Genomic DNA, 129,016 nt, shown 5'->3' on the forward strand with positions numbered 1-129,016 from the left:
TAATCACATTTGCTAATACCACCACCAAGCTCATCAGAAACTATTTTTAGGCATTGAGAAGATGTCAAGCTCACGGTGGCAGGTAAGTTTTTCAAAATTCTAATTTTTTTTCTTGAAAGCTCAAATTTTCTCATTGTCATCAAATAATGTCAGTTGTTTCCCTTGAAGTGATGCACTTTGTTCATTTTCTAGGAAATGTCTACCAAGTACCCAAGTGCCAGTAATCATGTCTGTCAGTTGTTCAAATAAAAGACATGTTTTCTAGAAAAGTCTAGCCTAGCTAGCAACTCAACCAAGCACAGAATTGCTTTTCTTCAAATCACAGTACCTTAATATGCAGCAAACTTGCTTTACACATATTTCTCATTTTGTCACACAGAATATTAAAGGGACATGTACTCAAGGTTCAAAATGGAGTAAAGTGAGTACTCTTTACAGTTTAAGGACTTTCTTAAGTGAAACTGGCTTCCCCATCCCCCATCCCTGCAAGTACACTGGTTAAAAATATAATAACCGCTTGGGCCGACCTGGTGGCTCACTCCGGAGAGTGCAGCACTGGGAATGCAGTGGCACTCCTGCCGCGGGTTCAGATCCTATATAGGGATGGCCGGTGTGCTCACTGGCTGAGTGTGGTGCGGGTTACCATCCCCTTACTGGTCACAAGAAAAAAACAAAACAAAACAATAACTGCAAATGTAATTTGGTGCCAATGCCTTATTTTACACCAAGGTACCAGCAATTTTTACTCACCATATTGTATACATGTTATTTTGCAGGTTCTTTTATGGCCACTGTTGGATACAGGGATTGAACCCTGGCCCTTGGTGTTACCAGCACCAAGCTCTAACTGACTGAGCCAACCTGCCAACCTTTACCCACCACTTTAAATGTAAATATCAATACAGTGAAAAATGCAAATAAATTTTACTATTATTGTGAAAAGTTCTGACCTTGCCGATCCCCCAAAGGGTCTCAGGAACCTCCACAGGTCCGCCCAGTGAGGAATGTGGCAACATGGAGCAACCTGGGAGAAATGCCAGGCACCTCTGGGAAGTGTGCACTTCATGTACCTGTCACGTAGAGCACACTGAGTTATCAGTGGTTGTAACTTCCTAAGAGAGGTTGGGGAAGCATGCAGTTCCCTTAAAATGTTTAGAACAAAACTAAATTACTATGGGTTGTCTCTTACAAAGAAACATGGCTCTGAAAAATGTGTTCTTCATTTGCCTGCTTAGCAATACTTACTAAAAGAAAGTGAGCCGAAATGCAGGGTACGGATCAAGCTTTATTAAAGGAAAAGAATCTGTGGGTTGCACTCAAAATGGAGAGCAGCAGCCAGCGTCGGGGTGGGAGGGCTTATACAGACTGTATAAGGAAGGCTGACAATCAGGGAGGGGTTTGGTGCTGGTGCAGAAGATAAGGCTGGCTGATGGGATCAGGTGGAAGGCTGCACCCATGCAGAAGTAGAGGAGTTTCTATTTCTCAGAAACCAAGAGGTTTCTTGTAAGGGAAAGGCAGGCGGCCATTTTCTGCTGTGTGTGTAAAATGGCGCTGATCACGTCCAAGATGGCACTGGTCACGTCCAAGATCCATCACATACATTTCTTGCTTTTGAGATAGTTATCAGTGATGAGTCTCATGTCCTCACATGCCCTCACCCCTGTACCCCGCCCTCTCATGTGGCTCACTAACTTTGAGTCCCTCACATGTCCTGAAGTTACCTCTTACTCTATTCCCTTTCTTCAATTTTCCTCTTTTCCTCCAAATGCCGACTCGCTATCTCAATCTCAATCCTACCAGTTGCTCCCTTTTTTTTTGCTAAGTGCTCTGAGCGGCTTCAGAGAAGAAAGGTGAAAATGGGCCGTGGGGCCCAGAGAGTTGTTCCTGGGGCCTGAGGAAAGAGGCTGACGACCTGCAGAATCCAGGAGTTGGAAAATATGAGCTGGCCGGGCCGGGCCAGGCCAGGCCACAGGAAAATTATCTCCTTGGGAACAGAGGTGGCAGGTCACAAACCACAGACCTTTCTCCTCCCAGCTGCTGTCCACGCCTGTTCCCACTGCCCGCAACCTCGTCTCCCGCAGCCACCGCTATAGTAGAAGGGCTGTGGCACCCAACGTGGAGCTCTGGGGGGTCAGCCCTCAGAGCCAAGGTCGTCACTTCTTCCAAGTGGAAGACAGGCAGTGCAGGGTCGGGGACAGGAGGGGTCCCAGGACCATCCACCCACCGGCGTCTACCCCAAGAGACGCCCCGGGGTGGGCAGAGAGCATGTACCGGCCGCCGGCCGACAGAGGCAGAGCAAGCAGGAATGCTAGGCTGAGGTATGCCTGATCGTGGGCGGGCGCAGGGTACAACGAAGCGCGGACGGGCTGTAGCCAGGCCCCTTCCTTCCAATGACCCGCCTTCACTGACTCACGAACGACCCCTGGAGGTAGACACTCAGCGAAACCTCGTACCATTCTACCCCTTCAGAAATGGTCTCTACTGCCAGGTTCGCTCCACCTTCCGCTTTCGAAAAAGGTGGCAGTTCCGGGGTGAGAGTGCCGCGGGGTTTTCTGGGAAATGGAGTCCTGGCCAGGAGGATTCTGGGAGTCGTAGTTCCTACTGCTCCCTCTGCGCACGCGCGTTTGCGTTTTCGCGTCAAGGCTTCTATTGCTCCGCGGCGCTGCAAAGAGACGTGAATCCAGTGCGTGGCCCGCCTCCGACCAGTGGCCTCTCGGGCTCCGGGTGGGGTTGAGTTGACGGGTGGGAGGTGACGGAAAGTCTTGGGTCCCCTCGAGGTCGAGAGGAGGACGTCGGGGCAGGGCGGTAGGGCCTTGGGGTGTGTGATCTGGCCAGACTGAGGGGCGACGCGTCCAAAGCCAGGGACTTCGAGTGCAGAATCCTCAATGAGCAGGGCCACGACCTTGAAAGAACCCTCGAGTCAGACTGAGAAGGTGGCCGGTGTCCCCAGACAGTGGAAAGCCGCTGTCGGTGGAGAGGCTCTCTGTGACCCACGCTTCGTTTTACCACCGTCAATGTGGCTGCGGTTCGGAGGAGTCGCTAGGGGAGGCCACTGGGAGAGGTGGTGGGAGCCAATGGTCGGAGTGACAGTGTGGACTGAGTGGATGATGAGGGATCACGGAGAGGGAGGAGTTGGTTAGTCCCAAATTTCTGGTTTGAAGGGTCCGCGGGTGAGCACACATGCTCAAATCCATTCATAAAACCATTCAGATGCACATACTAACCCAGAGGCCATTCATGCACGTACCCACACAGCTCTCAGTTATACCTACCCTTGTGAACACACTGATGTGTAAATACACACAGCCACATATAGCTCTTCATGATCACATACTAGCATATACTCCCAGCCCAAATCAAAGGCCCTGGGGAATGTACCCATCTCAGCTTAAAGAGCCTCTGCTGCTATCTTGGGTTAAGTGTGGCCTCCAGGCAAGAAGGGCCCAGGTTAATTTCCTTGGGCCTCTTTCTGGAACCTGTGCACGTAGCTTAGCCTTTATCCTTCCTCCTTGTTACATCCACCTCTGCTATAGCTCTCTGACTCTTCGTAGCCACTCTCCTGACACCCCTGCCTGATAGAAAGGAGAGAGAAATGAGGCTTGAATTCAGGCAAGTACTTTGAATGTGTTTGCTGGGGGTCTTCCCAGAGCTGTAGTTCTGAATATATTTTGTGTTTGCTGGACTCTTGAGAATCCAATGAAAGCAGCGAACCCTCTTCCTGGATAAACACACATCTTTACATCCACACTATTTGAAAGCAAAATTGAAACCTATCTGTGGTGTGCTAAAAGTTGATCAGAACATCAGTTTCTCGGTTGCCCTCTGTCTTATTTTGTTCAGGCTGTGATAACAAAATACCTTAAACTAGATGATTTATAAGCAACAGAAATTATTGCTCACAGTTCTGGAGGCTGTGAAGTCCAAGATCAAAGTGCCAACAGATTCAGTATCTGGTGAGGGCTTCCTTCCTGTTTCAAAGATGGTGACTTCTAGCTGTGTCCTTATACGGTGGAAGGAACAAGTTCAACTTCTTTTATAAGGCACTACTTCCATTCATGAGGGCAGAGCCTTCTTGACTTAATCACTTCCCCAAAAGCTCTACCTCTTAATATTACCACATTGAGTATTAGGTTCCAACATGAATTTTGGGGAGACACCATTCAGACCATAGCACCCTCTCTGTAGCCTTCAAGTGGTTCAAGAGAGGAGTAGGATCCCAATCCCCAGAGGAGTTATGGTATGAGGAATGGGCAGCCTCTTCTCCCATCAATCTGTTACCCTTTGTTATGGAGTCAGGCATCAGTCATTGCAGGTTCTCTGTTGGGCAATCAGTCATTGAGCTGGTTAGTTGGAGAGTCAGCCAGCCTGTCAGTTTAAGCTTGTCAGATGTTTGGTTATTTAGGGTTAGTAGGTCAGTTATAAAGCCAGTAGATCAGTCAAATGATTTGTGATTTAGAAACAATCAGCCAACCAGCCAGTCAGTTACTCAGGATTAATTCTTCAGATAAACAGTGGTTGCCTTTGATTGCACGTTCCCCCAAAACTTAATCCCTGCTGTAACTGTTGACGGTGGGAAATCCTATTGTGGTAATTGAAAAGTGGGGTCTTGAAGAGATATTCAGATTGTGAGGACAGTACTGTTGTGAATGGATTAATAATGGTGGTCATGGGTGTGGTTCTGAGGGCTTTAAAAGGAGCGCACATGAGAGTCTCTGCTTCTGCCATCTACCGTGTGACATCCTGCTTTGTTGTGAAAAGTCACTACCCACCAACAAGGCTCTCATCAGATGTGCTCCTGGGCTTTGGACTTCCCAGCCTCCAAAACTGTAAGCAATAATATTGTGTCTTTATAAATTACCCAGTTTCAGGTATTTTGTTATAAGCAACAGAAATGGACTACTAATACAGTGGTCTATTAGGATCTATCAGTCAGAAAGTCAATTTAATTTAATGGTCAGTCTGTCAATCAGGTAGCCAGTTGTTGAGAATGCTAAACAACTCGTTCATAGGTGGGACGAAGTTGGAGTTGGAGTCAGAGTGGGATCATCTAGATACAGAGTATGTCTCTACTTGCTACAGCTTGAAGATGTACACAGCTGGATATGAGTTGACTCCTGGGCCACCAGAGAGACCTTCAGTTTGCTGGGAAAGAGGCCTTACCTGGTATATTGAACAAAGAAAGAGGAAAAGCTGCAGAACAAAGGCCAGGCAGAGTTGCCACTAGGGGACAGTGTGGCATCCCTTCACATCCACATCCTGCAACTTCAGACTTGAGGGAGTCCCCGTCTCTGGCCAGCTTCTGAAGAAGGCCTCTGGAAGGACTTCCCATCCTGGGGAGTTCCTGAGACATGCTCCAAACTGGGAGGAAACCAGCCAGCTGCCCGCCAGGAAGACTTGCCTTCCTGGGCACTCTTGCCAAGGGCACACCAGCCAAAGCACTGGGCAGTGGAGGTGGGCAAAGAACGGAGGCAGCAGGAACACCTCGCCTGTCTGCCCCAGGACCGAGGAGGGGAGCAGCTCCCTGAAGCTGAGACACCGAGGGCAGAATCTCTCTTCTGTGGAAGTGCACGTCATGTCCTGGGCTGCTTGTCTAGGGGCCAAGGAGGGGCCCAACCAATGGCTTAAATCTTTCAGACTCCCATTCCTTTTCTGAACTCGTGGTCAGCAGCTTCTTCTCAAATTCAGCAATTCTAATTAAAGCAGGAAGGATGGAGGTTAGACATAGATAATGAAGGAAACGTGGGGAAAGGATGAGCTCCTGTGGGAATAATTGAGATGTTTATATAAGGTGTCAAACACGATGTTGGGCACAGAGGCAGGACTCAGTAATTTGAGTTATTCTCAACCCCAAAGGGAAGTGTATGTGCCCAAGGAGATGTATCTCCTAGTTATGCTTAGGTCATGATGCTATGCCTCCAAGTGGGCTTCCTGACTTTAAGAAGTGGACAGGGACATATTCTGGTTCCAGCTAGTTTGGGTGACTCAGAGCAATGAAAAGAGTCATTTGAGAGCAGTAATGGCTCCTGCCATGTCAAGATGCCCTATGTGCCTGTAGCTACATGTATACTCTCTCATGGGAGTTGTCATCCACAGCTTACAGATAAGGAAGCTGAGGATTAGAGCCTAGATATCTTAGCTGAGGTCTCACACTTGGGAACTGGTATAGAACTGGATTTGAACTCAGTCTTCATGGTTCCAAAGCTCTTTATATCACACTCCAGACCACAGACGTTGGAGGGGAGGAGAGTAGAAGACTGGGACATTTCTAGATTCTAAGGAAGATTTACCAGGCACTGTGGAAGTGACTGTCCTTTCAGAGATCCTACAATTCTGACACCCCCCCATGGTGATGCTAAGACCCCTTTTCTCTCTTCCAGTGAGTCAGAAAATGTATCAACAACTGCAGTCCATATACAACCCTTTCCCCCTTGTACTTACTGCAAGTAGCAGAGCTGAAGAGGAGAGGGAGCTAGACCAGGAAGGGCCTTGTGGGTCAGCTTAGGGAGCTTGGATTTCATCTGGAAGGCAGTGGAAGGCCAAGGAAGGGTTTTTAACAAGAAATGGCATGATCTGATTTACACTGTCATCAATGTATAATCTATATATGCCAGAGAGAAATATTTAGTATGTATTCATAAGCCATCTTACATACTTTACGTAGTACCCTGTGAGAAATGTTTAATATAATGGTATAGTGATTGTGAGCAAGGGCTCAGGAGTCAGCCTGGTTTGACTCCCAGTTCAGAGCTGCGAGGCCTTGGCAAATGACCTCTCCTTTCAGTTTCTTTCCCCATCTTAAAAATGAGGGTGACACTTCCTAAGTCACAGCATTACCATGAGGATGAAACAGGATTAGGCATATAAACCACAGTGTGGTGCCAGGCACAATAATGTGTTCAACAAATGCTGGCTCATCCAGTGCAGCAAACACACTGTGCTCCATATCCGATCCTTTTGGTCCTTTTCCAGCCACTGTTGTGGTGACCAGGTCCACGCAGGCTGTAACCTGACAACATCTCACTTCTCTTGCTTCCTGCCCTGCTTCTCTGATGCCAGGGTGTGCAGGGGAACTGGCTGGGTACTCATGCACATTCAGCCCAGAAGCACCAGGGAGACAGCTGAGGATGGGAACCAATGGATAAATGTTTCTCCCTTTTGTCCCCCAGGTGAACAGTTCTGAGACGTATTTCACAAGGCTTCGCAGAAGGTCCCGTGGGATGGAGCAATCAGTCACCTGTAGGAGCGGTCACCTCAATATACACCCTTACACTGGCTTTCCCTCCTTCCTTTTTCATCCCCCCATCCTTCACTCCTGCTCCCTAAGATCACATCTGCTAACAAACTACCCACACTTAAGGTGTTTTCTCAGTCTCTGCTTTCATGGCAGCCCAGGCTAAGATAATCTGTTATTAATTAAAATGATCCTACTCTCTTGAAAATGCTGCATTAGAAAAAAAAATGGGAAAACAAAAGGAGCTAAAATATGAATATTCATACCTAGAGATGCAAGAAGGAGATCATTTCCTTGAGTAGGGTAGACTCTTGACTATAGCCCAGTGTCAAGTTTTACATATTCACTTGTGTGGGGGTAATGGAGTAATGGGGGAGAGGAAGTGGTATGCTAGAGGGACCTGGAAGAGCTTTGTGGTCTAGTATGATCCATGTCCCAGTCCTGAGTCTGCCACTTACTACTGCCTGTGTGATCCTGGGCATGTCTACCTCTGAGCCTGTTTCTTTGTAAAATGGGTTAAATGCCTACTTCAAATGGTCATTCATACTGTGAGATATACAGACTATGTCAGCTGAATGCTTAACCCAGTGTCCAGCCTATGGTATGTATTCAACAAATGGTAAGTCTTGGTATAACAGCCTTGCGTAATTAGCTTTGGACTGTCCAGAATCAAATTTCTCCTGCTGCTTCATATGTGCATACTTAGCTTCTACAATAAAATGGTAAGTCTCTCAAAGGCAGTGACAGGAGAAATTTGTGATCAATAGACATATTATCCCTTTCCTATAAATGACCCCAGCTTTCCTGACCATGCCAGCAGACCTTGGCCCCAAGGATTTGCAAGCCTGCTGTTGCAGGTCAGTTCCCAGGAAGCAGGATGAGGCAGAAGCTGGGCTTTGATCCAGTCACGAGGTCTCAGCTGACCCCATGGGAGCTCTGCAGCTGGTTGGCCCTTCAGGGTTGTCCCAGGCCTTTAATTCCCTGTTCTGACCAGTCATTGGATGTGGTTGCCCTGGGAAGGAGGAATGTCCTTAGGTGTATAGCTCTTTTCACCAGTGCAGTTCTCCAAAAGGGCTGAGGCTAAGCACTGCCAGCAACTGGGAAAAGAAGTCCTGAGATGAGGGTCTGAATGCTGCCGCATCTACCACCTTCAGCTCTATCGGGTGGCTTTGGAGAGGGTGGCAGTCACTGCTAGTTCTCTACCCAATATCCACGTTCTCCTTCGTCAGTAAGAGAAGCCTGCTTCTATTTGGGACAGCAATGTGACCCCCCAAATATACTTGCTTCCCTAGACTCCTTTGCAAGGGAGGTGGGCCCAGGGACTCCCTTCTGGCCAGTGAGATGTAAACAAGAGTCTAGGTTCCTGATGACATTGTGGAGCCACTAGAGAAAACTAAAGGCTTTATTTGCTTAAGCTACTGTAATCAGGTTTCTTCTGCATGCAATCAAACGCAGTCCTAAATTGTTCACAAAGGCATTACCATGTATCCTGCTTAGGAACATGGTCCTTCAAGTTAATGAATACAGTGTGAGTCCCAGCTCTGCTGCATACCAGCTAGTGATGTGAGACCTCAGACGAGTCACTCCATCATGCTTCCCTTTCCTGTAAAGTGGGAATGACAGCAGTACCTAACACTTGTCTCAACATGTAACACTTAGGTAATCAATTTGTCCCAATTTGCCTGGGACTTTCCCATTTTTTAGTATTGAAAGTCCTACATCCTAAGAAATTCCCCAGTTCTAGGCAAACCGGGACAGCTGGTCAACCTATTAAAACACACCTCCAGGGCCGGCCCGTGGCTCACTCAGGAGAGTGTGGTGCTGATTACACCAAGGCCACCGGTTCGGATCCCGTATACGGATGACCAGTTAGCTCACTGGGTGAGTGTGGTGCTGACAACACCAAGTCAAGGGCTAAGATCCCCTTACCGGTCATCTTTAAAAAACAAATAAACAAACAAAAACACACCTCCAAACTATTCTACTTCCTTTATAGATGGAAGACTGGGTCCTTAAGACTAAAAATTGTATGTGATGCTGCCTCCTGGTGGCTAAGCATAATATAACATCACCACAAAGATAAATTTTACATTGTATTAGTAGTTTTCTTAAAAATAGCAAGCCACAGATGGTTAGAGAGAGAATATTCCCCTAAGTATTTAGATTTAAATTTATAACTGTTGTAAATGCACTATGTTCTAGTACTAATTGATATTCGCCAACAAATATGGTATCTGATAGGACTACTGTGAAGATTAAATGAAATGAATGAAGCCTTTTTCCGTGGTATCTCACACAATAAAGTGCTCTTTAAAGTTCACTGGCATCACGTAGACTTGGGTTAGACTCTGAGCTCTGACTCTTCCTTTGGAAAACTGACTTCGCCCTCCTGAGCCTGTTTCCTCGTTTGTGTAAGGGGAATAAGACTTTCCTCAGAGTGTTGGGAAGATCGATAAAGAAATACTTGTGGTGCCCCTGTAGGGAAGCAGGATTCTCACTTGGCACATTTACTACCAACAGAGTTATCCAGAAGCCAGGCCTCAGGCCATCCCGCTGCTGAGGGGCTCTGTAGCTCTGAGAGGCGCAGTGCTGGTCCCTCAGGGATACCTTCTCCTCTTCAAGGGTGGTCTCATCTGGTAGTCAGGCTTCAGAGGCCAGGAAGGCCTGAGCAGCCACTCTGACGGATTCAGCTGGTTTCTGCAAAGCAGAAGCTATTACGCATCCAAGTTGGCTTCTGGGTAGGCACTAATACAAGGGTACAATCTAAGCTTTCAGTTTGGTAGCCTTGGGCAATGGGAGCTAACTGGTGCCCAGGCCCGAACTCAGTACTAGCTACAATTGGAATGTAAACCCCAGATGTCTTCTGCTTTCTATTTATGGTTGTGTTTAAACGCACTAGCATACACCCACCCTAGCCAGAGCTGCTAAATCTGTTCAGAAGGCTTCCTGACGGTTGAGGGAGACAGAAGCATGCATCCCTGCCGAGAGTCTCCTGCATCAGTCTTTAAGTTCTAGAAAAAGGAATCACCTAAATGAAGTGAGAGAAAAAATACATTAATAAATACCTGCAGCTACACTGAAAATGGGTTAATTGCTCAGTTGGGTTGGAAAATCAACCCACATGATTGCTGGCCTCTGCTTTGTTCTATGTAAAGTCTGTAGTCCTGTTTTAGTACCGTGGCTTTAAGTTTCAATTTCATGCATTTTTAATTAGATTTTTAAAATATGTCTAATCTATACTATGAAATATTCACTGGCTATAAAAAGAGCCATCTATATCTGTACCTATATCTGTATCTATCTATCTATCTCAACATGTAATTATCTCCAGGACATACTGTTAAGGGAGGCAAGTTAATGAGAAACACTTCTAAGACATACTATTGTTCAAGAAAATGAGTTAGTAAAAAATATAAGGGAAGCAAGTTATAGAATAATATACATAAAATGAACTCATCCTATTAAAAAATCACATCTATTTCTGCATCTGAGTGGAAAATTTCCAGAAGAATATCTGCCAAACAGCTTACAGTGTTACCTCTGGAGGTGGAATTAGAGGAAAACTTCACTTTTGAAGTTGTTTTTCAGTCTTGTTTGCTTATTTTCCATTGTACATGTATTAATTTTAATCATAAAAACAAGAGAGCTAAATAGATACACGTATCCGCCCAGATGTGTCAGAAATCAAGAACCATGTCCATTAATCTCAGCTGGGGGCTCAGTGTTTGTTATGGAATGAAGTGTCTCAGCACTTGATATGGAGGAAGATGTTTTAATGCTGTGCATACCTGATGCCTCAGGAGGCAAAACCTTTATTCACACTTTTGATGTTGGCCTTAGCCAAAATATTTACTTTTACCAAAGGATGTTATAAATTGATTTTTAAAAAATCTTCTGATTTGCTTTTATTTTTAAATCTTCAAGCTGTGTTTAGCAGTTCTAATTCAGTATATTGTAAGTGGGAGGAAAGAAACCTGTTTAGGCTATAAATACTAAAGACATAACACAATTTTCAGCAATAAATGAAGCAATTAAGATAAAATTTTAAAATATTGGTTCTCTGTTGAAAAGAACTAGAGTGACTGTAGGTACAAACCATTATTTGTACAGTGTAAGTATTCATCAAAAATTTATTTATAGAAACAGGCATATTCAAATGGACAACATTGGACAAAAACAAAGGGAATAGGTTGGAATGCCAAGGACACTGGAAAATCTTACTTGAGCTTTATGTTTTTTCGAATAGAACTAGCACCATTAGTTCGGAAATCACAGATTTAGTTATAATTACGTCTAATATATAAAATACATTATAAAGATTATTTAATTATCTAGTAACAAAGTTCTTCCAAAAACATATTTAAAAATCAATCAAAATTTATTATTTGAAACGGATGAAAATGGTTTAAAAATTGATCCAATTCTACGGCTTGTCAAAGGGAATGAACCATAATTAGTTTTATTGGAAGAAAGTGCCTGAATTCAGCTTCTGGCCTTCTAACCACCAAGCAGATACAGTGAATTGCATATTACTATAGGAATAAGAACACATTTAAAACTAGTCTTAGAAAATATTTTCCTAGACTATAAAAATACTAAATGGAATACAAAATCTCAGCATATACAGCAAACAGACTACAGCAGACAAGTATTTAAAACTATCTTGTACCACAATCATCATGAACATCAAGTATTATTCTAATCATTTTTCTATGATTCACTCTGATTCGATGTTTATTTTGCCTCAAGTTTTGTTGTAGTGTCAGATACAGACCATATTCTGTGTTTCTAGCAGATGTTACTGGAGGAACCATTGAATAATTCTTGGTATTCGAGTGGTTCTCAAAGTGCTAGAAGTGCAATTGTAGTAGAACTCGTTTTTTAGGTCAGGGGTCAGCAAACAACAGCCTGGCGGCCAAATCTGGGGGCCGTACCTGTCTTGTACAGCCTGTGAACACAGCCACAATTAATCGTTTATGTATTGCCTACAGTTGCTGTCATGTTACAATAGCAGAATTGAGTAGTTGCGACAGAGACTGTGATGTGGCCTTTTGGTCTGAAAAGTCCAAAATATTTATTATCTGGCCCTTTAAAAAGTTTGCCAACCCCGGTTTTAGATAAGTCACTTCAGGAAATTTTTCACTGAAGGACAAGGCAAAATTGTTCAAGATTAAGAAAATTTTGGCTGAGGTTTGCTGGTTCCATCATACAGTACCATGGCAGGCCAAAAGAATACACACTTGGGTTGGCAACTTGGGGTACTGAAATATTATTCTGGTGTTCTAAGCAAAGTCTGGTTATGATAAAGTACCTTTTTTTCCTCTGGGAACTGTACCAAGTAACTTATATACCAGATTATAGCAATGTGCTTACTGTTCAACCCAAACCATCTCTGTGGTTCCCAAACACAATTTTTAGCCTTTAAAAATCAATAATTTTACACCCTTAGCAACAGACAGAACTAGAAGCGGACACTTTCCAGCCCTCTGTATTGGCATAGATTCTATAGTGCTGTGCCTCGTACCTTTTAGAATCTTTCCCTGTGACATGCATCATAATAATTAGTACTACTGCTACCTAGGGCCACAAACATGTCCCTTTTGACAAAGCGGACTAAGTTTTCAAGGGGACACATGGGCTTGAGAGAACGCTTTTGGTGGTCTTGGCAGAAAGACGTGTGGAATGTGACATCAACACCATTGTAAAGGATACGAACAGAATGTTCACTGGGCTTTTCTCTGTCTTGCCAGAGCTCAAAGATCAATCTGGCTGCAAACCTTGGGAACCTGGCTTCTGTAAGGCCCAAGGCACTGAGAACTGGTGACAGAGTGACATCATGAGCAGAGTAGAGGGCAAAGATCTCTTCTTTCCTGCCCTCGGCAGCACGTTGCATCCGACCGATGGTTTGGTTCAGGATGGGGTGGGCACCCAGCAGCGAATACCCAAGGTACAGTTTCTTCTCCCGCCTTTCTCTCTCATCCTCTATCTGATGGGTCTTGATCACCTTGAAGTGCTCCATGTCAATGCAGCCATTTCTGGTACAGGGGAAGCTGACATTGTGGCAGAAGTGGCAGAGCATGGAGTCTATGGGGTTGGCAGCTCGGAGCTGCTTGGTGGGGATGTCCACGATCTTGGCCATCTCCCCATAGGTCCTCTCCAGCTGGCTGTTTTTCAAACGTAAAAGGTACTGACGACGCTGCTCCTTTTCCAGGTACTGGTTTCTCACTGGGCAATAGCAGTTTCCAGAGCAGAACAGAGCACTTGGCTGGTGCCGGAAATAAATCTTCTTCCAGTCAAAATCTGGAAGAAAGCCATAAAGCAAGGCCAGCCCACTCTGTAGGGTCCGGCTCTTCCCAGTGGTCTCTAAGTAAAGCTGATCTGTGGACCAGTCACTGGACAGGAGTTTGTGTTTCTTTAGGTAGATGTCTCTCAGCAGCTGTCCATTCTGCAAATGCTGCACGACTCCTAAAACACAGGTTGACACAAAGCTTTCATTACTACCACCTTAGCAAGAGGATCAGCAGGGGGAGGCTGAGTCGTGCCCAACTGTGGAATGTTTTAGATCAGTATAAGATAATATAATCGAGCCCATTTCCTCACCCGATGGAAGTTATGAAAATGGGTGGGTTCATGTCAACGTGGGAAGGGAGACTCTTGGGAGTATCCATGAAGGGATGAGCACAGTGGGGCCCTGTCCACTGGAGCCACAGCCTTCGGGGGGAGCACAAGGACGATTTGCCTCGCTCTTGCCCTCATCACTGGTCCATTCCCTGGGGAGGAATCACTCAGCCAGTGACTATCTAGATGGAAATTGGCATGGGCCTAAGAACAGCTTTTTCCCCTCCCACCAGGGACACAGCATTCCTCAGTGTGCAGGAATTGCTCAGTGGAATCGGTCAACTACAAGTTGCCTGCTTGATGTTTAGTCGCTCACTGCTGCGAAGTTCCTTCCTTGACCCCGTCTTCCCTAGTCCGCCCAACCGAATACTCTCTGCTAACCTTCTAGGTACATTTCTGCCCAGTCCTGCTGGGGCTTAAGGCTTATCAACAAGGACACGTCCTCTAGACAATATGGAATGAGCTCCCAGATACCAGATAAAATATTTGAAAAAAGCAAAGTATAGAGGAGTATGTTTATTATGTTCCTTCTAAATAAAAAAGAGAGAAAAAGAAGAATGTGTATTTCAGTTGCCCGCATTGCATAAAGAAACTTTGGAAGGATGCACAAGAAACTAATATCAGTGGGGTTGATGGAGGCACCCAAATTAGGTGGATGGAACATGGGGAGAAGAAAAAATTCTAAGTTTACCTTTTAGTACTGTTTGAGTTTGAACTACCACAGTACAATAATAAATTAACTTTTTTAAAAATGAAAAAGCCTTATCTTCAAGTAGGAGAAGGCAATCCAAGACAAAAGTGAGCTCACCCTCCAGCCTGCAGGATGTGGGGGTGCAGTCTCTGTAATGGCCATGAACTCTCTGAAGGTGTAAACTGCACACAGGCCCTATGACCAGTAATGTCATTTATTCAGGTGTCTAAACAGTTTGAAAAGTTCCACCGCAAACACCAAACAGGCTGAAAAGCATGAGACAGAGGAAAGTGTGTCGGCCCTGGGTGACGAACAGCTCAGCAACAGACACAGAAGACAACTGGAAGAGCACTGGAAGCAGAATCCCTCAGGGACCCGGCTGGCTCAGGCCTTAGCATTTCCAAACGATTTGCCAAAAGAGGCAAACCACGAGTGACGAACATTAAGAACCTGTGTCTGGCCCCCATTCCTGCTGGGCCTATTGTGTTTTCTTAGGCTACATATATTGTAGTTAGAGTGCTTACTTACTCATTTAATCCGCACAAAAACCCAATGAAGATGGCATGTTACTATTACCACCCCATTTTCCTTATTTTACAGATGAAGAAACTGAGGCCCTGAGCCACTCACAGTTAAGAAGCAGCAGAGCCAGAACTCAAGGCCCCGTGGGCCCCCATTTTGTGCTCTTGTCCCTGCTCACAGCACTTTCCCTACGTTTTCATGCAGGAGTATGAAGTCCCAGCATCTAGGCCTGTGTCTTATGGCTTTGTTCGTGCTGCCCCTTTCCCTGCTTAGAGGGGTCCTCACCCGGTGCCTGGCTCCAGCAATACCTTCTTTGTAGAGCTTTCCTTTGTCCTTTTCCAGGTCAAATTAATCATTCCTTCCTGTTCCCACACACTGATGGACCTCCATGACAATGTTTGCGGCATTCACCGAGAGCCTATCATATGCTAGCACTGTGCCAGGCACTCTACACAGGCTGTCTGTTGGATTCACCACCAGCCCTGTCAGGAAGCTATTATTAGTCCTATTTTCCAGGTCTGCCTGACTCCAAATCATGTGCTTATTCTCTAAGACTTTGCAGCTTCCAGGCACAGTTAGTTGTCTCCATGCATGTTGTCCCACTGCAGCTGCAGGCTCCTCAGGACAGGCAGGAGATGGTCACATTCATCTGGCCACCCTGGACACTCAGCAGCTGCCAAAGGACCTTCAATAGAGTAGGCACTAATAAGCAGTCTTATCTTACATAGTTACTGTGGGGTGCCATAAGATTGCCAGTTATAAATGATTATTACAACTATGCATTTTTAATGACATTTAAAATAAAAGATTTGGGCCGGCCCGTGGCTCACTCGGGAGAGTGCGGTGCTAAAATAAAAGATAAAAGTGCCCATTAAAAGAGAATGAGGGAACAGGAGCAAATAGTACTGCAAGTGATTTCTAGAGTACTTCTAATTTAGAAAATGATGATGATAACAGATCCATTGAGAAGTACTATGGACTGAATGTCCCCCCAAAACTCACTGAAGCTTGGTCCCCATTGTAACAGAGGGTATTAAATCCTACTATGGTATCTGAAAGGTGGGGCCTTTAAGGGGTGATTGGATCATGAGGACCATGCCCTCACGAATAGATTGATCCATTCATGGAGTAACGGGTTAATGGTTTAGTCCCAGGAGGGGCACTGATGGCTTTACAAGGAGAGCAAATGAGCACATTGACAAGCGCTCTTGCTATTTTCTTGCCATGTGATTGCCTTCGTCACCACAGGACTCTGCAGAGAGTCCCCACCACCAAGAAGGCCCTCACCAGATGTACCCCCTGGACCTTGGACTTCCCAGCCTCCAAAACTGTGAGAAATTTCATTTCTTTATAAATTACCCAGTTTCAGGTATTTTGTTATAAGCAACAGCAAACTGACTAATACAAGAAGAAAGGTGTGAACGAATGATTATCTTTAAGTATGTGAGGGTCACCCTACCCCCACCTCTTCTCAGGGAACAGCCCTTGGATCCAGAGGCTGCTCCCCCAACCCCCAATGCTGTCTGCATAGTCAACCTGACCCCTTAGCCAGAGATGATGGACACAAGGACCACAATGAATTCTCTGTCTCAAGAATCTGGACTTGCATGTTCATCTCTGGGTGTGGCCAGGACTGCCACTCTGTTGACAGACACAGCAAAAAACTGTAGAGAGAGGCAGGCACAAGGCAGCTTTTTTATTCCTGGTTCCAGTCTCCGGAGGGCTGGTCACATTCTTGACCTTGGAGCCTGTGAATCACCCTTGAATCCTTATAATGAATTTCCCTTTTTCACTTGAGCTGGTTTCTGTTATTTGTAACTAGAGAGTCTACCCAGTGGTTCTCAGCAAGAGTAGTATTGCCCTCAGGGGGGGCTTCGGGGTTGGGTTATCACAATATATGGGGGAGGGGTGTTCTTGGCACCTAGTGGGTGAGGGCCAGCGGCTAGACAATCACCACAAGGGACAACTATTCTCCATCCTGCGTGACTTTGGAATGTACCACAAGACATTCCCACATGTGAAAAACTTGTTTGAATACTATAGCCTATAGAACTTAACTCTGCTTTTTTGTGTCTATAAACACAAAACCATTTTTGCATAATGTTAACATCCACTGAATTTCCCAGAATGCAATATAAATTAAGGTACATCTCTACTTTGTTTTGATCAGAACTTGTCAGAAAAACCATGTCCTGACATGTGGTATTACAGTCAGCAGCACAACATTCCTCAGTCATCTGCATCTGTAGCTGTCGTAGTCACCAATCCACACTTAGGTACAAGCATTTGATTACCTCATTCTATTTTCTTTCTTTTTTTTTCCCTTAAGTTACAAACTTTATTTTTACAGCAGTTTTGGGTTTACAGAGAAATTGAGCAGAAAGTTATTTTCTGGTGTAGCTGTATATCGAGATATACAGAATTATATAATAAATTAGTTTCCTTTTGTTTTAGTTAGGGCCACTGATACAACTTTTCTAAAATTAAATATATAAAAAGCTTACATTATATTTAAATTTCACCTCAGGATAGTTGAGGGAGATTGCAAAATACTTGTTAATAAAAGGGGTGTTGGATCTAGTAGGACAAGAACCCCTGTTCTAAACTAACACAGAGCCCACGCATGTGGGATTAACTGCCCCAAAGGCTTTCACAACTCCTTATCCAAGGCTAGTCCTCCAGAGCCTGCACCTTGCCCCACTCTGTCACCTAATATGAGTTGCCAGTCCTTATTTACCCCTGCATGCCCCACAGCGCCTTACCCAGGAGTATTCACTCCCAGTGTATGTAAATGGATTACTGAGGGAATGCTGTCACACATACCTGTCTGTGTAAGCTCTCCCATCTCACACAGTTGGTGACTGGGGTAAAGAGGCAGGGAATTTAAGGGGCTTTCAAAAGAGGCTCCAGATCCTTTTGACATGTGACTAATGAAAGCTTCCAGTTTGGGGTGATATGGTTTCCTAAAGAGACAATACAGAGAATTAGTGGTCATAAAGCTCCAGAACAGTCCAGACAGTTTCCAACTTCAGCAAGTAAAACCCCAAGTGTGTCATGGCCTTTTCACCCACAAAATAGGTACTGGCTCAATCATTTTTAAATTATAATGTCATTATTATCTGACCACTGACAGCTACACATAAAGGTTAACCTGAGTCCCTAACCTCTGCTGAACCTGGCACTGTGGAATGCAGCTTTGCTCTGTACTATCCTGTCCCTCCACCTGCGCCGCCTCCTTGGCGCCCTCTCTGGGAGGCTGCCAGGACCCACCCAGCAGTCATGCTCTAGGCTAGAGTTGTCCCGATTTCTCCCTTCCCTGCCCCTACACATGCCACCTACCCCTCCCTGCCCCCCACATCTTGCGGATCCCTTCTCCTATGCTTCTCCATCCCTCTCTCCTTTATCCTCACTGCCCCTACCTGGGTTCTGGTCTCAGGCAGCTTATGTCTCCAACCACCTTTCTCTCCCCCAACATAACACACCTCATTCTTTCACACTTGCACCACTTTCTACATGCTGTCCCTTCCTCCTAGAAAATCTACCCCAACCTCCACCTAGGTAAACCGTAATCCTTAATTTTTCTTACCTCTGGAAAATCTCCCTTTAGGAAAACTGTTAACTGAGTAAGATAACTGAGATTTCTATACTTCTTTACAGTTCACTGTGCATTTTGCACATACAGTATCTCATTTAATATGAGGTGGTAATGAACATTGAAAAAACCATGTTTATGAGATCTGAGATTATGTACATTCCTGCCATGAAGTACATGTGATAAGATAAATTTATCTTTATAGTCGCTAATATACAATTTCCCTGAATAATGAAATGACCCATAAGTATGCACACACCTTTTCTTTGAATAATGAAATAGCCTATGCATGTACATACGCTTTGCAGCTGAACAGAAATAAACAGATAGAGTAGTTTACAACTAAACTGCGTAAGAATCAGCATGAAAAGAAGCTGCAATAAATTGTTCTAATGGCAAACTCCTGCTGAATGAAAACCTAATTACCTTTGGCAAAGCTTTAAAAATGGCTGCCAAATGGGTTTATTATCTTTCAAAAACACAGAGCTAAAAAAAAATCCATCTTTAAAAAAATATGTTTTAAAATTAGAGAACACTAATCCTGACATGCAGTGGTTTAATAAATCACCCTGGATGGCTGCAGGGAATTATGTCTTTCCATAAAAACAGGATATGCTATTCTGCCTGAGGCTAAAGCACATAAATGTTTGCAAACTGGGAAATAAAATGTCCAGACTGACAATGAAGCTTCCAATACAAATCTACATAAACAAAGGCTATCTGTCAACATAAACAAAGGCTACTTGTCAATAGGAGTCAAATGCTCTGCTCCAGGCCATTATTTCAGTTTAGTGAATTTTGAGGATCTGAGAAAGCTTTGCTGCCAATTTTAGAAACAGAATTTCCCTACTGAAAGTAGTCTGCTGAGATGTCCTAGGTTTTTAGGGCATCTGACTGCTTAATGATGCTTTGATACCTAACTGTAGTCATCACAACATTTTTTTTTGGAATGGAAAAATGAAGATTCATGAAAGAAAAATTTCATTACAGAATAGATAACAAATGTACGCGTCATTTAACAGCACGTGGTAGATGCTCCAAAAATATGTGTGAATAAATTCAACTGTGAAGTGTCCCATCTTTAGATGTTTCATGAAAATGCCAAGCGACAAATATGTAGCAACGAATATGGCAAGCTCCCATAGTGTTAATTAAAATATTCACATTTTGATGGTAATATGAAAAATAAAGGCTGTTGTAGATAAGACTATTAGTTGTACTCTAAAATCTATCCTCCTCTTTTTGGGAACTTGGTTAGGTTAGCTCCCATTTCTGAGGCCCCAGAGGCTAGGTAGAGCCACGTGACTAAGTATTCACCCATGGAGTGGAAGGCTGTATGCCACTTCTGGGTTTAGGCTTTGAGATTATGGATGTGCCCCTTCAGTCTCTTCCTCTCCTCTGGCCACTATTTAGGCCTGGCAGCAACCCAGGCTCAACACACAGGCATCCCCAGGGGATGACAGAAGCAACAACCTGGAAGGAACCTGGACCTTGAATGACCAGGTAGAGCCAAATACAGGACCTGGAACATTCATCTCAGACCTTCACACAAGGAAGAGAGAAACTTCTTTGTTATGTAAAGCAATGTATTCTTGAATCTCTTGGTTATAACAGCCTAGCCTTACTGTGATTCATACAGAAATGATAGTGTCGGTGAAGATAACTTTTTCTTCTGGAAAAACTCATATTATTGTGGTCTCATTGGAAATCTTTTATCATATTGAAATCTGAAAGAATCACAAGTATTACCATCTTAAGCCTTCAGGTCATTCACTTCAGAGTTCCTGTTTACATTTTTATATGCACTGTTCACACCTACTTACCCACAAAGCTAAAGACGGAACTCTGAGGCCAATCTGCACACCCAGGAGAAAATGTACTGTGCTCTAGCTATCATCTGGGTAATAGCAGAACCGAGCTCTGCACAGAAAGCTAAGGCAAGCAGAGAAGAGGCATGCGACCAGTAACACTGGTATCAGAAAACAGTTCAAAAAGCTTACATGGCACTGGAATGAATCCACCCCAAAGAGTTTTAAAATTTAGGCCAATTAAAGAATTTGTTATTTTATATTATTAATAAAATGAAATTCTGAAAAGATAAGCCCAAGATACTTTCCTCAGTCTTTAGTTTTCTGGGCCTTTCTGCTTTATGTGACGTGATGAGCGGCCCGCCCACCTCAGCTCTCATAACATCACTGTCCTGACTTCCTGTTGCAGATTTCTCCTCCCGGAGCCTCTCTTCTCTCTGTGCCTACTGCCACTTGTTGATATCTCCCAAGACTCTGCTTCTGGCTCTTTCCTCACTCTTTATTCTCCGTCTGTGATACTATTCAAGCCCGCAGCTTCAGCTGCCATCTGCATGCTGAAGACTCTCAAATAAACCTCTTTTCTCTTGAGCCCCCAAACTATGTGGCTTACTGCCTACTAGAAATTGTCACTTGAATGCTTGATGATAGCTCAGGCGCAACACTGAACTGTACTCATAACTCCCTCCACACCTCCCTTCCTCTCTGCCCTCTATGCCAGGGAGGGCACTCCTGCCAGCCAGATGCCCAGTCAGAGACCTGGGCACCACTCTCTCTCTCTCATACCCCCATCCAACCTGTCACCGAATCCTATTCATCCCACCCTGTAACCTTCGTTAAGATCCACCGCTTCTTTCCATCTCTGCTGCCACTCCCTAAGTTCCAGCCTCCATCATTTATTCATTCAACAAACATCTGTCACCCTCCTCCCATACTCCAGGCACCATCCTAGGCACTTGAGATACAGCAGCAGTGAACAAAAATAATAAAAATCCCTGCCCTCAGGGAGCTTACCTTCTAGCCTGGGACTCAGACAGTATGCAGTGAATAGTGTAAGGGAGTGAGTGAGTGAGTGAGTGAGTGAGTGAGTGAGTGAGTGTGTGTGTGTGTGTGTGTGTGTGTGTGTGTGTGTGAGAAGTAACAGATGCGACGACAAAAAGAAGAGCAGGGTATGGGTGTGTGGGAGGTGCGGGTGGAGGGAAGAGTGGCTTGTCATTTTCACTGAAGTGTTCTGAGGAGGTCTTATTGAGAAGGTGACATCTGAGCAAAGAATTGAAGGACATGAGAGAACTGGCCATAAAGCTACTTGGGGAAGAGCTTCTGGAGAGAGGAAACGGTTGGTGCAAAGGCCCTGAGGCCGCAGCGTGCCGAGTGCAGGGAGAGCTAGGAGCCGTGTGGCTGGAGCGGAGCGAGTGGGGTGAGGACAGCGGCAGGAGGGGGTGGACAGGTGGGGGGCAGGGGAAGAGTGTACAGGCCATTTTAAGGATGTGGGCCGGGAGTCTGAGTGAAGTCTCTCCTCTGGGTTCCTATCCCCATAACAACATAAACACTGCTGCCAGCTTCCGGCCCCTCTTCCACATCATGGCTGTCATCCCTTCACTCTGCATCTCCCTTGCCACCTTCATGCCTGGAACCCACACTCCCTAGCCAGGCACTCGAAGCATCAGATGACCTAGTCTGACCTAGCTCCCACACTCCTCTTCACTCCATGCTCTAGCCTGTGAAACTAGAGGGCCCCAGTGTGCCAAGCTGTCCGCCACCCTGCGCTTGGCATAGGTTGGCCTCACCGCCCAAGGGGCCTTCATCATCAGCTACTACCTGACTTGCTCCTGCACACCCTTTCAGTCCATTTCTCTAGGTGGCCTTCTGTGATCTAGCACCCCATTCCCCCTCCCCACCCCACGCCGTGTCAGGCTGCCCCTCTGCTGGCTCATGTCCCCACATACGGTACCAAACTACTTCCACTTCTTGCTCTTCTTCCCTTTCTTTCTCTAATGCTGCTGCTGCCACCTGTACTGGCTGCCATTCACTGAGGGCTTACCATGGACCAGGCACCAGGTCTGTCTTTCCAGAGGAGCAGGCTCCCAGAGGGCAGGAATGGCCTTGCTTCTGCAAATCCTTAGATGTCCACCCTCCCCTCATGCCTCCAGCCCGGCCATGCACTGGTCTTATTGCTACTCATCCGTGCCCAGCCCTGCCAGACCCAGGCCCTTTGCACCTGCTGGCCTCTCCATCTGGAACACTCTTTCCCCAGGTCTACACAGGGCTGGCTGCTTCACTTCATTTAGGTGCCTGCTCCTGGGCCACCTCTTGGTACGTAAGCCAGGTACACATGACAGTACCTAGCACAAGACAGGGGCATAAAACTAAAATTTGTTGAATAAATGCTGATTGAAATGAATATTTTTTCTTCCTTGGATTTAGAAAAGGATATTTAATTCATACTTATGAATGTTAAACAGCATTTACTAAACACATTTTATGAATGTCTAATAACCTGAATGCTGGCTAACTGCAGTACTATGAGGGCTGAAATAGCACTTTCACATGAGGCACATGGCATTCATGAAGTGGCAGCTTCCACTACAGTAGCTTTGAGAGCCACATGTCACTGTGGATGGAAATTTTGGGGCCCCCGACTTGTACGGACATTCAGCTCTGGCCTGGCTCAGCTCACTGCACCCCTGCCTGTTGTCCCACATGCTCCCTCTCACTGGCCTACAGTAACAGGCACACTCCAGGACTCACCGGCCTTTAGAAAGTCACAAAATTACTACTTTGTGAAGCTGAAATAGCACCTGGGAAGACAGCAGGCGCTGCTGATGACCCAGATGCCACAGTCCCAAGGGAGTTGGTGGCCCAGAGTGCGTCCACTTCACTGTGGTTCCTGCTTATGCTTACTCTACGTATGTGTTTATAAGAACAAGTCAACTTCTATTGCTTTTAAAGATGGAACTAATTAAATGATGTTAAGTAAATAAACATAAACACTCCACCTTCTTTCCACATAGGATTTAAGATAGCACCTAAAAATATAGAATGTTTAATAAAATAAAACTAGGCAAAGAAAATGAGGGCAGAGGCATCCAGGGCAACTGGTCCCCAGACACTGACCCTCTCAAATGGGAGCCCCAGGAATGGCTCCATCAGAGGGCCTGCCACTGCTGTGACAGAATGAGGGACTTGGGGCCTGGCTTGGCCTCGTGACCACATCTACTGCAAAGAGGGAAAGAGGCCAGGCCCCACAAGAGCTCCAGGCTACTGCAGGTAATGATGCGTTAGCACTTACCAGGCTCTTGGTGTTGACCAGACTAAGTATTTTATTCCATCATCTTATTTAGATTTCACAAGGACGTTATAAAGGAGGCATTATTATCCCCACATTCCAGAACAGAGCACTGAGGCTCAGAGAGGGAAAGTGATTTGCCCAATGTCAAACAGGCTGTACAGGCCTCAGGGGATTCCATAAATCTATTACAAGACAATGACGGGAGCATGTAACAGGCAATCAGGATCTGTGAATCTCACTGAGGTTCTGAATTTATTCTGCAACCAACCCAGTCCAACAGCTATTCTATGCCAGGCTCTGAGCTGGGCACTGGTTACACAGGGAGGAGACCCGTGAGGAGCCCGTGGTTTGGGAAGGGAAGAGAGAATCATGCCAGGGAAGACGAGCTGCAAAATGCCAGGGTGCACAGGGGAGGCACTGCACTCTGCCAGGTGGTCCTGCCCAGGGGGCCCCTTCTCTGGGAACAGACAGTGTGGCCCTCAGTGGCCTTGAGGTGCCCAGGGACCTTCTAGCAATAGCTGACTGGTTTGGGAGCAGATCCCTGGTTTGAACTAAGTCAATCAAATTCTCACTTCTGGGAATTTGAAGCCCAGGTAGAGAAGGGAGAAAATTTTGGGAGCTGCTAGGGCTGGAGCATGTTACTGTCCACAGAGTCCTTGAGGCTGCCTTGGGTCTGGCCATCTCAGAGGCCTAGGGGTCCACCTCTCCCTGGCCTGTTCAAAGGGCTGATATCTAGCCAGTGAGCAATGGCAGGACTGTACCAGTTGTTAACATTTTGAAACCCCACTATGCCTGGTGGAAAAACACATCCCTAAGATCCAGAAACTAAAGGGTTAATGCCCAACAAGTGGCCTCCACCTTGCCCCAGCCCTGACGCTAGTAGAGGGCTGGTTATTCAATATTTAGACTCTTCCCCCTGCTTGTTCTGAGACCCTTTCTGTACATCCCCCTTTCAGTGTGGGTTAGGCAACGTTGATGCCTGCTACAACCAGAGGACCCATCCTAACATATCGGGGAAGTTTCCTAGAGGAGGGGGCACGTCAAGGAGCCTCAAAGGAGCTTAGGAGAGGGCCAAGCAGGGATGGCAGGATGAGGAAGCCAGAGCAGGTGCAAAGGCATGAAGGGCTGGGGGGCTGGCAGGAGTGCAGCACTGTGGGGCAGAGGGTCTCAGTAGAAAGAAAGGCTGGCGTGGGCTCAGCCAGGAGGAGAAGAGCCAGTGTCTGCATTGCCCTCTGACATGGGCTGGACCCGACCTGCGGTGGTTTCCAACCCATCAGACACTAGGATGTGCATCCATGCTTGCTGGATACAGGAAAGAAGGCACAACACCCAGGCTGCCTGCACTGTGACCTCCAGCATGAAGTAGAAACATGTATAAAAGCCTATACAGTATTTCATGATGTGTTTACATAAAATGGGTCGTTTACTCTTCCCTACAATCCTGGATGGTGAGAAGGCTTGAGATGCAAAGAGTTAACCTGACAGCCCAGGCTGTAGTGGGGCAATCCACAGTTCCACCAGGCTGGGCCTGCTGGCGCAGCTGGCACCCCAGAAGCATTCCATTAAAATAACGTCTTCCCCGCTGAGCACTTCCCTCCGTCTCCTGACCTCGTTCAGTAAACTCTGCTAGGGATGTTACGTGCCCCCAGACACGCTGCCGAGGCCTGGCCCATCCTTTTATTCCTAAGCGTGCCCATGCCATTCCCTCACATGCAATTTCCACTCTGTTCAATTATTTTTCATCCTAAGGGCATTCAACCAAGAACAGGCTGTCTCTGCTCCCGTGAAAATTAAAAGGTTGAAATAATGTCTTACACTTGCATGGCTTTGTGATTGCTAATGAGCATTCCCCTGTATTATCTCACTGATTCTTTACCCCAGTCCTGCACGGTGATCATCACCATCCCCATTTCAGAGACAGGAGGCTGAGGCTCAGAGAGACTAAGTGACTTGCAGGCTGCCCTGAATGGAACAGTCGAGCTGTGCTGAGGGATTCTAATCCAGTGCTCACTGCACAGTGTCCAAGCTTTTTCTCAAGCTGCGGAACAGCAGGGTGAGAGAGCGGGCCTCAGGCTGACCTGGGCTCATACCCTGCCTCTGTGGGCCTCAGTCTCTCAACTGTACAATGGCATTACCACGCAGGACTGCTCTGAAGATCTGACAAACAGTATGTGCTCAGCAGGTGTAGGTCACTCCCCTGTCCTGTAATTCTCTGTGCAGGAGAACAGATTCTTGAAATGACTTTCAGTAAAGGTGCAATTTACCTGTTGGCCACCAGAGTGCAGTCAATTTCTGGTCGCTTTGTTTTGGGAATGGCATACAGCGGGTACCTGTCCCCATGGCGAATGAACACATGCACTGAGACCAGCTTAAAATGATGCGGGGCATGACCTGTGAGACAGAAGCACATCACCCGTCATTACAATAGGTGTCAATCACTTAGGAGGGGGAAGGGAGGTGGGGGTTGACCTCACACCCGTGCTGGGAAATAGAGGGGGAGGTTGCAGAACCACTGTCCAGGGGACCTGGCTGTGGGAAGGGCCACTGTGCTGGGTGGGGACTGCTGAACAGCCTTATGAGGCAGGACAGAGGATTGTGAGAGGTCTGGGTATGTCCCAGGCTTCCTGGGAATAATAGGGAGGTTCTGGGTTGTGTCTGGGGCCGCAAGACAGTGAAATGTGGGCATGACTACTAATTTAGCCTCACTCATGAACAGACAGGGACAGGCCCACTGAAATACTGGAAACAAGGACTTCTGCTCTAAATCTTCCATGAAACAAGGCAGGGCACAAAGAGATACACAAATGTTCAATGCCATCCTCTGGTACACTACCAGAAAAGCAAAATTTGATGCAGAAATTGTATTTTCCCATGCCTTTATGGCAAGACACCAGCAGGGAGGGCATCCTATGGACATTCCAAGTCCCGAGAGTCTACCCTGAAAAGCAGAGTAGCTGAGGGTACTGCCGAGCCCCGCTGAGGCCACCTCTCCATCTTGCTGGTGTCTCACTAAAGATCATGCTCGTGGCAAACACTCATGGAGGGTGGATCACAGGCCACCCGCTGCTCAAAGTGGGCATTTAATCCTCCCAGCATCCCTTGTGTAGGTGCTGCTAGCTACTCCCACTTTGGAGATGAAGATGCTAAGACCCAGGAACTCATGCAAGGGCACAGCCTAGTGGCATCTGCGGGGCTTGAGCCCAGGCTGTTCCACTCCTCACTGCTGTGTTATGCTGCTTGAAGAGCTGGGCCCAGAGGGGAGTCAGTGTGGGTGCCAAGCTGGGAGACGCGGCAGACCTACCTTCCATGCTGCGCTCACCCACACTTGGGATGTTACAGTACAAGAGAGCTTCATACACAGGATCTGTCACAGGGGGATCTGTTGCTGGGTCAGGCATGATCCTCTTTCGACTCTTGCTGCTCAGTCCATTCTTGGCTGCTGACACCGGGATCAGGTGGACTGCAGGAAAAGCCACGCAGGTCAGGAAGCATGGTCACTGAGGTGCCAGGCCAGCTGCAGGGGCCCAAAGTGGGCTGCAGTTCCATTTGAGTAACTCTCATCTCCCTTGGAATTGGGGTGGACGTTAGTGTAGTACCCTCTCCTGGCCAGTAATTATCTATGCAACATCTGATTACCTCGTCCTAATGCCCTTGTAATTCCAGTAGCAATAACAGGGAGGAAGATCATCATCTACTGAGAACCTGCTGAGTGCCAGACACAGGTGTCGGACATGCCTCATTTAACATCATCTGCTTTGTGCTTTGTGGCCCCCAGAGCCCGATCACAGCCTTTGCTCATCAATCCTCATGAGATCACTTTCCAGAAGAGAGCTGAGGACCAAGGCACAGTGGTGGATGGCAGCCCGGCTCATGCTCACTCATCTGACTCCAGCACCCCCTTGACTCTGACCCCACCTCCACCTTCTGGGTGTCATGTGTGGGTCCTGCAATCTGTTGTGTTTGTCCATCTAGTACCCCTCTTTCTGTTAAGTGTGGTCTGGTTGAACTGTCAGCCACAGTGTCTCTGCCCTTGGCAGGGTGGACATGTGACCAAAGTCAATAAGGACAGTGATGGGGCAACAGGACTCCTTTTCCTTGAGGGGGGTGATTTACAGACACTAGAAGAGGGCTTCTTTCTCCTGGATGCTGATCTGTAAGAAAGGAAACTCGGGGGTGCCCCAGCATCTGCTGCTCCATAGACAGCCTCTGTCTCAGTGGTCCCCAATCTTCCCATACTTGAGGAAACTCTTTGTAGCATCGCAGATTTTCTAGAACTCCCTACACAATAATAGTTGTACTTTCAGCATCTACCCATTGAGGGAAATAAATGGAAATAAGAGTGTCCATGGCTCTACTTAACTTCTAAAAGGTTTAGTAATCACTGTAATATATATAAATGCGTATAAACAATAGCTAAAACAGAGACCAGCCACCAGACTAAATCAATTTAAATTCCCTAATTTCTTCTCTAAATTCTTCTACATACGTATTTAAAACTTCCCTTCAGCAAACAGATGCCATAAACAAAGATAAAAAACAAGCAATACACTGAGAGAAAAATATCTGCAACATACATAACAAATGATTCATATCCAAAGTACATAGTATCCAAAGTAACCCCCAGTCCTCCCAGTACCCAGCCTCACCAGCTGACTGAGTTGTGTGTGCCTTCCCACAGAGAAGGTCCAGAACAAGTAATAGATGGCTAAATACTGACAGGAGCATTGGTGGGAGAGTGTAGGACTACAGCAGGAGACTAGTGAGATCACTGCGGGGCACAAAAGCCCCTACAACTGAAAAACCATTAAAGGATATGAACAGGCTAACTACAGAAAAATAAATACCAGTGGCCAATTAATGTATGAAAAGATGCTCAAGTTTATTGAGATTTACAGAAATACAAAATGAAACAATAAAGGGATATGAGTTTTCCACTATCAGACAGGAAAATGTTTTAATTCTCATATCCAATATTGGTAAGGGTCTGAGAAACCTGACACTTCTATATACTGCAGGTGAGAATTTGGAACAACCTTTCGGACAAAGTGTTTGGCAGTAGCCATCGAAAATGTCATATGTGCATTATCTCCGATCCCATTTTTTTATGCCTTGGGATCTAGTCAATAAAGATACCAATTCCCATGCACAAAGATGTATGGCCAAAGAGATTCACTGCAGTGCTGTCTGTAATAACAAAAGAAGGAAATAACCTGAATATTCATCATGGGCAGAACAGAATGTTACATCCATACTGTGGAATATTCTACATCAGTTAAAAAGAATGGAAAAGAATCAAAGATAAATTAAGTGAAGTGAATAAACCAAATCACTAGATATTGATATAATCCTTTTTGTATATAGAAAAAAACCCGTGAGATTTACTATAGGAGGGCAGGGCAAGGTGGTGGACTAGTGGTGCCCAGGGCGCATTCCTCCCACAGAGAAGGACCAGAACAACTAATAGATGGCTAAATACTGACAGGAGCATTGGTGGGAGAGTGTAGAACTACAGCAGGAGACTGGTGAGATCACTGCGGGGCACAAAAGCCCAGAATGGTAACACAGAGAGGACAGAGAGGCACATGGCCTCAGTGGTCATATCTCTGACACCAGGAACATCACGGGAAGAATTTTCTCTTGTGGTGAAAAGGCAGGCAGAGGACCTATACCGACCCCCATCCTGACCACAGAGGCCTGCAGATCTTTGGCAGAACAAGCCCAGAGCCAAGTGTGCGGAACAGCCTAGAGAACACACAGGACCTTGCTCTAGAACACTAGCATATACTGTGCACTCTCCACACCCCACCCTCAGGACCCAAGCTGATGCAGGATGGTGCCATCTTGAAACTGGAGCCATACCAGCCTTAAGGCTCTGCCTGCCACTCAGTGCACTCATAGGAGAGGCTATGATGCCCCGATCCCAGGAGCTTGAAGCCTGAGCTCACAGTGGCTATGACTCTAGTTCTACAGTCTGGAAAGCAACCCTAGTCCTGCTGAACTGACACACCCAACAACCCCAGCCAGAGATCAGATTGGTAGACCCTCCTCAAGTGGACCACCCCCCACTCCTCCCAGTACTCAGCCTCACCAGCTGACTGAGTCGTGTGTGCCTGAGCCCCCAACCCAGAAAAACAGCACACAGGTCCCTATCTTAATGAATGTGACATCAGGCCAGTGCAAATAAAGTGCTTCTGCTACAGTCCTGCTTAGTGGCCTTGTCAACAGTCCCAGAAGTGGCTGCACTGGCCTCATCACTGCAGAACTGCGCAGTGGCCCTGCCCACTGCCCAGAAGCAGCCGGACAGGTCACTTCACTGCAGGCCTGGCTAGCAGTCCCATCCACTGCACAAGAAGTGGCTAGATGTGCCCCCTCACTGCAGCCCCCCCCTCCAGTGGCCTTGCTCACTTTCTTTTTTCTTTTCTTTTTTTTTTTTAAAAAGATGACCGGTAAGGGGATCTCAACCCTTGGCATGGTGTTGTCAGCACCACGCTCAGCCAGTGAGCAAACCGGCCATCCCTATATAGGATCCGAACCCGTGACCTTGGTGTTATCAGCACCGCACTCTACCGAGTGAGTCATGGGCCGGCCCCTTGCTCACTTTCTGAGAAGTGGCTCAGCAGCTCTGCCTTTGGCAGTCCAGCTCCTGAACTGCAGAGGAAACACAGCCTGGCAGCTGTCACCACTGCCCAGCTCCAGAGCACTGCCACTGCTGCCACTCCTCTTCCCACACAGCAGTCTATCTCACTCCCTGCTGATGCACTACCTGGGGGCCACTGCTTCTACCTCACCCAAATTCAGGTGGTTCTGCATTTTACTAGGTAGGAGGAAAGAGAAACCTGCCCAGTGTTGTCCATTCAAGCTGAGGAGCTTCAGTAATCCCAGTCTATCTATCAGGGTCACAGGACACGAGCTGGGGTGCCAGCAAGTCCACCCAGGTTCACCCACCTCAACCAAGGAGAGACAAGGCACCCAGGTGCTTCTCCCAAGAACTTGAGATCTTGTGCACAGACTTAACAACCCAAAATAGTGTCACTCACTTCAGCAAGGAGCCACTGAGTGCTCCAGCACCTGGGACACAGAGGCACTCACAGACAACTCCAGTATTAAATAGGTCAAAGTAACCACACAGAGACTACACTACTGCATCTACCCAGAACCAAAACTAAAACACCCTACCCAATGGTCAATATAAAACACATCTACAGGAGGGTGTCTCTCTCCTCAAAAGCTACTCCAGAGTAACAGAAGAAGCAACTGCACTACCAGATGCCCAGACATCGATGTAGGGATACTGGAAATGCAAAAACAAAAAAACCAAGAAAATCTGACACACCGAGAGTAATACAATAATTCTTTAGTACCAGGACCCAACCAGCAGGAACCTTTGAAATGTCTGAAAAGGAATTCAGAGCAACAATCTTAAGGAAATTCAAGGACATACAAGAAGACTCAGACAATACAATAAGATGAGAAAAACACTCCAGGTCTGAAGCAGGAATTGTACAAAGAGACAGATACCCTAAAAAAGGATGTAGCAGAACTACTGGAACTGAAGGATTCATTCAACTAATTCAAAAAATTTAACCAAGAGTGTAAGCAACAGGCTAGAGCAAGCAGAAGAAACAATTTCTGATCTCAAAGACAGTCATTTTGAAATAACTCAGGAGGACAAAAAAGAAAACAGAAAAAAAAATTTTTAAATGAAGAAAATCTGAGAGGTATAAGACAACCTTAAACATGCAAGCATCCAAATTATGAGTGTTCCAGAAGGGGAGGAGAAAGGAAAAGGACTGAAAACACAACAGCCCTACAAGAAATCCTCAAGGGAGTCCGACATTTGGAATCCAAAAAAACCAATAATCCCCATCATGAATACACTAGAAAGAATAAAGCCCAGTGATAGAGCAGACATGCAAATGAAAAGAGAAAGAAACTAGACCTCGTCACTACAAAAAACCAACAAACATGAAAGACAAACAATAAAAGGCAAAGAAAGGAACAAAAGACATATAAAACAACCATAAAAAAATCAACAACCGGGAGTAGGATGATACCTCTCAATAACAACCCTAAATGTAAATGCATTGAATTCTCCACTATAGACTAGCTGAATGGATTAAAAAACTAGACCCAAGTATATGTATATGCTGCCTACAAGAAATTCACCTCACCTGTAAAAGCTTACACAGACTAATAGTGAATGGATGGAAAAAAGATATACCATGCAAATGAAAACCAAAAATGAACAAGAGTAGCTATTCTGATATTGGATAAAATAGGCTTGAAACAAACAAACAAAAATATAAAAGGAAACAAAGAAGGTCATTATATAATGATAAAGGGATATATTAAGCAAGAGGATATACCATTCATAAATATATACACACCCAACATCGGAGTACCAAGATATATAAAGCAAACACTATTAGACCTAAAGAGAAACAGACCCCAATACAATAATAGTTGGGGACCTCAACAGTCCTCTCTCAACATTGGAAAGATCATCTAGGCAACAAATCAACAGAGAAACACAGAATTTAAACTACATTTTAGACCAAGTGGACTTGATAGACAACTACAGAATATTTCTTGTAACAACTGCAGAATATGCATACTTTTCATCAGCACATGGAACATTTCCCAGAATAGACAATGTTAGGTCACAAATCAAGTCTCAACAAATTTTAAAAACTGAAATCATTTCAAGTGTCTTTTCAGACCACAATGGATTAAAACTAGAAATCAATAATAAGCAAAACTTTGGAAACTATATAAACACATGAAAATTAAACAACATGCTTTCTTCTTTGACCTATGGGTCAAAAAAGAAATTAAACAGGAAATCATGGAGAAGGGGACTGGACCCCCCTCCCACAACCAGGCACAATACGCTAGCACCTCGGGGCCTGCCCAGGGACCTGGGGTACGGAGCTGGGGACCGGACCTCCCCACACAACCAGGCACACCTTGCCAGTGCCTTGGGGCCCACCCGGGGACCTGGGGCACAGAGAAGGGGACCGGACCCCCCTTCTACAACTAGGAACACCATGAGTACCTCAGGACCCACTTGGGGAGGCAGGGTATGGAGCCAGGGATTGGACATTCTCTACAACCAGGCACACTGCCAGCACCAAGAGCATGCCAAAAACATTTCCTCCATGTGGGTAGCCCACCACAGCTACCATGATAACCATGGCTGCCGCAAAGGTGGCTAGATGCCTCAACCACTATGCAGATGGTCCTCCAGCCACTGGAGTGCATTGACACAAGGAGAGTCACCAACAGAGATAAAGAAAGAAGGAGGATGTCTCTCTCCACAGAGCCCATTTCAGAGTGACAGAAGAGGCATCTGTTCCATGATAGTATTGGGGGACCTGATCATGCCTCTCAGCACTGGACAGATCACTTGGGCAGCAAATCAATAGAGTAACCATTATTCTTTCAGAAGAAGAGAAGAAATCTAGGGTGATGGGGGGGAGAGAAAGGGAGATGGGGAGGGATTGGAAAAGGGCTATAAAGAATAATTACGATTTGTAACAATATATATGCTAGTAATATTTGATCAACATATCTCAATCTTGAACCCCCAAAATGTGTATAATCAATTTTGATTGAATAAATAAATTAAAAATAAAAAAATAAAAATTAAAAAAAACAATAAAATGGCTTTTATGAAAAAAAAAATTCTTGAAACTAATGAAAATAAAGACACATCATGCTCAAACCTGTGGATACTGCAAAAGCAGTACTAAGAGGGAAGTTTATGGCAATAAATGCTTACATCAAAAGAAAAGAAAGACTTCAAAGGATGGTCTTTTGAGAAGATAAAGAAAATGACAAACTATTAGCTAGACTAACTAAAAAAAATAAGAAAGAAGACCCAAATAACAAAAATCAGAAATGAAAAATACAAAGTATCATTAGAGACTATTATGAACAACTACATGCCAACAAATTTGAAAACCTCAAGGAAATGGATAAATTTCTGGACACATACAAACTACCAAGACTGAACCAAGAAGAAATAGAAAACCTAACAGACCAATAACATGTAACAAGATTGAGGAAGTAATCGGCAGTCTCTCGACAAAGAAAATAACAATGCTATTTCCATTATGCACACTGCCTTCTAGATGTTTCCACTGATGTTAAATGCTCCAAAACCATTGTTATCTCCCTACTCAAACAGCAACAAATAAAACCATGACCCTTTCATGGTGGGACACACGAAACAGGACAGTCCCTGTGCCAATTCTCTACGGGGGGTGTTCCCTCTGCTTTCCTTTCTTTTCTATTACTTGTCATTCCCAAGATCTTTGGAGATCAAGGACATAAACAATCTAAGATTAAGAGCACTCCAGGTAAATGCAAATCAAAACCACTTTGAGATGTATTATCTCACCTCAGTTAGACTGGCTTTGGTCAAAAAGGCAGAGAATAACAAATGCTGATGAGGCTGCAGAGAAAGGGGACCCCTCCTACATGTTGGTGGGACTGTGAATTAGCACAGCCACTATGGAAAACTGGATGCAGGTTTCTCAAACTACTACAGATAGGACTAACATAAGATCCAGCAATCCCACTAGAGTATATACCCAAAGGAATGGAAATCATCATGTGGAAGAGACACCTGCACTCCCATGTTTATTGCAACTCTATTTACAATAGCCAAGTTATGGAACCAACCTAAATGTCCATCGACAGACAACTGGATAAGGAAAGTGTAGTAAATGTACACAATGTGTTGGGAAAATAGAATAATTTAATCAGGCCCCCTCGCCTCAGGTACAGTTGGGGGTGGTGCGGCACATTCTTTGTAAGCAAATTGTGTGTGTGTGGGTGGAGTTAGTGAGCATGTGTGGTACTGTGCCTTGGCTGGTGTTTTTTACTGCCTCGTGAGGCCATGCTCTCCAACCTACAGCTTCCAAGGACCTGTTTGCTGGTTACCTAGCTCATAGACCTGTGTGTGAGGGGTCTGGTGACCCAGCCTGGCGTGTGAGGGGTCTGGGGACCCAGCCTGGTGTGTGAAGGGTTTGTGACCCAGTCTGGAATGGGCTTGAGGGGTCTGTGAGCTCCAGACACAGCCCTAGCTAGACAATTGGCCCAGTCGGCAGGATTATGGGCAGGTAAAAGAGCTCGACACAATGGAATACTACTCAGCCATAAGAAAGAATGAAATTCTGCCATTTGTAGCAACATGGATGAGCTCAGTGAAAATTATGTTAAGTGAAATAAGTCAGACAAGGAAAGAGAAATACCACATGGCCTCACTCATAAGTGGGAGCTAAAAAAACAATAAACAAACAAATAAATAAATAAGAAAGAAAGAAGAACAATCACAATAATAGGTTGAACTTTCAGGAGAGAATAGAACTGTGGTTACAAGAGGTGGGAAAGACAGAGGGGATGGAGGGTGTGGCAAGAAATTGGTTAATGGACACAAAGAATGCGTACACTGTAATGATAAAAATGCTAACTATCCTGATTTGATCATCACATATTGTACACAGGTATTTATATTTAATTCTGTACCCCACAAACATGTATAATCAATTATGCTTCAATTTAAAAAAAAGAAGATTTACTATAAAGTGATAGTAATCAACAGAGTGGGGAATTGGCTTAAGGGGAGCTATGCAGATTGACAGAATACAAAGTCTAGGCATGTGCTCCATACATACGTGGGTACTTCAAAAAATTTCTGGAAAGATTTGTATTATCATTTAATGCTATTTTTCCAAAAACTTTTTGAAGTACCCTTGTACACAGTTGATTGACTTTCTACAAAAGTGCCAAGATAATTCAGTCAGAGAAAGGCGAGTCATTTCAATGAAAGGTGCTAAACATCACATGGGAACTAGATACCCTTACCTTATGCAAAAAATAACTTGAGATGGATTGCAGAATATTTACAACTTTATTCATAATAGTCCAAAACTGGAAACAACCCAAACCACAAGTGAATGGGTGAAGAAATTGTTGTATATCCAAACAATGGAATATCACTCAGCAATAATCAGAAAAACTACTGATGTAACAACATGGGATGAATCTCAAATGCCTTATGCTGTGCAAAAGAAGCCAGACACAGAAGAGGAAATACTTTATAATTCTATTTATGTGAAGCTCTAGAAAAACAAAGCTAATTTGTTCTAACAGAAAACAGATCACTGTGGTTCTGGGTCTGGGGCCTGGGGTGGCTGAAGGGGCTAACTGCAAAGGGACATGAAAGAAATGTCCTTTATCTGGATTGTGGTGATGGTCACAAAAGTATACACATTTGTCAAAACTCTTCAAACTGTACATTTTAAATGGGCATGTTTTATTATATGGAAATCATACCTCAATACAGTTGATTTTTTAAAAAATTAAAAAAACTATAAATGTATGAATAAACAGGCATTTGTTTATTATGCCAATGTACAGAAAAATGTCTAGAAGAATATCCATCACAATGCAGCAGTGGTTTCCTCTGGGGAATGGGGTATAAATAAGAATTTTTACTTGTTTTTCTGTAAGTGTCTATATTGTTTTATATATCCACACACAAACATAGTAAGCACATGTTAACATTCTGTATGTATAAAAAAATATATTTCTATAATGCCTAGATATACAAAATTTTTTTTACTATAGACCTATTTCCATTCATTACTGGTGTTACTAAAACAACAATCACAGAGCTACAGAACTGGCCTTTCACCAACTCAAAACCATCCCTTCAGTTGCTCCTAGAGCCACTTTTTTCCCAGCAGCTGGAAGGGGCTAGATAGCTAGCACACAGCTCAGGTGTCCAGAGGTAATTTACTATTGGGGGATTAGTGCCAGAGCAAGAGGACATGGAAAAGCAGATGTCTTAAGGGAGCATCTTAATGACCTGGCCCTTCTGGCTAGCTGCTGCCCCTCAGTCCTTGACTCCACTGTTTTATGAAATCTACCAAATTCAGGCCCCTTGGCCTGTGGGCACACTCCTTTGAGCCTGGGCCAGGGAGGAGGAGCCTGGTGAAGGAGACACAACAATATGAGTGTCACAGGGACGGAGGGGCATGGGTTCCCGGGCGTCCCAGAAGCCCCACGGTTTGCTGGTTCATCTGTAAGCACATGGGGTAAGGCGTGTTGAGGCTGCCATTTGAGACCATGCAAGCTGTGTCCAAATGACCTACCCATGACCCAAAGAAGCAGTGGTTTGAAAGCCACAGCTAAGAATCAGGTAATGATCAGAACAAGACCTTCTGTCCAGAAAGATGGTATCTGGTGCTTTCCTCGTCAGCCTTGTCCACTAGTTCAGACTATGGAAATTGACCTGTGCTATTTTTGCCTCCCTGAGTCACCAGGACACAGTGTCAGTCCACAGGTGGCCCTCTGAGGGGTCATCCAGGTACCAGGCATTCAAAGGAGGTTCTGATGCATAGAAGCCATGGGGCGAGAAGTCTCCCCAGCTCCATCACGATCTGTCCCACCTCCACCAGATGTTTCTCATCCATGCTCTTCCCCTTGCTGGCAACTCTACCCTCACCTCACTTCTCCCCAAATCGGGCCGACTCCATAACTGATCTTAGGGGTCACCTTCTTCAGGAAGCCCGTCCTTAATCCCCGGGCAGTTTCCACGTCCTTCTTCTATGAGCCTACCCAGTTCCTGCTGTTGTCATGCCTCATACTACAGGACATGTGAGCAGGGGTGTCCCAGTTTGTCACCTGCTACACCAACACCCAGAGGGCCGAGATGACACCTCTTTCACATTTTTATTCCCTTTGACTGGCAGAAGACAGTCAAAAAATGCTTACTGAATAGAGGCCTGCTCTGAGCCAGGTACTGTGCTTCCTGCGTTTGATGAAATATCTCACTAAATCCTCACATGGGAGCACGAGGGAGACGGGTCACCTAACCAGCCTGGGGTGGGGATCATCCAGGGAGACTCCCTGGAGAAGACACCCGAAAGGCTGAACTGAAGCAGGCTCCATGGAGGACAGGAGAGGAGAGGAGGAAGCAGAGCACAGTGGAGGTGGGCCACACTCAGCAGACAGGAGTCACAGCTGGCTCAGGACACATCTCAGATCCCCTGTGAGGCCTAGTCTAGTCGGCCCACTGGGTTGACACACAGGGGCCCCCTAACAGGGGCCTGGGGAGGAGCCTGAGGGAGAGCCTGGACTGGAGGCTGTCTCTCCCCAATGCTGGGCCATTTGCCACATCAGCTCTCTGGGGCCTGCTTTACTTATCTGGACAAAGGGAGCTAAGGGACAAACTCGGGGGCCGGGGGCAGTCTGGACATCTGGGACTGGGACTCCAGGACACTGCTTTTCTTAGCAGGCCTTGCCCAGGCCCCTAGCTCCTCCAGCTGCCCTGTGGGACAATCAGAAACTCTGCTGACCCCAAGCACATGACAGCAGCTCAGATTTCACCAGGCAAGAAAAAGGGACTGCGGGGGCGTCAGAAGGGACAGTGGGCAGACAAACAGATGGAAGGATAACGAGTTTCATTGTGTAGGTGGAAAAAACCCATGAATCTAAATAAGTGCCCCGGGGCCCCTGTGCCACCATGACCAACATGAATAACAGAATAAGAGACATCTTTTACTGATAATTAACTGCACCAACAGGCATGCAAGTTCTCTGCGGTGTGATTACCGAGTAGAGGGGAAATTTCCATGAGCCACTTGTGCAAGTGAGTCTCTCTCCCTTCTGGCTGCTTTACCTGCTCATCTCATCTACAGTCACTTTCAATCTGTCCACGCATCTATAACCCTCTTGTATAAAGATACTGACAGGGTCTCAATTTCAAAGAAATGGCAGAGAACTTTCCCTCTAAAGCATCTCCTTGCCCTCCCCCAGTTCCCCCTCTTTCACTCTCAAAAGCAACTAGCAAACTTCTTAGAATCATGAGTGAAACAACCAGACATTATTCCAAATAGGCCCCTCCCCACCACCCTCCACCCACCCACCGAATGCACAGAGGAAGAATCTGGGTGCATTCCTAGCAAACATTCCCATAGCTGTGACTAGGACAAGCCACACTGATCCTCTCTGCTTTTTCCAGCTTTGGGCCTACTCTTCGCTAGGAAGAGTAACCATCAGGCAGGCAGGGACCTTAGGAAGAGGACTTGCCCCAGATCCTGCAGCCATGATCCCGGGCCTGCTAACTCAGGCCTGCTAACCTCTCATGCCTAGTATGTATGCACCTGTCCATCCAGCCACCCACCATTTACTGGCCATCTGCTGGGGATTCTTCAAAGAATAAGACAGACAAGGTCTCTATCTGCATGGATCTTACAGTCCAGTTGGGGAAGGCAGTCAGATATTAAACTACAAAGGGGGACGAGAAAGCATAAGGAACATAAAGAGAAAATGGATTCTCAGTCACGGTGCCTCCTGCACTCCCTGGCCATTGGTTTGGGGTGCAGATGCAGGAATGGTGCACTGAAAACTTGGATATAGAGGAAATATTGGGATGTTCCACAAGTTTTCAATAACAGCCTCAAGCAAAATGTGACCCAATCTCCAAGTCTTGGCTCAACAGCCAACACTATAAATGTATCTGGAGGGCAATGTTCCATCTGATGATAACTTGCTTATTCTAATTTTTGTTTATTCTATTTATGGACCCCACAGAATAGAAGAAAGGAAGGAAAGGGCCCGGGGTCAGGGTCAGATCATAATGTAACAGCACAGGTTCCTAGGCCACAAACTCCTGGGCCACAGCCCTTGGGCCTTAGGCCACCTTAGCTATTCCTATAAACTCCATGATGCACAGGGTCAGCAGGTCATGCTGCAGCCAGGCGTGTGTGGTCAGCTCATTATCTGGGAGCCATTCTGACTTGCACAAAGAGGCCTGTGACTTTCCTCTAGGACGTCAAGCCGCTGCCCATGGGCTCCAGCTCATCTCCCTTTTTGAGACCCTGGCACAGGGCAGAGGACAAAAATCTACCTGCATACCTGGCTTTCTTCCACCAGCTCTTGCCTTAGAAACCTGCTGTATGTGAGTGCCTCGCAGATGCCTCAAAACTGAGTTTAGTGGAGCAAGGAGCGGGGCAGGGGCGGGCATGCTTGGATCAGCTCCTTGCTCCTCCCTTCCTTCTGTGGAGACAGTCCCATCCTCTCTGGGAGCAGCTCCTCCCCCACATCAACCCCATGACCTGGTGGGGGCTGTCATGCTGCTCCACCAGGACCCTGTCCTTGTCATACTATCGGGGTCTAGGGATGGGGACCTGACTCCAGGCAGCTGTGCCACTTAGGGCCTGTTCCAGGAAAGAGAGTGCCTCGTGTGGAAGACACCATTTTGCAGTGGGAGTCAGATGGCTTCCAAACCCCTGCCTCCCACCATCTCTGTGCTTGTGTGATTTGGCCATCAGCTCTTCCTCTGATCACACAGACACCTGGCAGATTAACATTAGGCATCAGGGGTGCACAGGTTTCCCAGTGAATGTGAATGTAATGAGGCTGAAGTGTCAGCTCAACTGTGTCCCCACTGCTCTGGGCTCAGCTGCCCCCACGTCACACCCCTGACTATACCCGCAAAGAACTGGCCCCACCATGTGCTTTTTACCTTCCCTGCTCCAGGCCTGCCTCATCTTTGTGGGGACCTCAACCCTGAGCTGGTCACCTCCTTAAGGGGCTGTATCACGTCTTCCTTGGGACTCCAGAGAAGTCTGTGCTCAGTCAGCCCTGCTGCTGTGGCTGTTCATGGTTCTCAATGCAGGGAGATGGCCTAGGGCTGGGGGCTGCAAAAGAGCTATAGCACCGCAAAGATGTGTGATATGGATTGAATTGTGTCCCCCAAGTTTTATGTACTGAAGCTTAATCCCCACTGTAACTGTAAAGGGTGGGAAATGCTATTACGGTAATTGAAAGGTGGGGGCCTTGAAGAGGTGATTAGATTGTAGGACCATGCCATAGTGAATGGATTAATAATGGTGGTCAGGGGCGTGGTTCTGAGGGCTTTAAAAGGAGAGAACGTGAGAGTCTCCCTCTCTCTCTTCTCTGCCATTTTGCAATGTGTTACTCTGCGTCACTGACGTCACCACCAAAGAAAGCTTTCACCAGATATGCTCCCTGGACTTTGGACTTACCAGCTTCCAAAACTGTTTTCTTACAAATTACACTTTGTTTTCTTACAAATTACCCAGTCCCAGGTATTTGTTACAAGCAACAGAAACAGACTAATGCAACGTGGGTTTGAGTCCTGGTGCTGTTATTTCCTAGCTGTGTGACCTTGGGCAAGTATCTCCGCCTCTCTAGGCCTTATTTCCTTCGTCTGCAAAGTGAAGATGGTGACGCCTACATCAGGGTGGTGCTGAAGGTGATGAGATGTCACCTGTGAATGGAACGTGGTTAGGGATCAAGCCATGCTATTGCCACATCTGCCATCTGGGTGCAATTGTTCCTGTTTCTCAGGGGCTCTTACAAGTGGCTCCCTTCAACTGGGAATCAGGAAGGGATGCTGAGCCCATGTCCACGTCCTTCACAGAAGCACAACGAGTCAGTCTCCCTTCCCCTTTTGGCCACCCAAATTTTAGCAGCTTTTCTGGCTCCCTTAAATACATTCAGCTAACCTGAGATAGCGCATTCTCACAAGCCGACATGCCCCGAGTCCTTCCACTTTCTCCTCCTTGCAATAACCCAAAGGCTCTTGAATTCTCTCTTCTTCATTGGTCTGTCAAGGAATAATTATTTGCTCTAACAGTCAATTCCCACAATTCCCTTAAGTGCTCCTCAAACCATTAAATTACCTTAAATGCCTGCCCTGTCTCTACACTGTACTGAAAATAAAAATGTCTGCTGTGATTGTCAGAAGAAAACCAGAACCGCAACAAAGAGCCCGCAGTGCTGGTACCTGTCTTTGGTCATCTGCTTTCACAGGCTGGAGTGGAAATCATGTTATACAGGTGAGACATGAAGTCAGGTCCACATCTGTAGACTCTGAGATACTTGGTTTTTCATAGACAAGATTGATCAAACAGTTGAATCCACTTTTCCCTTTTTGATTTTTCCACTTTGGGCCACACCACACCACCAACCTTTCCTGTTCTCCCGCTGCCTCGCTGTGAACCACATTAGGTAAGAGTTTAGTAAGTGCTTTTGTTTAGCCTGGTCACATCCAGGGAGCCAGCGAACCATAGCAGAAGACAGCAGGCTGTTGGCACGCTCTTCTCTCTCCCCTGCCTGACCCTCCCTCTGACATCTGCTACTGGGACCCAAGTCTGCCTCCTGTCAGGGTGCGGGGCTCCCACCGTGGCCTGAGCCTGAGCCCCAGTGGCAGCCCCCTCAGGATCCACACCCTAATAATGGACCTTGACCTAACAGGCCCATTGGATTAGAAGATGTCAACACCAAAGACTCCAAATCATGATAGAAACTAGAAATAGCAGAGACGTCCAGGACAGGCCCCAAAAGAGCAATATGAAAAGAGTCTGTCTCCCTAACCTTCTTGGGTCCTGGATCCCCATTCTCACCTTTGAAAATCTGATAAAAGCTATTGATTCTCACCCCTGAAACAGGACTGCATGCACAATCTTCTGTATTTGATTTCTGGGGGTTTATAGAACCTCTGAAACCTTGTGGGACATGAATTCAGGCTAAGAACCCAATGCACCTAGAAATAGGTTTCCAATTTCAACACTGGAGAAGAGATTAACCAAATTTTCTTTTCTCAAAATAAAGGATCTTTACACTTCATATAAACATGAGTTCATTCTAAAAGAGTTGTTCAAACTAAGGTATGAAAAGAAAAGGAAATTCACCCATAATCCTACCATCCAGAGGAACCTGCAATGAACACTTTAGCGTATATGCGTAGCTGAATGTCCTGCCAAAAGTTGTGCTTCTGTCCCTGCTCTGGTAGAAATGGTGACAAAGTCTCTAAGGCCCAAGGACATTGTTCTCCCTCCTCCAAGAGAAGCAAATAAATTTCTTATGTCTCAAAGGTCTGCACCCCATGGAGGCCACCACACCACTGTCCATGAAGGTGGCCAGTCATCTGCCTTCTATGTAAAGGGTCAAAAGGGACAGCCAGGTGGGTGGGGAGCTTTGAGGAGGCCACCTCTGGGAAAGAGAGCATGTGGCCGAGGACCGGGCCTGTACCCTCAGGTACCTGGACGTCCCACACAAGCCACCCCACCCTCTGTAGATGCCTGGGGCTGGGGAGAGGCAGAGTTCTGGCTGGGTTCCAGGTTACACAAGAGGCAGAGCCCTGGCCAGTGGGCTCCAGCCCCTCAAATGACACAGGGAAAGGAGAAGGGCAGGGAGAGGCAAGGGGTGATGCTGGGGCTCAAACCAGATAAACCGCAGTGGGGGCCCTGCATCACGGCCGATTCCCCGTTCTCTCCCACCCCTGGGCAGCCAGGCTCACCTGAGCCCCAGTAAGGCAGAGGCGGGACCTGCGATGTGCGCTGCAGCCATGCTAGCTGGATGGGACAGCGAGCCAGCCCCAGAGCTCTCTCCTGGGTGCCTGCCTGACTGCACCCTCCTGTACAGGATTCGGATCCCACCCGCTCGGCCTCTTCTTGATCAGCTTCCCCACCCCCACCACCAAGGTAGGACTGCTATTAAGATCACAGGACTCCACCTCTGATCACCACTCATTTCATTTCCAAGTGGACCTCTTGGTTCCATGTCATCAGCATGAGGCAGGAGCCCTGTTGCCAAGACAACAGGGAGTGAGGCCTAAGTGGGTCAGTGCAGCTGGCACACATGCCACCTGGTCGAACTGCAGCTGTGTCCTTGGCCCACATCCCTTCCATGTATACACTGATGTAAACATCCTGCGGTTTCTCTCCTTTTGTCTGTCTCTTCACTGGGTCTCTGGGATTTACAGGTGCTCTCCTGAATTCACTGACTACTTTTATTAACACTTTCTATTTTTACTAACTAGCCCTGATAGTTTCCTTTCCTCTAAAGTGAGGTGGGGAACCAATACTACTGACTCAAGACACACACAAAGACACAGGTACACACACATTCCTATACAAAAGTACCATATGTACTTTTATTTAATATATTATGGACAACATTCCAAGCCAACACAGACAGGTCTATGTAATTACGGTGTAATGAAGTATTTACTGTTGGACACTCTGCCTTCCTTTTTGTTTCCTATTATAAATGATGCTGCAATGAACATCTTTAAACATACATTTGTGTCCCTTTGTCTATTTATTCTTAAAGAAAAATTCTCAAAGATCAGAAACTATGTAGAGGCAGGGAAGTAAGGAAAAAGAGACAAAGACAGAGAGAAGAGAGAGAGAGGAAAAAAACATCATTGTCCTCACCCTGGAAGAAAACTAGAAACGACCCACAGATGTAAATGTGGCCATTTTTAGCTTGCGGAAGGACCTGCTATATGATATTCTCACCCACATCCAATGCAACTGCGACTTGAGCTTAAGAAGTTGTGATGAAAACTTATTTGTCAGATTTAATTTTGTCACTCACCTGTAGATTTTATTTTTCACCCACAGATATTTAATTCTACCTGGTAGCTGAACATAAAGCATTCAGAGGAAAAGCAAAAATTAAAACTCTCAGAAATCAAACAGAAAATAAATCTTCAAGAAAAGGATACAAATTAAAAAATATGAAATTTAAAACCTTGGTGATAAGGATGAAATGGAGATGTGACAGAACTCGTAGGTTAATTACGTAAACCCTCATTTTCAATTCCTCATTTTTTGGCTCCAGCTCATCAGAATAAAAGCCCAGGAAGAATCTTACTGTGGCTTTTAGAAGAGAGCACACAGTATCTTCAACCCTAGGCATTCTAAATGTGGTGTGGAGGATACCAACGTTAATAAAGCAAGTGTATTTCACAGGGCCGAAATACATATAGAAATGTTGAGCTTGGGAAAGACAGAAAACTTTCCCCGGGGCTAAAGTCTCTGTTGTAGATAAAGAATTATAACACAGCAAAAATGCTTGCTATTAGGGCAGAAGCCCTTGTTGCAGCTAAACCTAATGATGGGAAAGTCTTCAGCTGTTTCTTTGAGTTTTTTAGGGAACTAAGTGTTGCCATGACAATTATCTCATTGTTCCTTTTGTAACCACCTATGTTCCTCTTCTGTAACTTTCTTGCCTGGGGAATAAAAACAGAGAAAACCTGATTCGGGGTTATTTTCTGGGGAATGCATCTCTCTTCAAGGTTCTGGAATTAACCCTTTCGGGCCTCTCACTGCTCAGGAGAAATGGGCTTTGAGTAATCCTTTGTGTCTCCGTCACCCTGAGGGAGAGGTGAAAAATGTGGCTTTTGGAAGAGCGTACACAGTACCTTCAACCCTAGACATTCTAATTTTGTGGCCAAACCCCTGCATGAAAACATGGTAAGATCATCACGAATCCCCGAGTTCTCACAAACCAACGTGGCACATGCTTTCCTCCCTAAAGTGCACACAGGACAAAGACCAGAACATGACAAAGTCTCCTGCCTAGGTGGCAGGACCTGGCTTGCTCAGCAGCTGATGAGCTGACTCTCCGCTATTTTTACCCAAATTTGTGCCTCAGCAAAATCACTACCACCACATACCACAGACCTTCAGGGGTCCCCACAAAGAGAGGTGACACTGCAAATGCTCACAGCCATCTCCAAAGAGCAAGCCGAGGCTGAGGAAGCGAGTTCTACCATGCACTGTTATTCTCTTTCCTAGTGGACATCAGATCCAAGCAGCACATAAAAAGGAAGGGGGGCTGGAGGCTACAAGAAAAATGATGGCTCTCCAGGTTAAGAGAGATACCAGGGAAACTACAGCACACACGTGCACACACACGTACACTCACACACACACGCACGCGCACGCACACAAACACATGCACGCACACATACACACGTGCACACACATGTATGCACACACTCACACTTACGCACACAAACACACTTACGCACACATATGCAGACAAGCACACACATGCACACATACGCGCACACACACGCACACAGCTGGTTCATCTGGGACTCAGCTGCCCATCTGAGAACTTCCGGGCAAGTTACTTGCCTCCCTTGGCTTCCAGACCATCCCTGACGATGAGGCCCCACCTGGCTGCTGCTGTTCTGTCCCCTCCTCGGCCTCTCTTCCTGTCTGCCCAGACTTTCACCTTTGGCCCTCTCCTCTTTTGCCTGTATCTGCATCACAGGGCACAAAGCCAGGAGCGGACAGGGACTAGGCAGGTGGGGACCATGACAAAAGGGAAGGCACATACCCCTCCTCAAGGGGCAGCCCCCATCAGCTGCTTGACCCCTGCCAACCATCCCAGCAAGGGACTGTGGGCCTCAGGTTGCTGCAGAGTCTGATGTTTTTAAAAAGGGACTGGAAGTTTACATGAAATTGCCTAGTTTTAAAACCCTGGTAAATAAATTTAAAAATTTAAAAACATTGGTTGGGCCAAACAAAACAAGTTCAGAGGTTGCTGGTCTGGAACGGCTTCCACATGCTCTGAGAAGACCCGGTCTTACCCAAGCCAGGGCTTCATGAACAGTGAACACAGGGCCCCTAAATGGTGGCTCCTGAGAGGGTCTGTCAGGCCACTGACCCAAGGATCTACCCCTAGGCACCCACTCAGCCCTCTGGTACCTCCAACGACCCCCACACACCTCGACTCCCCCAAACCCCTCTCCTTCCTGCTGTGCCCCAGCTTGTCCTCCTGCCTGGGACTCGTCCTGCTTCTCTTCTGGCTCTGAGCACTCCCCACTGGCCGCCCCACACGTGGACCTCCCAGTCTAAGCTCGGGCGCTTATCCAGCCTTTGGCACACTTACCCCAGCTGGAGATGAGACACTCACGTGAATGATGGATGCATGGAAGAAGCACCTGCTGGCCTGACTGCCGGAGCCAGACTCCAGGTGTCACGGCACAGGCTCCTCCGCCCCATCATCCTGGCCCCGCCACACCACCCCATTAGCTATACAGTCCCACAGCATCACCATAACTCGGCTACACTTCTTCCTCTCAGGGTCAACATCTCCAACCGAGCCACCAGAGCCCGTGGCGCACTGGGGAGAGTGCAGCGCTGGGAGCGCAGTAGTGACGCTCCCGCCGCGGGTTCGGATCCTATATAGGAATGGTCGGTACACTCACTGGCTGAGTGCCGGTCACGAAAAAGACAAAAAAAAAAAAAAAAAAAAAAAGGGAGCCTTTCACCAGATGACAAAATGGCCCACGAGCTGACTCCAGACTCACCCTCCCACCAGCCTCTGGATGGGCGGTTCTCAGAAACTGTGTACATCAGACTCACCCAAAGAGCTTGTTAAAGATGCAAATTTCTGGGTTCCACTCCCACCAGGATTCTGACTCTGTAGAGAGGGTGCAAAATGTGCTCTTTGTTTTCAGAACATGCAGTTTTAATAAGCTTCCCAGGCGGTTCCAATCAAGGGGCTCAGGAAACCACACTTAAAAAAACCGTATGGTCTTTTCAAGACACAAATCTGACAAAGTCAGATCTGACAACGTCTTCCCTGCTCCTTGGCTCCCCACAGCCTTAAGATATAACGTGGTGTCAGGAGGGTGGCTCCGGCCTGTGTTCTACCTTCACGGCTACAGGAAGGTGACTAACCGGGTCCCCAGCTCTCCTGCTGTGCCTTTGCACACCCACCTCCATCTGCCAGGAATGCCTTCCCCAGCTTCCTCACTGGCCAATTCCTGCTCTCCCTCAGGGATGAACTTAATTGACACCTCCTCTGAGGAGTCTTCCCTGAGTCCCCAGGCTGGACTGGGCTCTTGTCTTCTACCCTCCTGTACCACCCTGCTGTAAATTATCTCTAATTCATTTGACTTAACAAACACACATGCAGTGATTGCTATTTGCCAGGCACTACTGCAGGTGTTTTATAAAGATTAGCTCACTGAATTCTTTACAAACCCTATGCAATAGGAACTATCATCATCCTCATTTTACAGATGAGGAAAATGAGGCATGGAGAAGGTAAATATCCTGCCTGGGGTCACATAGCTGGTAAGTGGTAGGACAGGGTAGTCTGGCTCTAGAGCCCAGGTTCCTTCCCACCCTACGTGCTGCCACTTCTCACCAGTCCCAGCACTGTACAACGTATTCCAAGTGTCTGCTTGGGATTTTCCTCTACTGAACAGAGAGCTCCCTGGGGCCCCTGAGGAGTTAAAGTTCCAGCCCAGCCCATGGCCTAACATCCAGTGGAAAGTCAAGGAACATTTGCTAAAGAAAAAAGTTGTACATCCTCATTGGCACTTGATCAACAAGGAAAGATAAAATTCATAAAACCTTGGTGTTTAGAGAAACTTTAAATGTGATCTGGCCCAATGACCTGCCTGATATCCTCTCTGGGAAACAACTCTCCAGGGCTCGCAGACCTCAGTGATGGAGAACACACCACCCACTGTACTCTGCGTGGCACTGACTTTTAGGAAGTTCCACCTTCTGCTTACCTGAAATGTGTCTCCATGTTCACCTGGACCACACAGAACAGGCCCAACTCTTCTTGCAGAGAGGGAGCTCTTCAGATATTGAAGACAACCCTGTCTTTCACTTCTGCAGGTTAACTCTCCCTCCACTCTCCCACCTGGGGATCTGAGTCTCCAGTCCCCCTTTAACATTTCCCTCTGAACCGGCTCTGGTCAGTTGGGGCCCTGCCCAAGAGGGCAACCCCGAATATGGGTGCCATGTGCTCAGTATAGATCAACTCCATCATGGCCAGTGTACTCTGATTAAAAACAAATAAATGTACGAGGATACTTCAGAAAGTTCATGGGAAAGTGGAATTAAAAGATAATACGAGTCTTTTCATGAACTTTTTGAAGTTTCCTCATATGACATATTTCAAAATATCTGACCACTGCCAAATGGCTGAAGTAACAAGCTTTGGCAGCAAAGAACACCAAGAGCCTTGGTTTCTGATGATAGTGTGTTATGATGGGACTCTGGGCTAGTTTGCTTAAAAGGTTTATGTTGGCAATGTTTCCACGAGCCACGGGTTTTCCCAAAAATCTCCATTCTTACACCAATCTTGCAAAGCAGCAATAATTATTTTACAGAAGAAGACATACAGGCTTCCATGAGCCAAGAGTTTTTCCAAAAGTCTCCATTCCCACAGTAACCTTGCAAAGCAGTGATAATTAACTTTATTTACAGAAGAAGCAGATCACATGGCTGTTTAGTGGGGAAGCTGACATTCAAACCCAAGGCGGCGGTTCAAGAGCCTTCGGCCCCCCTCATGCTGCCCCTTGGGGAACGCTGGTTGGAACATGGCAAGATGAGCACAAAACAGGCATGAAGGAAATGTGGGTTAAAGCAGGAAAGTGGGCGACTGCGTGTGAGTACAGCAGAGACACAGCTAACGATCCCATGTCTTCACATCCCGACAGGCCTTTCCCGCTGCACTAAAGGAGTCCTGCAATTTGAGAAGTTATCTTTCCACTTGTATGTATTTTAACTACAATAACTAAAAATATTTATGACTTACTTGTTCCCTTCCCCAATTCAAGTATCAGGCATTTCAGAATGTCCCAATTTCCTACCTCAAAAACATCAAGGACTTGAAAATACAAAATGAATGATTTCGTATTAAGGACTATTATCATATGGCAAGTCACTCGTACCATTTAAGATAACATATTTCATGAAACTATGAACAGTATCTTAATCTTTTTTTGTATCCCTTCCCTATCACCCCCACCCCCACAGTGTAGAAAAATGTCAGATACACATAAGCACTTAATAAATATACCTCGGTTCACTATGCACTTTCCACACCCAGAGGAAGAAATGCTTATTTAAACACCCTGATTTTTGAATTTTAACCTGTTCGTAACTTTTTCATGTTCAAAACATCAGAAAAAGGAAATTACCAACAAGACAAAGTAAAATATATAATCATTGCAGAAAACAAAACTGTACTGTTTACTTAAAGCAAGAGAAAAGCAAGTTATATTTGCTTCAAATATATTACTTAAAATAATGATGAGAGTACTTCAAAAAAATTAGTGGAAAAATAGAATTACAAGATAATAGAAATCCTTCCATGAACTTTTTGAAGTACCCTCATATGTGCTAATTTGGTATTCAAAAATTAGTCCAAAAAAATAGTAAAGTCCATACATTTTATGGTAAGAATGAAAACATAAGTGTTAATGAAGCGTAAACCTCTGTATTACGAATTACTGCAGTTTCTTACACCATAAAAATAAGCAACCAATAAAACAAATACATGAAGTAACTAAACTCCATTTCTATAGAAATGGGGAAATTCCAGAGTTACAGTTTACCTAGCAGGAGAAGAGCAGCAAGAACACCCATATCTCGGTATCTTTCCGAACTCCAGCGTATCCAAGAATAAAGAGCTCAGACCCAGCCCGGCTAATTCACTCTGCAAAATTTTCCTTAAAAAAAAAGTATGGCTGAAAATTGGCTTTCCTAAAACAGAAGGTACTTTCAGAGGAGTTATATAAGCAACACACACAGGCCAGTTCAGTGACGTGGAAGCCAGCTCATGCAAGAGCAACGCAGCAATCTCAAGTAGCCCACGCTCACACCTCAGAACCCGGCAGCTTCTCAGAATACAAATCAGGGTTGACTGTAACATCTAACCTCTCCCACCAAGAGATGGAAAATTTTTAATGACAAGTTACAAACAAACTACTGAGTCTTACCACACTTTTTGGAAAGGATTCGTATTTTACAGTTCATTCACCATCTGGAATATTTTTAAACTTCTCATGCCTACCTTCTCTTGACCTCTTTTCTAATTCTGGAAGAGTAAAATTAGTATCTTTAATTCTTTTTACTATTAGGAATAGCCTGTCATATGCACCAGATGTGTGCACAGGAATGTGTCACGACTGGAGGTGAATCAGGGAAACCTGCTCAGGGTCCTTCCAACCACCTATTCCTAAGGCTGGGTCTTTCCCACATCCCTCTGAACTTTCACAACATCCCACCCACTGAGACACCTGCTCTTCTTTCCTTCATTCAAACTGCGACAGAAATGCCACCTCGTTACAGAGCTGCCCTGGGCGGTGATGAGTGCCAACTACCTGTCTCCCACCCATCAAGGTGAGGTGGTGACACAGAGGGAAGGCAGGTGACAACAAAAACACAATTCCTGGCATTGTACAGACGTTTTCTCAGCTTCAAGTTCACAGGCAAGAGGAGAAAAGTGAATTAGGGTCAGCCTGCTTCCCAGAGCAGGCACAGAGTCATTCATTCAACAAACATTTATGAAATACCTACTACATGCTGGCACTACTGGTTCCTGGGATATGGAGGGAAACAGGACATGGTCCCCACTCTCAAAGAGCAGTGTTGCAGAAGACAAGACACAAGAACTGAAAATTATGACACTGCCTGGTTGGGGTAAAGAGGGGAACAGGTTCAGGGCATCCTGATGTACAGCAAAGAAGCACAAACTCTTGGGGGCTCCTAGAGGAAAAGGGCAAGGGCCAAAAGGGAAAGGATGGGAGGGGAAGAGGAGAGCTCTGCAGGTGGAGGAGCAGCGGGGTCTGGGCACAGAGAAGAGACTGGCACCAGCAGAGGAGAGTCAAAGGAGGGCAAGAGGCCTCCCAGAAGAGCACAGGCCACCACTGAAGGGGTGCAACCAAGGAGGGGCCGGGGCCAGGGCCAGGTCTGTGTTTGAGAACAGCCACCCTTAGAGCAGCCGTGGTGTGCACAGATTTGGGGTGCAGCCTGAGCACGGGGAGCCTAGTGAAGCACGCCAGTCGGTGAGGCCCATGGACAGCTCTCACCAGCCTGCTTTTGTCCCACTGGACTTCGCATGCACAGCCCTGCTGCCCAGGGGGCCAAGCTTGAGACCAGCGACCTAACCCCCCCATCTGCCCCAAACAACTCCAGCCCCACAGCTGACTGAACATAAAATGGACACACAACTCTCAGGGAACCAGCCAGCAGGCCAGCACCTCTGCTCTGTGTGGCTTGGCACAAGGAGTCAGGCTGGGCCACACCGTGTCTCCACCTCGGGAACCTGAACTAAGAATGAGGGAAGAAGCAGGTGGTTTATTCTCCTGTGCAGAAGTCAAAAACGAGCCCAAACCTCGTGAGTGCCCTAGTTCTTCACTGCTCAGTGGCTTTTGATTCTTGCTTGCAACTGTCCCCCATGAGCTCCAGTGATAAAAAGACTCTTGTTGGAAACCTCTCTGTTCATTTAAAACACAAAGGCTGTGGGGCCTCTGCATTTCCTACAAACCAGGGCCGTGTGTTTCAGAGTGTGGCCCCCACCCGCCCTCCGCCAGCCGACTCACAGAACTGCAGGCTGAGGCTCAGGAAGGCGAGCAGCGCAGCCAGGGCCAGCAGCAGCAAGAAGCGGTTGCGGAAAAGCATTATGATCCGTTCTGTCTTCTCTTCATGGTTTCACTCAAATCGGGAACATGTCCTGTGAACAAAGCAGAGGCAATAAACAAGCATTCTGGGTTAGAAAATCAAGTTTGTCAACTGAAAATAATCTAATTAGCCCAGTGCCCTGGCAGGGAAGCATGAACCCCTAGCTGGACAACAATAACATGCTCTGTGATTAGTCTCTGTCCCCAAATAAGCCCAAGTGAGAATGCACCCTTCTAGTTAACAAGAGGAAACCAGCTCATGAATGCTTCACTTATCTGACATCAACAGGGAATGAGCTATTTTATAGACATGACCTTTGCAAGGAAAGACGTAAAAGACATTTACTGAGCACGTACAATGTGCCAGCCAGAGAAGTCTTCACGTGGACCAGCTCACCCCATTAGGACCTCCAACCTTTACACCTTCAGCTTTTTTGATGAACGTATTTTGCTATGCTGGCCTTGGTCTTCTTTAACTATAATCATTAATCTGAACGTCTATCATTGCAACATGTCCCACAGTCATGCTTTTAGGGACGGTTGGCTTGTGCAAGAGGCCTTGTTCCTATACTAACCGACCTCATCTGCTAATTAGAGACCTCCCCTCATCCCAGAGCAGTGAGCCTATTTCAGCTGTGTCCATGAATCTTCCTGAAGCCCCAGCCCGCCCATTCGAATTTCCTCTAACCACATTAGAACTATGCAGAAAGACTTAAAAAAAAAAAAAAAAAATGCTGAGACCCTGAATGTTCCTTCTGTGAAAAAAGTGAATTGCTACTATAGGTCATGCCCTATCAGTCTTAGATATCAAGCATATTTCATGTTCTTGTTTGGGGTTTTAAATAGAACTTGAAAACTACAGTCCCTTTAGAAAAGGTCCTTAAACTACAGTAAGATTATAATAGTAATTTAATGCCTGAATCTTTCCCTCCTACAAATATAATCTCCTTCAGAGCCCTGATAGACCAAATCAGATAGAAGCTCATCCGCTACTGTGGTGAGGGTTACACGGCTCTGTGAATATACTAAAAGCCACTGAATTGTACACTTGGGGGGAACTCGTGGTACATGAATTCTATCTTGATAAGCTGTTTTATAAAAAAGCACATCTGCTGGGAATGAAGCAGGAGCTAGAACCCTGCAGTCCCTTGCTTCTGACCCCCTCCCCAAGGGCCCTGCAGAAGAGTTTAAAAACCATTCCTTTAAGGAACCCACCAGACTCTCTACCAAAAGAGAATATTTGCTAAAAGACTGACAAAAATTCACTTGCATCTCACAATTGAGACTATATGTCCAGCAACCAGCACCTCTGTTAACAAACAGATCCCAATTTCACGCCTTCAAATGAGAACCGCTTCTGTCCCTTTGGTCATCACCAGTGCCCCAAGGTGAGTACTGGACATTCCTTGTTCTTGTCCACATCCCTCTCTCTGCAGCTCTGGGTCAAATCTCGCCTGCAGGCCTCTCCCCACTGGGGCCTGGGAAGCGACGCTGCCAGCCCTGGGAAATCACCCAGCCCTAATTTCTGAGCCCGGATGGTGTCTCTTCGTTGCCTCGGAGGCCAACCCTGCCTCTTGGTTGCTCTGTGTCGCATGTAGGAGGCAAGGGCCTCGCTTCCACTGCTGAGTGAGGTCTGGCCCTTCAATCACTTCCTGCTTTCAGCCTCTTGGGGGATTTCCCACCTCAATGACTGGCAGAAGAAGCCACTAGAACAGCTAAGCACATTTCCTACGTTTTACTTGACAATGCCTTTTCACACAGGAATCAACCACAGTTTGGTTCAGAGTCGTCTTCATGTGGACATTAGGTAGAAACGATTGCTACTTGCTAAGTTAAATCTCTGGCTTACAGCGTGGCAGATTTGTTGCAGTAATGGCCCCCAATTTGTTCATGCCTTTCTGTATCCATACCTCATGTGTCTCCTACCACACTGACTCTCACTTCGGCCAAGGGATTTGTTTTGGCCAATGGGACATTAGCAAATGTGTTGCAAGCAGAGACTTGAAAAGTACTTATGCATTGGTCTTGTTCTCCTCTGCTATTTTTGGAACACTCAAAACCACCATGTGAAGATGCCCAGGCTAGACTCCTGGAGGATGAGAGACCACATGCAGCCGAGGCAAGCAGTCCCGGCTGGGGCTCTCTTCAAGCCCTCAGCCTGCCAGCCACCACGCATATAGGTGAGGCCATCCTAGACCATCCAGTTCCAGCCATACCACCAACAGACGCATATCAGTAGAGTCTGCCCAGACCAGAACTGCATGGCCCAGACCAAAAGAATTACAGTGGTTTGGGGAGCTTGATACAAAGCAAACGCTAACTGATCCAATAAAGAGGAAATGCCTTGGATATTTACCAGCAAATTCTAAGCCAGAATCTAGATCTCCATATCCTCATCTGCAGGCACCCCATGCAAATCTCCATCTTGTCTACATTTTTTAATATGTTGCGTACTTTTTGGGAAAGGGGCTATATTTCGTTCTAGATTTAAAAGACTGAGATATGTTGGGTTAACCAGATGGCTGAGATCGTGTAGCTGTCTTCCTGCTTCTAGTCTTTGGACTGCTGACATCTCTGTCTACCTACGGCTTTCCATTTGAGGAACAGTGGGAATTTCCACTGTTGATACTCTCTGGTACGACAGTCCAAAATTCACGTGGATTTGAAGAAGATTATGTTTGCAGCTAGAGCTAGGACCCCAAGGGGTAGGGGTAGGGTTGTGTGTGTGTGTGTGTGTGTGTGTGTGCATGTGCACTTGTGTGCGTGTGTCCAATGTGGGAACTGGAGCACATCATTCTGCTGCTGTGGGCACTTCTTCACTGGGGACACATCTTCAGTGGAAGAGACTGAAAGGAGCCTTAATGCAGTGGAAGGGACGAGGCTGCAGAGACTGGCAGATTTGTGTTCAATTCCCAGCAATGCTGCTTATTTTCTGTGTGCCCCCCTGACAACTGACTGACTTCACTTTTCTGAGGTGCAAAACCCTGATTTTTAAATAAGGCTGGAGAGGAGCTATGAAAGAGCAGGCGGCGGCGAGAAGCAGAAACCACAACAGGCAGAGCACCGGGCACAGACTAGTACTGTTGTGTTTGACCCCGTTGGCTCTGCAGGAATCACACAGACCACTCCATCATTATTTAAAAACAAAGACCTGCCCTCTCCCTTGAGCTGCTGCTTCTGCTCCGCTCTGCAGTTCCTCTTCCAAATCCTGGCCACTGGCCCCTGCCCTGCTCATTGGTCCCATCCCCATTGGTCAGGGCAGGCAGCCACATCTGCAGCCGCAACCATGGCTCCTCCACCGTGGAGAGCACCGCAGGCAGCCTGCCCGGGGCTGACTCAGCTGTTGTGTCCCCGCCTTGTCATAGGTTTTCCAGCCTGGGACGTCTGCCTCAGCTTCTGTGGGGCCCCACCTCAGGAAGATGAGCATTACCAGTCAACCCATTCTTTATGGCTCTGGGGTCCAACCTCCAGCCTCAGCTCTGCAGTGCTCCCTTCCCCTCTCCCATCTGCAGCTAGGAGGCTCACGCAGCCCCTCAAGGAGTCACACAGGCTTTGCATGCTCTTTCTGCCATCTTCCTGCATTTTCCTCCACAGGGGCTCTGCACCTGCCCCTAGGGTCCACTGCAGCTCCTGCAGACACCCCATCAGACTCATACAAGTCATGCCAAGTGACAGCCAGGACTCTGGGCCTCAGCCTGCTCACTCACAGCCCAGAAAATGAAGTCCATGGGAATGCTCGCTGCTGTGCTGGGACTGTAGCTCCCACATCTCCTCATCCCCAAATATCTCTAAAGTCCTTTCACCTTCCACGGAAAAAATGCCCTTGACTTAATGTGGCATCATGACCAAACCCAATTCCCAGAAGTACTTCTGTGGAGACAACTGTTATATGTCCGGGCTGAACATGTAACAGTTCCCAGTCATCAAATGTCTATTGGGCACAGCTTTGGTCTCCTGTGCTAAACCCACACAGGGAAAACATCTGAAACCCAAAACAGAATTATGACTCTGAATTCCCAATGAAATAGGAAAAACCAGACGAAACAAACAAACAGAAAATCCAGCTAACTCCATCCAACCCTACAACAAATCTGAGCGTCGAAAGATTTTAGAATTTAATTTTGAAAACACTAGTTAATAAGCAGTTAATGTCACATTATGGTAAATATCATTTCTGAATTAAAAGAAAAAGGAATGTGTCAAAGGCACTTTTACAAGCTATGGTTCTAGAAACAGAGACTTACAGAGCCCAGCCCTGGCCTGTCTGTTACCTTGAAAGAACTAGAAATGCCACGTCTAGCAACAGACTCTGTTCTCAGGGCCCCTTCAAAGTGTACAGAATTTTGGGTTTTAAACTCACCACAGCTGCTTCAAAGAAAATGTGCATTCAATTATCTTTCATTTGCGTAGTTAAAATGCCATTACCAGGAATAGAAAGATGGTATTAAAGAAAATACTTTAGATGTATTCTATACTTTAATTTTTTTGGTTATAATCATTTTGACCTCAGTAAATATAGCATTATAATTAAAACAAAAAAAGCCAGAGACCTCAATTGTGAACTAAATATGAACCAAGCAAAGGTAAAAAGATACATTTTAATAGTTGTCCCTCTCCAAGGTCATCTTGAACTGGAGTTTAACTGCAAAATCAAAAATGCTTGGCTAAGAATAAACCAACCTTGGAGTCTGATACAGACAGACTCCAGAGCATCCTGGAAACCCCAGGCAGCAGGACAGGCACCTGGGATGGAGGGACTGTGGGTTTACAGCAGTTATTCTCAAGTCCATGGTTCTCCAGTTAATTTGTAAGCTTGGTTCTGAAAATTGAAGCCAAATCATTCATTCATGGGCCGGCCCGTGGCTCACTCGGGAGAGTGCAGTGCTGATAATACCAAGGCCACGGGTTCGGATCCCATATAGGGATGGCCAGTTAGCTCACTGGTGAGCGTGGTGCTGACAACACTAAGTCAAGGGTTAAGATCCCCTTACCAGTCATCTTTAAAAAAAAAAAAAAAAATCATTCATTCATTCAGTCAGTGGATTCTAAAGAACATACTTCCTGAGAGCCAGGGGCACCATTCTAAGTGGTGAGGACACAGGACACAGTATTTGCTATCTTGCATCTCACTGCTGAAATGTACTAAAGTATCTGGGGTTTTTTTGTTTGTTTTTGGCAGCTGGCTGGTTCCCAGGATCCGATCCCATGGCTTTGATGTTATAAGGCTGTGCTCTAACCAACTGAGCTAACTGGCCAGCCCCTGAAAGTACTAAAGTATTTATGGGAGAAATAACTAAGAACTAGGATTTGCTTTAAAGTATTCTGGGGTGTGGGAGGGAGGGTATAAAAAGGTTGAGGGGAACAGATGGAAGAAGACTGGTAAAATGTGCACAAGTGTTGAAGCCAGGAGGTGGGTCCTCAAAGATTCATCACATGATCCTCTCTGCTTCTGGGTATTTCTGAAGTTAAAAGCTTTTTTTGACTGTTCTGGTAAAGATGGCAAAATAGATGGTCCCCAGCATCACTCTCTCCCACAATCATCCAATTTACAACTACAAAAAAGCAAAGACAGCCAAGCTGAGGCCACTAGAGCTCAGGGGAAGAGCAGGAGAGACCTACAGAGTGCGTGAAGGTGGGAGAAGCCATGATGAGAGAAAGAAAAAAAAGCTCTGACCATTTCGAACCCCGGCTACTTCCAGGCTGGAGCTGCTGAGTGCATGGAGCAAGAGCCGGCAAAAGCTATAGCTGTGCCCTTTGGATGAAGTTACTTGGAGGCGGCAGGGCAGAAGAGGGCCTTGGTGGCCCTCACAGGAGTGAGGGGCCAGAACAACTGAAAAAAAGGAGCCACTCAGAGGCTGGTGAGTCATTGCAAGGGACGAGTGCATAGCCCACCCCATGGGAAGTGTTTGGAGCACAGGTGGTGGGGGAGATGGGCCCACCGGGGGGACACTGGGGCACAGCATGGACAGCTGATCAGCCCCCCATCAGCACATGCCCACTCTGTGTAGACTGGTCAGGATCTAGAACTGCAGGGGGTGCAGTCTGATGAAAAGACTCTGGCCCAGAGCAGAGTTTCTACACAACCCAGGTGCACCAGACCTCACGAGACCTGGAAGTACATACAAAGTCAACCATTAAAACCTGAGCTGCACAAAAAGCCTCCCCCAGGGAATCAGCAGCAAAGCAGCAATTTAGCTCAACCACAGAGCTCAAGTGCTGGTCCCCACAGGAAGTTCCCCCACTTTAGAAGTCAGCAAAGGACAACAAATTAGTTCCAGCACAGAGTTTTAGTGGTGGGAACAGCAAATAATCCAACACAGAACTGAAAGAAAAAACAAAGTACCCACAACCAGAGACAAAGTTTTATATTAACTAATAAAGCCAAAGAACACCTATAACACCTAGATGGATAGGAAGTCCCCTGGACTGCCAAGCCAGAAAGTGGGGAAGGCCGGGGGCCTCAGCAATGCCCCCCGCCTGCAACCAGTCCTGAAGGTGAGGGCTGATGCCTTGGCCACACCCCCCACACATGCAACCACCCCAGCAATGACCACTGACCACCTCACCGATCACCGAGCCGCCGCAGGAAGCGCCCCAGGTTTCTGAGCTGGGGTGGTGGGGGGCGAGGGCTTTTGCCACAACCCCCTGACATCTGTACCCAGCCCGGCAATAACCAAGCCACCACTAGAAGCCCCCCGGTCTCCCCTGTGGGAATGAGGGGGGTGCCACAGGCCTTAATCCTGCCCCTCCTTCTTTCATCCCATTTCCTTCCCCTTCCCCCCAACTGCTCTGTAACAACATCATAGAATGTAAAAAAAAAAAAAAAAATTAATCAAAAATAAAAATAATTAAAAAAAGTTTTTTTCTTAAAGTTTTAAAAAGTTTAAAAAAAGGAAGTTTACAGTCTGGTCAGTGAAGTAATGAATAAACGGATCATTACCATAGGGAACCAGTATGAAACCAGTGGGGTCGGGGGAGGAGGAGAGGGGAAGAGAGGAGACCACATCCATGCTGAGACACGGTAGGTAGGTTTCCTGGATGGTGAATCCGGAACTCAATCTAGAAGAGCAGACCGGAGTTGGTGCATTTGTAACGGTATTTTAGGAAAGCAGAACGAACCAGAGGGGCAGCATTAAGTCAGAATGCACTGAGTGTTAATGGTGGTGGGGGGGTGCTGGGCTGCTGTAGAGGAGCCAGAGAAGCAGTGGGTTAGTCCAGGAGCCACCCAACAGTGACGCATGCAGTGAATTGCTCTTTCCTGGGGAAAGCCAGCTGTCCAGAGGCCCCATAGGTGCTGGGCCAGGAGTCCTCCCCTTGCCTGGGTCTGCTCCTCCAAGGGGAGGAGTCTGATCCCAAGATCTGCACAACCAAGTAGAGCCAGCTGGAAGGACAGGCCTACTTCATAGACTGATCCTCATTTTCTAGGGCCAGGGTTCTGTCTCTGCCCAGAGGCCTCCCTGACCCTCATCATGGGCAACCTCTTAAAGGAGGCTTGCCAGTCAAGAGGTGCGGTGTGCCTCCCCTCGAACGTTCTGCACTTTGCCCCACAACCGACCCTCCCAGGCACCTCTCTCACCTGGGCACTCTCCTCCTGAGGCACCTGTCTTACACCCTGGGGCAGTGAGGAGTGATATAACCCAGGACACGGTCATGCCCATACATGACACAGAGTGGCAACAGCCACCTCCTGGCAACGGGGGAAGCAGCAGGTGTGTGTGCGTGTGCGTGCCGAGTAATGCTGCAGATCAATCTTGAAGCAGTCCCTGGATAAAGGGTAGCACCAAGCCCAAGGATCGTCACCCTGCTTTCAGGGCCTGCTATGATCTGGCCACACCTCACAAGTCCGACCTCATTTCCCAGCCTTCCCACCACAGGCAGTTAAGTGTGTGGGCTCAGGGGTCAGGTGGCTAAGTGTAAAGCCTGCCCTACCCCTTAACAAGCCACAATTTCCCCATCTATGAAATGGGAACAGCCATCGGGCCCATCTCACAGGTTGTGTAAGGGCTAATAGGGTTGACACCTGTAAGGCACACAACACAGTACCTAGCTCCTCATAAGCTCCCAACAAATGTTAGCAGTGATTTCCATTATGGTGTTAATACTGACCACCTGCACGAGAGGAAATTACTCTGCTTCTCCTTTGTCTCAGCTCCCTCTCTCTCTCTCCTCCACTCTAGAAACAGAATGCCCACTGGGCCATGCCAGAGAAAGTCAGAGTTCAAAGAGGTGTTAAATGTCACCTGGTCCAGGTCCCTTGGTTGGCCTGAAGAGAGGCCAGTACAGGTCAGAACTGGCACAAGGCCTCAGGCTGCTCAGGGAGCCCAGCCCATGTGGCTCAAGCCCCTGCTTCATGCTCACAGAGGGGACCCAGCACTCTGCTCTTGTCACATTCTTCCTCTTGACTGTAGCAGACACACTATGTGGCAGACACTTCTAACGGTCTCAGGTGTCTAGTCTCTCCTTCCTCTTATGAACAGAGCCCTCTGGGTTTTAGCTGGATACACGGCCACCCAGCTAGAGGTAACATTTCCCCGACTCTCTTGCAACTAGTTGTGGTCACGTGATCCATTCTGGGCAATAAGCTGTGATTGGAAGTAATATGGCAATCCCAGGTCAAAAGGAGGCTTTCTGTCCTAGCCAACGGGTTCTTTCTTCTTTCCTTCTCTGACGCTCTGGATGGCCTGATGGTAAACCAGCGTTCATGATGCAGATGGAGACAACATCCTAGTGGATGACAGAGAAGAACCTGGATGACACCTAGGGGCAAAGCCACCCATCTCCTGGATTGTCTACCAGCTCAAATTGTGCTGGGAGAGAAAAAACAATCTCACAACCTTTTTCAGCCATTGTTATTTCACTTCTGTTAAAGCAGCCAAACCAGTATCCTACCTAGAACTCACCATTAGCACTAAGGAACACTGGTCCTCTTCACAAGGCTCCCTTCTGTGGGTGTGGTGAATGAGTACACATGGACTCACGATGAACTGCATTAGGCAGAAAATCTCATCACTGACCAAGGTGAATGCCACTCTTGGATATACATAAATGAGACATGGTCATGGTAACCTTCGTTCTCTTTGACTTTACTTTTTGTTTTATCTTAAATAATTCATGTATCTATAAAGATGGCGTGGCTGCAGGTAACAGAAAACCCTAGCTAATGCAAAGAGACTGACCAACATTCTCAACTAACAAGCCAAGTGTTAGAACAGCAGCTCCAGTGTTGGTTAATTAAGCAAGTCAAAGGCATCATCAGGAAGCCAAGATCTTTCCATTTTTGTGCTCTCTGCCATCCTCTGAGTTTGTCCTGCCCCTAGGCTGGCTTTCCTTGGGGTCACAAGATCGTGGCCACATTCCCAGCATCACAGCCACGTTTGGCAATGTGCAGAAGCAGAAGGGACAATCCTGTGTATCTCAACGAGAAGCAAGGAAGACTTTCCCAGAGACCCCTCCAACAGACTTCCCCTCACATCTCACCGGCAGAAATGTGTCACATGCCCATGCCCAGACCAGTCACTGCACCACAACCAATCAGGATTCACCTCCTGGCAGAGGCCCATGCAGGGAGAGAAAAGGTGGAGGCCTGAACAGAACCAGGGTTCTGTTAGGAGTCCGGGACTGAGGGGATGTGGGCAGCAACACTCAATCGGAGAAGGCCTGACAACACACACGGTGCCCTAAAAAATTACTCTCAAACTCAGTCATCTGATGACAGTACGAGCACTTCTCAGATTCAGCAATCAAAGCACATACAGTCATAATTACATGTTTAAAAAACACCTGTGCTGGTCTGCTCAGGTATGATTCAGCAGTGACAAACAGCAGAGCAGCATCCTGAAGCCCCCTGACTCCATGTTCCACTGACAAGAACTTTTATTCCACACTTCACTGCAGAGTGCTTTATTGACCATTTCTCTCCAGAAAGGACTTGAGGCTGATAATCTGCAGATTTAGTATTTTTAAATCCCTGAAATATTAAAGATTTTTTTTTCTTCATTTGTGAACTACACAGTCCAACAATTCTCTCCTTTGAGGTTTTTCCAGCAATAGGGAGGATAAGCTTGTCAAGGCAGCTGATCATTTCTCAAGGCCAGAACAGACTGAAATAACTAATTCATCAAGCCAGGATTTTCACTTTTTGTACTCTTCAGTTATTTTTTTCTGACATTTTGGAAGAAGTCTGTGTTCCATCCAACTTCACTGCTTTTGCTCTCTCTTAAGTTTTAGAAGTAGCTGCATCTGAAACTGGCGTTCTTATTTTAGAATGTCAAGAGAGCCTACAAGTGCCTCATCAGAAAAAGGAGAGCATGCAGTTGGCATGATCTACTCACCATAAAGCCACTTTTAAAATATAGCTGTTTTTTAAAAAATTTTATTTTGCAAGCAAACTTTGTCAATTAAAAGTTTCTTAAAATGTCAAGGAAAGCACAAGAGGATTAAATTAGGCAGGCTGTAAAACTGGAAATGCAAGTGGTGTACAGTGAAGGTTTGGGTGATAAAAATTTAAAGGCATATAAAGCTTACAAAGTCCTGAGAATCAGGCACACCTGAAGGCACAGATTGCCAGGGCCACCTACACACTCTGACACCTCATTTCTATGCTAACAATGCTACACCGAAATGAGACTGTACCCTGGACAGATGCGTGGATGGGCGCACTCACATGCCACTGCAAGGCGCTTCCCCCGATGAGGCTTTTCTCCAGCTGGGAGCACACCTGCCTACAGGGCTCTGGCAGAACCCTGTGCTCACTGCTGGGCCATTCCAGGACACGATCACAATAGGATTGGGGCACCGGGTCCTCTGTGGATCATTACCAACACCAGTGCCTGTGGGCAGGAACTCCATGCCCTTAAAATATATTTCAGAAAACTGCTGTCGCTCTGTAGGCAGTTGGCAGTGTCAGTACAGAATGAGCCCTCCTGCTCGTGAAGGTGGCCAAGCATGGGTAGCCACCTGCTGGGGGTGCTGTAGAGGGGCTGGGGTGACCTCCAGGAGCCTTCCATGTGCTGAGATCCAAGGACTCCCTGATTCCGCTCTCAAACTAAGTGACATGTAGAGCAAAAATAGAGCTAAGCACACCATCACATACAATCACAGACATTTAGCTTGGGAAGGAATCTGAACTGCTATCTACTCCCAGCTCCCTGCCAATAAAGTAGGGAATAACACTGTTACTGGTTCCAAGACTCTGACTCAACTTAGGTTCAAGTTGTAAGGAAACACAAGACAATGGTACTTAACGAGAAACTGGGAGGAAGAAGCTGTTGACACAAGGAATTTTGAGAATGTAAAGCAATGGCGTATCCGTGATCCTTGTTTACATTCCAGTTTCCATAAACTTAAGCTACTCCATAAAATTGAATTTATAAATTGAGTTTCTTAGCATGTCTACTAAATAGGGCAAAAAACTATCCTATAATATTTACAGGTTTGTTTTAGCAGTCATCTTCCAAGATCTGTTGAGTTACTGCTTGGGCACAATTGTATGTGTTATAGAACATAACAATGGTAGGAATGTTTGTTGTAGATTGTACTCAGTAATTTACTGTTGTAAATTCTGTTGGTTACAGAAAATTAACTCTGCCCATCAGCTTTGTGATAATTAACCACAGACTGCCATATCACTGAGCATGGTATACCTGATTCAACGAGGATGGAGATATATGCTTCCCCTCTTTAAACTGGGAACATACTGAAAGTGTTCTTTTGTAAGACAAATCATTCTAATAGATTAATTTTAAAACATAATACAAAATCTTGTTCTTCCAAGAAGGACTGACTGTCTTCTACAATCCTCCTGGCAGGTAGTCATCAGATCTCTGGCCCCTTAGCAGTTTCTCATAATGCTCCAGGGACATCAACCAAACACTGCCTGTGGCCTGCAAGGCCCTACCTGCTAGTCCAGCCTCACCTCAAGCCCTTACACTGTGCCTCCTTCCCAGATATCTCTGAGCCCCGCAGAAGAGCCTTGCTCCCAGAGGACTTGCAGCCTGTGTCCATGGCCGTTCAATCAGGTGGGGGGGGGGGGTGTCAGCTGGGCAGGTGCCTGGGTTTCTCGTCCACATGGGCATCAATCCCCCAACAAGAATGAACCTCGGATGGGAAAACCTGCAGCTCTCTGGAGCTGCTTTGGGGCAGGGGAGGGAGGTAAGACTCCAAGGGGCATGCTGGAGCCACCACAATTAGACTGCCTTCTCAGGAGGACTCTAGTTGACCTGAGACAGGTAGGTAGGTTTGAAGCTAAGGCCAAAATGCTCAGATGGCAGAGAATGAGAGTGTGGTGGTTTTAAAGCATGTCCACAAATTCTGTCACATCTCGCATCAAGAGGGGTTTCTAAGTCCCCTGAGCAGACCTTTGGAACTGCCTCAATGAACAGCATGTGATGGAAATGATACTACATGACTGCCAAGGCAAGGTCAGAAAAATCCACGCAGACGCTACCTGGCTCACTCCCTCTTGGGCCACTTGCTTTGGAGTCCTGAAGCCACCATGCTGGAGAAACTACATGAGGGGTCATGTAGAGACAGGGATGCCCAAGAAACCCTAGGTGATCTAGTCCCCAGCTGTTTGAGTTCTCCCAACCCAGGCATCAGACATTGAGTGATAATTCCAGACCACTTACTGCCTGAATAATTGGGTGAGACACACCTGAGTGAGAAACAGCTGGCTGGGCCCAGTCTACCTCCAGACGGTGAGGACAACAGTAAAATGATAGTTGTTGGGGATGATTTGTTATGCTGCAACAGTGAGCTCCACGAGGCCGGGAACGTTGTCATTCTTGTTCCCAACACTTGTGTCCCCTGTACCAGTCCAGGGCAGGTGCTCAATCAACATTGGTTGAATGAATGAATGAAGAGACAAATGAACAGAGGAGCCACCAGCAGTCCACCCTCCCCGCCTTCCTCCAGCCAGGATGCTGCTGCTCCTCTGTCCCTCCCCTCTCCCACCTCGCTGCCTCCTGTTCACCCCAGGACCCCAGCTCAAAGACCACTTTCTCAGGGAAGCTATGCCGGAACTCCCCCGACTAGGTCAGCATCCTGTCTAACTCTCTTAAGTCACCTTGTCTTTCTCCTTCAGGACTATCATTTCATAATCCAATGACTCCATTGAAATTCCTGGGGGGCTGGCTGGCTCTCTCTTGCAACTGACCCTAAGCCACATGACAGCAGGGATGGTGTCTATCTGTTCACAAGCCTGGCACAGGGCCACTGACTGCATGTCATTTCTGAAAACTGGCAACATACAGCCAATCTCATTATTAAAAGGTGCTAATTCTTAGAGTGTTCTTTTTAAGGTTGAGCTGGAATTGACCTCTAACTGCTAGCCTGTACTCCACCAAGCTTTCCAAACCCACTCACACACTGGTCATCCACCACACATGCCCCAGGGGACCCAAGAGTTTGAGTGTTAGTCAGGGGAAGAGCTAGAATATGATGCCAGCTCTTCTGGCTTGCCAAGTCCATGCCATTTCCATCACACCACACCACCTCCTGGATGTTTCTGTTGATATTAAATGCTCCAAAACCATCATAATCCCCCTATTCAAACAACAAATAAAGCCATAAACTTTTCATGGTGGAACATGTGAAACAGAACAGTCCCTGTGCCAATTCTCTGCAGTGGATGTTCCCTCTGCTTTACTTTCTTTTCTATTACTTGTCATTCCCAGGATCTTTGGAGATCAAGGACATAAACTAAGATTAACAGCACTCCAGGTAAATGCAAATCAAAACCACTTTGAGGTATTATCTCACCCCAGTTAGACTGGCCATTATATAAAGACAGAATAACAAATGCTGGTGAGGATGCAGAGAAAGGGGAACCATCCTTCACTGTTGGTGGGACTGTGAATTAGCACGGCCACTATGGAAAACAATACGGAGGTTCCTCAAACAACTACAGATAGAGCTACCATATGATCCAGCAATCCCACTAGGGTATATACCCAAAGGAATGGAAATCATCATGTAGAAAAGATACCTGCACTCCCATGTTTATCGCAGCTCTATCTACAGTAGCCAAGTTATGGAACCAACCTAAATATCCATCGACAGACAACTGGATAAGGAAAATGTACACAGTGGAATACTACTCAGCCATAAAAAAGAATGAAATTCTGCCATTTGCAGCAACATGGATGAACTAGAGAAAATTATGTTGAGTGAAATAAGCCAGGCACAGAAAGAGAAGTTCCACATGTCGTCACTCATAAGTAGGAGTTAAAAAATAATCAAATAAATAAGACAGAAACAAACAAACAACAACCATAATAATAAGTTGAACTTTCAGAAGCAAGAGAATGGAACTGTGGTTACTAGAGGTGGGAAAGGAGGGGAAGGGGCAGGGGGATCAGTGAGAAATTGGTTATTCGACACAAAGAATGATTATGTATTGCAATGATGAATAAGCTAATTGTCCTGATTTGACCATCACATATTGTACACAAGTATTGATAGTCAACTCTCTACTCCACAAATATGTGTAATCAATTACGTTTCGACAAAAAAAAATTAAGAAAAAAAGAACACTCCAGGTGATCTGCAACAGTTCAGTAGGATAGCAACCCTGAACAACTGAGCTTTTGAAGACAATGCAATGACCAGGGAAAACACCCCTGACCTATTGTAAAAGGAAAAAAGGACACACAGAAAGGATTCAGAACGAGGCATTGCACTACTCTACATTTTTTTCAATGTGTAGATGCATGCATGTGTTTGGAGAACTACAATGGGGAGAAATACACACTTAAAGATGAGATGGTGTTTCTCACCCTTCAGATTGGCAAAAATAAAATCACTCATCTCTAGCAAATATTAGTCTCGAGGGGGTTGAATTCTTTTACCCACCATTGGTGAGAGGGTTAACTGAAACAGTGTTGTAAAGGGGAATGGTGGTCTCTGTTAAAACAATAAACACACACACATTTTCCCCTAAGAATTCATATTCTGGGTATCTGTCCTACAAAAAACACTCACTCGTGCATACAAAGCGTATGGAGTCATTATAAAAATGTGAAAACAACCAAAATGTTTATCCATAGGAAAATGGTTAGAAAGTTACAGTTTGTCCACACAAAGGAACAAGATTCAGCCTTAAGAAAGAAAGAGGTGGGCTCAGGTATAAACGTGGACAAAACTCCAAGAAATATCGCCAAGTTAAAAACAAAAGAGAGAGGGCAAAAGTAGCGGTATAATAATAGCTACAGTATGATATCACCCAGGCAAAACATGCATTTACGTATCTTGACATGTATATATGTAAACTTTCAGAAAACATGTACACTTACAGAAAAAGGTCTGGAAGTAGACAGCCCCTAAATTAACAGGGGTCATCTCTCCTAGGGAGTGGTAGGACTTTGCAATATTTGCTCATATATTTAATGCTTTGTTTGTATAATATGTTGTGTACAAATAACAAAAAAAAAGGATTAGTAATAACAGAGGAAAACGTTATATGGTTAAGTCAAAAGGCAAGCTGCAATACAGGTGTACAGTTTGATCTCAATTATGTGATAAAGATAAAGACAACGCACTACAAAGACTGGGCTGAGTGGCCTGAGGCAGGGGTGGGAGCAGGACTTTTGATTACATATGTTTTAGAATTTTTGAATTTAGTGCTGTTTTAAAAAGTGAATTTAAATAATTGCTATTTTTAAAAACGACAATTAAAAAAAAGAAAAAAAAAAAAACACTGAAAAGAGAAAATATGCCCTAAATATTATATGTGGCTATGTCTGTGATTACAAATAATTTCAATTTTCTGTAAAACAAACAAATTGCAAGACAGAGACTGGCTTACTAATCTTTAAGAAAGTGGTGGAATTCTGGAATAGGAATTTTTACGGCAAAAGGTGTATGTGTTTATTGTTTTAATGGAGACCACCGTTCCCCTTTACAAATTTCTCACATTTTCCTGCATTTTCTAAATTGTCTTAAACAAAAATGTATTACTTTTATTTTAAATTTTTTAAATTTTTAAAAAATTTAAAAAAATTTTTAATTTTTATTGAATCAAAATTGCTTATACAAATTTTGGGGGTTCAACATTGAGATATGTTGATCAAATCAATATTACTAGCATATATATATTGCTACAAATCGTAATTATTCTCTATGCCCCTTGTCCAATCCCTCCCCATCCTCCATTCCCTCCCCCCGCCCCCCTCTAATTACCCTAGATTTCTTCTCTCCCTCTGAAAGAATAATGGTTACTCTGTTAATTTGCTGCCCAAAAGATCTGTCCAATGCTGAGAGGTGTGATCAGGTTCCCCAATACTATCATAGAGCAGATGCCTCTTCTGTCACTATGAAATGGGCTCTGTGGAGAGAGACATCCTCCTCCTTTCTTTATCTCTGCTGGTGACTCTCCTTGTGTTAAGGCACTCCAGTGGCTGGTGGACCATCTGTGCGGTGGTTGTGGCATCTAGCTGCCTTCATGGCAGCCATGGCTCTCATGGTGGCTGTGGTGGGCCACCCAAATGGAGAAGATGTTTTTGGTATGCTCCTTGGCACTGGTGGTGTGCCTGGTTGTGGAGAATGTCCGATCCCCAGCTCCATACTCCAGGTCCCCAAGGGTCCTGAGGTGCTGGCACGATGTGCCTGGTTGTAGGAGGGGGGTCCAGTCCCCTTCTCCATGCCCCGGGTCCCGGAGTGGGCACTCAGGCGCTGGCACAGGGTGCCTGGTTGTGGGAGGGGGATCCAGCCCCCTTCTCCATGCCGTGGGTCCCCAAGTGGGCCCTGAGGCGCTGGCACAGGGTGTCTGGTGGTGGGAGGGGGGTCTGGTCCCCTTTTCCATGTCCTGGGTCCCCAGATGGGCCCTGAGGCACTGGCATGGTGAGCCTGGTTGTGGGAGGGGGGGTCCGGTCCCCCTCTCCATGCCCCGGGTCCCTGAGTGGGCACTGAAGCACTGGCACAGGGTGCCTGGTTGTGGGAGGGGGGTCTAGTCCCCTTCTCCAAGCCCCAGGTTCCCAGGCGGGCACTGTGGTGCTGGTGTGGTGAGCTTGGTTGTGGGAGGGGGTCCAGTCCCCTTCTCCATGCCCCGGGTCCTCGGGTGGGCCCCAAGGCACAGGCGAGGCGTGCCTGGTTGTGGGAGGGAGGTCCGGTCCCCAGCCCCATACCCCTGACATGTACTACTTTTAAAATCAGAACTAAAGAATGCTGTAAAATTTATTTAAATTGTTTTTTAAACAGTGCAGTTAAGCAAGATATCACGAGACCACCACATGATAAATTATAGAGAGACAGATGGTTCTGAAACAGTATCCCCTTTCAGAACTCAAGGCAACATGGAACCTGATGTACAATTCAGATAACAGCACAGCTGCTCAGGTTTCTGGGAGGGGCCTCTTGCCCCACTCAGCAGTGGCCCCATCCACCTGCAGAAACCCAGGGTCCTAGGAACACCATTAGGAAATGCACTGCACAGACAGATGAAGGCTACAGGGGCCTGGACGTGGGGGGCCCCTTGTGCCGGGATGATCAGAGAGGGCTTAATGAAAGAGGCAGAAATTGTGTTAAACTAAAGGGCAGGGACGACATCGGTGGGTGTGCCTGTGTGAGCAGGCATTCCAAGGAGGATAAATGTGAAGAGTGGTACAGAGGCACGGGTGTGAAGGGTGTGAAGTCCACCCCCCTATACTGTTGGTGACACACTTTATGCAGTGACTCATCAGTGAATAGGGTGGAGGACAGTTGAGGCCAGAGAAGGTTCCTGTAGGAGCAGGCAGCCACTGAAGTTTTCTGAGTAGGATAAAGGTGGTATTACAGAAATGTCACTCTCAGGCTGCTAACGGATACACTCCTGCATATTCGTCCTACTTCCAAGTTATGGCAAGGCACTGGCCACAAGAAGACACCCTCTGTCCCTCTGGGCCCTGACATTTGGGGGCTTACAAAAACTGGTAGGTTTTGCCAAGACTGTGCTGCGTTCAGTTAGACCTTGAGGCCAGGCAGGCTGTGGCCCTCCAACAGTGCTATCCTAGAAAGTAACCCACATTCCAGGAGCCGTGGGGCTGGGGTCCCAAGTCACAGCTCATGGTTTCTCCCTGGGACTAAGATCCAGGTCTTTTACTCCACCACTTACTAGCTCAGGCAAATTACTTACTCTCTCTGAGCTGCAGTTTCCTCACCTGTAAATGGTAATTCATTCATTCATTTATTCAACAAATGTTTATTGAGCATCTGCTGCATACCAAGTACAGTTATAGAAGCTGGGGATTAGTAGTGACTAAATCAGTCCAAAATTTCTGCCCTCACAGAGCTTACATTCTAGTGGAGTGTAATGTTACCTACCCTGTGGGGTTGTGGAAGGGATTAACGAGATATATCCTGGAAAGCACTTAGGATAGTAATGATGCTCCTCCGCCTCATTATTATTTGCATTCCCTACAGCACTTGGATCAAGAAGACACCCAACAAACGCCATCGGACTGGCCACTCTCTGTGTAGTGACTAAGATTAACTTACCTTGAAGCAAAGTCCTTAGTTTAGACTAGCATGAAGGTTCCTCTCTCTGCACCTGTCCTCCACCCCCCTCACCCCCCACCACTCCAGCACTGTCAAGTGCACCTTAATAAAGAGGGCTGGGAAGGAGAAACAGGAAACTGCCCTTGGGGCCCTTTAACACAATGAAAGCGGCTGACGGCTTTGCTGAACCCTGGCTTTTATGCCGGGGGATACCTGCTCAGAGGAGGAATGCTACCTTCTCAGGCGGTGTTGGCTGGGGTCCTGGCTGAAGTCTTGCACTGTGTACAGATGTAAGCCCCTGATGGACTGCACACCAGCATCGGATAGGCCCCACTGGGTGATCCACCCTCCAGTCAAGCCAGCCTGGGGCAAGGTGAGCTTTCACTTGGTGGATCTCTGGGTTGTGTCCATTTTAATGTGCCTGGGGCAGAGTTGAGTTACAGGTACAACCAGAACATATTCTGAGTGAGAGGCCAGAAGTACTGGCGTGAGTCCAAGGGTGAAAAAATATTGTGAGCCAACTTCAGAACCTCATCCTTGGGGCTCCAAGAAAGTGGGCCATCAAAAACCTCGCTGGCAAGTACCTTGACACGTAATGACAGTTTCAGCTTTCCTCAAACTACATGCTGGTGTTCTGGTGCCAGCCTTTATTTTTATAGTCTGAGTAATGACTGGGCAAAGGACCAGACAAGACTTGGAGACAGAGGGACAGGGCACAAGAGGTGATGGCACAAGCGATGAGGCCCACTCGGCCTCCAGCAGCAGACCCTTCAGAGCAGCGTCCAGGACAGCAGCCAAGCCCTGTGCAGGTTCTGGCCCAACTCCTTGCAGCCTCATCCCCTCCCCCACCCTTTGCTCCGTTGGGGCTGGATTCTTTTCTGCCTTGTTCACCACTGTAACCCCAGGCCCTGGGGCACAGTAGGGCTGGGCGAGCGAACGGACACACCCACCCTTGGCACACGGGACTACCCGCTGCTCCCCCAGAGCCCTCAGTGCCCTTTCCATAACTCAGTGTCGGTGCGCATTTCACTCAGTTGGCCCAGATGCCTTACGAACCTGGTTAACTCTCGCACATCCTTAAACTCAGTTCATATGCCACATCCTTCTGGAAGTTTCCCTGACCCCAAGGCTAGGTGATGTCCTCTAATATTGGGCAACCACAGCCCCAGGACCTACCCTTCCCACAGTACTCACCAACACTACAGGCTCCTGCCGGCTTCCTTGCCCACCTCCCCCATGGCTGGGTGGCCACACAGCAGAATAAGCAGCAGGTGCTCAATAGGTGCGTGTGGGAAACAGGAAGGGAGGGAGCAGAAGAGGAAGGGAAGGCGGCACCACGAACACTGCTGTGGATGGAGAGGCACCTGCCACAGAAACCTGCAGCAAACCAAACGAGAACAAAACGCTAAAACCCAACTGATCAATGGATCCCTCATCAGTGTTTACAGAGGAAAAATTAGCAGGAAGTAAGGGAAGGCAGAGCAGGAATCGCAGCTCATTCTCTGCTGTGTCCTCTCCTCCCCTCCAGATGTGGGCTGGGGTGGGAGCTGCAGAGGAAGAGACGCTCTGGAAGGCTGGGTGGGCCGGAGCACTTGAAAAGCTCATGGGCAAGAGCTCTCGCAGGCTCGTCTGGCCTCGGGGGTAACCTGCAACTGGTGAGGTGAACCAACTCGCCGAGTGAATCAAGCCCATTCCCACAAAGCTGTGAAGAACACACGCTAGGTCAAGAAAGAGGGATAATGCGGACCTTCACTGTCCTACTGAGTCATCTGGCCCAGTTCCCAAAGGTGGGAACAGGAGCAGGGATTTAGGACAGATGATCTCCCAGGAACGGAGACTACTTTTGGCTAGAGCCTTCTGAGCACAGCATTTCCTTCTAAGGAAGACACCCCAAGTTGCCCTTCAACATTCATTCCTTCCTCTCCTTGCTAAGAGAATCCTGATTTTAGGGGGGACAGTACAGCAGAGACTGCCATCTAATCATGAAAACCATCTCCTCTTCCTGCTAGACACATGGTTGGACCACATCTCCCAGGGTCCCCTGTGGAAGTGTGGCCATGTGACTGAGCCCTGGCTGATGAGATGGCAGGGGCAGTAATTCACCCCCTTTGAGCTGGGCCACAAAACCCTCCCACACACCTCCTCTACGTTCCTTCCTCAGCTGACTGATGCAAATGAGCACGGTGGCTTTATGAGCCTGGGTCCTGAATCGCCTCTTGGAGGAGAGCACCCCACCGATCAGAAACAGCCATTTCGGACTTTGTGTGAGCAACAGGTAAGTGCCTAACATATCTGAGCCATCAAACGTATCTGGTTTGTTTGTTTCAGCAGTGAGCCTCCTTCCATTTGCCCTGCTAAATACTCCCACGGCCCTTTTAACTGGGTTCTAGCCATGAAATATCAGGGGGTTCTAGCCCTGAAATATTAGGGGAAGTCCATGGAGTGTTTTGGGGTAAATGTCTGCTTTCCTGATAAAAGGTACTAATTTGGCTGGTACCTCCTCCTTCCTGCAGCAGACATTTTGCCATCATGCAGAAAAGGCCAAGAGAATAGCAGATGTGTCGGTCCAGACAGACATCAACTGCTAAAACCAACAACAGCAACCATACACCTTCAGACACCTTGTTACATGAGAAAAATAAACCCCTATTTGCTTAAACACTGAGGCGTGGCTGTTACCTGCAGCCAAACACAATCATAAATGATAATGCTTTGCAACCACCCATCATTAACTGACCCAACTTTTACTGAGGCCTTTTTCATGCCAGTCCTTGTGGTAGGAGCTGAAGCTTCAGAAATGAGCTGGGTGTGGTCCCTGCCCTCGTGGCTCCCAGTCAAGCTGGGGAGACAGGCCTATGAGCAGACAATCTGAATGCAGTGGGAATGGGGCTGTGATAACACATGATGTCCTGGGGAGTGTGAGCCTTGGGCAGTAGGTGGCCCTAAGGTGAAGAGTCCCCAGCTCCCCTTCTGGCATTTGGCCCACAGACTAAACACTTAAGCTAAAGAGCAAGTAAAAAGAATGCTCTCCTCAGCCAACTGCAATTACTTACTCTAAGGAGAGTTGTTAAACACCATCAATTAATGCAGCTGCCTTAAGATAATCAGCAGTCATCAGAGCAAGATACACAAGGGGAGAAAATAAAAAATCATATGCTGCTGAGAAGTACTGGAAATTATGTGAATCAAGGATGAGAGAGGCTTGCTTAGATCTTCTGCCTGCTGACGTGAGCCATCTCCTAAACTACACTTGTACTTGCTTTCTCAAAGAAGGCAGTAATTTTTCACCTTGATTCAAGAAGAGCCAAAAAATCAACCAACCATGCCATGACCTTCAACCGTAAACGCCCAAGCTTTGACTTTTCAGGTCTGTGTTTCCATTAGGAACTGTGACGGAGACAGAAAAATTAGTGACAAAAGAGGTCCCCATCTAGGAAAGACCAGAGGAGTCAGAGCACCTGGGGAGCCATCTGTAGAATAGAGAAAGGTATTCCCCCTTTAACTCAATTCTCGCTATATACAAATGAATGGCATTATTTGCCATTTCTTTATTTTCCAAGTGTGAAGCACGTATTTTTTTAAAAAAGAAAAAGATAAAACCTCATTCACTTCAAATTCTAGTAGTTAAAAAACAAACAAAAAAAAGTAGTCTGCCTGGTAGGAGAACTGATGAGCAGTTTTCCAGTCAGAAGCATTCCAGTGTAGAGTAGGTGTGCTAATCACGCACAGAGGCAGAGAAGCGCTCGGGTTCCTCAAGCAGCAATCACAGGTTTCCCTGGTCCACAGGCCCATTGCCAGAGGCCTTGTGCCAGCTCCGTGACGGCAGGTGCTATCCAGGCAGGCTGCCGTGCTGGAGCCTCTCTGCAGGATGCACGGAGCAAGCAGGGGTGAGGTTTGAGGAGGAAAGACTTCTCTTCCCAGGACCAGTTAGTAAATACAAGCCCATCAACATAGTCTCTTGGGTCAAGAAGCTTCTGTCGATGGCACACATAGGAAACCTGGTGTTCTGGCTTCCTGCCTCTGGCCAGTCCCCTGCCTGCCCTCAGGAGCAGTTATATCATTCCTTGCTTGGAGAACTGGGTCTCTGATGGGATGGGGGGCTTCTGGGGTTGCTGCAGAGCCAGAGCCAGCCCAAAACACTGCCCAAGGCAGCATTCTGTCAACCAGGACCACGAACAGTGCTGGAAAATCAGGTGGGCAAATATTGAGTCTATGCTCTCTTGCCACTCTTCCCACTAACAACCTGTGATCAAAAGTCATAGTTTTTTTTTAAAAGATGATTGGTAAGGGGATCTTAACCCTTGACTTGGTGTTGTCAGCACCACGCTCTCCCAAGTGAGCCATGGGCTGGCCCTCAAAAGTGATAGTTACATCATTAACAATCAGCATGTGTCAGACACAGACACATGAGTGTCTGTCAAACCAAAATGAGTGTCTGTCAAACAGCTGGCAAGGTCAACTCATACCAGTGTGTACCAGATGAAGATCACCAGCCCTCTTCCCCTACCCCAGCCATGGCCAACCCCTTCCAGGTCACATCGCAGCCTCTTATGGCCATAATAGGTGGCTGAGTGCCTAGAAATAGGTCTGCACTGCCAATCATGCCTTTTGCTGTGAACTTAAGTATAACATCCTCTGCTCCATGAGGACAGAGACCATAGGCATTTTATCCATTATCCTATCATCTCAGTGTAGTCAGCCAGCACCTACAATGTATTTTTAAGGAAGAAATGAACGGTAACAGCAGCTAACATTTTTAAAGCACGTACCATGTGATAGGCACTTGTCATGTATTATCTCGTTTCACCTTCACAACAATACATGAATACATGGTATTATCATCACCCCAATTTTACAAATAAGGAAACTGACACACAGAGAAGTTAAGTAACTTGCCCAAGGTTACAAGGCTAGTAATGGTAGATCCAGGATTCAAAGCCAGTCCGACTTCAGAGTCTACACTCTTAACCACTACACAGTGCTGAATACACAATCAAACTCAGATATTCCAGTATTAGAAATTCATCAACAGAGGACATCTGACATCCACAAACCCTGAGAAATCCTTCCAGGAGGTGTCTGCTCATACTACACATTGTTTCTGTTTGTTTGTTTGACTTGCATACATTTTAAAGAAAACCAGCACCTACTTTTACCCCTAAGCAGGAGACCATTTGTAATTTTCAAATAACTATGTAACCTCATTTGGTTATCAAGCAACTATAGCAAGAATATCCAGGTTTACACAGTATTTCTCTGCTCAAGAGATCTGAATTCTAGGGGAAGCCTTTTAACTACCCTGAGGTCCCATTTCTCCATCTCTAAGTAGATCCCAAACTTGCTGGAAGGATCTAATGAGATCATGGACATAGTCGCCTATTTATATGATAAGGTTCTGTATAAACATAATGTATGATCATAATAATACATTTCAATAAAAATAATGAATCAAAATTTCTGCATATGTCTGTACTTTTAAGGAAGTTCATATGTATCTCTCTCCATGTGTTAGTAATACTGAAGCTTAACAGTTTCTCTAAGACTGTGACCCTCTATTATTTCTAAGCTTCCAAACATTTCTGCTGTAACATAAACAACTTTTCTTTACTGTAATCCAACTGCCTCTTTCATTTTAGAAGCAAAAGGAGTTAACAAGAAAGTAAATGTTTTATTCTAATTTCAGATTATACTAATTTGCAGATGATAAAATTAGCAAGCAAGAGCTTCACTTGATTTTACAGTTAAAAAGCTCAAAGTGACATTGCTGTATCGCTGAAGGCCTGAAGGTTGGTGTTGGATCCAAGAATGAGACTAGGAAAAGCAAGCTGTGGTTTTGTTGGTTAGAAAGACACGTTTCCAAGTAATTGAGGGACAGGACAAATAGTGTCCGAACTCTTTGTAGATGTGGTGTAAATGATGGCTCTAACCACAAATAGAAATAGAGAGAGTTGAGGGGAGGGAGTGGGGGTATCAAAACCAAGTGCAATAATTTTCATCTTAGTCTGTTTTTTAAAGCTCTGGTTTCTATGCTATTGATTATAGCCCTCCCTAAGGAAGCTGGTCACGCACAGAGGCATAGAGGGTGGCAAGCAGATAACAAAAGGATGCCTTGTAAACAGAAACAAAAATGTGAGAGCTGGGGAAGTGAATGCAAAGATACAGAAAAATTTTAAGTTCCTACAATTTCCATTTCCAGAGTTCTCCAAACTCTCCTCCACCCCAGAGTACCCAGCCCAGAGGTAGCTCCACGGATGTGCGGGGATGGGGAGGGAGGGGTGGAAGAATGGACAGAAGCATCCAGGGATGACCCAGCCAAAAGCATGCAGCAAAGGCTGCCTCCCAGCTGCAAGAACCACTCCACAATGCTCCTCCAAGTTCTTTTTTTTTTTGGCAGCTGGTTCTTTTTCTGATGCTTTTTTAATCATTAACTTCCTACATGCTCCTAAGATTTTTCCTCCCTTCCTTAGAGATTGAACTTTTCCCAAAAGCCAGTGGCCTCCCTGATCAAGGTCTGAGAAGAGTCAGAGCAGCCTGCTGGTTCTGGGGGTAGAGGGTGGCAAGCGAAGTCTGAGGCTCAGTTAAGTGACCATGGCCCTCCTGCCTTTTGGACTCAGAGCAGACCTTGCAATTTATTCCGTGTTCACAGGTGCCTCCTCATGGCCGACTGTGGTATTCACATTGAAGGGCTCCAACAGGCCCTACACGTGAGGCTGCCCAGCAGGTTCAAGAAAGGTCCCCGCAAGGCTGGTTCTGTCAAAAGGCCCACCGTCCTACTAGAAGGCTGTGCCCTCTCGTTTACCCCCTAAGCACAGGTGCACAGACCCTCTGAGCTGCGTCTCCTTTGACACTCGCTTGGACGCTCCCGTCAGTCTCAGGTGTGAGGTGACTCCCTCAGGCCAGACCCCAGACCGATCTCTCTCAGGCCACCATTTCCAAAGTGGCACACTCATTCATAAACTTAAAACACCGCCGTGCTCTCCCAGCTTGCTAAGTCCAACTCTCAGTTGCTTTCAAAGCCTCTAGAAAGCAGAATGATGGGCCTGGTAAACCTTACTTCAGGTTACTGTGGGGCCATTTTTCCTATCTCAGTGACCGCTCCTAAAGGTAACCTCTACACAACACGGGTGTACTTTCTCACTCACCATTCAAGAACCCCTTCCCGGGGCAGGGCTCGGGGCTGGGACGTCCCCCTCTGAGTGCTCAGGACCTCGAATACTCTCCCATCCCTTCTCATACGCCTCTCCAGACAGCAGTCTCTCTCCTCTCTCCCCCTCCCTTTCTCACTCTCAAACTGCAGACATTAATTAAACCTCTTCTAGAAAACAGATTTTCACCAGCAACAGGAATGCTGGGTAAGAGCCAGACCTGAAGACAGAGACAGTCTGGGTAAGAAAGATAAGCTCATGACAGCCAGGGGCAGTGCAGGTTGCCACATCCAAGTGGCATTCTCAATTCTAGTCCTTCCCAGATTCCTGACAAAAGGGGGCACGGGACTCTCCTCCCTTCAGCCTCTGGCTGTGCTTCCTTGGGCTAACCTTTGGCAGAGGCAGAAGAGCTGGACTCTGATCCCTCTGCCAGTGGGTCACAGCCACCTCTGACAGAGCGAGCCGCCACCCCATACACCAGCCTCCCTCCCCCCACAGAGCCGCAAGCCATAAATGCCACAAATGTCAGAAATGTGCAAAGAGGGGCACTCCCAGCCCTCCAGAGGAAGCAGCTTTTGGGGTGGGCAGCACCCACTGGAATGAGGATGGTGCAACTGGAAGTGGCCAGGTGGGGTCTGCAAGTGGCACCCTGTGTCCCTGAGTGTTTCCTCCCTCAGTGGACAGGGATGGGAGATGCCAAAGAGTCTGGGACCACATAGGCTAAGCCATGGTGGACTTGCCCCTCAGCAGGCAGCCTTGGTAGCCCCCCAGGGAGCTGATCACTCCCCCACCTCAATTCTGGGATGAGGGCAATTGATTTCTTTCATGGAAATTCTGAAATCCCCACTGAGGTTACAGACTCAGCAGTCAGAGACAGACCTGTAGAATGAGCTCTCCGCCCAAATACACACAGAAATGAGTTTTCTTCTACTGAAGTTATATATATATATTTGAAAACTTGTTAAATTTACAAATAACATTTTGAAAACCGTGCAGCACAATGGAAAAACGGATTGTGGACTCAGACTGGTAGGTACTTATATTCGTTCAGTAAAGAAGTGGATCCCCCTCTTAAATCAGTCTGAGTCCACAATCTGTTTTTCCATTGTGCTGCACAGACTGGGTGCTGGGACCACAGAGATGGCTCCATCCCATCCTGGAAGACGCTCCTGACCAACGGGGCATCTGACAGTCAGCGACTTATCATAGAACAAGGTGGGAAGGGTCCAAGAGACGCCTACAGGAATTTGCGAACACTCAGAGGCACCCTACTGAGCTCCCGTGGGCCCTTGCTAATTACTTATGTATTCAGTGGTGAAGGAATATTGAGCTAATTATTATTCAAGCCAATCAATAGAAAAAAACAGTTACAGATACTGCAGTTTCACAAATGCCCAGAGTGCTGTTCTCCAAAGGCCACACGGTCCCTGGTGCCTAAAGGCAGCCTGGCAAGGTATCAGTGAGGGTGGGTTGGCCAGGAGCCAAACCCTAAAAGGGAAGTACTCCATATATGTCCTTTCTCTGAAACAGGCAATTCATTTAATCCAGGACTTAATGAAAGCTACAAGAAGGGATGGGGCGGATTCACACACTGGTTTTCAGGCTGTCGCCGCGCATGTCCACCTCTCTCCAGGGACCACGAGGCTTTTCAAGCTTTCTGCTTGAAACCCTCTTCCATACTGTTCAGACTGGGCATCAAGACCTCCGAGGAGGAGATGTTGTTGCCAGGCCCCGACCGCAGTCACATCACATTTCAAAGGGTGAGCTCGGCACTGTCTGCTCCACATTCGGGGTCACCCGCGGGCCTCTGCAAATATCAACACACGTTCCCAAGTTGGGGATCCCTGCCTGAGCCCCTCTGGGCCATCCACCCTAAACTTCCCCACTCACAGCCCGACCTGATTCCACATCTCTCCCGGTTTTACTCGAATGCTTCCAAAGCACCCTTGCCTTCCCACGAAGACGCTGGCCACTCTGGCGGTGACAGCCTGCTCCCCACGGAGTCGCTCGGCGATCGCTGAACGCACCGCTGAAGCGGGAAAATATGGCTCCGCGTCCTCCTGCGCCGCTAATCCTTTACCGTGCACAGGTACACTTGAAAGAACGAACCTGCCCGACGCAAATCCATTGTGTGTGTGCGCGCGCGTGTGGGTGTGTGACAAAAGCCGGCTCCTTTAAAAGATGCGACGTATGCAACTTCACAGGCCACAGCAACGCCGTGGTCTAAACCACGCGGTCCTCACCCGAGCGCGCAGCAGCGCTAACCTGCGCGGAGGGCCCCACCGCCCGGCCCGGGGCTCCCGGGGGCGCCGGCGGCAGGGAGCGGCGCCGAGGAGCCAGCCCCACCCCCGGACAGGCCGCGGAGAAGTTGCGTCCGCCTCCTTACCTGGATTCGAGCCAGGTCGGGACTGCCCGGGAACGCGGATCCCGGGGGCTCAGATCCGGGCTGGAACCGGGCGGCAGGAGCGCGGGGGCCGAGCGCGAGCGGGCTGCAGGGGCGGAGACGGGTGCAGGAAGGCCGGGCACGCGAGGCGCGGAGCTGGGGTGGAGAAGCGGGCGGCATCGGAGTTAGGAGAGGCGGGGGGCTCGGGGAGAGCGCGGCGGGTCGCAGGCGGGGGCTGGGGCGGGGGCGCACACCTGGGGCTCGGGTTTGGGGAGGACGCGGGACGGCGCTTAGTCGCGGGGTTAGACCCGTGCTCGGAAGCCCGCCCCAGCCCCCCACCCCTCTCCCACCGGCGCCTCGGGGGACCCCTACAGCCTCCCGACCCGCCCGGAGCCTCCGCGCCGCCGTGCCCCAGCGGCACCCGTCCCGGCTCCGGCGCGCACCGCACTCACCGCCCATAGTCCCAGCCCGGCTCCCCCGCCGCACGCCCGGAGAGGCGCTCGCCGCCAGCTCCTCCCGGCGCGGGCGGAGGCCAGGGCGGCGCGCACCGGCCGCCAGGCTCGCCGGGCCCCGCAGCGCCCCCTGCCGACCCCTTCGCGCTCCGGGCTCCACCCGCCCCGCGCTGGTGGCGCTCGAGCTCCGCCCCGGAGGCGGGACCGAGGTGCGCCCGGGGGAGGGCGACCGGCGCTGCGGGCGGTTGTGGAGAGGACGCCACCTCGGAAAGGCCAAAGGCGGCCTCCAGGGACGGCCCGTCCGCCGAGGTCCCAGCGTGCGAGAGCCGCGGGCACCGGCACTCCGAGCGCGCAGGGACCCCGGCCACGCACGCGCAGGGCGGCTGCGCGCCTCACAGCGCCGGGCTTGGGATCCGAGACTGCGGGGACCCGAGCCGAGGCCCGGGGCCCTGGTGTGCGTGCTTTGGGGCCATGCGCCTGGCCCGGCGCCGCCGATGCCCGTGTGAAGCCCGCCGCCTGCCGCGCAGACCCGGACGGTCGCGAGTCTCGGTTCTCGCCGCCGCAGCCCTGTGTCCGTCGGTCCGCAGCACCCTGGGGAGGTCCGTCCCTGGCCCCGCGGCCAACCCCCGAGCGAGGTACAGAAGATCCGCGAGCGCTCGACTGGTATTTGTGGTCATTTCTTGCAAACGTTGGGTTCAGGCTGGTGAGAATTCCCACAAGATTTCTCTGTGAGAGATGATCGGACCAACAGCGATTGTCAGAGAGGCCTTTGCCGTCGGTCCACAGTGGCCCCTGTGTGCCTAGGACGACTGGTCTTGAGCAGTGGTTTCTGATGAGTATTTGCTCCTACTTACTTTTGAGGTGCACTTTCCGGAGGAGCTTGTCACTTGACCTGTGCTTTCACTCTATTGATGGCTCCCAGATCACAAACTTGGCCAGATATTTTGCCCATGTTCCCACCTGCTGTCCGGTTTTCTGCTTAGAACTTTCCACCTGAAATCAGCACACCGGGCACCAAATTCTACCTCTTCCCAGCGACCAACTGCATTTGCACCTGTGGTCTGGCCGTTCTCCCAGCCGCTGGGGATGCCTTCCTCACCTGAAGCCTCACTGGCCAGTCAGTACCCGTTTCAGGAAGTCTGCTAACCTGCCCTTCTTACCAGCACTCCCCTGATCCAGTACTGTCCTCAGCCTTCTCACTGCTCTGAATACTCACACACCCTCTCCCAATCCAAGAGCACAAAAACTTTTCACTGCCCCGTGTAGCATCATCCCAAACTCTCCCACCTGGCTCTCAAGGGCCTCTGCAGTCCACCCCATCCCACCCAACACTTCTCCTTCCCTCTGCAGTCTCCTTCTCCGATCCTCATCTCACTAATGCCCGGCTCTACCCCCAGCTCATGCTGTCTTCCTCTTCCCTACTTACGTTAGTCAGTGGGCTTTCTGCTGTGAATGATAGACGACCCAGTTCGCACTAACTTAAAGAAAAAATAATTGGCTTATGTAAATGAAAATACTAGGGCATGTCTGCTTCAGGCCTGGATTTATCCTAAGGTCTCAGGAGCTCTCTGTCTCTCAGCTTTGCTTTCTCCTACATGAGCTACCCTTTGGGGCCCATGGGAGACCCCAGCAGATCCAGGCTCACAGCCTCATGGCTTTAATTCCAGCAGAAAACCAACAAGCCTTGGACCTAACTCTGCCTAGAAGGATTGCTGCCCCCTGTCCCTGTTGTTCTCCCAGCCACTGTGTCCCCATGTTATGTTGGTTCTCTCTCTCTTGGTTACTTTCTCACCTGCCACAGGGAACATGTGGGCATTCCTGGATCCCTTCTCTGTCACAGCAGGACTGAATGTGTCTCAGGGGCACCAGCTCTAACCATTTCTCTGCAAAATTTGCCACACCAGCCCTTCACCTTGCCACAGCCTCTGGGCCCTCCTTTGATGGCACAGGGCATCCTGGGGGCAGGAGTCTCAGACTGGAAGTGGGCACAACCTATCTGGGATTTCTGTCTTTGAACCATTCAGCTCCCTAGGTCAAGATGAGGTACGGAGATGGCCTCAGGGAATCGGGAATCATACTCTCCCTAGACTCCTCCCCTGCAGTCTCTTTCCCTCATGCTTCCTATTCCCTGAGGACTCCTATGGCCACCTCTATTCTGGAGGAATGCAGGTCTCTCCCTGTGGACTTTGGGTTCTGAGTGGTGCCTGCTGAGACTTAAAAGAGGAGGGGGCTACAGGGAAGCAAAAAGAAAAGGTTCCTGTAGGGAAAATATATATGAGGAAGCTTTTCGGGACCATTAGCCCCATGAAACCTCTTTTTCTGTGGTTGTTGAAGAGGTAGGATGTCAGCCTGAAGCAGCTGGTGGCCATGTGGACAGCACCCGGGGAGACTGTGCCGGAGATCGTAGCTGACAGAGGAAAGCAGAGTTGAGAGGGAGGCAGCTCTTTGTCATGCCTGAAACCAGTATAGCACTGGATTTTTCAAGGGCATGTTCCAATAAACCCCCACTCTCCCCCCAAGCAAATTAGAATTGGAGATTTCTATCACTTGCAGTCACGAGAGTCCTGACTAGTACAAGCCCCTAGCACAGTGTCTGGCACATCAGTTCCTATAAAAGAGTAACCATCACCATCATTTTTCATCTGATAGAGAAGCAAGCGATGCCCGTCAACTTAGAGAGTACAAATGAAGATGCACCGGGCCATGTGCTCACAGCCTTTGTCTCCCTCCATCCCAAGCGGCTCCTTTGTCCTTTCCACACTCACATTTTGGCCCTAGGGAAATCCTCAAAATTCACTGAAAGCTGAGCCCACCATCTTATAAAAGTAGTCCCAGGCTCACCCACATCATGAATATTCTAGCCATTTTACACAAGCAATCCCTGCGTAGACTGTGAGCTCCGAGCAGGTGCCCATCTTTAATTCAGTTTCAATTCACTGAGCAAAAACCGTGCAAATATTTGCAGTCTCTTTTGTCCTGCACTGTAGACTTAGAGAAACAATGAGCTACTGCCCTCACACTTAAAGGGACTTTGCCATGGGGGAGACAAAGAGTCTAGGACAGACACTGAGGTAACAGATGACAATGCCAGGGAGTCCTTAGGGGCAGGGGAGAGGCAGTTTATGAGCACCACATCCTAAGTTTCACAGGCCTGTGCTGCCTGCAGTCCTGCCACATAGCAGAATTTATACATCCACACAAAACACTTCTGTCGTGTCCACTACAATATACAGATTATAAGTATTTTGTAAAATTCAATTTACTGTAAGTTTTTCTCTGATTATAAAAGGAGTGTACATTCATTGTAAACACTTGGAAAAATATAACGTATACACAAAAAAAGATTAAAATAAAAATTATTCTTACTAGATTTGTGTTGATTAACATCATAGAGAACATCAAACTAAGATACTAAGAGAGAAGATTGTCCCATCTACATTTCTACCCCACTCCTGGCAACCCCAGGGTCTCAGGGAGATAAGTATCTTGCAAGAGGCTAAAGGTCATTTCTTAGGTTCTTGCAAAAATGCTGCACTCTCCCTAACACATGTATATTTTTAAAAAATGCAATCCAGGCCTCCCAGCTTCAGGGTGGTCTGTTCTCTGTTATTATGTATGCATGGTTCATTTTACTTATTACCAGATGCAATCTCTTCTCCCCACCCCCAGCAGGCTTATTATACAAACCCCTTCCCCCTCCTGAGAGCAAATAGGGAGGGCAAACTCATTTTCCCATCTATCTGGGTTAAATTTAATTAGAAAGGCAAATCTGGAAGAGCGGAGCACAAAAACCATGTTAAAAATAAGAAATGGCTTTGAACCTGACCGTAAGCCAAAAAATCACAGAAAACTGAAGTAATTTGCTGAATCACAGATCTAAATATTCATTTTTGTCCTCTAAACTCTGAGCCCAACTGAAAGATGTTTCTAAGGAAAAGAGAAACAAAACCGCTAGAGGAACATGCACACATCATATTTAGAAGTCATAAAAGGACGGTAAGGACCCTGCCTGTCTGTTTCATCTAAAACAGTGCCTGATATGTAGTAGGTCCTTTATAAAAATTGGACCAAGAATCCATCCCTCTCGTTTTACAATGAGAAGCCAGTCGGAAAGGAGATGAGAGGAGATTGGGGACCTGACAGAGCTTTTGTGGTCTTATGGCCATTTGGGAGACAAGGACGGGAGTTCAGGGTCCAGGAGAGAGATCGGACCCAGATAACACCCAATACTTCCAGTTAGGACCCCAAACAGAAAAAATGGAAGCTAGAAAACAGCCTTAAAGTGCTGAAAGTCACTGCCAATGTAGAATTCCATGCCCAGAGGAAACAAGGGACAGAGAATAATCAACTTGCCCAAAACTCAACCACAAACTAAGACAGTGAGAGAGCCAGGACTAGGACAGGTCTCCTGAACATTTCATGGCCCTTTTCACTGAACTACAGTGTTTTCTTTACCATATATATGAATACATATTTTTGTGTGTATATATATATGTATACAAAGTTTTTAAACCATTAAATGAAAAGAAAATATAACGGTATTCTCCAAAGAGGAGCAGAACAATTTATTTTATGGTCAGTTTGAGTTTTTCAGAAATGGTATTCCAAAGCCACTTGGGGTCACTATTTCTCTCAGTGTATCCAGATCACTCACATTCACGAACTCTGGCTGTGTTGACTTGGGTTCTGAGATCCTTTGCCTCTAGCCCAGGCTTCGCTGTTGAGCAACAGACCAGAACATCCAGTTGCTTACTCGGTGATTCCACTTGAACCTCTCAAAGCACCACAAACTTTGTCATGTCCAAAACTGAACTGGCATTTCCTATCTTGGGGGATAGCACCTCTACCTACTTTCCTAGTCTGCAAACAAGAAACATGGGAGACTCCAAGATACCCCCCTCCCTCTTATCCCCATGTCTGGTCCTTTCCCAAGTCCTATTAATCATTTTCCCTTTCAATATTCCTCTAATTTGCCTACTTTGGTCCTCCCCATCACTATAGTCCAAACCACTGATTTGCTTCCTATCACTAGAATTTTCTATAAATGAAATCATATAGCATGTATACTTTTTTTGCTGGCTTTTTTTCACTTACTTAGCATAATTATTTTGAAATTCATCCATGCTGATGCCTGTATCAATAATTTGTTCACTTTTATTGCTGAATATTATTCCATTATAGGAATGTCCCATAATTGTTTTTTGATTCATCTGTTGATGGGCATTTGGGTTGTTTCCAGTTTGGGCTATCACAAATAAAGCTACTGTGAACATTTGTGTACAAGTATTGGTACTTGTACCAAAGGACACATGCTTTCATTGCTTTTGTGTAATTACCTAGGAGTGGCATGGCTGGGTCATATGGTAGGCATATGTTTAATTTTTTAAGAAAATGCCAAATTGTTTTTCAGACTGTTTATACTATTTTTCACACCTTCATAAGCGATGTATAAGAATTCCTGTTGTTCCATATCCTCATCGACACTTGGTATTGTCACTATTTTTAATTTTAGCCATTCTGGTGGGTGTGGAGCAATATTTCATTGTTGCTTTAAATTGTATTTCATCAGTGCTTACTAATGTTGAATATCTTTTCATATACTTATTTGCCATCTGTATATTTACCTTGATGAAGTAGTTGAAGTAACATTCTAGGACACATCAGTTACTTAAAAAATTTCCTCTCTTCAAATCTCTTCTTTTAATGTTTGTTATGTGGAATTGGAGTTGCGTTTTGTCTACACCTGGTTATTTCTCACTACTGAGATAATACCCTTCTGATAATACTCTACCCAATTCCCCATGTATCACAAGGTTTTCCCACTCTGGCTGGTGGGAACACCAATCATTCCCTGGTCTATGTAATTCTGGATGTCAGAGATCTGTTCACCTGCCTTTAATGTGGGCCCAAGAGATCTTTCCACCCAAGAAACTAAAGCAGTGTTAGATTTAGCTGCTGCCTCAAGGCCCAGAGCACCAGCATATTCTCACCTTGCAGGGAGCAAGGAGCTAAAGAGCCCTAACTCCTCCATCCTCTGCCCCCTTCTGCATACCCACCATACCTGGCTCCAACACCTCATCACACTTCCTTGGATCCTTCCTGGATTGCAAAATGGCCAAAAGCAGAAGTGTTTTGTGTAAGTTGAGCCATTGGCTAGGGTGGGGGAGTGGGGGAGGAGTAGGTCAGGGACAATTGGGGTGCTCCCCGTTGTCCTGAAGAACCAGAGGTGAAATCAACCCAAGTCCCTTTGGAAGAGTGAGAGGCCAGCACAATGGCAGCGTGGAGGGGTGGGCAAAGAACGGAGTGTTTTCAAGAAGTCTCTGATCCCCAGTCAATCATTTATTGAGCACCCAGGACATGCCCAGTGCTGTCCTGGGTATCTTGACAACAACAGTGAATAAGACAAATATCATCACTGCCTGAGCAGCCCCCAAAGCCTGTCTGGGAGACATATGGTCAAAGCAACAGGCTGCAGTGTGATCAGCCCAGTTATGGGACAGTGATGGGGGCTGAGCAGGGGACCCCTAACCAGGCTGGAAAAGGAGGGAAGGCTCTACAGAGGTGAAGGTCCGTTGGTTGAGCAAAGGTCAGCCTGGCAGAGCCATGTCCTGGGCCCCTCAGGGTTGTGTACAGCCTGGCCCCTCAGGCAGGACAGTGTTTGCAGATGGACTTGACTTTCTGTGTTTCGAAGGCCGTGACTCTCAGATGAAGCTTGGAAACACAGCACATCTGTCTTGCTCTTGGGAGAAGGGCTTCCTCAAGAATTCTAAGTGACTCATGAAAACAACTTGCCTTTATTGAGCACCTACTTGTAAATTACCCAATTCCAAGTATTTTGTTATAAGCAGCAGAAACGGACTAATACAAGGGGTAAGGGCGATTTCTGGATAAACTGATAGTATTTGTCTGATTCTGTTGCGTATAACAAAATATCTGAAACTGGGTAACTTGTAGAGAAACAACATTTGTTGCTTAAAGTTTCAGAGGCTGGGAAGTACAAAGTCCAGGGAACACATCTGGTGAGGTGACTCTACAGCAAAGCAGGATGTCACATGGTGGACGGCAGAGCAGAGAGAGTTAACTCCTCACTCCTCCTCCTTTTAAGGCCCTCAGAACCACACCCACGACCACCATTAAACCATCGATTTATTAACCCATCTACTAGGGTATGGCCCTCACAATCTAATCACCACTTCAAGATCCCTCCTTTCAAGGATAATTGGATTTCCCATGCTCTTAACTCTGTCACAGTGGGGGTTAAGTTTCTAAAACATGGGCTTTGGGGAACACAAATTCAATCCACAACATTCCACCCCGGCCCCCAAAGTTCATGTCCTTTTCACAGTTAAATACATTCATCCCATCCCCAAAGTTTTAAATTGTTTCAACTCAAAGGTCCAAAGTCCTATCTGTCAAATCAAAACAATTTATCTACTTCCAAGATACAATGGTGGAACAAACATAGGGTACATATTCCTATTGAACAAGGGAGAAATAGGCCCAAAGAAAGGTGTAACAGGTCCTAAACAAGTCTGAAACCCAGCAGGGCAGACATTAAATCTCAAAGCTGGCGAATCGTGTACTTTGACTCCATGTTTGGCATTCTCGGCATGCTGGTGCCGGGGTAGGGCCTCCAAGTCCTCAGGCAGCTCTGCTGCTCTGGCTATGGCTGTCCTGGTCTCTGGCCATGCTTTAACTTTTAAAGGCTGGCATTGAATGCTGGTAGCTCTATAGATATGAAATCCCCATGGAGGTCCTGCTCTCATGGCTCCACTAGATGTGGCTCATGGTGGGGTTTCTCTGCTGCAACTCCAACACCACATTTCCCCTTGACATTGCTCTAGCGACAGCTGTCTGTGGTGACTCTGCCCCTGGAACAAATCTCTTCCTGGGGTCCCCAGGCTTTTCCATTCATCCTATGAAATTGAGGTGGAGGCTCCCAAGCCTCCATAGCACTGGCTTTCTGTGAACCCGCCATGGTTGCTGCCAAGGTTTCTAGTTTGTATTTTCCAAAGCTGTGGGTCCAACCACACATCAGGGGCCAATTTAGCCATAGCTAGAACAGCTGAAACAGCCAGGATCTGATGCCAGGAGCAGCTTCCTGAGGTGGCCTTGGGCAGTGTTTTAGTCCGTTTTGTGTTGCTATACCAGAAATACCTGAGACTGGGTGATTTAAGAGAGGTTTATTTGGCTTGCGATTCTGGGACAGCTGCATCTGGCACGGGCTTCAAGCTGCTTCTACTCATGGCGGAAAAGTGGCAGGCTGCCAGCAGGTACAAGCAGATCACATGGCAAGAGAAAGCAAGAGAGAGAGAGAAGGTGCCAGGGTCTTTTTAAGCAATGAGCTCTCGCAGGAATAGAGCGAGAACTCACTCATTAATCCTCCCTCCCCCCAGGGAGAGCATTAATCCATTCATGAGGGATCCGCTCCCATGATTCAATCAGTTTCCAACACTGCCACATTGGAGATCAAATTTCCACATGAGTTTTGGAGGGGACAACACATCCAGACTCCATGAGGCAGTGAGCCTGTGGAAGGCGCCTAGTGCATGTTTCCCAAGACCATTCTCTCTCCCTGGGCCTCTGGGCCTGTGATGGAAGGGGCAGCCTCGAAGATCTCTGAAATGCCTTCTAGGTCTTTTTCCTCTTCTCTCGACAGTCCATTTCCTCTGTGCTCATCTCTCTAGCAAACAGTCACTGTGAAGCACCCTTGTTTCCTCTGTTGAATTGACTTTCTTATCCTTTATGTGGCCAGGCTGAGACTTTTCCAAATTTTTATGCTCTGCTTCCCTTTTAATTATAGATTCTGCCTTTACCTCATGCCTTTTCTGCCATAACTCAGCGTAGGCTGTTGTAAGTAGCCATGTGGCTTCCTGAGTGCTTTGCTGCTTAGAAATTACTTCTGCCAAATACCCTGGTTCAGCACCTTTAAGGTCCACATTCTGTAAAATTTTAGGGGCATGAACAGAATGCAGCCAAGTGCCTTGCCAGTTCATAGCAAGGGTAATCTTTGCACCAGTTTCCAATAAGTCCCTTCTCACTTACCTCTGAAATCTCAGAATGGCCTTTACTGTCCATATTTCTATCAGCATTCTGCTTGCCACCATGTAACCAGTCTCTAAGAAGTTCCAAACTTTCTCTTGTCTTTTTATCTTCTTCTGAGTCCTCCAAACTCTTCCAACCTCTGCTCAACATCCAGTTCCAAAGCCGCTTCCATATTTTCAAGTATTTGTTATAAGCAACACCCCACTTCTCTGGTACCAGTTTCCTATATTAGTCTGTTTCTGTTGCTTATAACAAAATACCCAGAACTGGGTAATTATTAGGGGAACAATATTTATTGCTTACAGTTTCAGAGGCTGGGAAGTACAAAGTGCAGGGAGCACATCTGGTGAGGTGACTCTACAGCAAAGCAGGGTGTCACATGGTGAGAATGGCAGAGCAGAGAGAGAGAGTTAACCCCTCACTCCTCCTTTTAAAGCTGTCAGAGCCACACCCACAACCACCATTAAACCATCAACTTATTAATTCATTTACTAGGGTATGGTCCTCACAATCTAATCACCTCTTCAAGGTCTCTCCTTTCAATGACCATAATTGGTCCTAACTCTCTTAACACTGTCACAATGGTGTTTAAGTTTCTAATACATGGACTTTGGGGGATGCAACTTCTATCCACAGCACCGATCTAACAGGATTCTTGCTGAAGACAGGCCGGGGTGGTCAGACATCATCTGGAGGAAGGGGGAAGATGAGGAATCTGATCAGATTTCAAGGATGATCCGATATAGAGGATGGGGGGTTCTTGCTTAACTGACTTAGCGGAGATTGCTAAAAACTGGATTTTATGAGGAAGTGCATGGATGGGATTAGGAGAAGATTCAGAAGCCTGACTGAAGTTTGACCAAGCAGAGTTTTTGTTGGTGTGTGCTGGCCTTGTCCTCTCTTTGTGGATAGAGAGGATTTGTCTTCTGAGGGACTCTGAGGAAAAATTTGGGGTACAGAGACCCTCAGCCTTGATTCCATTTCTCTCACCAACAGATCAGAGGCCATGTTCTCTAGATTCTTTGCTGAATGCAAACCAGAGATTCCCAGGGCCTGAGTCCCCTGGGGTCTCCCTCCAGAGCCTGGTAGGGGGCAGGGAGGCAGGGGCTGCTGCTTGGCTTTGGGCAAAGTCAGCCTGGGGTGCTCCTGGATGGCCTGCAGGCTCCAAAGAACCTCCTTGGACACCTCACACAGAATTGTGGACAAGAAGAGAATCCCCACCCTTACAGAGGGGCCACTTTTGACTCTTACCTTCTGGTTTAAACATAGATGGGCTGGGGGAGGGCCACAGCACCTGGGCTGCTCTACTACCTGAGCCAGGTGGCCTGAGGCAGGCGAGAGGATGCCAGAGGAGGCAGGTGGGCCTCTTCTCCAGAGAGAGACACAGGCAGAGCGTCAGCCACCTGTGGCTCTCACACTTGCTACACCACCAGCCACCCCCAGGGCTTCGTGTCAAGGTTGGAGGAAGCAGAGGATGTTTCTTCCCCGAATCCCCAAAAGTTGGGGGAAGTACTTCTCAGAAATCTTGATTAAAGGAATAACGTTAGGGAAAACATGGCAGCTCCACGCTGGGCTCACTGCTGCAGATATTCTGGCAGACAGTCCTTCCTCACCTTCAGGCCAAGTTCAAGGTTACTACGTAGATGGGAAAATCTTGAACGGTGTGACGAGATGAAAAAATGGCCTATAAATATGCAGATGAGAGGCTATGGATCAAAATGCCATCTTGCCAAAAGATCTTCAGGAAGTGGCTGATGAAGAAATTTTTGCCTTTGCCCAGGATAGCTATCCTGTTAGAGTCAGAAATTGGTGTGCTATGACTTCCCGCCCACATGGTATGAAGTGACGTGGAGCATACTGCCTTCCATCACCTAACCAACCATGGGCAACTTTTGGGGGTCCACTGAGCAATGTGGTAAACATACTGAACCTGCATGGAAGCCTACCAGAACCTACTGAACCTGCCTGGAAGCCAGTTCCAGCAAGAAGAGATTTTTCTAACACAAAGAGCCCTAGTTTTTATAGGACCCAGTACAGTCATCTGGTCTACCTGATGCTGTCTATAGTTACATCACTCTTTAATTTTAAATGAAGAAACTTGGATTTTTCATTCTGTCAGTGAATTATCTTGGACTTAATAAACATACTATTCCCATACATGGTGCAAAGAATAGAATAATGAAAAATGTTTTTTACAAAATAAAATAAGAAATAAGAAAGGTCTTAATGCTGTGCCTCTCCAGCAACCGCCCCGCCACCTCCCTGCCCTTCCTCTCTGCTGGTTCTGGATCCCCAGGAGAGCTTGAACGGGCCTCACTGTGCTCCTATATGGCAGTGGGTACCCAGCGCTGGCCTGTGCCCAGCATTAGCCTGGTCACCGCTTCCAGGGACACTGGATGAAATTCACATTCCAAGCCAGCAGAGGTCTGTTTTCAGGAGACGGGCTGAGGCAAAGGTGAGGCAAGAGAGGAGCTTAGGGTGCAGATTTGAGGAGCCTCATCCTCAGGGCAGACCCCACCCTCGCAAGGCTCTGGGAGCAAGTGTCTCCTTCAGGCCAGTGGCCTAGGTGCCTGGTTGCTTCACCCTGGGGAAGTCCTGGCCCTGTTCAGGAGGTCGGGGATGGCTCTGAAATGCAGCCAGGCTTGGGAACCATTGCCCTTCATAAAGTGAACACTCTGTACCACGAGCAGGGTGACAGGTTATGCTGGCAGGGCTGCTTCATTCTTAGCAACGGCAAAGGAGGCACTGGGACAGCTCGGTGAGTAGGAAGCAGGGATGGAAGTGGAGGTGGGGGAGGGGCCTGGGGCAGGGAGGAGAGATGGGGAGGACAGGGAGCATGACATAGGGATGAGGATGAGGGATGAGCTGGAGGCAATAGGCCGGCCTGCTTCAGTCACTTGCAGCCCTCCAGCCAGCCTTTGCTGCCTGCTGACACATTCCTCCATGCTGGAAGGCCCCTCTGCATCTTCCTCTCTGCCCACCCTAGCAGAGCCCCCCTGAGGTCCTGCTCAGACCTCCTCCTTTTCACTGTCCTCACCCAGCCCCCTCCTTTGTTTTCTTCTGTTTGGTGGTCACCATGGTCCCAGGGATTCAGCAGGGAAACACTTAATCCCATTTCATGTAAGGGGCAAAAGTAAAGGCTGAAGAGGTTAAGTGACATGCCCAAGGTGACCCAGTACTTTGTTGGTGTGTTTGCTTAAAGTTAAGGCCCAGGGTGGTCTTCTCCCACCCTCTGTTGGACCTCATGTTGGCCCTCCCCCACAGATCAGAACTGTGGAGGCTGCACATCACGGCCTCATGATTCTTTGCCAGGATCCTTTGCACAGGCCTCAGGTGCCCTGTGCAGGTTGGCCCTATGTAGCTCCTGCTGCCTTGAGTGGCTGTGACTCGTCACCACAGTGGGCCTGTTGGTTTCTCAGGTGGCGATGTCCCTCAATGCCCGAGAGTGCCTTGCACATGCCTGGTGATCAGTAAATGTCTGCTGGTCAGGTTCCCGTTAATGAATGGCGACGGCTTCGTCAGTGAACATTGATGGGCTGGGATTCCTGCTTACTCTGGACAAGAAGCCAGGGCTTTTGTCAAAGGAGGCAAAGAAGCATTCCCAATAAACCAGATGCACTCTAATCCCCTATGTAGATGAATCTATAATTGATTCAGGTCAGGGGGTGGAGTGTCTCTCTGTTGTCATGGTGACTCATTAAAAAAAGGATTATTCTTTAACAGACATCAGGACTCTGAAGTAATAGCCCTTTTAAAATTGAATCATTAATAAGATTCACCTGACTGCATAAGGATTTTTCCTTTCGATGCATTATTCACTTGGCTTTGCAACAAGACCTCATAAATGCAAAGTGCCATTCAATAAGAACACATCCAGTGTGGGTAAATAAGGATGCAATTCACCAACTCTGGACATCCTGGTGGATAAGGAATAAGCTCTGAATGGTGAACTTTGGGTTATAGATTCTCGAGGGCCCAGGGCTTTGTGTGGGTCGCCTCTCTTAAGTGAAACCTTAAAACCTGGAGTAGCCCATGCTGACATGCAGACCAGGCTGACCTCAAAGCATCAGAGGGAAGTTGGAAAAAAACAAAGCAAACTTCACAGAAGTTCTACCTTGTGCAAGAGATGAATTACAAGAATCTTGTGTCTCACAGTTCTTCTGTAGTGTGAGCTTTTGACATTGGATTTAATATTTGGTAAGTGTTAGCTGAGCACCATGGTGGATACTCTAAAATGGCCCCAGTAACCTCCACGTCCTGGTGTTCCCACCCTTGTGTAATGCCCTCCCACCGAGTGTGGGCAGGCTTTGTGACTTGCTTCGAATAAGAGAATATGATGAAAAGACAAACAGGATGAAATGACGCTTCTGTGACTGTGTTACATAAGACGTAACTTCTGTCTTGTTAGCAGACTTTCTCCTTTGCTGGCTTTGAGGAAGCAAGATGCCATACTGTGAGCTACTGTATAGAGAAACCCCCTGGCAATCAACTGAGGGTGGGCTCCAGCTGACAGCCAGCAAGAACTGAGATCCTCAGTCCAACAACCTGCAAGAAATTGAGTCCTGCCAACACCACATGAGAAACAGATTCTTCCCCAATCAGACTTTTAGATAAGATTCCAACTCTGGCCAACACCTTGACTGCAGCCTCACAAGAAATTGCGAAGCAGAGGGCTCAGCAAAGCTGTGCCCAAATTCTTGACCCACAGAAACTGTGAAATAAATGTGTGTTGTTTTCAGCCACTACCTTTGTGACAATTTATTACATAGTAATAGATGACTAATACAAGTGCCCACTGATGTTGTAGGTGCCATGGACACACCACTGGACAAAACAATGTCCTTGCCTCCAGGGACTTTCCTTCTAGTTGAGGAGAGAGACGATATATAAATAAATTACTGCCATGAAGGAAAAGAAATTAGGACAAGGTCTAGGACAGGAGGTGGGTGGTATCTTAGGGTTGGTGGGGAAAGATCTCTGGGAGGAGAAGGAAGCATTGGAGCAGAGAACTGAGAAAATGGGCATATCTGAGGGAAGAGCACCCCAGGCAGAGGAAACAGCAAGTCCAAAGGTCCTGGGGTAGGGCTGGGTGGGGGATCAAGCTTGGCTGGTCAAATCCCAGTTAGTAGAGGGAGTGTTGTAAGAGAGGAGCTTAGAGAGTTAGTTCGTGGGACCAGATCAAAAATGTCCCTGCAGACCATAGAGAGAGCTCTGCTTATATCTGCCATGCGAAAGGAGGCTCCAGAGCTTTCGGAGCAGGTGAGTGACGTGATCTAGCCTGTAAGAGTTTCTCTGAAAGGATGATCCTCTTCTAATAGCCACAGTGTGAATTGCTAATCAGAGCCTGGAAAGTGACAAAGAGCTTCCCAATCCATTCTTCTCTGAGGATGCTCTCAGACACCCTGTAGAGTAGATGGGACAGGGACAGGAATTCCTTCCCCACTTTGCTTCCCCCTCGTTCAAAGTGCTGGTCTGTGTGGCTGGACCTCTGGGTCCTTTTTCCACACTGGAGAGACACTAGAATGGAGGCAGGACAAATGGTGAGTAAGTTCAGTTGTGATGCGGGGACTCTGAGGCAACATGTCAGAAAAGCTTTGAGTATGTGTGGGGGGGATGAAGCACGTTGGAAACAGTGCCGCTGAGATGCACATTACTTGCAGCAAAGGCAAATAATTACTACATGCTGGCATATACAGGAATATATATTGTTTTACTGGCATCTTTTTGAAATTTCAGAGGAGGAAGATCTAGAAAATATTTCTCATGAATTAATTATATAGGGCCCATTATTACTAACCTAAAATGTTTCAAATGCCATTACGTGGTGGGTTTTTTTGAGTAGTACTTTATTGTGGGCTTTTAGAGGCCATATAAATACATAGTAGAAGTTTTACATTTTCACATATATTATTAATTCCCCAATTTTATTTTATTTCTGTAAGGTTTGAGTTCCACATCTACAATTTTTTTTTGTTACATAAACATAAACTTCAGTGTTGAAAGAGAAATTTGTGTTATTATCCCAGAAGTTCAGGAGATAAAGTAAAGGGCCTCTACAATTTCTCAGTGGATCCTGCTGGCTTGGATCACAGGAAAGGGGAAGGCAGTATACTTGACCATATTGAAGACAGGTGGCTGAAACATCATTCTGTTCATTCATCCCCTCATTCATTCATTCATCCACCTATCCATTCATCCATCCATCCATCCACCACTCATCCATCCCTCCATCCATCCAACCATCTATCCATCCATCATCCATCTCTATTTATTTATTCATTCACCCATCCATCCATGTAACCCATATTTATTGAGCACCAGTCATAGCAAGGCATTGCAATAGGAAACTGGAGACAAGGCAGAGATGTCCTCTGTCCTCAGATGGTCTAGTCTCTGTTCTCCACACAAAGTTGGGTCCCTTGCCTAAAGCACCATCTCCACCACTACTCTCGAGCTCTCATTTACACAATCACACATCTGAGTCTTACAGAGGGATGTCCAAGTAAACTTTGCTCCCTGTTCTTGGGCAGAATACAAAGAACTCCCTCAAGTCACTCCCATCCCATGGGGGTCTGCCTTTGTGTCTCTGAGATGGACATGGTCAGGGCTGACAATCAAAGATCTCAGAACCTGGTCCAAAGTCCTCCCAGTGCCTAATTCACAGGGAAGCTCTTTGAGGTACCAATACTAACAGCCCAAAGCCTTCTGAAACAAATAGTCAAGTATGTTGAATAATTACTACATGCTGGCAGGATCAATGGGTGTAATCCTGTTTTAGAAAACTACATGATTCTTGCTAGGTCCTGCTTCTGTACCCTCATTGCCCTAAAATGTCAATGTGTTCTTCAAGGTTAACTTTTTAGCTGTCTCACTTATGTACCCTGAGTTACATCATCCACTTCTTTTACCAAATCTGAATCCTGGTCCAACCAGACCTCCTAAGCTCTTGACTTGTGCATCTATCTTCCTGCTAGACTCAGATGTCCCAAAGGGAATTGCTATGGACTGAATATTTGTGTACTTCCAAAATTCATATGTGCAAACCTAATTCCCAATGTGATGATACTAGGATGTGGGGCCTTTGGGGAAGTGATTAAGTCATGAGGATGGAGTCCTCATGAATGGGGTAAATGCCCTTAGAAAGAGCTGAAGAGACCAGAATTCTCCCCTTCTGCCACGTGAAGACACTGCCCAAACACAGCCATTTATGAGCCTGGAAGTGTGCCCTGACCAGACACCAAACCTCCCAGCATTTTGATCTTGGAATTCCCAGCCTCCAGAACTGTGAGCCATAAATTACTGCTGTTTGTAAGCCACCCAATTTATGGTATTTTGTTATAGTAGCTCAAACAAAGACAGGGATGGAAACACACTTTGTGTCAAATCAAACTCGTATGGCAACTAATAAGAGGCCCTCAGAACTCTAAGATCTGTGAGTGAAATCCAAAAAGAATGTCTCCTGGGCTGGAGTAGCACAGACAAACTGTTGCTAATTCAGGGACACGAACCCATCTCAAGAAGTATGCAGTAGAGAGTGTGTGGGCAGCAAAGAAAACCTGGGGTTCAGAGAGAACAATGTTATCATCTAAGGAGGAGCGACCTGAACCAAGGGGTCCCGGGCAATCTTGCCACTAGAGAGCGACCTCAGCCACCGAGTGGGAGATTATCTTAAGACTCGGATTCAGGGCCCATGCTCCCTAAGAAGCTGAGTGGTCCAGACTCTGTCTTCTGAGCACATTGCTACCAGGAAGGTGCTTATTTGAGAAGGATCTGGAGCCTTTCTGGCATCAGATCAGGATCCCACTGCTGTGAATAAATTCCCATCCAGGGGAATGTATTCAATCTCCTAGAGTACGGTTAGTGTGAGCCAAACACTGATAGACAACATTCTGTGTGGCCCAAGAACTCCAGCCTACCGAGGCCTGGATCCCCAGACCCTGGTGGCCAGGGAGGCATTGTCCATTTCATATGGTATTAATGATGGCCAGTTGATTTGCATTCATACCAGCTTGGCATGATCGCCTTCTTGCTGTGATTTCCAGGTCTACTAGCTCTGGCATTATCTTCATCTGCTCAATAATATGGAAGAGCTCACCTTAAGGACATATCACTCAAGTGAAACTAAGGTTTTCATGCCATTTAAAGGTAGTTTGTAGATGAGGCATAAACTGGTACAATTTTGGAAAACTGTTTGACAGTATTTACTAAAATAAACAACTACTCCATGACCCAGAAATTCTATTACTAGGTGTACGAGAGTACTTCAAAAAGTTTATGAGAAGATTTATGTTATCTTTCAATTCTATTTTTCCATGAACTTTTTGAAGTACCTTTGTAAACTCAAGAGAAATGAGTGCATGCATCTGGCAAAAGACACGTGTAAGGCTGTTCGCCACAACATTTTTCATTTCAGACCCACACTGAAAACAACCTAATTGCCCATCAGTAGGAGACTAGATAAAAATCTGTAAATATCCATTCAATAGAATACCATACAGCAGTAGAAAGGAATAAAGTACTGATACATGCAACAACATGCATGAATCTCACAGACATGTGATGAATGAAAAAAGTCGGACACAAAAGGCTACGTATTCCATCATTCCACTCATATAAAGTTCAAGAACACAGAAAACTAATGGTGATGGAGGTCAGAGTACAGGTGACCTCAGAGTGGAGTATTGACTGGGAAGGGCACAAAGAAACCTAGAAAGGACTGGAAATATACTTTATCATGATTTAGGTGGTGGCTACATGGATGTATGCATATGTAAAAATCCATTGGCTGTACGTTGAAGATTAGCACACTTTTTTTACAATTTACTGTGTCACTTTTTCAGCATTAAAAAAGAAAATAAAAATAGCAATAATTTAAAAAATGCTTTTAGCCCTGTGCAGGGTATTACTCTAATCCAGGGAGAGAAAGTGTGTTTAATCCTTCATGTAGACTTTAATCAAGCAAAATTTTTAAGGAGCCAGGTAAGTATTTTAGGCTTTCGGGCTACCCCATCTCTGTCACAGCTGCTTGCCTCTGCCCTGGTGGCATGAAGCAGTCATAGTCAATAGGTAAGTGAGTGGGTGTGGCTGTGTCACAATAAACTTCATTTACAAAAACAGGTAGTTTGTCCACCCCTGATCTAGTCCATTGGTGGTGACTTCCCAGGAAAACTGTGTTGAGGCCTGGGAGGCCCCTGCAGGGTTCATCAGGGAAGAGTGTAATGATTTACTAGTTGCGTCTGTTTGAGGGAGTGACAGAGAGAACACCGGCATCCTGGGTGCCATATATCCTGGGTGCCATATATTCTGCATCCTGCTGAGCCATTGGTTCCTTACCCTGCACTGAGGAGGAGCAGCCAGTCCCCCCACCAGCCCTCTGCAACCCTTGTTTCACAGGAAATAAACTCCTTTTTCCTTAACCCTCTCACCGAAAGCCTCTTCCGCCACCTGCCTTCACTGTCCAGCCCCCAGGACCCTGCCGCCTGCAGAGTTGTCCCATGCAGGCGACTCATGCTCCTTCATGCCTTATACCTCAGGTCTCCCTGTTCCCTACGCCGCTTTTCCAAACCACCTGGCATGAAATCCCCTTCTCCTTTGAAAGTTCTGCCATATAACCATGTCACCTCTACCCCTGCTCAGTGCTGACATTGCCTACTGTCCCAGCCACCTCTCTTATACTGCCTTCCTCCTCGCCCCATGTGCTGTCCTCACCCCAGGGTCTCCAGGGCCCGCAGGGCTGACCCATCCAATTCCCTAGCCTCTTGGGCCCTAGATGGCCTCATTTCCCGCGACCTTCACCTCTCTTTTGCCTGCACCACTCACTCCCACAGCCACCGTGCAGACCTCCTATCACACAGCCCCACTCCACCATTAGCATCTGAAATCCATGCATTGTGCTCTCCAAACACAGTCCCTGTCCTTCCAGCTGCTCCCTCCATCCCTGTTCTCAGTACACCTGCCCCTCGTTATGCTGAAGCCAATTGAGAAAAATCAGATTTAGGAAAAGCTCTCTGCCCTCCCCCTATTTGTCTAGAAGCAGGACTTACATTTGTCCAGGCCCTCCCCTCTGCCGGGAAGAACAGAAGTTAACTGCCAGAGACAACTCTAGAGCCTCAGTAGCTAGAGATGGCACAGGAAGGAGTGTACATAACAAACCTTACTAAAGCTGCTCCTTATCTACCATTAGTTTCCCCACATAGTTGCCTTCCCACATTTGCCACCCTGAAGCTCAAAGTCCTTTTCTTTGTCTTGTCACTTCTCTACAAAATTATTGTTCTTTGCTAATATGCTATGTGAGCTCAAGTTCTAAACACCCCTTGGAATTGCTCATTACCAAGTGCTCCCATGTGTATGTGTGATGCACACATTAATATACTTGTTTGGTTTTCTCTTGTTAATCTGTCTTTCCTTAATCTAATTTGCAGGGCTCCAGCCAATGAATCTAAGATGGGAAAGACAACATTTTTGCCTCTCCTACACCCTCTTTAAATCTCTTCTTCCATCTCCAGCTACTGCCCTACATTTCTCCTCTCGTTCACAGCCAAGATCTGGAAAAGCTGTCTCTGCTCTTGGTCTGAGCATTTGCGATTCCAGCTCCTCCACTTGGCTTTCTCCATCCCCAATCCACTGAAAACTGCTCCATTCATATCACAGGCAGGGGCTGGCCAGTTAGCTCAGTTGGTTAGACAGAAGTGTTGTAACACCAAGGTCAAGAGTTTGGATCCCTGAACTGGCCAGTGGGGGGGGAAAAAAAATTAACAGGTGACTTCTCTGTGGTGAAATCCAGCGGACACCCCTTCCCCCAGCTTCTCAATCTCACTCCAGTCCATACCAGGGCCATGCCCTTCTACTCCAGAGCAGGTTTCTCTGGCTTCTGGGACCTCACACTCTATGGACTTCCCTCCACATCTCCTCAGGTCCCTCTCCCTGTCCTGCAGGACTAGGTCGTCGGCATCTCCTCACGGTGCACTCTCATTAGCAAGGTTGGTGAAAAAAATAGATAACCATCTGTTCCTCAAGCCAAACCTCTGGGCATCTTTGGGGTGATGATTACAGCAGGGACTGCTGGTTGCCTTCCTGCCTCTATTCTCCCCTTTTCATCTAGCAGCAGATCCCCGATGTTTAGCTGGGCACGTGGCTGTCCACAACAAAGATAGTATTTCCCAGCCTCCCTTGAAAGCACTTATGGTCATGTGACCTGGTTCTAGCCAATGAGATATGAAAGTGTCATGTGGGACTTCTGAGAGGGCTCCTTAATAGCAGCTCAATGAACCTGGGGTCCTATCTATGTTCCCTCCTGGAGAGGGTTAGAAATCTTGATTCTCATTTGATTTTTAGAATAGGGTTTTTAGGTAATGCTTGTGTGAGGCAACAGTACCTGGCCAGGGGGCAACAGCCCACAGGTAGCATGGCCACAGCCCATCTAATCAACTCTAATCAGTGCTTAGGTATGGGATTGTGTACTTTAATGATTTTAGAGCTAACAGGTGTTTGTCATACCGATCCTGTTAAGAGATTTTAAAGAACTGCTGAAGGGAAAAATGTGAAAAAATGTTTGCTAAAGGCAAGCTGTCTCTTGGTGGAAACTTTAGAAACAATTATACTTAGATTTAATCATAAGAATGTAAATTTTACTTCAATCATTTGAGGAGAGGTTAATTTTAGATAATGATCGCGGTTTGACCAACTTAGCTTTTCACAAATTGTACTTTGGAATGTCACATGGTTAATTTTACTGATGTTACTAGTTTCCATTGCTTAAGCTATACTTAGCCATAGATGACGTTTGTCACACAGCCCATGTCTTTGTGTCCTTTTGAAATGATTGAATCAACTGATGTTTCCTGTGAAACTTCCTTGTCTTTACAATAAAAACAGAAGCTGACTTTGAATCGGGGCTGTCCCCAGTGTTTTCCTTCTAACAGGGGAGTTGCTGAGGTGCGGTCCCTTCGGGCTTCTCATCGCATTCGTGATGCTTTGAGTAACCCTTTTTTGTGTCTCTGTTACACAGTGAAAAGTCTAACACTCCCCCTCTTTCCTCCTTTTTCCTACCTGGAATGAGACGTAATGCCCAACTCCACTGCCATCTTGGATCATGAGGAGATTTTAATGATGGCAGTCCCATGTGGTGGAGCAAAAAGATGAGAGGAGTCTGGGTCCTTGATAACTTAGTAGAGCCTCAGCCCCTGCCCTAGATGCTGATCTGGACTTCTTTTACAGGAGAAGAAAAACAAACAAAACAGAATAACCCCGTGTGTCTGTGCCACCGCTGAGTCTGTTACTTGGAACTGAAACTAACCCCAATACATCTCTATTCCATCTCCCATTAATAAATTGGTGGTCTTCCTCCACCCAAACCTGTTCCTCCTCCTGTGTGTCCCACCACAGTAAAAGGGACCACCATCCCCTTCCTGGTTCACCCCTTATCCAGCCCAGAAACCAGGGAGTCAACTTTGGTCCCCTCATATCTCTTGATGCCAAACCAATGATCAAATCCTGTCGTTCCTACCTCCTAACTGCATCTCAAGATCCACGCTCTGCTTCTAGGGCCTTGATTCAGGCCAATATACACTATCACCCCACGACCTATAGAGAGACCGCTGGGTCCCAATGCTCAGAGGCTGCTGAATGCCAGCAGCTCTCCTGGGTGCTAGGCCTGGCTTGCCTGAGACTGAAGGGGAGAGACGGAGGTGAAGATGCCTGGAGGCTGGACAGAGGGAGGAAGAACCTCTGAAGGACTCACTGCCCCGAGGACACACTCTCTCTGCCCCACTATTTATTCCAGCACCAGCCAGGTGAGATGGTGTTAGGGCTAGGGGAGATCCAGGCCAAATCTCAACTTCTGTTTTGGGATCTGCTGTAATAGTCCCTTGCTGGGGACTTTCCTCTTTTTCCTCAAAGTCATTTCCAGCCGCTTCTTCTTGGGGAGGCTTAATTAGTAATTCACAGGCTGTGTATATGGAGCAAAAGTAAGGGCAATCAGGGTCCCCAGGCATTCGTGGGTTTAATCTTCCATCTACTGAGCACCTACTGATACTGGAGGAGAGGGTTTGGGGAGGTTGGATAGCTGACCTCAACCCAACCCGTCCTCTACCAGGCTCTTGACTCCACCACATGGAAGAATTCAAGAGCAAAGTCACAGTAGAAAGCAAAAAACAGGTCTAAAGTAAAGAAGAAGAAATGCACACTTCTCAAAGCAAGTGCAGGCTGCCTCCTGAGAGTGAGGGCGGCTGCAGCAAGCTTAATAAAAAAGTAAGAAATACACACTTTGCAAGCACAGTGCAGGCTAGCTCGGGAGGGTGAGCACCAGCCTGCTAAAGGCAGGTTTAACACAAAAAGTAAGAAATACATACCTCACCAGCAAACCACCAGCTGGCTCCAAAGAGAGTGAGCAGCAGCCCTGCCTTCTTCTTGGATTCTACGTTTATAGTTGAACTATGTAGACATATTCGTGTTATCTAATGAATAGACAACTTAGGGGTGGTTTCCAGTTCCGTAACAGGTTATGTAACATAGCCTTGCACATGCTCAGTTGGTCTCTTTGCAGCATGCTCAGTGGTCAAATTCCACCAAACACACTTAAAATAGCTAGGTGCTCTCTGGCGCCTCCAGTGGACGGTCATTCATAGGCTAAAGTCCTTTCTACTGAGCATGCTCAGCCACTGGAATTACATGTCTGGCTCCTGCAGTCTCAATCTCCGTGTGTTGGTGCTGAAAATAGGTGCAACAAGCAACAGTAGCTCAGGACTCAGAGGAGGGGCTTGAGTCCTAGAAGAGTGGTTTGAGACTCAGGGGAGTGACCTGAAACCTGACCCTAGGGAAACTAAACTGAGCAACTTCTATCTCACTACTATGTGCTGGGAGCCTCCAGCATCCCTTTGGGGAGAGTTTGTCATGCTTGTTTTATAGGTGGGGACAGTCAAACTCAGAGAGGTGAAGTGACTTGCTCAGGGCTTCACAGCTCAAAAGGGCCTGAGATTGGCTCCAGGTCTGGTCTGACTCCAAATCCCTGCTCTTTCCCACCTCACCAATTATCCTTAACCTGGATAAACATCTCTATCACCTATGGAGCTATTAAAAAATCTGGGGCTGGTCAGTTAGCACAGTGGAATAGAGCATGGTATTGGATACCCCTTACTGGCCAGCCACAAAAAAAAAAAAAAAAAAAAAATTCTGATTCTACAATCAAACCCTGTAGATTCTGCTTGATCTATTTTGGGCTGCAGCAGAGGAATTTATTTACAAGTGCCCCAGGTCTCCCAGGTAATCCTGATGCTCAGCAGGTGTAGGATGGCCCTGCATCGTGTCTGGCTGCCTCTCAGTAAGAAGAGAAGCTGCTTCTTCCCCGATACAGCAGGGAGGAGGCGCCAGCTTGGTTGGATCTGATGGAGCACCCACAGCTGTGGGTTGAGCATGGAAGAATCATACCCAGCAGTTGGCCCACCAGAGTCTGCTGATAAGTGCCAGTGCTAGGAGACAGCTGTGTTCCTTTGCATTCCCTACCCAATACCTGTTTCACGAATTGCTGCCTTGAATTATTTGTGCATTTGACCAAATCTAGTCATTCTTTGGCCCATCCAACCTGCACAGAGAGGCCAAGTTAAGCTGTTGTACACAGCATCTGCACCTGGTTAGTCCTTGTTTGAATGTTTTCATAGGCTCCTGTCCATCTGGATGAAACTCCTAGACCCAGGGTGGTCTGGCCTGACCTCTGTCTTCTCTCTGCTGGTCTCCTAGTGAGTCCTTCCTTACTCTCCAGATCTTACCTTAGCTTAAACATTGCCTCCTCCAGGGAGCCCTCCTGGACTGGTCTGGCCTGCAGTTTTCCCGGTCCTGCTAGAACACTTGCTATTGTTCATCTGTCCACCTGTTCACCCACTTATTCATCCATTCACGCACTCATCCATCCAACCATCCTCCTATCCACCCGTTGATCTGTACAGCCATCTTCTGCTTTGCTGATTCCTGTAACCTCCAGATGTCTGTGTCCCAACAACCCACGCAGAGGTCATTCCTCAAGGTCACAGATTGGATCTTGAATGTCTTCTCTTCCTCACCTATACTCCTCAGCTGGGCCTCAAGCCCTGGATTTTCCTAACAATCTCCTCCTTCCCTCAAAACTGACTGGTTCTGTGGCTGATCCTATCAAAGCCCTTTACTCTGCTATAAAACAAATTAGCCAGCTTGTGAAATTTAATCATGTGCTATTTAATATTTCATTTTACTAAGAGGGGAGGAGCTAAATTTTATGGAGCACCTACCCTGTGCTGGGAGTTATCTTATTTATCACAAAAACTCTGAGTGGGTGTATCACTCATTTTATCAATGAGGAAACGAACACTCAGGGAAGTTAATATGCCCAGGGTCCCACAGCCAGTGAGTGATGGAGCAGGGGAGTGGGGTCCAGCCATAGTGCTTTCAACCACACCCTTAGCACACACTTCTCCTTTCCTGCTCTGCAAAGTGTTAACAACAGTCACCAGATGGTGTTGCCAGGGCGACAATGAGTTGGGTCCCTTGCATGGAAGTTGGTGGGATGCTGAGCATGTGGTCTCTACATTCACCACCAGGGGGCAGTGGAGGGAAAGAAATGGCACAAACAGCTCCAGGAGTACACAGGGCGGCAGAGCCTCAGAGGACTAGGAAACCTCATTACCTCCAAGCTGGAAAAGGCCACAGCAGCTCATTAATTATTTTAGTTATTCCAAACATTACAAGTTCCAAAAGTATTATTGAAATACTTATTGTGTTGAAGCATCATATCCCAAGCAGAACTTTAATCTTTTTTGTTAACTAACTTAAAGGCATCAGCATGGTTGATAGAAAGAACAGAGTCCCATCCCTGTAACTTTCTGGCTTGGGCAACAAAGAGACCGCCCTTAATTACTTCCTGTGTGCCACACACTCTACATGCTTTATTTTATTTAATTTTTACCTCTTTGAGAGGTTCGGAGAGGTAAAGTTACCTGCCCAAGTCTACACATCAGAGCTAGGATTTCAACCCCAATCTGTTAGACTTCAAAGTCGCTTAGTTTTTTCTGAGCCTCAATAGCTCATCTGTCAAATGGGCATGATTCTAACAATACCTATCCCAAGGTTGAATAAGATAATGTACATGAAGGCAATGTACATGCTCCAGAGAGGGGAGTGCTAAAGTGAGTGAAGGAAAAGATGCCAGTTCACTGAGGTCTGCCACACAGAGAATTTTAAAGCAGGTTCTCAAGCACAGTCTCTTTTTTCCAGCACTGGTAGCATTATAAATTCTGGTGGCAGGTGTTTTCACATCTGACTTACACGGACAGAAAGTGAGGCCTACAATGGGGAGAATATTTGGCTGAGCTCTCTCAACTGCCTAGTGTTCATTAATTCTCATTGATTCACCTACTTTGACAAACATTGATTGCCCCAATCAGGACTTCATTCCCCTCTGCCTTCTGTAATGTCACCTTACCCATCCATCCATTCATTGACCTGCCCACCAGTTCACCCAGCCACCCATCCATCCATCCATCTACATACCTGTCTACTCATCTGTTCATCCACTCACCCACCCACCCCCACCCATCCATCCATCCATCCATCCATCTTTCCACCTATGCACACACTTACCTGTACATCCATCTAAACAATTGCTTAGACATTCTTTCCTCCAGGTGAGTCCCTCGTTAGTGCTCCCAGTCATTTGTGCTTCCCTCTCACATTACTTACTGCTGTGGTTGTAATGGTTTGTTCTCTTGTCTGTATTCCCTTCTAAACAGTGAGTTCCCTGAGAATAGGAGACTGGTGCATAAGAGACACTCAGTACATGCTTATTGCATAAAGCAGTGGCACCCAAAGTGGGACCTGAGCACCTCAGGGCTTGTGTAGATGATCCACTGGGTGCAAAGGAACAATCTTAGAACTTCGATTTGCCTATAAGTTTTAACCACTGATGGTCCCTGTCTCACCACGGTTTGACTTACCATTTTTCAACCTTTCTATGGTGCAAAAGTGATACACCTTCAGTAGAAACCATTCTTCATGTACCTATACAACCAGTCTGTTCTTCACTTTCAGTAGTATACAGTATTCAGTAAGGTACCTGAGATATTTAACACTTTATTATAAAAAAGGCTTTGTATTAGATGATTTTGCCCAAGTGTAGGCTAATGTAAGTGTTCTGAGCATGTTTAAGGGAGAGTGGACTAAGCCAGGATGTTGGGTAGGTTAGGCATATTAAATGCATTTTCTACCTAGGATATTTTCAACTTACAATAGGTTTATGGGCACATAACCTCATTATAACTCAAGGTGCATCGAGAACACAATTAGTCATCTACTGATGTTCAATATCCAGATTGATAATGGTGCAGCTGATGTACTGCATAGTCCTGCATCACCCTTGGAACATGAGGTATCCTGGGAGGATGGGGGTTCCACACCATGCTTGGACTACCACAGCCCCCTCCCATTTGCTGACTTTCGGGCAATTGCAAAACAGTACTTCCTCAACTATGGGATGTCACTGATGTTAATTTTATAAAAATGGGCCTTTCAATATGAATCTTTGTGTAACTTAGTAACAAGATGCCCAGTGATTAAGTGATTAAAAATTTTGAAGTAGTTGCTAGTTAAAAATATTTAATATCATCTCCTGAATTGAATATCAAATGGCAAAACTGAGTCCTATATTTAGCAAAACAAGGTGGGTAAACCAAGAAGGAGGACATGGGATCCTCACAGCACAGCAATGCGGAGGAGGTTGCTGGGCCACAGGTGCAGAAAGCAGTTCACACGGAGCTGCTGGAGGAAGGGCTTAGGGAAAGTGACTCCCTAGAAGGCCTTTGTCTAGCCAGGACGTGCTGGGTGAAGTGCTTCTGAATTGGTTAGTAAATAGCAGCTACCACGAGCCACTCTTCTTCCACTGCCCAGATTCTTCCTGGGGTCTCCTGGACGTCTCCATGATCCAAACTCTGAAGAGTTGATAGCTGGCATAGCAGGGTGAAGTCCCCTGCTGGCACAGTGCTTTGGTGACTAGTGCTTTGTGTATTCTGATTGCTCTCTGCTGTAAGTCATTCCCATATATTAAATTAAATTAGATTGGTTGGTGATTAAATATTTTTAGTATAATTCCCTGCTTGTTAGAATACCTGATATGATGGAAAGTCTGAAAGAAAGTGAGGATGTGATATAGGCAAATAGGACAAGAGAAAAGAAAGGCAAATGGAAACTCCAGGACAAACAAAAGGCTGCAGTAAAGGAAGTGTGTATCTCACAGTCCATTACAGTAGCTGGCTGAGCAGCCACTAATACTTGCGTAGTCACAATCACGTAAATGCTGCTTTCTGGTTTTCAATTTTTAGACTCAGCCTGTAAACACAGAACAGAAACTCACTTGTAATGTGGAAAAGAATACCAATCTTGAAAACATAAAATAAAGCTGACCAGGGTTGGGAGGAAGGAGTAGGGAGAGAAATTAATATCTATTTCAACAAGGGAGAGTCAAGAGACACTATGGAAGGAGTATGGGTCTAGGAGTAGAAGGATAAAGGTGCTATTTACACTTACAAAGGCATCCAAATGAGGAATTTAAAATAGTGCATATGATTGTCTAAACCCAGGTTAGGCAGTAAGCGAACAGATAGTGCCTAAAATCATTAAGTCTAGAAAGCATGTTAAAATCACATTGTCTTCAGATATGGAGTGAACCACTGCTAGAAGCTGCTGAAGAGTCCAGAGCTGGTGTGGAGGGTGGTGGCCGGGGCCTTCCCTCAAAAGCTCTTTTGTGTCCCTGGACTTTTTAATCAACCATGTGCATGTGCTAAAAACTCAAAACTGGCAAAAGGAGTCTTTTCATGATTAAAGTGGATGAGATGGGGACTATTGGACAACACTGCATTGATAGGCAGTTCCTGAAATCTGAAATTTATTGACAGACATGATCTAACAGAAATCTGTTGCAATTCACTCCCCGCCAGGCCCCCCAAAATACCTTGGCCTCTCTCCCCTGTTACATCTCATCAAGTGAGAACTGAGAGAGGCGACCATGTGGGATCCCATGGCTGGAAGGACGCTGCTGAGGTCAAAAGGGGATCGAGGGCCCTTCTCTAGGTGGTATATGTGAGCTGTGTGTGGGGTGTGGGGAGGGAACCAGACTAGACCCCAGACCTCAGGAGGTTAGTAATTCAGGGTACCCTACACCTCCTGCAAGCCCCTAGCTGGGAGGGAGGGCAGGGAGAGGAGTTACTACCCACCAGTGGACAGGGACCTGGGGCTGCTTGCCTGCTGGACCAGTTGCTCCCAGCCCCTGGGCCATTCCGTGGCCCAGGCATTCCTCCTTGAGAACAGAAGGAGGCAGCAGTTGGCAGCTAGATTCATGCAATACCTAGACTCAGTCTGAGACACTGAGGATACTGGTCTGCAGAGAACCCACCCCGGAGCGCCCCCAGCTTCCTCCCACCTCAGCCAAGGCTTCTGATTCCAAAAAAAATACAACATTACTCTCCATCACACCCCCCAACTCTCAAGGTTCCTAATTGACCTAGAGCCTTGCCACTCAAGGGGTGGCTCATGAACCCATAGCACAGGCATCACTCGGGAGTCTACTGGAAATGCAGAATCTTGGGCCCAGCCACAGATTTCCTGCATCAGAATCTGCATTTAAAGGAACCCCCCAAGTTATTCATAGGCACATTAAAGTTTAAGAAGCAGTGACTTAGAGTACATAATCTGATAAACTCTGTTACTACTACTGGCTAGAACTTTAAAATTCTTCCTGTGAGCCAGGCTGTATGCTAAGACTTTGCATGTCTTGTCTTATTTAACTTCCACACAACTTTGCAAGGTAGGGACTTCACTGAACCCATCTTACAGATGAAGAAGCTAGAGTTTGGAGAGATCAAACAACTTCCCTACAGTTGCGCAGCAAACAGCAGAACTGGGATTTGAGCTCAGGCGATTTCCTGGCTCCATAAAGCTCACAGGTCTGAAGACAGAGGTTAGCAGTTATGTTATCTATCCTGGGAGGGTTTGTGCTTGCTTTACAAGAGCCTCAGAAAAATATTCATGTCGGAGAAGCTGTTCAGGATCTGGGATTGCTGAGGACAAGGGGGAGGGGACCCGAGTCAAGAACCACTTTTTAACAGCATGGTTTTGGGCGAGTCACTAGGCCTCATCTGTGGAATGAGGGTGATACCATGTTTCTTCCCCTCCAGGTTGTGTGATTATTCGAGGAAAAAACACATGCAAATCTCTTGGTAAACGGCAGGCTTCCAGCCAGTCTTTACTGTATCCCCCCTCCACTCCTCTGTGCTAGCTTTTGGGGACGTGGAGATGGGGAGGTGCCTCTGCAAGGTCAGAGGCTGGGGTGGGTTGCGGGGGAGGCAGGTCTATCAGCAGATTAGCAACGCTGCAGCGCGGTCTGTCCTGACGGGAAGCGCAGCCGCTGCAGCGCCGCAGGAGAGGCCTTCGACCCAATCTGCGCGGTGCAAATGCTTCCCCAGAGAAGGTGGAGCCTGAGCTGAGTCCTGAAGAATGGTGGGGAAGGATATTCTAGAAGAAAGGAACAGCATGTAGCCAGGCGGGAACAACAGCCAGGGAGTTTGTCCTCAACACCTGTAGAAGTCAGAGCGCTGGAGGGCCTGGGGAGGGCAATCCTTGCACACGGAGCAGGGCAGGGGATGGGTCAGTTTACCTGCCCCTCAGGGACGGGCTGTTCCAGACCTTCCCCTACCTACTTCATCGTCTCTTTGGGCTTCTAGGCTCTTTCTAGCTTCTGACCAAGGCTTCTGCTCTTTCCACCGACAGACAATTGCTTGTCTCTCTCCCAGCCACCGGGTTTAGCAGCCCGGCTGGCAGGCTGTGCCTCGGACCCCTGTGGCTCTGCTTCCAGCTCCTTCCTCAGCTCTGACTCTGGTCTTGGGAACATGGTGTCCCCAGGGCTGCCACTTAGCCCGCAGCCCGGTGCTGGGTTCCACAGACAAACAGTGACTGCTGCCTGGCCCCTCCATCGGGGCCTTTGTGCAGTGCTGCACCTGCACAATCACACAGGGTGGTCCTGACCTAAAGACCTTGACCCACTTTCTGCTCAGGCTGGGGACACCTTGTGGCAAAGATGTTGTCACACTCATCTCTAACACCCCAGTGACCAGGAATAGGGTCTGGCACTCACTGGGATGAATGGATAGCCTCAGACCCACGTCCTCTAGTCCAAGTGGCAAAGTAAGAGGAAAGGAATCCAGGTGCTGCAGTGCTCAGCTGCCTGGTGGTGCCAGGGCTAACCCTGTTTCAGTCTCAAGCTGTCTCCAGCTTGGGCTCAGAGCACCTTGACTACCCCATTTCTACTCTCCAGGTCCTTCTGCACAAAGGAAGATCAAGGGACAGGGCCTGCCAAGGAGGGGTGGTGGTGGTGTTATAACCAGGGTGAGGAGATATTAAATTTATCAAGAGAACAAATAATGAATAATTCAAGCATTTCAGGGCCAGAGCCTGCGGTTCAGGCTTCCCAAATGCTCCCTGTGAGTGTGCCTGCTGAGCTCTGCTGAGGCCCCTGGGAGTCTGGTGAGCCTGGGCCGCCTGCTACAAGCTGGAGGGCTCTTCAAAATTACCTGTTTCATCTTAAAAATTCATGAGAATTTTGCACTCTATTTCTGGGCTTGTTTTAATGTAACATTGATGTGTTAAATTACTTCCATGAGTAAAATGGAAGCTGCAGAAAGATGCCTGAGTGTGCCCATGACTGTGCATACTGCTGGCATAGTGTTGGCGAGGAGACAGTGTGCTGTTGGTTTTCCTGCTCTGCCTCCATTCCTTTTTTGGTACCAGTGGCTCAGTTTCCTTTTGGGGAAACACCCCTCCCACTTTCTGTCCACAGTTGGACCCACCCTGTCCTGAGGTGGACCCATAACTCATTATGGGTGGACCCATAATGTTACATTCCCCTGCGCACGGTGATTCCTTCAGGAGTTAACATGTGGCCCAAGCAGAACCAAGGAGCATCAGCCCTGGGATGTCAGCTGCTGCTCTTGAGACAGAAAAGGCCTATTTCAGCTTAGATGGCTAAATCACTGGGAGGGAGCCTAGAAGCTTCAAGGTCACTAGTAGAGAAAAGCTGCCTGGGAATGGAAAGAAAGCAGAGCTGAAAGATGGAGAGAGGTAAAATGACATCATTTTAGTCCCTGGATCTAGCTATACTGGAAGCCATGTAATTTTTTGGTTGAACTGATTTACATTAGGCTTCCTTCACATGTAACTAACAGAGTCCTGACTAATTCAGCTAGTGGACCCATGCTCCATTTTGGAAGCATAGGTTTAGTGGAACAAATTTTGGAGCTTTGGAATGGGAGTCAGAAGACTAAATTTGGGTCCTTGCTTGCATACAAACTTGCTATGTGATTTTAGGGGTTGGATTAGGTAACGTCCAGGGCTTCTTCCAACTCTAAGATTCTCTGTCTAAAAATCTTGCAGAAATTTAAGAAAAGGCAAATGTACTGTAGACTTGGAGTGAGATTTCTGGGTTGCAAATCTGGAGATTCTAACTCTGTGTTTGGGTGGGGCTTGGAAATCTGTATTTTTAACACAATATCCAAGTGATTTTGTTACACAGCCAGATTTGGGAGCCACTCAGTTTCTTAAATTCTTCTTCCTAAGGCAGCCATTTAAAGAGTCATTCAACAAGGATTTATTGAGCACCTACTATGTGTCAGTGGCACTTTCCTCTGACAATGGCTTTCTTGTTGAGTGGGGAGGGTGACCTCCATCCTCATGCCGGACTTTCTGTAAACTCCCAAAGCTGGCTCTGAGAAAAAACATACATTACTGGCAAACACTTCCTCCAGTCATTCAATGGCTTCATAAATGGCATTTAAAACTTTTATTGATGAATAAGCTATTCACTGTCCGGTTGGTTGGTTTATAAACCGTGAGTAGATGAACGTGTGCATTTATGTCACTGTTGCCGTTGATGTCGCCTTTAAAACCTTAACAAGACCCTGCCATAGCAACCGTAACTCACACATTACTAGAATCCAAATGGCTTGTTATCAAAATAAACATTTATTATATTAAGGTATGCAATATTAGTGTCATATTTTATACATGGTTACTTGTAGCATAGTTCAGCTCGGGGCCAACACCACATTGAATTATTTAAAGCCATTTCTCCCTGGGTTATTAAAAAGTTCAGTAAAATATATATTAGTGTATAAAATTTTAATGCATAGTTCACATTGCAGTGTTTGCAAGCTCTTGGCCTTTAGAAGAGGAAAGCCAGGGAAGCAGAGCTCCAAACAGACTGTGTCTTTGAGAAGGCGCTCACAGCAGTACCAAACACAACCTTCCATTTGTCTCAGCAATAACTTCAAACCCTGCAAGGCTCTCTTTATGCAAGTTACAGGCGAGGAGGCCAGAATAAGGTGAAGCCATCGCCTGTAGCTCTGGGAGACCTTCGGGTCCCCAGCTTCAGTGACTTCAACTCCTGTTGATTGAATTCAGGGAAGGTGTCCACCAGTTCTCTCTGCTGTCTAGGACTCCTGGACGGACCGGGTTACTTAGGCGGTCAATTAATGCAGTGTTTGCCTTGATGTTATTAGCCCACTTCATGAGTGTTCATCTTGTTTTCTCTGGACTATGCCTTCCCTAGAAGGGCTGGGTGGAGCTAGAGTCCATGGTTCTAAAAAGCTCAGCCAAGGTGAAGTAGCCCAGCTTTGGTCCTGTCAACTGTGGGGCCTGCTACTGCCAAGGTCCCCTCCTAGCTGCTTAGAGTCCCCATACTGTGGCAATAGACGTTGCTGGCCAAAGTTTGATCACACCAGGGTTGGACTAAATGACTTTCAGCTGGAACAAGTTACTGCATTCCTTTGAGCCCCAATTTGCCCAACAAATACTTGAAACTGTGAATATACGACACGTGACCCAGACTAAGTGTTCCACAGTTGTTCATTCCCATTCCACGAATGTTGATTTTCTTTTCTTGAGATCTGGGTCACCAGCACCTTCTCATTTTTCTTCTTAATGCCCCAGATGGCTTTGGATCAGGCTGGACTCACAGCAGATGTCCACTAAGTAATTGTTCTATGGCAGGAAAATGTATTGTGGTGTTCATTTCTCTTCTCTTTGCAGAGGAGACTCTCAGGAGGAAAAAGTCATTTTTTTTTTCCCTTCTCTTGCCTCTCTTAACACATAAGGGCAGACTGGGTCTGTACTCCTTTGCCTCTGGAGATGTTGATAGCTTTTGAGTTTCAGAGCCCAGAACAGAAACTATCAGAAGCTGTAAGTTGAGGTTCCCAGAAGCAGACCCCAAGACAAGGATTTGGGGGCAATATGGGAGGGGGTACCAAGAGGCACAGGTAGGGGAGTGGAGAAGTGAGACCAGGAAGGAAGGGCAGCTAATGCAGGGTGTGTTAACCAGTAGGTCACCAGAGAGGGCACCTGGGGCTCCATCCCACTTGTACATCTAGAAGGCTCAGGACTGTGCAAGTCCCACTGGCTTCTTAGGTGACCCTGGGGAAGAGAAGGTGTCCTCAAAAATGAGTTATGTTAGGCATCTCACTGCCTGGGTAAGTAGGAACTCAGAGCTAGACTGAACTTAAGTTAGGAAAAAAGAAAGGAATGCAATGTTGCTTGCTCTGGAGAGTTGTGGAGCAAATGCAGACCTATTCCAGTGGTTGGAGTGAATACAGTTTTGAAATCAGATGTAAGGGAAGCCTGAAATATGGGGCCACAATGCCAAAGGTGAACGACTGTACTGAAATCCTGCGTGTCCAGCACGGGCACCTGGAACGAAGAGTGTCCTCCACAGTAGGGCAAATAGCAGCAAGAGGTCTGAGCACACAGCACGGGGTGATTTTAAGTAACAGAGACACACATACAAAAAAAGTGCGTCTTTCACGCCGAAAGACTCACAATGTATGTGAAATGATGGAGAAGATAAAGAGTAGCACTTGGATCTTAGGACAGAAGTCTAGTCGCTCAGGCAGACTTTAAAACACAGAGCAGGAAATCCTATTTCCCCAATGGCAACCTGTCACTTTGAGAGATAGCACAGGCTGGAAACGGAGACAGGTTCATGAAAGGCCAGGAGGCATTCACAATTGGCAAAGACAGGCATGTTACTTGGAGAATTAAAAGTTTGGGGCACCAGCCTCTGATTGAAGGATACTCCTGACTTTTGCAAAACCACACAGGCAGTAGAGACATAGGAAAGGGTGGGCCAGTGGGCATGGGTGCTAATCAATAGCAACCATGAAGATAGCAGGATAAATGGAAAACACTGTACCGGTTAACTCAGATATCTGCACCTGACTCCACACAAACATGGCAAAATGTACCAGGGTCCACTTCTGTTGAGACACACGGCATACTGGGGGAAATTAAAATACCTGTTGAAGGTACCCACCTGATACATATGGAACAAATAGCATTAAACTATGGAAAGGCCCCACATTTACAGCCTGTCTGAGACACACATGTGTCTCAGGCCAGCCCTGAGATAATAGTCTAACTCTTGATGATAGAGGTGGCCAGATGTGTCTTTATGAAGGTAGGGTCATCATGAAAATGGGGTGGGAAAGGCACCCATACCTTCACCAGACAGAGGATCTGGTGGGATGGGCCATCTCCCTATCTGGGCATGTCAGTGGGCTGAACTAGTATGGAGCACCAATTGCTTGCCAGGTCTGGATCTTCATGAGGTGAATTCTTCAGCCATGCCATCTAGCAGAGGGGACTGTTCACTCTGCCTACACATCACAGGTGGCTAGTCTGGGTAATTCATTTCTTTTGGAGGAGACAATGAACGTAAAATACTTAGCATAGTGTCTGGCATATAGTGTTCAAAGAAAAACTTTAGACAAAATAAATTTAATGGTTTATTTAAGCAAAGAATGATTCATGAATTGGGCAGCACTCAAAACCAGAAGTTCAGAGAGCTCCACTCCAGCAATGTGCGCAGTGAGCTTTTACAGGGTGAATGCAGAAGTGAAGAAATGACTTGATTGGCTATAGCTAGGCATTTACCTTATTTGCGTATGGTTCAATGGGAGATCACTAGTTATATAATCAATTGATTAGCTGGCTGTTTGTGATTGGCTGAAGCTCAGTTTTTTGTTTTTAGTTTTAAATCAGTTATAAGAAATGCCTCCAAGTTAAGTTTTGGTTTGCTTACAGAGACAACCTCAGGTAATGGCCTCCTTATTTGCTTTAACAATGGTAAGCACTCAATTAATACCAGATATTTTTTATTATTCTTGTCATTATTTTTTTCTTTTTAAAAAATTTATTTACTATTATTACTATTTTTACATTCTAAGATGCTGTGCAGCAGTTGGGGGGAGGGGGATAGGATGGGAGGAAGAGGAAGGGGGGGCAAGGTCAAGGCCCATGGCTTCTCCCTCATTCCAGGTGGGGAGCCCAGGGGTCTTCCTGTGGCAGCTCATTCGTGGCTTGGCTGGATGTGGACTTTGGGGGTGTGTGGCTGAGGACTCCCCAACCTGGGAGCCCAGGACGCTTCTGGCAGCCGCTCAGTGGTCATCGCTGGGCTAGATGCGGATGTTGCGGGGACGTGGCTGAGGCCCTTGGCCCTCCCCCAACCCTGGCTTGGGAGCCTGAGGGGCTTCTGGTCCTTCTAGATTTTATAGGTGTTATTTGGTGGTGTTAGACCTTTACTAGTTAATATCAGAACTTTGTCTCTGGTCTGTGGGTTTTTGTTTTTTTCTTTCAGTTCTGTGTTGGATTATTCACTATTCCCACCACTTAAACTCTGCACTGAAACTAATTTGTTGTCCTCTGCTTACTTCTAAAATGGGTGAATTTCCTGTGGGGACCAGCACTTGAGTCCTGTGGTTGAGCTAAATTGCTGCTTTGCTGCTGATTCCCTGGGGAAGCCTTTTTGTGCAGCTCAGGTTTTAATTGTTGACTTTGTATGTACTTCTGGGTCCCATGAGGTCCAATATACCTGGGTTATGTGGATACTCTATCTGGGCCTGAGTGTTTTCAGCAAACTACACCCCCTGAAGTTCTATGTTCCCGACCAGTCTCCTCTGAGAGGTCCTTTGCTGACTGGGTTTCAGATCAGCTGTTCTTGCTGTGTCCCAGTGTTCCCCTGGTGGCCCCGTCTCCCCCAAAGCCCCTGCTACGAACACTTCCCATGGGATGGGCTGTGCGCCGGTCCCTTACAATGACTCACCAGCCTCTGAGTGGCTCCTTTTTTTCAGTTGTTGTGGCTCCTTGCTCCTATGTGGGTCCATGGGAGCCCTATTAGCGGTCTTGCTGGCCTGGGGCCCACCAAGGCCCTCTTCTCTCCTGCTGCCTCCAAGCAACTTCATCCAAAGGGCACAGCTGCAGCTTTTGCTGGCTACTGCTCTGTGTGCTCAGCAGCTCCAGCCTTGAAGTGGCTGGGGCTTGAAACAGTCAGAGTGGTCCTTTCTTTCTCTCATCGTGGCTTCTCCCACCTTCATGCACTCTGTAGGTCTCTCATCTTCTTCCCCTGAGCTCCAGCAGCCCCAGCTTGGCTGTCATTGCTTTTTCATAGTTGAAAATTGGTTGATTGTGGGAGAGAGTGATGCTGGGACTGTCTATTCTACCATCTTGATCTGAAGTCCCAAAACTAATTTCTTAACTCCAATTTCAAGAAGAAAGATTTAAGAGGAAATTCTGGTATTGGAAAACTTTTCACTAGTGCTACAGAATCATAGAGCAGACAGTGCATTTGCATCTTCATTTGGAGTACATGTATTTTCTTTGTAATGTAGCTTCATATGAAAATGTGGACTCTGTTTTCAAAGATTTTATGTGTTCATCTTCAGGGTAAAACATCTTTCTCTTCATCTGAGGCTGGAGAGAAGGATGTTTGCTTCTGTTAGGTTGGCCTGGTAGTCAGTGTTGCAGTACTAATGTCTGACAGTCTCTACCTCCTCCATTGGGGATACTGTTCTTCACCATGACATGGGTGGCAGGGTCCCCATGACCCAGCAACCCTGCTCTCAGGCCTCTTCCAGAACAGACCCTGGGGCTAGCTATGGCCACTGTGGCACATGGCCAGGCTGTGGGCAAGCAAAACTTGGTGTCTCTTGTCAGGCATGCAGACAGAGACCAGGGCAAGAGTGAAAGACTCTGGCATCTGAATTTGAGTCACCAGCCCAGGGAGTGCATGAACAGACCCATTATCATTACTGAGTTTTTCCCTTTACTATTCCTAAGCTCTCCTCTCCCTCATCTCACTCTCACCAGTACTTCTCCATCCCTGCTCAACACCATGTTTGCTGATGGAGGTGATATGGAGTGGTCTTGGATGTCACAGAGCTGGGAGCAGTTATGCCTTCCTGGGACGCCATGTGCATGCAGAGAAAACATACATTTTTCAGGTGGTGAGACTTGGGCTAGAAGCTCAGCTCCATCACTTGCTGACTCTGAACCTTGGCCAAATTTCTAAGCTTCCAATTTGTTATGTGGAGAGACTTGAACCCTCCGTGTGGGGATTTTGTGAAGGACAAATGAGGTGACTGTGTATAAAGTGCCTGATCCCTGGTAGGTGCTCAACAGACAGAGCCCTCATCACTGGAAGGACTGTGGACCATTACAGCAGTGACCCAGGTCTGCTGACCTCCTGCCTGATCACCTGCAGGGAAGGGCTGTGGGGAAACACAGGCTGGGGAAGGAGGCCCTGAGCTACCACACCCGGAACCACAGCCTCCCCAGGGCACTTGCAGCAGCTGAGACTTGGGCACATCTTCTACTTATGTGGTTTTGCTCCCCCACATCCCACGGACACACACGTCCCTCTGCACACGAATTCTCACAGCCCAGCACCCATCCCTGAGACGTGCATGCACGATTCAGCTTCCTGGAACCATGGCCTGGCCAGGGAAGGGGGTCAATGGGCATGTTTCCTTAGTTGTCCTGCAAGCTGTGAGGTTGTTTCAGAGGCTCAGGTTGCAGTGGATCCTGGTTCATTATTGTCCAGAAGGTGTCCACTGGCTCCCAGCTCCAGGATTTTCTCCACTGTGGCCAGCATATCCACAGGGCTCTCCATGAGCATGGATTCGTTTAAAAATAAAACAACTGGTCGAGAGTTTTAAAGAAAGCCTTTTACTACCATTTTACTCTGGTCCATTCACCTAGGTTCAAGGAAACATGTTTCCAACCTTTGGTAAAGAGAGACGCCAGAGAATGTTTAAGAAGCCCAAGATTGTAAAAGCAAGAAAGACACTGCAGCAGTTATCTATTGCAGATGATGACGATTCACCTCCTTGGACGGTGGAGGCAGCTGGGCCTGTCTTCACAGGAACAAAGTCTTATTGAAAACGGACATTTGAGACGCACCTGTACAACCTGCAGAGGCACTAGCTCAGTCCTAGATGTGACATCCCCTGCCTGATATTGCAGCTGCTCTCAAAAGGCAAGGTGCATGGTGGTTAGGACCAGATATCTGCTCCACCACTTACTAGCTGTGTGAACTTGGGCGAGTTACTTAACCTCTCAGAGTTTCTACTTTCTCATCTTCAAAATGGGGATAAAAACAGTATCTACCTTATGGGGTGATTGTGAGGATTAAAAACGATAGTGCAGAGCATTTAGAATCATGCTTGCAGTGTAGTAAGTGCTCATCAAATATGAGACATTATTGTTATCATCATCATCATCATCATCATCACCACTCTCTCCTGGATCCCTTGGTCTGACACATAGTTGACCTGAGTCAGAGCACAATTGAAGACAAGCTCAGAGTGGCTCCAAAGCAGGCTGAGATCCCACATACGTACTGGAAGCCCTGGGCTCTAATGCCACAGACGATGACCACACCTTCCCACACCTGTGTGTTCCTGCGTATGTTCCCCAGTAATCTTTGTAAAGGTAACTCTTCTGTGTGCTGGCTCTGGAGCTGAAGTGGCCTAAGGATTTCCTAATGGGAGTGAAAGGAGAAAATGAAACTTTTTAAGGGAGGGGAGAAATTGGAGAGCCTTCTGCATTTTCCATCATCCTGCAGAGTGAGGTATAGATTGCACATTAGTTATTATTTGGCCACTCAGCATCAGAAGCCACCTCCTGCCTGTAGGAGCTCCTTCACTGGGGGATGCTTGGTGGAGACAGGGTTCTGCCTCCAGCCTCAGAATGTGTAGGTACTGGATATTCCTCTTCCATCACACTGGCAGATGGAGTGCGGGCCTGTGACCTAGGTTCAACCTGCTGAATATTCCTGCAAATCTTGGATCTTGAGGAAGCGAAGCCAAGAGTAGGGACAGGTTAGGCAGGGGAGTCAAGTCTAGTGGTGTTGCTTTGCCTCCCAAGGATTTGTTACCTCTTTTCCCCTGGGTGATGGAGCTGCCAAAGATTACTCAAAGCCTATCTCTTCTGAGCAGTGAGAAGCCCCAGAAAGGGGTTAATCTCCCAGAACCCTCAAAAGTGAGGCATTCGTTCCATTTGGGAAGTTAACCACAAATTGGGGTTCTCTTTCTGCATTTATTTTCCAGCCCAGGAAGTTACAGGATGAGAACATAGGTGGGGTTCTTGCTAAATACAGTTTAACAAGTTTAACAATAGAAGTTGGTAACATGCAATTAAGTTGATCCACTAACAAAAGCTTGATCTTAGCAAACATTCTCTTCTTACAGCAATTTCCCAGTATCTTTACATATCAATCAGTAACCTGTCTGTCTTTGAACCAGCAACCTTGCTGTGTTACAATTCTTTATCTTACATCAGAGACTATATAGCCTGGGGAAAATTTCCTGTTTTTTGTAAGGTCAATATTTGAAACTGCAAGGCTTTGGAAGACCAGGCCCTGTGAAGTACATTTGCTTTATGCATACTCTACACAGTGGTGGCAGCTCCCAATGGCAGTGCAGTAACAGTGGTATTTCTGTTGACTGCGTTAGTGCATGTTAGCTGAGCTCAGCTCAACAAGCATTTTTCCTGCAGCTGCTGAGGGGACAGAGGTGAATGCAGCGTTGTTCCCAGCCCAGACGAGGAGACAGGCAGGTGAGCAGGGCATGCGCGGGTATACTCCGTGCTGAGAGAGGCATGCAAACGATGCTGGGCGAAGCATGGGGCAGGAGTGCCTCAGCTGTGGAGGTGAGGAAAAGTAGAGTTGGCAGGGAAGTGTGGGGATACCAGCAGTGCTGTGTGTCTGGAAGTGCAAATTGCAAGTTTTAGGATATGGAGTTGGTGACATAAGCAAAGGTGAGGTCACAGTGGGCCTTATAAGTAGGATGGACATATAATTTATTGTTCAAATCTGGACACTTTTTTTTGTTAAACTTTTAATTTTGAGATAATTGTAGCTTCACATGCAGTTGTAAGAAATAATACAGAGAGATCCTGTGTAGCCTCTACCCAGTTGCCCCCAGTGATAACATCACATAAAGCAGTATCATGTAATGCAGTATCGCAACCAGGATATTGACACTGAGAGAACATGTCCATCACCACGAGGGTCTTGCATGTTGTCCTTTCCCAGTCACTCTCACTTCCCTCCCACCCCTGGTAACCATTAATCTGTTCTCTATTTCTAGAATTTTGTCATTTAAAAAATGTTATATAAACACAGTCATACATTATGCAACCTTTTAGGACTGGCTGTTTTCATTTAGCCTAATTCTCTGGAGATTCATCAAGGTTGTTGCATGTAGCAATAGTTAATTCCTTTTCACTGCTGGGTGCTAGCTATGGTACACACATGTCACAGTTTGTTTAACTATTCATGGCTGAAGAGCATCTGGGTTGTTTCCAGCTTTCGGCTATTTTGACTACAGCTATTGTAAATATTCATGTGCAGGTTTTTGTGTGACCATAAGTCTTCATTTCTTTGGAATAAATGCTCAGGAGTGCAATTACTGTGTCTTATGGTAGTTTCATGCTTAGTGTTTTGAGACATTGACAAATTGTTTTCCAGAGTTCAAGGAACTCTGTGCCATCTTGCACGAGTGATCCGGTTCCTCTGCACTCTCACCGGCAGCTGGTGTCACCCCTATTTCTGTCTCAGCCATTTTGGTGGCTATGGAGTGGTGTCTTCTTGTTATTTTAGTTTGCACCTCCCTAACGACTAACGACACAGAACAGCTTTTCATGTATATTCTCTTCAGTAACATGTCTATTCACGTCTTTTGCCCATTTTCTAACTGGCTTTTTACTTTTTTTTTCTGTTGAGTTTTGAGAGCTCTTTATATTTTCCAGATCTATGTTGGATATGTGGTTTGCAAATATTTCTCTCACTCTGTAGCTTCTCTTTTTATCCTCTTAATAGGGTCTTTAATGGACCAAAAGTTTTAAGTGTTGCTGAAATCCAATTTGTCATTTTTTCCTTCTATGGATTGTGCTTTAATGTCAAGTCCAAGAACTCTTTGCCTACCCCTAGATCTCACCCAGACACTTTGAGATGAAATAGGAATAATGGAAATAGGCCACAACTGTACAGAGCAGATCAGGGTACATGATTATACTATCTACACGTCATGTAGTAGCTCGCACTCAGTCCTGTAGGTAATGGGAGAAACAGGATAAGATTTACACTGAAAATGGGTTGGCTGGGCTGAAACTGGAGGGGAGCCCAGTGAGGAGGAGCTACTGAAGTTCAAAGAACCACAGAACATCAGAGTTGGAGGACACCTCAGGAATGATCGATTCCGACTTTCTCTCCCTTTTTAACCATTTTTAATTATGGTAAAATATGCATAACATAAAATTTACCATGTTAACTATTTTTAAGTGTACAGTTTGTGTTAAGCATGTTTACATGATTGTGCAACCAATCTCTAGAACTTTTTCATCTTGCCAAACTGAAACTCTTGTACGCATTAAATAACCACTTCTCATTTCCCCTCCCTGAACCCCTGGCAACCTCCATTCTACTTTCTGTCTCTGTGAGTCTGACTACTCTAGATACCTCCTGTAAGTGGAATCATACAGAATTTGTCTTTTTGTGGCTGGCTTATTTCGCTTAGCATGACCTCTTCTAGGTTCATCTATGTTGTAGCAAGTGTCAGGATTCCCTTCCTTTTTAAGGCTGTCAAGTCCAATCTCCTCAATGTGCAAATGAGGACACTAGGGCACAGAGATATATACTCTGTTCATTAGGATTCTTAATGACAAATGATAGAAATCCTCTGGGGACGGTTGAGAAATCTGTTAGTGCTTTGTAACTTTAATGCAAATTCAGGCCACTGGGGACCTTGTTAAAATTCAGACCTTGATTCAATAGGTCTGGAGTGGGGCTGCGGTACTGCATTTCCAATAAGCTCCCAAGCGATGCCTTTGCTGCTAGTTCTGGATCATACTCAGAGTAGCCAAGTTTAGGAACATCAAATAACTCACAGAATTTCCAGGTGGGCCAGAAAAACAGGCCAGGTGGCCTCATGGTCAGGAACAACAGCCACTGGGAAGCAGGCCCACGCAGTGCTGGGGCCCTGCTGCTACCGCTGGCACTCTGCTGCCTGAGCCCACCGCCGCTGAGTGGATCCGTGGGGCCTATTTCTTGACACCATCAGCTTTAGGTTCACGGTCTGGCATGGAGGTGTCTGACTGCAGAGCAGGGCTCAGGCTGGTCCCTCTCTGCAAGGGAAGCTGGGGGAAAGAGCTCTTCTAGCAGGAGGTTCCGAAGCACACGGTGGGAGGTTGCCCAAACTCAGTCCAGAGGTGCTAGATGGCCAGAATGACAGTTGCTTACTACGTACCTCTCTACGGTGAGACAAAGCCTGTACTACCTGAATGATCAGTAAGGTTTAAAATGCTGAAACTTCTGGGAGAAAGAACACACTAACTCAAATGTGTGAGGGCCAATAGTAATTTTTCATTTCTCTATTTACTGAGTGTCTACTATGTGCAAAGCATTGAGGGGTTCAACTTTCCATCTTGTGAGAATGGCTCCAGATATCTTTCTGCAATTTTTTTTAGGCTTCTGACTTTCTCTGCCCTTGCACAAATTACAGGAACGGTCTCTCTTCAGGGAAGAGAAGTTTCCCTGGCATCCATGGTCCTTTTCAATTTCTGGTAGGATGTCAATTCATTTGCACCAAATCGTTAAACTCCATTTATTCCTGTCGCAGGCAGGGCTCCTGGCACAGCTCTCCTTCACAGAGGAGAGAATGGGCTCTCTCTCTGTCAACATTCTAAAGCATATTTGAGTAGAATGACGATCTTATAGCAATCAGAGAGGGACATAAGACACACCACAGATGGAAAAAGCCTCAAGATGTTCGATGCCTGCAACGTAACAGATAATGGAAGGGAAGGAGGATAGAAATGGGATTTGTTAGCAGGTGGTCAGTATGAAAATTTGCAACCCTAATTTAGACATGCAAATATGTGCCCTTATTTCTGCCTAACTGGGTGGCTCATGAGCTTCCTTGTCAGAAGAAGAACTAAAATTACCAATTGAAAGGAACTCAGTGAGAGTAATTTTAAATGTGTCAGTTGAAGATTTAAACTAGCCAACACAGGACTATCCCACTTCCCCATCATTTCCTTCCCTCCTCTCAGCAGGGGTGGTTTAACAGAGGGGAGGGAAGGTGTGTCCTCTGGCATCAGAGGAGGGGGTGGGTGGTCCCTGCATTGGCCCTTCTGCAACATAGCTTCTCCCTTCCCATCTTTGAGTTGGCACCTGCTTGATGGCCACAAGCAATGAGTCTTTCTTGTTCTGATCCCAGACCTCTCCTGGGACCCCAGCCCTCTCATTGCTCACCCACCTCGGGTTCTCATAGCACCTAGGTTGTTTTTAGCCAATTTCAAGGCTTTAGGTCTCCCACAGCCATTGCTCGTCTCTCACTCAAAGGTGATGTGGTCCATGCGAGTCCAACATCTATTGGGATGACCTCAAGGGTTTCCAGCCTTTCTTCTGTTAAAGTGGTAAATTGCATTGATTTTTTTTTCAGTAAACATATTAATTGTACTATATATACAATCACAGCTTATTAATAACAATACATTCTGATTCAGTTTCTGATAGTCAAAAATGTAGATTTAAGAATATAATTGTGTTCCTCATTTAATTCACTTAGTTAGGTCACTCTTCCCTAAGATCGTGGCTGGTAATCATTTCTCAGTTTTATGATTCCAGATCTTGCTTTTTGGGGGCTGACCGGTTGCTCAATTGATTAGAGCACAGCTTTATAACACCAAGATCATGGGTTTGGATCCCTATACAAGCCAGCTGCAAAAACAAAACAAAACAAAAAATCTTGCTTTTTAACACTGATTGAGTTTTGGATGCTAAATCAAACTTGAGTTTTTGAGATAAACCCATACTATTCTTTTGATTTGTTGTTGGGTTAGATTTGCTAATATTTTGGTAAGAATTCATATATATATATATATATATATATATGTTTGTGAGGGATATTGTCCTATATCTTCCTTTTCTTGTCCTCAATTTATGGTTTTGGTATCAGGGTTCTGCTAGGTTCCTAAAACAGGAGTGTTTCTTCCTTCTCTATTTTCTGAAAAAGTTTGTGTAGGATTAGTATTCTTATTTTCCTTAAATGCTTAATTCAACTCACCAGTGACACCGTCTGGGTCTGGAGTTTTCTTTGTGAGAATGTTTAAAATTCTAAATTCAATTGACTTTAACAGATAAATGGTTATTCAGACTTTTTTATTCTATCTGTTTTAGTAAGTTGTCTTCCAAGGAATTTGTCAATTTCATCTAAATTGTCAAGTGTATTCACATAAGATTATTCATACTATCCCTCTATTATCTTTTTAATCTCTGTGGTCTGTACTGACGTCCCCTCTCTCATTCATGACATTGATATTTGTATTTACTCTTTGTCAGTCTCACCAAGGTTTTATTAGTTTCATTAATCTTTTCAAAGACAAATTTTGCTTGTTAATGTTCCCTATTGTGTTTCCCTTTTATTGATTTCTGCTCTTATTTGTATTGTTTCCTACTTCCTACTTTGGGTTTAATTTGCTTTTCTTTTTCTGGCTTCTTAAGGTGGAAACTTAGATCATTGATTGTGAACTTTTCTGCCAATCTGATATGAACATTCAAAGCTATAAATTTCCCTCTTAAAATTACTTCAACCACATGCCTCAGCTCCTAATGTGATGTATTTTCTTCATAGTTTGATTCAAAATATTTTTTATATCCCTTTTCAGTTCATTTTTTTGATTTATAGTTTTAACAAATTTGAGTTGTTTAATTTCCAAATATTTGGTAGAGATCTTATTACAATTGATTTATAATTTAATTACACTTTGGTTAGAGAACTCAGATGATATGAATGTTTTAAAATTAGTGACATTTATTTGATGGCCCATCATATAGTCGATTTTCATATTCTTTATTGAAATGAATAAGAAACAAATACGTATTCTGTAGTCGTTTGGTATCATATTGTATGAATGTGAATTGGGTCAAGTTTTGATGCTGTTCTTTAAATCTTCTACATTCTTGCTGATTAGTTTCCTATCAGTTACTAAGAGAGGAGTGTTAAAATATCTAAGAATGATTGTGGATTTGTCTGTTTCTCCTTTCAGTTCACCATGTTTTCCTAACTGTACTTCGATGCTCGGAGTGTTAACATATCTAAGAATGATTGTGAATTTGTCTGTTTCTCCTTTCAGTTCACCATGTTTTCCTAACTGTACTTCGATGCTCTATTATGAGGTATGCACACATTTAGGGCTGCCATGTTTTTGTGATGAATTGGTCATTTTATCCTATTAAATGTTTATGTTTATTTCTGGTAACACTCATTGATTAGAAACTTATTTTATATGGTATTAATACACTCACATCAGCTTTCTCATGCCTACTGTATACATGGTATATCTTCCATTATCTTTTTACTTTCAACCTGTCTACTTTTTTAAAGTGCGAATTTTATTCTGGAAGATAAATTTTTGGAGGATCCTTTTTATTTCCTTTTCACTTTAAAAGACTGTTTGCTTTATTTTATGTGAATTTCCTGGCAGATCCTTTTGTTCTTGGTTAGGTTTTATTCTTTACATAAAATTTTGTATATTCTTTTGGTTACATTATTTACCTGGTTTACTCTTGTGGGTCTATTTCAGTTTTGTCCACAGTCCTACATTTCATTTTTATGGTTAGAGAAATTGTGTTTTTGCAACTTTCTGCATCCTAACTGAAAGCAGAAATCCCCAAAAGATTAGAGTTCCTTTAATCAACTCTACTTAGGTATAATTTATATACAGTAAGGTACGTCCACGTAAAGTGTAAAGTTTGACTTTTCACAGATATATACACACCAATGAAGCCAGCATCTCCATCAAGATACAGAACATCTCTTTCACTCCCTAAAGTCTCTTCATGCCCCTTTGCATTCCATCCAACGGCCTCAGGCAATGACCTGCTTTTGTCATTACAGATTAGTTTATATTTTCCAGAATTTTATGTAAATTGGATGATACAGTTTATACTTTTTTGAGTATGGTTGTCTTACTCTGCATAGTAATTTTGAGATTCATCCATGCTGTTTATGTTATCAGTAGTTCATTTTTTTTTATTGCTGAGTAGAATTCCATCAAATAGATACATCATATTTTGCTTATGCACTCCCTTCTTGGTGAATATTTGGGTTATTTCTTGTTTTGGGGAAATTTTAAATAAAGCTGCTATAAATACCTGTGATGTATCTTTCAATGATCATGTTTTAATTTCTCTTGGGAAAATATTTAGGAATAAAATGGGTGGATTGTATGGTAAGTGGATGTTCAATTTTTAAACATTCATAAAGTATTTTCTAAAGTGGTTGTACATTTTATATATCACCAGTAGAGTATAAGACTTTCAAATGCTCCATGTGCTAGCTAACACTGGATATTGTAAACATTTTAATTTACTTTGTAAATTTTAGCCATTCTCATTGTGGTTTTAATTTGTATTTCTTTAAGACTAACGATATTGAGCATTTTTCATGTGTTAATTGCTTATTTGTAAATTGTTGTTGAAGCTTCTTTTCAAATACTTTGTTCATTTTTATATTGGTTTGCTTAACTTCATATCGAGTTGTAAAAGTTTCTTTGTATATTCTGGATACCAGTGCTTTTTCAAATACATAGATAGCAAATATTTTCTCCCATTCTGTGACTTGCTTTTTTATTTATTTTTTTAAAAAGTCTTTTGGAAAGAAAAGATTTTGATTTTGATAAAGTCCAACTTATCAACATTTTTTTTTTCCTTCTTAAAAGATGACCGGTAAGGGGATCTTAACCCTTGACTTTGTGTTGTCAGCACCATGTTCTCCCAAGTGAGCTAAGCGGTCATCCCTACATAGGGATCCGAACCCGTGGCCTTGGTGTTATGAGCACCACACTCTCCCAAATGAGCCACGGGCCGGCCCTACCAACTTATCAACATTTTGCACATTTCATGCTTTTCTTGCCTTAAGTAACTTTGTTTATCCCAAGGTTGCAAAATTTTTTTCATGTGTTTTCTAATAGAAGTAAATTTTTGTGTATGGGGTGAAGTAGGACTTGGTTTTCATGGGTTTTTATGTCAATATCAAATCATCCCATCATTATTTGTTGAAAAATCTTACCTTGCTCCATTGAATTGCCTTGGCAATATTGTTGAAAAGCAATTGACCCAGAATTCTTCTTCCAGGAAAAATGGAGGGCCAGGGACAAGATAGATGTTCATGTCTGGGGCAAAACAAACAAACAGAAAAGCACAGATAAAATATATAAAGTAAGACACTGTACATCAGGAAGCAAAGGACAGTGATCTCTGGAAGACAGGAAAGAAAAAAGCTGAGTTCTATAATTGCCCCCAGCTTACTGTCTTAAGAGAGGCCACATGCAGAGAGAACAATCCCAAGTGGAGCCTGGTGGTATCCCTGAGTTGAAGACATGGAGCTGAGAGTCCTGGGAGGCTGAGGTGGCTGGAGTTCACAGGGCAGAGTACTGACAAGGAGAGACTGGCACAAAGAGGACCTGGTAAACTACAGAGGGTCTCCCTCAAGTACTCATCAGAGCATTCATCACTGCATGCATAGGAAGGAAGTGCCTGGGGTCTAGTAAAGAGCCACCCAATAAGATCAAAGGGAACAGTACCAAGTGCTCACAAAAGGTGGCAATAGTGCTTGTTCCCACAGCAAGACCAAAAAACCCTCATAATTCATGGAGCACTGAGCAGATTACTCAGAATGGTCTTGCCTCAGTAGTGGGAAATAATTAACAGAATAAATGCTGCTCTGGTACTGGCTAACAAATCTTATAAGAAGAACCCAAAAGAATCAAAATTTTCTAATTAACTGCATCCTAGAACAAATCTCAAAAATGTTTATAGGAATATAAAGATATCTGAACCAACATGGTAAATTTCACAATACCTGGTGTGCAATCAAAGATTACCAGGCTTGCATAGAAGCAGGAAATATGACCTATAATGAGGAAAAAAACATAAAAAATCAGTCAGCCAAAACTAACCCCAACTGACACAGATGCTAGATTTGGCAATCTTTTTCTTTTAGGATTTTGATTATGTCATCCTATCTTCTTCTAGCCTGTAGAGTTTCTGTTGAGATATCTGCTATTAGTCTGATGGGGGCTCCCTTATAGGTGACTTGATACT

The 129,016-nt window shown here is 46.3% G+C and overlaps 1 protein-coding gene across 2 annotated transcripts; it reads right to left on the minus strand.

The window, feature by feature from the left end:
- Positions 1 to 11,497: 11,497 nt before the first annotated feature.
- Positions 11,498 to 80,538, minus strand: PXYLP1 (2-phosphoxylose phosphatase 1). Of its 2 annotated transcripts, XM_063114685.1 has the most exons (7): positions 80,473 to 80,538; positions 80,024 to 80,176; positions 51,947 to 52,077; positions 27,050 to 27,208; positions 26,013 to 26,139; positions 17,886 to 18,025; positions 11,498 to 13,696 (listed from the first exon to the last, which is right to left on the minus strand). In XM_063114685.1, the coding sequence occupies exons 3-7, from the start codon at positions 52,023 to 52,025 to the stop codon at positions 12,759 to 12,761; spliced, it is 1,443 nt and encodes a 480-aa protein (XP_062970755.1). In that variant the 5' UTR covers positions 52,026 to 52,077; positions 80,024 to 80,176; positions 80,473 to 80,538; the 3' UTR covers positions 11,498 to 12,758. The 2 variants fall into 2 exon arrangements, with proteins under 2 accessions (XP_062970755.1, XP_062970756.1); XM_063114686.1 differs by lacking the exon at positions 80,024 to 80,176 and having other exon boundaries at positions 80,473 to 80,524.
- Positions 80,539 to 129,016: the final 48,478 nt, after the last annotated feature.

Source organism: Cynocephalus volans, chromosome 11 (genome assembly GCF_027409185.1).
Source record: "Cynocephalus volans isolate mCynVol1 chromosome 11, mCynVol1.pri, whole genome shotgun sequence".
Lineage (NCBI taxonomy): Eukaryota > Metazoa > Chordata > Mammalia > Dermoptera > Cynocephalidae > Cynocephalus > Cynocephalus volans.

What these genes read in the sequence shown, in the direction of transcription:
- PXYLP1 (XM_063114685.1), bottom strand. Translation starts at nt 52,025, where the DNA reads ATGCTTTTCCGCAACCGCTTCTTGCTGCTGCTGGCCCTGGCTGCGCTG. An exon ending in GAGCCTCAGCCTGCAGTTCT is followed by an intron (nt 27,209 to 51,946) that starts GTGAGTCGGCTG and finishes CTTTTCCTGCAG; the next exon opens with TCCACCTGATCCCGGTGTCA. An exon ending in TGCACTCTGGTGGCCAACAG is followed by an intron (nt 18,026 to 26,012) that starts GTAAATTGCACC and finishes TTGTCTCTTTAG; the next exon opens with GAAACCATATCACCCCAAAC.